Source organism: Eublepharis macularius, chromosome 4 (assembly GCF_028583425.1).
Source record: "Eublepharis macularius isolate TG4126 chromosome 4, MPM_Emac_v1.0, whole genome shotgun sequence".
Lineage (NCBI taxonomy): Eukaryota > Metazoa > Chordata > Lepidosauria > Squamata > Eublepharidae > Eublepharis > Eublepharis macularius.
Window position 1 is genome coordinate 88543202 of NC_072793.1, and position 127246 is coordinate 88670447.

The 127246-nt window shown below is 43.1% G+C and overlaps 1 protein-coding gene across 1 annotated transcript; it reads right to left on the bottom strand.

Moving 5' to 3' along the window:
- Nucleotides 1-510: 510 nt before the first annotated feature.
- Nucleotides 511-90236, bottom strand: ADAM19 (ADAM metallopeptidase domain 19). The gene is made up of 26 exons (XM_054976366.1): nucleotides 90106-90236; nucleotides 86279-86417; nucleotides 74813-74921; nucleotides 69880-69965; nucleotides 64307-64377; nucleotides 48496-48574; nucleotides 44221-44297; nucleotides 37642-37834; nucleotides 36029-36094; nucleotides 33566-33637; nucleotides 30766-30932; nucleotides 29147-29231; nucleotides 28446-28585; nucleotides 26388-26565; nucleotides 24571-24660; nucleotides 18888-19083; nucleotides 17888-17996; nucleotides 16300-16504; nucleotides 15209-15286; nucleotides 12643-12751; nucleotides 10480-10624; nucleotides 9884-9965; nucleotides 6845-7057; nucleotides 5138-5275; nucleotides 3440-3486; nucleotides 511-769 (listed from the first exon to the last, which is right to left on the bottom strand). Exons 1-26 carry the CDS (start codon nucleotides 90234-90236, stop codon nucleotides 511-513), a joined length of 3264 nt encoding a protein of 1087 aa, XP_054832341.1.
- Between the last annotated feature and the right edge of the window lie 37010 nt (nucleotides 90237-127246).

Sequence of the window (127246 nt, forward strand, 5' to 3'; positions counted from 1 at the left end):
ACCAGTGATTTCAAAACCTGAAGGCCATGATCAGAAAAACTTTGGGCTGAGAAGACGATAGGCCCATTGGAAAAGGAACATGTGCAGGTAAATAACGAACTCGGGACGATTCATTGCAGAGGGAAAGAAACCCTCTTCTCCTGAGCCTATGTAACAAAATTCCATGAGATTGGGAAACTCCTCCCATATGGTGAGAAGTACTTTGAAGAAGTCCCCTCAGGCCATAAGCATACAAAAAGGCATCACAGTACTTTGTTGTAGGGGACATTCCAAGTTCTAACCAAGTATGTAGGTATTCTGGGAATACGAGAGGGACGTACTGATGTTGATTAAGTCAGTTCATCTACAATTGAGAGAATTATTGAAGGAAAATCAAGGCTTCTTCCCCTCTCTGCTTTCAGCATATTGTAAATTTTACTGCTGCTTCCCATCCCTTGTAAATCCTATAATGAAAAAATTCCAAAAGATAAAGCAGGTCACATTTCACCTTGGCATGCAGTGGTGGAATGCCTATCCATTTCCATGGGAGTTGCATCCACATGTGCCAAGGATGGCAGAGAAGGAGTTTGCCCTGTAGTCATATGCAACCAAGGAGAACAATTTGAGAATTGTACATGACCAGCATGTCTTCTTCCTGGAAACAAAAGCCAAGCATCTCAAGGGAAGTCTCTGGTTGAAGAGTACCAATGTGGATTTTAGTACTTCAACATGAACCTTAGCATGCATACTTCCAGGTACCCACTGCTCCACGGTTTTTGCTGGCTGAATTCTAGAAAAGAAGAAATTATTATGAGTATTTATGGAATGGATCAGAGGAACAAGGGAGGCTGCTAAAATTCAAGTGGATCAGCAGAAGGGGAATATCTCTTTTAAATGCTAATGTTTTGAGTCACTCGCAACCATTTTCACTATATAACAGCTTGATAGTCTATGTACTCATGGGGAGCAATACTACTTTCAAGAATATACAGCCCTGCAGCCCTGCATACTATCATTTTGCTTCATGAAGTGTTCTGTATAATTTCAAAGCTGACATACTTCCAAATGAACATTAATGCTGCTGCTAAAGTAAATTCACAGGACTACCCTGTTACAAAGTATTTTCCCACCCACCGATTTGAGTCCAGTGGCACCTTAGATATCAATAAGATTTCCAGGGTATAAGTATTCGAGAGCCAGAGCTCCATTCTTTCAGACACCAGGGAGCTCTGACTCTTGTAAGTTTAGATTTTGAAAATCTTGTAGGTCTCTAAGGTGCCACTGGACTCAAATCCTGCTGTTCAACTGCAGACCAACACAGCTATCCACCTAAAAGTATCCCACTCATTGCTGCTGTTTTTATTATTGGTGGATATTACTTTAAAACAAGCACATGGAACCCAAAAATCATATCCACTGCATTATCAACTGGCTCTACCTGACCAGTCTGGTCATGTTTAGAGCACCTACTATATAAGGCTACAGACAAGTGACAACTCAAGAAAGGGCCTTCTCAGTTACAAAGCCAAAACGTTAGTACTCTTTCCTAGAGATGGGCACGAACCGGAATACGAACCAAAAAAAGTCACGAACTGGCCCAGTCCATGGTTTGCGAACCAGCAAGTTCACGAACTGGTTCATGGTTTGTGGTTCATGGGGTTTAAATACCCCTTTCCAGCAGCTTAGCAGCGGCAGGGAAAGCAGCATTTAAACCCCTGGATCAGCTGCTTGTCGGGGAGATCCCTGACAAGCAGCTGATCATTTAAACAGCGGGGCTGTTTAAATGGTCACTCGGAGCAGTGGGGAAATGGCCATTTAAACTGTGGGCGGGGCTTGGCTGGCCAGTCTGAAGTTTGCGGTGTTTAAATGATCAGCTGCTTGTCAGGGATCTCCCTGACAAGCAACTGATCCGGGGGTTTAAATGCCCCTTTCCCTGCTGCTGCTGGAAAGGGGCATTTAAACCCCACGAACCATGAACCAGTTCATGAACTTGCCCCAGTCCGTGGAAGTTCATGGTTCCTGGTTTGTGAAAACGCCACAAACCATGAACCACACAGTTTGGGGTTTTTGCGGTTCGTGCCCACCTCTAGGAAGATTAATATGTCTCTCTCTATCATCTTCTGCCAGTGGGTGAAGATTTTTTTTTCATTTTGTTTGGTGTTCCCTCAGTAACTCTTATTAGCCCTCCTCCCTGTTTATGTGTTTTTATGTGTTTATTGTTTTTTGTTTTAAAATGTGTATGTATTTTTGTATTTAAAATGTTTTTTAATGTTTGAAATGGTTTAATGCTTGCCACCTTGGGGACCCTGAATAGAGTGAAAAAGTGGCATAGAAATGTTTCAAATAAATAAATCACAAGGCTGTGTAGAGAATTATCACCTTCTCCAATGATCATTCAGTATAGGTACCAGTCTTCTGAGTGAAGAGAGGACAGAAGTTTATTTATTCCAAAACTTGGTGAAAACCTTGTGTGGCAGAACAGCACCACTGACTTATGAGCGCTGCCCCTCTTGTCCTCCAGAGGGTCTGGGGTTAACCAGTGACAGCTCAAGTCTCCATCTGGTATGTGCTACCCAGTTGGTGTCCCCCCCCCACAACCCTCAGATGAGCTTTTGCTCCTTCTCTCTTGTACCGACAGCCACCACTTGGCCTTTGTGCAGGCTTGCCACTCTGAGTCCTGCTTTATGCCCAATCTCCTGTTACCCAGTGGTACTCTAGTATAGCAAGCACAAGGATTGCTTGTGCTATACTAGAGTACCACTGGGGGACCAGCAAATTGCCTACAGACCACCCCCTTTCCATGGCACCTGTGCGTGGTTAAGCAGTGGCAGTCTATGTAGTACAGAGAACAGGTATCAGCATTTAAGAACTTTAAAAGCATTTATTTTTAAACAGTTCACATTCATACTATTAAGCAAAGCACCAAAGCAAGTAAGGGAACTCAAAAGAAATAGGTACAAACAATTTCTCTGTCCCTTCCTCTGTACATGCCTAACTTAAAGTGTCTCTACGTGAGACATCTTATACAAGGATGCTCAAGTGTAAGGAGATGCAATGTTAGCTGGGAAGCGTAGTTTAAAAAGACTGAGTAGACGGCTCTGTCAATTTTACCTCTCTACAGGAGGGTAGCTTTAAAAGACAGAGCCCCTGGAGTTCACTCCTCAGAGGGTGTGTTAATTTCATCTTTGCTTCCAGGAAGGGGAGGCGAAACTGACAGAGCCTTCAGGGTGGTGAAGATGAAATTAACAAACCCTCTGAGAAGCCATCTCTGCCAGCTTGTATAGAGAGGTGAAATTGACAGAGCCTTTGGCTTGCCTTTTTAAACTAGGCTTCCCAGCTAACATTGCGTCTCCCTACACTTGAACAACCTCATGTAAGATGCTTCATGTAGAGAGACTCTTAGATTTTCTGTTAGGCTCTCTGTTTTAGAAAGTTCCAGCTTACTGAGAATTCCTCATACCCTTCATCGTTCAGTCCTCCAATCTCCACAAGGCTGATGGCCACCACCTGCAAGGGTTGCGAGCCTCAAGGTGGCAGCTGGAGATCTCAAGATGACATAAATCAGTTCCTCTAGAGAAATTGGAAGGTGGATTCTATGGTATTATACCCTGCTGAGGTCTCTCCCCTCCCCAAAACCCATCCTCTCCAGGCTCCACCCTCCAAATCTCCAGGAATTTCCTAACCTAGAGCTGGCAACCCTACGAAGTCTCAGCTCCTTTTGCTTCCAGCTCAGATCAACCAGAGGCTCTCCTCCCTGTGCCAGGAAGTTTTATTCTCTGCCCACCCCTTGGACAGGTCAAAAGGGCAGGTCAGAAAGGCCAAGGGTCCAAGAAACCTTTCTTGCATTTTAGTCCTCTAATTCTCTGTAACATCCCTCTCCTCCCACCAAACTTGGAAAGGACTGCTTTTAGCAGAAAGTCTTCTGGCCGTTATCTGTGTGACTAAAGCCCGAGGCTGGGCTTTAGTCATGCAGCTTAGAAAGCAGTTGGCTTCTCCTTCCCCTTCCTACTTGTTCTCAGTTAAGATACACTTTTTAAAATGGAGTTGAAGGTTTTGATACAGTCCAAACCTACGAATAAAAGCATTTCTCCACACCTTGTATCCCAGCCATAGATCACTCAATGTTGTCTAAGAACTTCATTGAAAATCACTCTAGCTGTTCTTGACCAGATAAAATAAAGATTCACATTTATACAGAGAACTCTAGCATACTAGCATATGTAAATGAGATTATAAATTTTTAAAAGTATACAGACAGCCAGTGTGGATGTAATAGAGTGCTGGATTAGGAACTGGGAGACCCAGGTTGAATCACCACTCTTCCATGAAGCTTGCTGGGTGACCCTGGGTCAGTCACACTCTCTTAGCCTAACCTATGTCACGGTTGTGAGGATAAAATGCAGGATGGGGGAGAATGATGCAAGCTGCTTTGGGTCCCCGTTGGAGAGAAAGGTGGGTTAAAAATAAAATAAATACATACATATCATTCCTTCTCATACCTAGTTTGCATTTAAAGATAAAATGTAATTTTTAAAGTTTTTACCAGTTCTTTTCAGAAAAGATAAGATTGTCTCTCTACAACCCAGGTTTGAGAGATTCAGGGGTTCAGAGTGCAGCTATCTTATATATGCCCATTAACACGAACGTTAGATAACAGTATTAAACCATCTTAGTAGCTTTAATCAGCCAAAAAGTTTATGAATGCAGAGCCCATGTACTAAGATTTTCCTTGACTGCATATTCATTGGTTTATGTTATACCGCAATAAAAAACAGACCCTAAACACCCGAAATACTAATTCTTTGGAAGAATTTTCATACGTTAGAAAAACAAGTCAATGTAGACTTTTCCCCCAATGTAACAGGGAGCCCTTAATAGACTATGTGTTAATTGGTAGTTCTGGTAGAACTGCAAGGCATGGACAATCACCTCCCATCTTCTGAAGTGACGGACAGGGCACAACAGCATTGTGACATCAATAGCAAGATGAACCAGCTTCATAAGAACATTAAGAACTATCTTGCTGGATCATGGGTCCTTCCCTATTTCCAACTTAATAGGGACCCAGAGGACCTCTGGTATGACTCAGTGAGGCACATTGCTATAGCACACTTAGACAAGTTGCTTTGCACTCTTAAAAACATCTCGTATGTCCTACCTGATGGATTCCCGGATTCTTTGCAGTAGGATGTGGTGGTACTGCTCTTGCATTCATTTTAGGCAGCACAGCTCTGTTGCTTGAAGGAACAGGATTAGCAGGAAGAGCTTTCTGAGGGGGCTGTGGTCTGGAAGAATCCTAAAGCCATAAAGCAAAGGATGGTTAAAGTCTCCTTCTGAAGCGCAGCACAAACAACAAAACCAAAGTTTATTTTAACAACGGTGAGTTTGTGAAACCAGGATTCACATCACAGATGACCATTCAATCCTTGTTCGAACAATCACTCTAGTTTAATTAAATATGGTTTTGCATGATGTCTGAACTGAGACTTGGAGTGTTTCTTTGGATGTCATGGAGTGATAACATGGCTACTCTTCTGGAAAGTATTGTTCTTGTTACACCCATATCGTCTCTCAGATTTTCGCACAGCGAATGCATGTATCTAGGCATGCACAGACAGACAGACACCCCTTTCAAAAAATTTGTCTGTGTGCCATGTTGATATATTGATATAATGCTAGAGAAGGGCTGTTCCTCACCCAATGCTCTACCCTCTTTGCCTCCACACAAAACAGAAAATGATAGAAAAAAGTAGATCAAATTGGTTAGCTGTAGCAGTAGAAAAGAGCAAGAGTGCAGTAGCACCTATAAGACTAACAAATTTTGTGGTAGTATATGAGCTTTCGTGAGTCACAGTTCACTTCTTCAGATACTGCACTACTGTGACTCACGAAAGCTCATACCCTACCACAAATTTTGTTAGTCTTATAAGTGCAAGAAAACAAGTAGTGCACATGCATGAAAATTGCCATTTGATCATATATAGGAAGTGATATCAAATCACAGTCATAAATAACAATAGCTACAATAACAAGCACAGAATTTTTAAGAAGGGAGGGAGGGTTATGAACAGGCTCTCAGGAACAGCTCTGTCAGTTGTGCCCCCCTCCCACCTTCCCCAAAATCTCCTTGAGTAGACTGGTTACAAATAAAAATTCTGTCCATGGAGCTTGTGGTGACATTCCATGAAGGGTAATAAACATGCATTTTAAAAAAAAAAGATAAAAAATGAAATTACACATTTCAATTACACCTGAAAAGGAAAGGGGAAACAGATGTTGTTGTTTGATGACAAAAGTCCAATAATTGAAAAGTGGGTTTGAGATAGGTGGAAGTGGGCTGAATAAACAAAACTGAAGGAAACATTATGCATGAGGAACAATGATGAATCAAAATGAGTTTTAAAAAAAGACTGGGGTAAAAGTGTTCTCAAAAGAAGCAGAAAATAATGGGGGCAGGGGGAGTGAGATGAAAAATAGAGGCCCAAGAAAACATTCAGAAATCGGGAAATAAATTGAAGAAGTATAAGGCCAGAACCAATTAAACCCCTTATGTTTTTAATTGATTTTATACATACATACGTATGTATGTACATAGGTACGTATATATATATATATATGCATATAAAAATATATTTTTTTTGTTTTAGTTTTTCACTTGTTTTATGATGAGTTTGCATCCAATTTGGTAGCTGCCTTGGTGGCCCTGACTGGGCTGAAAGTAGGATATAAATCTAGTAAATAAAATAAATAATAGATGTTGGAAACAGCCCATAAGCACCTAGGATTCATATAATGAACTCTGTTCTTACCCAGCTATGCAAACAGGTCACAGGATCTGGTTCTGAGTCTGTGGGAAATCACTTACCTGAGGTATGATGACTTTTGGAGCAGGAGGTGCTGGTCTGCTTGGTGGAGTTCGTTTTGGCAAATTCTTCACACCTGTCTGGTATCCTAGAGAGGGCGGCTTCCTATTGTTGCTAGCTGGGAGTGCAGGTGGCAGCTGGACATGGAGTTTGAGCTCTGGGGGTGGTTGGCAGTAAAGCACTTCTGGGTTTGCAGGAACATGTATTCCAATAACCTACATACAAGTCATAAGGATTAAGCAACATGGCTGTAAAGATATAAAGGAAGAAGGGCAGACCTTCCAGCAGCTCATATACCTCAAGGCCAAACTAGAGCATAGGCACTTGGAAGCAGCACCAGGTAGGGGGAGAGGAGCCCCTAAACACCCTGGGCTGCAACCCTAAACTTGTCAGGTCCCTGCTGGTAGTGGACAATCTCCCAGCAATTGTAGCCTCTGCCTACTGATTGCTGGCAATAGGCAGGAGGAGGCTGGCTGCATGGAGATTGTCTGCCATTCACAGGAATCTGGCAAGGAGGCCAGGGAAATGGGTGCAATTGTGCCTGCGTCCCTGACTAATGATGTCACTTCTGGTACAGCCCAGAAGTGATGGCGTTGCACTGGAGCCAATTCTTTAGGATTTGGCCCAAAACACAATAAAAACACTAAGTGATGTCACCAACAGGCATCAAAGACACATGCATGTGCTGACACGTGTGGAAAGAAGAGTGGTGAGTAAACCCACTAATTAATAGGGGGAACCTGGCAATTCTATGTGGTGCCCAGCAAAACTGGCCCCCTTCCACAGAGCTTTGAAAAGCTAAAAAACTCAAAAGTGGCACCATGTCCTCATGGTGTACTTGGGGGTGCGATGTTTTCTCTCTCTCAGGACCAAACTAGACATCACTTCTTCCATCGGCCTTCTGCTTCTCCTTGGGGATAACCCACACTGTGGTTGGGAACTTCCAGCAAACGTTTAAATGCAATTATTCAGAATGCAGGAGTCTGATTCAGACCAGGGCTGCAGCAAAAATTGAGGGAATGTTGAATCTTCGCTAGTGTCATTTTCCAATGGGAAATGGCCCTGGGAAGACATTATTTGCCTGATGAACCACGTACACCTGTGCTGAGTTTTAAAAAATGCTGATAGCTCTGGTTTTGCCCTAGCTGTATGCATTCTCACGTGGTTTATAACTACCCCCCTTTCCTCTTTCTTTGACTTGTTTATTCCTTAAAGTACCCTTTGATTATTTCCTTCTACAAGGCTGACAGGACTAATAGAGCAGTCTCAGAACTGGGAAGTGCAAGAATCACAGGCCGTCACAGTTCTAGGCTTTCTTCATACTAGAAGATAGTTTTGTCCATGTTCCCCATGCTCCCTTCTATCTTCCTTTATATCTGAGTGCTCTATTATAGATATATCAAGGAATCTTTCTACTCTTTTTTGAGACTAGACTTCCAGTTCTTTGCAGACATAGCAGCAACCCTCAGGAGTCATCCACTTGTTGCAATGGGTAACTCAGCATGCCTTAGACACTGGAGGGCACTGCATGTCTCTGTGTGTATGTTTTTTTTTAAAGTAAGTAAACTACTTCTCTTTGTCTGCAGTGGGAAAGCCTCTTGACTCCTCCCCCTCTCTGTTTCTTTTAGGAGAGTCTCTCCTTTTTGCATCATGGCCTTCCAAGGGGGAAGGATGTATTTTTCAGAGCTCCTGCCATGAAGGCTTCATCTACACACCCACATGCAGCCTGATGCCGCACAAGGTGGCCATAGTATAAAGAAGTAATTCTTTAGACTAGGACTCTTTCCTTCTACTCAATGATATTGCTGTGAATAGACTCTACCTCAATAAACTGTAAGTTCTATCTTTTCTACAATATGATTGCTTGAAGATAATTGGGGAAAATGCTTCTGACAGGTAACAAATGAAATATAACTATTTCTAATATCACCTAGCCTGTGGATTGTTTTATGAAGATCATTTTTAGATTGCTCTGTTTGTTTTATGTGCTTTTATGCCTTGGCAATTGGCTTGACTTGTTTTTATGTTGTTTTTATTATTTTTCCTTATTTATCTATTCTACTGGCTTTGCTTGTTTTTATTGACTTTTTATTGTGTTGATTGGGTTTGCTTTATGGTTTTAGGTGTGAAGTGCTTTTAACTGGTCTGGAGTGGTGGCATACAAATTTCCTAAGTAAATATGAATAAAAACATAAGTACTGATTAGGGTTGCCAGGGGCCCCAAGGGACCAAGCAGGGTGCAGAAGGTTGAGGGGCAGGGGACAGCAGGGGACCATCTTCTATGCACACACGTAGCTTGCATGCACTCCCATGCTCTCCCATTATGCCAGAAAATGTCATTTTTCAGCATGAGGGAGGAATCACAGTGCATGCTCATGCTAAACACTCTGAAAACTGCCCCTCTGGAGGCAGTTTTCACTGAGCTCTGCTTCAACATGCACCATCATGTAGGGAAATGAGTGTGACAGAGGAGTCACTGAGCGCACTAAAGTAGAGGTCAGTAAAAACTTCCTCCAGAGGGGTGGTTCTCACAGTGCTTGGCTTCAGAGTGCATTGCAATTCCTCTATTGCAAGTGCAGTGGGGGAGCATGGGAACACTGCATGCCTTTCTTTCCATAGCCATGCCTCTCCTCTCACTGGGCAGGTGAGTTGGCTGGGGGGTGGGGTGGCAGGTGCAGGCAGGGGTATGACAAGCCTAGTACTGATACCAAGAATGTTTAGCTTGCTCTAACTTTAGGGGGAGCTGTAATGTATGTCTTCTATTGTTCAGAGGTTTATTGAATGCTTCTCTTGTTTCCCCCTGACTCTTGTTGTGCTTTTTCTCTAAATTAGATACATTCCAAAAGTCTCTCTCCTACCTAAAGGCCTACCATTAAGTTATTGTTTCCTGCAATCCAGTTGTTGAAGTAAAAGTTATAGAATACATGCGTGGGACAGGTTTATTTCCTCAGCTTAAACAGACAGTTGAAATGTACTTATTTAAATGGATATATAGAAATTAGGCAATACTCAGTATTGTGTCCACCAGAAGTTTTAAGTACCTTTCTATGTTCCTGTGGGGTTTTCAGTTTGAAGGCCGGATTGGCATGACCATTCACATCATTCTGAACGGGAGAGGAGGTGCTGTTTGGGAATAAACAAAGGGAAACCATAATGAATAGCCATTTCTGTTACCACATATGCTATTCAATCTAAGGACTGCAGTCCAAATTAAATAACATTGGGATAGATCCTTATGGCTATCATTTTTTTCCCAAGAGGCCAATGCACAGACTATATGGTATAACCCAGATTTACAAGTATTGAGCACTGTTGATAAATCTCAACCAAATTCTCCATGTGTATGACAAGTGCTGAGAGCACTGAATGGCTGGGAAGGGAACTCAGATTCTACACAAGTTAAAGGAGTGAGGTGTGAGTGGTAGAGCTAAAGAGATAGGGTCTGTATCAGAATATGAGAGTGGAAAGGTAAAAGAGAATCATATGATCACGCAATACTTTGAAGGCAAGGACAAGGAGTTTCTACTGAGTTCAGGAACAGCCAGGAAGACGATGTATGGATTTAAGGAGGCACATCAGAAAGAGAACGTGAAAGAGAGCTTTACAGATGGAATTATACTATGCCATAAATAATCACCTGAACTGTGGCATGTTCTTTGAAGGAATGATAGACTGCTTTAGTGACCCAAGCCTGGATCTCCATTTATAGCAGCAAAAAACAACTCCAATGGCAGTCAAAATCAAGATGGAAACCAGGACTCCTGCAATGATTGGAATTGAGCCTGTTGGAGAAAGAGAAAAGCCAATAATGTTATCAAGGTCACCCCTTCACAGAGTTCTTCCTCATTTGTGGTGACTGTAGATATAACAGCACTTGTAAGAGCTGAGCTTATGAACAGAGATGGGCATGAACTGAAATACGAACCGAAGTTCATCATGAACCGGGCTGGTTCATGGTTCACAAACTGGCGGTTCATCAGAATCCATTTTTGATGAACTGTGATGAACTTTAGGTCTGTTCGTTTGGTTCGTTTTTTGGTTCATCACTACAGACAGCCTGGCACCAAACTGGTTCATGGTTCACAAACTGGCGGTTCATCAGAATCCATTTTTGATGAACTGTGATGAACTTTAGGTCTGTTCGTTTGGTTTGTTTTTTGGTTCATCGCTACAGACAGCCTGGCACCAATCAATCAGTTTCCTAGGCAACCAAGGATGGGCTTTCTGCAGTAGAGGTGTGCACCCGGCCACTTTTCAGCTGATGGGAGGGAGATCCCCCATCATATGAAAAAAAGCTGTGAAGCCTCTGCAGTTTCAGGCTTCCAGGACTTTGCAATTCATGTCACACTTTTTTTAAAAAAACTTTGAGCAGGTGTAGTAACATTGCAATGTTGGAACCCTTCCCCTCCATTTGCTGATTGGGCTGTCCCCTGTCCACTAGAGAGGCAATTGGTGGCGGAGTTCTGGGGGAAAAAACATGTACTTTTTGTATTTGTTCCACTCTCATTTATTTTTTTAAAAGCCAAGCCAGGAAAGGGTTAAAATGCTGCTGCTTCATTCCCTCTCGGCAACTTCCCTGCCACTTTGTTTCCAAAGGGCTGTGCAAAACGCTTGGGTTTTTTTCTATTTTGGCAAAGCTAGAAACATGCCTTGGAGGAAGGGGAAAGCAGCCATTTAATCCTTTCCTGGCTTTTAAAGCCAGGAGGAATGCGCAGTAATGTTAATGTTACAAAGTTACTATGTTACAATGTTACAAACATTACAACCCATTCTTGCCTTGGAAAAAAAAGAGTGTGTGTGCATACCCCGAAGGAGGAAGGGAAAAGCAGCCATTTAACCGTTTCCTGGCTTTTAAAGCCAGCAGGGAATAAGCAGCAACATTAGGAATCGTTCCTGGCTTTGAGGGGAAAAAAGAGAGTGCTTGCATACCCAGGAGGAAGGAAGCCAACAGAGAAGCAGCCTTATGACTTTCCTCGCTTTAACTCCTGGGGAAAAAGAGAGCAGCTGGTGTTTGAAAGCAGCAACACTTTTCTTGCTGTGCAAGGAAAGTGTTGCTTCTTTCAAACACTGGAAGCTTTTTTCAGCTGATGGGGGATCCCCTAACCATCAGCTGAAAAGCGACCTGTGTTTGAAAGGGGGAAACCAAAAGCGCACACCCCTATTCTGCAGACCTGCTGCTTCCCTGGAAGTGACATTTTCACGAACCAAACGAACCAGTTTGCAAACCGGGCACGTTCATGGTGGTTTGTGGTTCATAGTTCGTAAAACTCCATGAACAGTGTGGTTCGACATTTTCTCGGTTCATGCCATCTCAACTTATGAACTATTCTGAAACCAATACGCTTATCAAAACTCTCAACCAGCACGCTTCGTTCTCGTAAATAAATTCTACTTCTGTGTTTAAGCAAGAAAGAGCCCCCTTTTTACCTCACAGCTACCCTCATGTGCTGACTGTTCTGTCAAATTACCATCTATACAAAGTCTTCTGATATTACCAGTTAAGCTGAGGAGGTCTAAGGCCAAAGACTTTAGTGCCAGCAAAAAACTTTTGAGGGAGCCAGGGAGGCAGACCAAAACAAAAGGGAAGGTGTTTTCAAAGAAAAAGCTTGGGTAAAGAACACCTGAAGCTTTATGTTAAGTGGAAAGACAAGAATGTTGGTTGTAACCAAAGAACTACTGAGGTATCAGTTTAAGGTAAATTGATTAAAGCTTGATTAAAGGTCCAAAGGCAAAGGTTTTTAAAAGCATTAAAAATAAAAACAAGCAAATCATTACAAATACAAACACGTATCACACCTACTTTCTTGAGGCATGGGCCCACTGTCAAAACTTCCTCCGTTCCCTGGTTTATTGCAAAATGGAGGTGCCCATCCACTGAAACAATGGCAGTTCTGGTTGTTGTTGCAAAACTGCAGAAAAAAACAATTTCTTGATATCAGTTTTTCCCAATTAGCACCCCCCCAACTACAAAAAAAGCTATCCACAATCATTCTGCTCCAAAAAGACTCCTCCTTTGATATGCAAGACACTCTTGTTCCTTCCATTAACATTTGTTGAAACTCAACAATTTGAAAATCTAAATCTATGAACTGCTGATAATCAGAGCTCATACACTCTTCCTCAGAACTGCAGAGCTCAGAGATTCTTTTCATTTCTATAATCTGAATTCCAAAGGATATATTTCAACCCTTCAAAAACCTCTTGAGGTATACGCATTCCTAAAATGGGACCCAGATGACTCCCAACTATTTTTAACTTTCCAGAAGATACTCTCTATAATACTGTCTGGCCATGGAAAAGCCAGTAGTAAAAGTAAGTATATCCAACATTCAGCATTACCATTGACGTAACAGTCCAATAATCATCCATACTCTCCCTAACAAATCTGTCAATAATTTGATAAATATTTGACACCAATCAGTTTCAGGTTTGAAATAGAGTCAGTACAATTGAGTTACTGCTGACAGAGCCTACTGAAGTCCATGGACTTAGACTTGAGTAACTCTGCTTCTATGACTGAGTGGGATGGGAACTTAGGTCTCCCATCCAACAATCTTACCCTCCACACCACCTCCTAGTCAGACACTCCACTTAATGTTTATGAATAGAAAAACAGAAGAATGCTCTTAATCATTCAACATAATCAGATTACACTGCTAGAGGGGCAGACCACAGTTCTGGTGTACTTTTTCTCAGCCCAGTTTCTCTTCTGGTAGGAAAGAAGCCTTCATTGCTGAGATTCAGACTCAGGATCAAGCACTGGCTCCACTTAAGTGCTGCCTGAAGGACATCTACTCTAACTTTCTGCACCATAACAGGTTCTTCTATATGCAGATCACATCACACATCAATGTGTGAATTTTTAAATGATTAAAATCATATATAAACAGGGCAATATCCATTCCATTGCCTTCTTTTCAGGGGTGGATTGACCATTAAGGAGACCAGGAAAAGTTCTGGTAGGTCAATGGCCAGGGAGGGGCAGGTTTGCCTCATGCAGGATAGCCTCGCCTAAGCTAGGTGGAAGTTGCCATGAGCCAGCATCCCTTCCTTTGCACAGCAAAGAGAGGTGGAAGCTACCCCAAAAGTCAGCAGCCCTCACTTTCACTCTTCCTCCCTCCATTGGGGGTCTTTTCCGGGCTGCTTTGGCCTCTAAGTCAGCTCCTGCTTTTTTCATACACTACCCTAAGCTTCTTGGAAGAAGACTAAGATAAAAATGCATTAAAAACTTGTAAGGACCGTTTCAGACACAGGCTGTATTTGAGCCGGCTTTTACACATTATTTCTGTTATGTGTGAGTGTTCCTAATGCAGAATAAATGCATTAGATAATATTTTTTAAAATGTACATTCTGGAAGTAGGCATATTCCAAACCAATCTAAGCAAAAACAGATCTTTAAGTCCCATACATGACCCATGACCTTACGACAGTGATCCAGGCAACGGTCACCTCCAGATTAGACTACTGCAACTCGGTCTATGCAGGGCTTCCCTTGGGCTTGATCCAGAAACTGCAGCTGGTTCAGAATGCAGCTGCACGGGTGGTTGCCAGAGCACCAATCATGGCTCATATAACACCTATCCTCCATCAGCTGCACTCATTACTGGCTGAGTACCGGGTCCGGTTCAAGGTTTTGGTGCTGACCTATAAAGCCCTATGTGGACTGGGCCCAGCATACCTTCGGGACCGCCTCTCCCCACATGTTTCCCAGAGGTCGCTTCGATCAGCTACTAAGCACTTGCTGATGGTCCCTGGCTCCAGGGAGGTCAGCTTGGCCTCTACCAGAGCCAGGGCCTTTTCGGTCCTGGCTCCGACCTGGTGGAACTCTGTGTCTGAGGAAACTAGGGCCCAGCAGGATTTGTTATCTTTCCACCGGGCCTGCAAGACAGAGATGTTCCACCAGGCATTTGGTGGGGGCTAGGCTGTCCTCTCGCCGGCCATACCACTGAAGACCTTCTACCACCTAAGCAGGAAAATGCTGTATTTTAATATTTTATACCTGCCAATTTTAATTGTTTATGATATAATGTTGTCATGTTTTTATAATATTTTTATTGTTTTAAACTGTTGTTAAACCACCCTGAGCCTGTCTGACGGAGAGGGTGATCTAGAAATGTGATAACATAAATAAAATAAATGAATACCATGTCCCCACCTAATCAATCTGATTAAATAAAAAGCCATTCCACAGGTGGGGATTTCTATGGCTAAACAAAATCTTCTGCTTTGCATTACCTGCTCTTCATATAGTTCATCTAAGTTTACAAAATGTAGTGGGGAAAGCCAAGGAAACCAGTCAAGCAATAAGCATAAAAGTATGCAGAGTCTAATTTAGAAGCCAAAAATTTAGGCAAAAGATACTTACTCCCTGACCATTACATTTCTTCCCACAGTCTCCAGTATCAAAGAAGGAGGTGTTCCTACAGTGTCCCTCAAAGCAGACCTGTAAGAGGAAAAAAATGCTGAAGATACAGGAAGTGTAAATTGTTTGCAGTATATGAAACACTAAGCTGTATGACACTACACTTGAGAAGGCCCTGGTCCCTTGTTAACTTCAACAGCCATCCTAGAAACAGTACTTGGCAACTGCCAAAGGGGCTAACAGCAATAATCATTAACGCTGGCAGGGGAATACCAACAGCAAGCACTCTGACCTGGATAATCCAGGCAAGCCTGATCTCATCATATCTCAGATGCTAAGTAGGGTCAACCTTGGTTAGTAATTGGGTGAGAGACCTCCAATGAAGAGCAGGGTTGGTAAGCAGAGGCAGGCAGTGACAAACCACTACTGTTAGTCTTTTGCCTTGAAAACTCCAGCAGGGGTCACCATAAGTCAGCTATGACTTGAGGACACTTTCCACCACCAATACTAACAGCTAATTATTGTTCTATTTTTTCCCTTGTTGCTTGCATGATATTGGACAAGAATTCCCTACCCTTTGCAGTTCTATACTACATATCACATACTACATGCAGCCAGCCTATACTTGAGGCTTGTCATTATGGCATATTAGAGTATTGGACAAGGCCCTACCAGATTTGGATTCAAATCTTCACTCAGGCAGGAATTTCACTGTGTGGCCTTGGTCTAGTCACTCTCTCTCAGCCTAAGCTACCTCTACAGGTTGTCATAAGGATGAAACAGGCCAAGAAATAATTATGTATGGAAGGGAAGATTCCTGAGCTCCTTGGAGGAAGAGCAGGATAAAAGTGGACACAGAATGCCTCCAAGTTTTTCCTTGTCCTGGGTATGACAGCAAGAGAGAAGCCTGGTACAGATAAGAGAGGCTTGAAGGTGAGACATCCTCTCCTCAACTGAGCTGCCTTCCACCAGCTCAGCTCCATTTCCTTGTTCCTTCCCTCATGCTGTGTAAAACAGCAGCACGATGCTGAAGAATAGTGAACAAAGTTCATTTCAAAATGAAGAAAGAAGACTGCAGAAGGCAACGCACTTACATGATTGTCACCACATTTTGTTCCTGCCATCACAAGCCCTGGGTCTAACATATCCCCTTCCTCTTCTTCATTTCGGTATACATGAGTCCCACGACAGTGAATTTGCCTTCCATTTAACGTAATAGTTGTATCAATCGGAACAGCATTGGTCTCCAAAGGTTTTGATGCAGAGCTCTGACACTGGATCTTCCCACACTTGGCATCTCTGAAATAGAATAAAGGGTACAGTAATCAGAACACAACCAGTAAAGTTTCTAAGGAGCTATGAAGGGCCTGTTGATACTTAGCATTCTTAGGGACATGACAACCACCATTTATTCTAGTAACCCTCAAGCATAGATGACTGGGGGCCAAACTAAACATTATGGTGTCCACAGATCCAACCTGTGGACAGTAACACCATTTTAGAGCTGAACTCAGCCATTTTAAATGCCACAGAGGAGTGGCCTGCATCCCTCCATGCCTTTTCAAGTGCCCAAACAGCCTGTTTCAGCTCATGAAAAGGGCAGGCGGGAGGTGGGGGGGAGACAACATTGCCCAGTCCTGTTAGGTTGACTGGTCCTTGCACCATTTTAAATGGCCAAGTTCAGCCCTAAATTGGTATCTATGTTCATGGGTCAGACACAGGATGTCATACCATCTAAATTGGCCCTAAAATATGCTCTGTCTGGGGATGCCCCCCTGGAAAGTTCAATTGATGATGATGATGATGATGATGATGATGATGATGATGATGATGATGATGATGATGATGATGATAACTGCACTTCTAGACAGATTAGTGCCCCACCCAGAGTGGTGAACAAGTTATAATTATTATTATCCCCACAATACAGCTGGAGAGCTAGGGCTGAGAGGAGTGGCTTACCCAAGGCCACCTACTGAGCTCATGGCAGTAGTGGGATTCAAACCAGCCGAATCACTTAACTACTGTGCTACAGCACAGATGAAGCAGGTGGTACCCCAATTCATAACAGAAGTAAATTTCTAGGAAATTCACTATACATATGCTTCAGTATATGCAGTGAATTTCCATTACTCTTTTGACATAATTCAAGGCATTGGTTTTGACCTATAAAATATTTAATGGATTAGGCTCTGGAGAGCTGCTATCCATCAGAGTAAACAATATTGAACAACTTAGACCAACAGCCTGACTTAGTATAAGGCAATTTCATATATTCATCCTGTCATCAAGGAAACATTTGTTGGCCAAGAAGGACTCCATTCCAAGTAGCAGATCTACTCTTGAATAGGTACCCTAGTTTGCTACATCACACCAGAGGCAGGATACCTGCTCATGAGTGATTAGTTTGCTGCTCTACCTGGTGGTGAATTGCATACTCACAAGAGTAGCAGAAGAATATTCTGAGCAGAAGCCCATGGTATGAGCACCCCTCTAAAAGAATTATTAAGTTAACAATCACGGTAGGTAGTAATGTTACATTTTTAAAATGTAACAGAATTACCAAGCAACAACAGTTGACTTGTAGCTGGTCATGATATAGATCTGAATAATCTTTCAACCTTTAACTTCTGAGAACACAAATGCATTCATCTCATAAAGAACAGCTGATCTGCACTCCACCTTGTATCGCACTTCTTGTATCTGCCATTGACATCCTTCCCACAGTTCCCATAGGGATCTCCAGCAGCATTAACCCTCTCAAAGCAGAGGTCAGGTGCTGGCCGTGCTCCTGGATGGAAGAGATTCATATGACTGATTTGCACAGAAGATGGCCGCTTACTCAGATCTATTACTTAGCCACCTTTGGCTAGGGCACTAGATGGGAATCCATCAATATTTTTTAAAGAACAGAACAAAAATGGCTCCCCTCATGGGACAGGACATCAGTATCACTGGGCATTCCTGTATACTTGTATTCAATTCTTCCTGTGACATAGACTAGTGTTAAAAGCAATAAACAGATACAAACATCAGAATTGTATAGTATACATCTTGTTGCCCACATGCAGTTGATTTGGCAACTTTTCACATGGAAATCTATATTATTCAGTTTTATAAAAAGATTTTCATTGTACCCACAGATATCTAAGTGGGATCCAAGCCATTAAATGTCCCTCTTCTCAGCTATTCAAAGCACTTTTCTGTATTTTACTGCATATAGTCACGGCAGATTCAGTGAATGGAGACACCAACCAGTATCTACACTTCTATTACACCATTTTGATTATTTATTATTATTATTAACTTCATTTATAGTCCACCTTTTCCCCTGAGACTCAAGGCAGGTTATAAAATATAAAATCAAACAAACAGCAAAGACCTCTGATTAACAATGCAGTGGGACCTGGATTACTGGAAAATAATGAAAACAAAGAAACAAACACCACCCACCGCTGCCGTTTGCAGCATGACATTCCATAATGCAGAAAGTGGGTTACAAAGGTAGAGGACAATGTACAAAAGGAAGGTGATACACAGAATAAATACTGCAATACACTACACTACACTACAGTCCCTCAGTCTATTATTCAGAGGAATATACTGCCTTATTTCCTGAGATCCCATGACAGAAAGGCCCCAATTTGGCCACATTCCATTCTCTGGGAAAAGCCTTCCTTACCATTTCCCCAGAGCTGCAAGCACTGCTGTTCATATGTGAGGCACATTCCACTGTAGCAATATGCTCTCCCACTTGCACATGGGGTGCCATCCAGTTGGTAGAAGTTTGCAGGGCAGAATGGAGATTTGCCTGTACAGTATTCTGGTAGATCACATGGTCTAGATTGCTCCCGGCAAAGAGTCCCTGGAGAAACCATCTAAAGAAGATAAAAGAAATGAACACATTATTTCAGGCTGGAACTACCATAGATGCTATGAAATGAGGATTCCACCAAAATTCTCCTAGTTATACTAATGTGGGGGATGCTTGCAGAGGAAAAATGCCACCATTCATAAAAAGGGCCTCCTTTCAGCTTAGACGTATCCAGGTAGAGGTGGTAGAATTCAGTGGAGCAGCATGAGTTGCCAGCACCCGGGGCAACTCCCAGCAGGAGGTGGTGCCCATGGTACCACACGCGCGCACGCAAAGCGCATGCATGCTTCTGAGACCGCACAATGACATCACTTCCGGGAAGTGACATCATTGCACAAGGCACACTGCCCTCCCCAGGGGCGCTCCCGTGTTTTGGGCCCCCTCACCTCCCTACCCCTTACCTGGCAGCCCTTCAGTCTAAATGTGCAGCATTAGTTTCAGAGTATGGGACATGGCTCTAGAATCAGAATCACAATACATGTCTTTACATGCTCTATCATATCCTCATGTTAGCTTCTAGTTGACACCAACCCATCCGAAGATGCACATTCATGTGCCTAATCTAACTTAAGCACTTCCTTTACTATATTCATCATGGAGACCGTAAAGAGAAGAATCTATGTCCACAAAAATTTCAAAAATGCAAATCTCAAGAGTATTATGAGTCAACTGTTATGAGGTGATTCCTTGCAATTGCTCCATGTATCAGCCACACACCAGTATCCTGATAGTGTGCAGCCACTGTCATACAAAAAATTAAAATATTTATGCTACCACACACAAAAAAAATAATGTTGGCAGTGATATGCCAAAAGCTTACTACATGTGAAATGGCTGCACATGACTAGTTGGCCACAAACATAGAGCTCACTTGGACAGCATGACCGTAAGCAAGGATCACAGAAAAGGTTAACACACTGCAAATATTTTGGCCATGTTTTCCTAGGAAAGTTGAGATGTAAAATGAGACAAAAAAATCCTTCGCCTGCCTGCCTCAATTTCTCTCTCTCTCTCTCTCTCTCTCTCTCTCTCTCTCTCTCTCTCTCTCACTCACACACACACACACACACACACACCACACCACACCACATCTCAATGCTGGTGTCTCAACAGTCAGTTTCTTTAGTATACTTCTGCACAAAATTATACAATAGCGTAGATGGGCTACGGGATGCCCTGGAGGCCATTGTCAACATGTCTCTGAGCTCCGGGATCTTTCTGGAAGCGTTGAAGGAAGCTGTGGTTAGGCCTCTCCTGAAAAAAACATCTTTGGACCCTACTGACTCGGTCAGTTACCGACCAGTTTCAAACCTCCCATTCCTGAGTAAGGCGATTGAGCAGGTGGTGGTAGAGCAGCTGCAGGTTTTCCTGAATGATTCCTCATCCCTAGATCCTTTCCAGTCTAGCTTCCATCCGGGACATGGGTCAGAGACATTACTGGTCACCCTGATGGACGATCTCTGTAGATAGCTGGATCAAGGCAGGTAGGTGCTGCTGATATTGGTAGATCTATCAGCAGCATTCGACACGGTCGATCATGACCTGCTGATTCACCGCCTTACCGATGTGGGGATTCGAAGGATGGCCTTGCAGTGGTTTGTCTCTTTTCTCCATGGTCAGGGACAGAAGGTGGCACTAGGGGAGAAGTTGTCATCCCGCCACCCATTGGTGTGTGGTGTCCCTCAAGGGGCAATACTCTCCCCCTTGTTATTTAACATATATATGCACCCCCTTCTCCAGCTTGTATGGCGTTTTGGACTTGGGTGCCATCAATATGCAGATGACACCCAATTGTATCTGATGATGGATGGCCGGCCCAACTCTTCCCCAGATGTCCTGGAACGTGCCTTTGGAGCTGTGACTGGATGGTTGAAGCAGAGTTGGCTGAGACTGAATCCCTTGAAGCCGGAGGTTCTGTATGTGGTCTAGGGTCCATGGGTGCGGGACTCCGGCTCCCTGCTCTCGATGGAGCGCCACTTATGCCGGTGTCGAAAGTGAGGACCCTGGGGGTGGGTGGGTCCTGGATGCTTCCCTGTCTATGGAGGCACAGGTCGCAGCGGTTGTTCAATCCTCATTTTTGTATCTAAGACAGGCTCGACAACGTGTCCCTTACTTATCAATCCATGATCTTACGACAGTGATCCAGGCAATGGTCACCTCCAGATTAGACTACTGTAACTCGCTCTATGCAGGGCTTCCCTTGGGCTTGATCCAGAAACTGCAGCTGGTTCAGAATGCAGCTGCACAAGTGGTTGACAGAGCTCCAATCATAGCACATATAACACCCTTCTTCTGTCAGCTGCACTGGTTACCAGTTGAGTACCGGGTCTGGTTCAAGGTTCTGGTGTTGACCTATAAAGCCCTATGCGGTCTAGGCCCAGCATACCTTCGGGACCACCTCTCCCCATATGTTCCCCGGAGGTCGCTTTGATCAGCTAATAAGCAGTTGCTGATGGTCCCTGGCCCCAGGGAGGTCCTTCTGGCCTTTACCAGAGCCAGGGCCTTTTCAGTCCTGGCTCCGACCTGGTGGAACTCTCTGTCTGAGGAAACTAGGGCCCAGCGGGATTTTTTATCTTTCCGCTGGGCCTGCAAGACAGAGATGTTCCACCAGGCATTTGGTGGGGGCTACGCTGTCCTCTCGCTGGCCATACCACTGAAGACCATCCACCTCCCATGCAGGAGCTCATAAGTGTAATGCAGGGCTTGATGTAAGAGCCGAGCCCTGCGCCTAAAATGCTGTATTTTAATATTTATATCCGCCAATTGAGAAATTTTATTGTATATGGAATAGTGTTTTAATGTTTATTCATAATGTTTTTATTGTTTTTAAACTGTATGTTATTAATTGTATGTTGTCACACCGCCCTGAGCCCGTCTGACAGGGAGGGCGGTCTAGAAATGCAATAAATAAATAAATAAATAAATAAATAAATACAGAGTATAACAAAAAGCTATTGACCAAGCTTCAAGACTTTCTAATCCCTATGGAGAAAACCCTCTGTGTTCTCATGGGTATGTTTTTTCCTTTCCAGGTGCTGGGGGCACATCAAGCAAAAAGAGAGGCCATTAAACTGGTAACACAATCAAGCATGGTATATTCCAACCCCTGCCAGTTGCCTTCTTTGAAAGACAAGCTTGGCCCTCAAAGTCCTCCATAATCATAGGGTGGCGCCAATATAAGCCCAAACAGGTGGCATGGGGCTCCTCAAAGGATATGCAATGAAATAGGTGGTTCTATCAGTCTAGACTAGGCATTCCAACACCTGTAGTTTTCACTCCACAGACTATTATAAAAATGCTGCAACCAAAGGAATTTCAAACAACTGGCAGGATAGTAACAGCCATTGCAGGATACAGCATATTTTATGAAACTCTAGAATGCAGAAATATACTACTTGTTAATACTGTAAAATGTTCCAAACGTAATACATTTTGAACAGCTGCGCTTTATAAGTCCAAGTTAAGTTCCATCTGAAGTGATACAGGGAGGATTCATATAACCGTTCTTTCTACTGCAAGGAGAGTTTCTCTGGTCATATAACAACAAACCCAATACAAGCTGATTCTCATTATGAAGATTTATGTTTAGGAGTCTTCATAATATGTTGACATGCAGTCTAAAAAATGTATATAATAAACAAGACTAGAAGCATACAAATGAAGAATTGACTGAGATATTTTCTATGTGAAATTTCAGCTCTCTCCCCACTACATTTTAGCCTTCAAATCCTTAGGATTGCCAGGTGTTAATCTAAAAGATTGCCTTACCCTAAAGTCAGCTCCATGACAACTGAGATTTGCTTAATGGGACTTGCTAATAGAACTATCAACCTGCCAAATTCACTCATCCATGGGAACGACATGAGCATTTTCAATGGCAGCTCCTGTCATTAGGGAACAGGCTTCCTGAGGAGGTGCATAAAGCATCTTTATTATTATATTTCCCCAGGGTGGAGTTCTTCTGTATTGCCCCTCACTTGATAATTTCAGTCTTACTATGTTCTGCAGGACTGCTCAGATGAGGTTTTCTGCAAAGAGTACTGGTGAACAGTATATATTATTTTAATTAATTGTATACCACCTTGAACTAAGAAAAGGCAGGATAAATGAAAATAAATAAAACGTTGCATCGTCTGAAGATATCATAACTATAAGAATTTCCCTGTCCAGTTCTAGACCTAGCAACTCTACGTATTCTTAGTTCCTGAATCCACAATCCCCAGCTCTCCAAACCTCCCTTGCCTCTTCACTTAATTGCCACCAATAGTGCAGACCCTCCTGTTTGTATAGTTCTACCTTATTCTTCCTATGACTTCCTTCATATCTATGCCAACCCTTTATTTCCTAAGGTCCGTGCTTTCCAGGCCACTGTTTACGTTGTCCTACTTCCTCTCTCTTCTCTTTTGACCAATCTCTCATTACTTCTCTTTTCCTTCTATAAGAACATATAGTCCCTCATGACCTTAAGAACCATGAAATTACTTAAGAGCTTCCTTTCTGATTACTCCTTCTTGCCTCAGTTCCTTGTCCCTGTGTTCTTTTCCTCAAGCTTCCCTTGCCACATATCCCCCTTCAGGTTGTTTTTTTTTTCCAGTCCATTTTCTGCTCCCTTTAGCCTTTTTTCTGCAAGACTCCATGACCTTAGCTTTTCTGGTTCCCCTTATTGGTGTGCAACTTGCCACTAGAACATGCAGTAATGCACAAGGTGATTAACCTTCCCTCCCAGAAGACGGATTGGAAACAGTTTAGTTCCCTAAGCAACTAATACTCTATGTCGCTATGCTCTAATTAGTTGCTCTGAGCAACTAATACTCTATGCTCAAGCAATCAGAATCAGAGGATTCACTGCTTTCAAGCATAATGCATTATAGATTGGAAGACACTGCAAACTGCCACAGGGGAGTTTAAAAAATCCAATAAACTCTCAATTTCCCAGTCACAATTTCTGTATTTCTGTATTTATTTAAGGAAACACAGACTTTCACAGTGCCAAAATTTTGCAACTCCTTTCCCAGGGTGTTCCCTAATAGAGGGAACTCTGTCTCCCTCTATTGTTATCTTCCACCAACATGTTAAGATTTTCTTGTTTTATTTGATGCACCCCTGGAAACTCTTGTTGGCTCTCCTCCTTAGTTGTGTTGTGTGTGTGTGGGATGTCTATGTTTTTAATGAACTTTTAAAGTATTTTATATATACCTTACTTTAAATGCTGTTTTGATGTTCATTGCACTGGGGACTGTATTTTGGTGGGAAGGTAGCATAGAAATGTTTTAAATAAATAAATGTCAATTAAACACATGTGCTCTGTTTGCAACTTGTGTATTTTCAGATTAAACTTGGCTAGTTTTTAAGCCAGAGTTTACAAACTAAAGATGGCCTCAAGTCCTATGAGTTCATATACTCTTCCCTCTTTTCTTAATTATTGTCCTATATAGAGAACAACAAACAATTCTTTTCTTATGTCATAGATGAAGGACACAAGAAAGCCTACCTTACACTGGTGACAGCAAGCGCCATGCGCACACTCAGCACCAGGCTTCAGAGAGCAATTAGCAGCATTACAGCAAGGGTTATTGCATTCCTGAGAGAGGGGAGAAACAAGAGACATGCTATGTTTTTACATGAGTTGACACATCAGAAAGCATTTGCCACTTTCTCATATACTGCTGCTGCAGCTTTCTGTAAACCACCAACTGCTGTAGATTCAAAGTCCAGTCCTACATTTGTTTTTCCAGTTGAAAGAAACAAACTCTGGTGGGGAAAAAGTGGGGGGAAACCCCTTTTTATACATAAAAAAGCAAGCACCAGAGAGAACATGGCCTCAGAGTCACGGTCTATAAACCACACAATCCTTGATATCCTCAGTGTAATAGGGCACTGGCAGGCCCCTATGAAGATGCCAAAAGCACCCAAATCAGGCCACCCACATATGAGAGTACATACTGCTATGTACTCAGTTTTATAAAATTAATCATAAGAAAAAGGGGAAAAAATAAAAACCCAAATACATTGATGAGGTCTGGGAGGGGGGAAATCAGCCTCCTCAAAAAGCACTTGTGACTCTGAGCATAAAGAATCCTGGAGCGGAAGAGTTTTGGAGAGTGAGATTAGATTTTCAAATCATTCCCTTTCCATGTATGATTCCTTATGGGCACCAGTTTGCTCCTATATCAGGGCTGGATCGACGAGGGCAGGGGGGGTAGTCTGCCCCCGGTGCCGCCAGGGAGGGGATGTTGGGAGCAGCTGCCAGCTGCCGGAGCGTGCATGCAGCAGCACGGGCAGCCTCGCAGCCCCCCGTAATGCTGGCCACCCCCTGTCCTGTGGGGAAGGCGAATGGCGCGGGTGGCCTTGCAGCCCCCCACGTTGCCTTTTGCCTGCCCTGCAGGGCAGGGGGCACGCAGCAAGCTGGCCGTCCCCTGTCCTACGGAGCAGGTGAAAGGCAGTGCGGGGGAGGGCTGCAAGGCCATCCGTGCCATTCGCCTGCGGGGAGGCGAATGGCGCGGGCGGCTTCCCAGCCCCGCACGCTGCCTCTGCTGCTCCACCCTGCATGATGATGTCACCAAAATGATGTCATCACACAGTGCTGGGAGTGCGCACGCACGTGAGGAGGTTGGACTAGGGTTGCCCTGGGCACCGACAACCCTAGATCCGGCCCTGTCCTATATGTAATAGTAGACTGGCTAGCCCTCCTGCAAATGATGAAAACAGCAAAACTAGGCCATTTACAGACAAGAACCAGGTCTCTACAAACTCAGAGAAATATCCAACTATGTAGAAAAAAATGACTTCGTAAATTAACCAAAAAGGAGTGGGGAGCCTGTGAAGACGCAAGTTGAATCTACCTTGGCCATAAATGTACACAAAAGAGACATGTCAGGCAGTCAAAAAAAGCAGACCAAGTGATACTTTAGCTACAGGTGCCTGTAATGGGCATTTTGATAGGCCGCCTGCAGAAAAAAACATAAGCCTCACAGGTCTAAGAAGGAGAAACTAACAATTTTAATATTTATCAGGTTGAGGAATGTTTCCATAAGTGGGCATTAACAAGGCCACCTAACCTTTTAAGCTAGTGCACAGATACAATCCAACCCTTGAAGTAGACCACACATCACTCCAGTTTTCTCTCTCACACACATTATACCTTTTACTACAGACCATGTTTTTCATTTAAATTTAATTTAAAATTAGAATATTATTTTTATGGGTCAGAGGAAGTCAGACTAAGTATTCCCTTCCAAACATGAAGTCTACGATAAAATAAATAAATAAATAAATAAAATAAAATAATCTGATCCATGCACAAGTTACCTCCACTTCTCCACAATCACATTCTTCTCCTTCTTCCAGATAACCATTTCCACATCTTTGTCCTCCATATAAAGTCTTGGTATCTGGTATATTGTAAAGGCACATCCCTCCTCCAGACTGCATATATCTGTTCAATTCCTTCTTATTGCACATATTGAATACCTTGGGGAATGGGTGCCTGTAAATAAGCCAGAGCAAAACACCCCAATATTTCATTTGATTATCACATGTCATATTACAGTTAAACAAGAAAACATTCTGATACCAGAAAGTGTCAAAGAATAACTTTCTTTATAGAGAAAAGTTCTGTTTTCTCTACCATGAGATCTACATGAAACTTCTGGGGGTGGCCACATGGAATCATCAATATATAGAAAATACACAATCCTATGTATTTGATTACATAATGTAAATTTGCCACTTATTATCTTATTTAATGTATTTATTTATGTTGTTCCTGTGATTTGTTCAATTGTTTGGATTTTACTGGGATACATATTTTAATCTTGTAAGTCACTCTGAGTAATAGAAAGGCTGGTATAAATATTCTAAATACATAACAAGTGACAAAGTTGTTATTTTTAAATAAAGTGCAAGCCTCCTAGGAATGCATATATTTTTGGCTGAAGCTGGAGTTCACCCTATGTTGGAATCCATCCTTTGTGGAACACCTGTTCTATTAGATTAGAGCCAGAGAGGTTAGAGTGTTGGGCTAGAATCAGGGAGACCCAGGTTCAAATCCCGGCTCTGCCACAGAAGCTTGCTGGGTGACCTTGGGCCAATCACAGACACTTCGTCTAACTACCCAACTGTGAAGATGATATAGATGAGAGGAGAATGATATTTTGGGTTCTCATTGGGGAGAAAGGCAGGGTGGAAATGAAGTAAAAATAAAATAAAATTCACTTTTAAGATACAAGTACTTTCTTGTTTGATAACTCCAGATCTTTTGATAAGCTAAAAATATGGTGGATATCTACCTACGATATACTGGCTCTTCAAGGGTAGGAGGCTATTAGATTCACTGGGGGGGGGTTGCCTCAAGGTAGAAAAAAAGCTGACACTTGTTTTGGTGACTGCTTCAGAGGCTTGTCCCTTTAAAGAGCCATTGCCATTGCAACAGCAGGGAGGCTCAGAGAGAGGCACGTCTCACCTTTGGCAGCTGCCCAGCTGGCTTCCTGCCTCTGACAGGGAGAGGACTCCTCACCAGAGGATACCAGAGGGCACCTGCAGCCTGTCAAGCTGCCTTTAAAAGTAGCTGGCAGATGGCTCATGAGGATGGCACCTGGATACCATCCACAGGCTGTGAAAGAAGGAGTGAGGAGGAGGCAAAGGAGAAACAAGGTGCTAGAAACCCCCTTCTCTGCTAATTCTGGGACCAGTGTAGGGTTGCCAAGTTCCAGGTAGGGCCTGGAGATCTCCTGGAATTATAATTGATCTTCACACAACAGAGATCAGTTGCCCTGGAGAAAATGGCTGCTTTGGACAGTGGACTCTACAGCATCACATCCCTGCTGAGCTCCCTCCTTTCCCTAAACTTTGCCATCCCCAGGCTCTTCCCCCAGATCTCCAGGAATTTCCCAACCAGGACTTGTCCGTGGGAGTAGAGATGCTACCTCCAGGTTGGGAAATTCCTGAAGATTTGGGGGCAGATCCTGGAGAGGCTGGAGTTTTATTTATTTATTTAATTCAACTTATATTCCGCCCTCCCCGCAATAGCAGGCTCATGGCAGGAAGTGAAGGAAGCACAGCATGGATATAATCGTTCCATACATACATTGTCTGGAGCTGCCATTTCCTCCAGGGAAACTGATCTCTGCAGCCTGAAGAGCAGTTTTAATTCCAGGAGAACTCTCGGCCCCACCTGGAGGTTGATAATCCTAATTTGGAGATAGTTTGATGGTGGGCCCCCAGTGCCACCCTCCTTTACACTGATCACAGACCAAACTATAATTCAGAGCAAAAGTCTTAGTTAGGTTTAAATTAATACAAATACAAGACCAGCACAGCTCAGCTTCATAATACTTTTAAAGTGAACACTGTGCAATGCCACCTTACCCTGTTGCAGCAGCCATGATGCACCCTCCTTCTTTAGCACTGGCACTACAACAGCCAATTGAATCATGGCTCATCCCAAAGTTATGTCCCATCTCGTGTGCCATGGTGGCTGCAACTCCGATGGCATTATCAGAATGATCCTGTCCAGGCACAGAATAAAGTGTCACAGGCAACATACATGAATATATATGTTTGTAATAACAATGTAATAATTCCACAGCATCTGGGGCTTGACAGTTTACTACTGGGAGATCCTACACCCCTGGTTCCTGCTTCTGCAGCCAGTGGGAGAAAAATTATGTTAAAAAATATTTTCTCTAGCATCTCATATTCAAGCACACTATTTCTGAATAGGGATGCTCCGTTTAGCTATTCTGCAGAATCCCCCTTTAAAGCTTTCCAAGCTAGTGGCCATCATCATGTCTTGTGGCAGTTAATTCCATTAGTTAATTGTGCATTATGTGAAGAACTACTTCCATTGGTCTGCTGCCAAATCTGCTGCCAATCTGCTGCCAATCTGCTGCCAAATCAATGTCACAAGGTGACTTTGAATTCTGCTGATTGAAGCAACATGTTCAAGGCACTGTGGACACAGACTTGTGTACTGCCAAGATCTTGCAACACTTCCATTCATTTCAATGAACCTGACATGCAGCTTCCTGATATGTATTCTTTTTATGCTTTTACAAAGAATAACTTACCATGTTCACTCCTCCAGACTGATAGACAGAACACATGGCCATGAGGGGTGCCAAACCAATAGTGGTACCATGGAAAGACATCCCTCTGAAACACATTTGGGGATGGAAAGAAATGAATTGGACAGAGTTGTTTTATACAGTGCTGAATATTAAAGGATTCAGATGTAGACCCTTGCTATCTATCTGTAAATACAGTTGTTTTAAAAGCAAATATGTAAATAATGCCTGTGATTGTTGCTTTTGTGGATTTTCCTTAAGCTTACATGCCTTTTATAGGAACATGTGGCAGGATATGAAAGTTGCTGTAGATATTTTTCAAATATGAGTTGCATTCCCCTTCATATGAAGCTGATAATGAGTAGATTTATAAGAACCCTTCTGTCAAAGTTTTGGCTTTTCACAAAAGTTCTTTCAATAGATGCAAAGCAATACCTGTTAAAGGGAACAAAATTAATGTGGATTGATGTATGACCACATACAGACTATTAATTGGACAAGTTCCAAGATGATACCCTCTCTCTATGGTATGTACTAAAACTTTGGAATGTACTAAAACTTTATTTGCTTAAAAACTCAGTGATGGTTGGGTGAGAGATTGATGGATCTCCATGCTACTTTTGAAATCTTGTAAATTTGCAATTTTAAATATTTATACTGTATTTTTTGTGGTTTTAAATTCTTCTTAAATGTAAATTTTATTGGTATGTTATGAAGTATAATCCGCCCTGAGCCTGTTGGTGTGAGGAGGGAGGAATATAAATTGAAAATAAAAATAAATAATAAATAAAAGATAAAATGGGAGTTGATTCTGTAGGACCCAGATATTCCAAACAATATGTGTAGATGTTCATGGAACATACACATGTATGAGCAAATGAAGTGGAATATGTCATCATCCCTATCACTAATAAAAGTGAATGATCTCCCAATGGTATATACATACATAATTCGATAAATAGGAGATTAATGGAAAATCTCACGCCCCCATTCCCTTGCTGCTTCTTTGTTTTTTGCTCTTTGCCTCCTCTGGCAGTGTCTGCAGTCCCCCCCCCTTTTCCTTTTCTCATTCCTTCCTACCTTTTCTGTTTCACCTCTAGCAGCCTCTGCAACCCCCTTCACCCAACTTTTTCTGTTCTACTCCCCCATATTCCCATTTCTCCTTTTACCTTTTTCATTCTTCTCTCTCCAGTATTACCTTCCGTTCACCCATCTTTTACCTTTTTTAGTATTTCTCTTTCCTCCACACCAGCACTGGTCATTGGGGGTTGCCTGACAACTCTTAAAATGGTTCCTGAGATGTTACAACATAGCCTCACAAGATCTCAGGGGCTTCTTTTTCTTAAAGAAACAGATACTGCTTCTATGATTTTTGGGTTTGTTAGCTAATGCATTTTTTTTGTTTTACACTTCATTTATTACTGCAAAACTAAGATTTCCCCCAGACTTGTAGAACAAAATAATCTCTTTGTACATGGGCCCATTGTAAAGATTTTTTGACCCACACTCTGAGGCTGTTGCTCAAAATTAAATATAATGAACATAAAGAGTACTAATAAATTCATATCCTATAACTAGAACTCAGGGTTAAAAGGACTGTACTATTTCTATAAACAACTTACGTGATCAGCTGAGCATTGTCATTCTTTTTATACATTAGTTGTTTACGCCTCCAAGCAAGAAAAGACCACAAAGTTGAATGTGGGTTCGCAGAGATTTCACATTTATTGTGGTCATTCCAGATCTCAAGTCCCACCAGAGCAATCCGTATATTCAGTGATTTGTAAAACTAAAAGGTTAAAGACGATAAGAGCTGAAGTTAGTGGCCTGTACCCCACCATTCCACTAAGCAAAGTCTGAAGCCTTCGTTCAGCCTTCAGTGCCTTCCTCCAGTGGAAGAGCCCCTTAAGTTGGAGGAAGGCTCCTTAAACTGGGCAAACTTCATCCAGCCTATATTAGGATACTGGTCTCTAGGATATAGGATGCTGAATTTTTCCAGCCAATTTTAGCTCCCTACTTTAATATCCAACATACTTTTCCTTGCCCAGCTTGCCCTCAAGGATAAAGTGGGATCCTAAGTAGCTCTTCCATAACTCTCTGTACTCCATCTTATGCAGTTTATGAGATTCCCCCAATCCTCAAAAGCAGCTTTGCAAATATGCAGGAAGCTACTGAAGATGGGGGAGGGGATGCAGCAAAGATCTATTCAGTGAGCAGAGATTTGCTCACAACTCTTCAGATCCAATCCATAATCATGTAGGAAAAGGGCTAGGATATTCTCTAGTCCTGTTTGAATTAATTAGTTCTTTATGATTGTTAGGGCTGAACCAGATGCTTTTTGCGAATTCCTATAATCTGTTCCCAATGGATCTCTCTCCAAACGTTGGTGGAAGGGGGGGAGTGAAATGAAATGGAGAAAAGGGGAGAAGGACAGCATTGACGCTTTCTTGGTCTACCATTTTTCGGCTTTCAAACTAGGAGTATGCAGCAAAAAAAAAAGGTATTATTTGGATCTAGATATCTGGGATACCATAAATACTCAGTATTCCAGATATTCAGATAACTGGATCTGATTTTATTCAGGATTCCCAAATACATTCAGCCATTATTCCCTATGGGGGAACCTATCCGGGGGGCGGGGTTGGGGGATGTCTTTTTCAAGCAAACTCCACCAAATTTGCTGGGAACCTTGTCCTGACTTTCCATTAAAGATCCTCCAAGTTTCATGAGTAATTGGCCAGAGGTCCAGTTCTATGGAGCCCTGGTGCCCCCAACCACTCTCCATTGTTTCCTATTGGGGGGAAATTTCCAAGGTTTTCCAGGCAAAGATACCTTAAGCAAAGGGGCAACCCCTGGCCAAAAACCACTTCCAATGCAAATCCAAATGCAAACTGAACCAACAAAGCACAAAAGAACCAAAATGAAGCAAGGGTATCCCACCAGAACCAAAATGAAGCAAGGGGACTAACATCACACCAGAGAATCCCACTTGAACCAATGTCAAACTAGAGAATCTCACCAGAACAATGTCAAAATTGAAAGTCACATCAGAACCAATCAACTAAGAGAATCTCAGCAGAACCAAATGTATTCAAGGAAGCAAGTTCAACAGAACCAATGTCACTCAAAGAACCCAACGAGCAAAAGGAGGCGTGGGACGAAATCTCTGCTTCAGCCGGCCCCAGATTGGGCATGTCTCTTCGGCTTGACCGGTTGGCTACCGCATTGGAGTGGATTTGAATTAGGGGGCTTGTCCCTCAACTTTTACCGCTGCTACCGTTTGGACTGCCTACACACCTGATTACTTGATTGTATTGGTTGTACATGTGTTTAGCCTGTATAATGTAAGGCATTGCCCAAAGAAATACACTGACGGGTTATTTTGATTTTTGAAGGTTCATTCTGTAAAAGTTGTTGCTATTGTATTATTGTACTACTGAACTAAGATCAATTTTTGATTTATAGAAAAGCTGCATAAGTATTGGTTATAGCATTGTTCATTACTAACCCTCGCGGGTTTTCCCCCTTTAATTGACTCAAAGAACCCAGACAGGCAGAAGCCAGAGCCAATGCAAACACACCAGAACCAACCCCAAATCACAGAATACCAGCAAACTATTGTCAAAAACCAAAACTGGACCAAACTGAAGCAAGGAACGACACATTTTCAAGCCCAACAAAATCAACAACCAACATCAAACCATTACCAGACAAGTCTGGGAAACTTCCAAAGGGAGGTAACCTCATACTCCCCACTCTTCTGCCTCACTCCCTCCTCCCCTGGGGAAAAAAAGCCCTGGAAAGCTTTTGAAATTTGGTGGGGAAAAGGAGCAGCCAGCCAGCTTTAAAAAGGCTGTAGCTATATTTGCCAGATAAACCCAAAAAAGTTCTCTCTGCCATTCTAATCCCACTCCTAGAGATACCTTTCCCAAAGGGAAAAAGTGTGTCTTTGCATGTAATATGCAGTTGGTCCCTTATCTTTTTCTTTTTTAGGGCAGTATTCCACACATTGTAGGATACTGGACTATCATTTTACTACAGCATTCATTTGCAACTAGATTAACAACAACAACAACATTCAATTTATATACTGCCCTTCAGGATGACTTAACACCCACTCAGAGCAGTTTACAATGTTATTATTATCCCCACAACAAAACACCCCGTGAAGTGGGTGGGACTGAAAGAGCTAGAAGCTATGACCCACCCAAGGTCACCCAGCTGGCTTCAAGGGGAGGAGTGAAGAATCAAACCCAGTTCTCCAGATTAGAGTCCCACACTCTTAACCACTACAACAAACTAGCTAGTTTGTCTTGTTCACACAGGAAAATCCAGTTGCAAAAGATTGCTATAACACATCAATAGTAAAATCTGCAATGATGTGAGGAAACATTTTCTTATAAAATGCACATCTGGACTTACCTTATCTATATAATTAGCAGCCTCTACCAATTTATTCTTGGTTGCTTGAAGATCATGATTATTTTTCTGAAACTAAAAAAGGAGAGAGGGAAACAATTCAGAATCAATCTATGCAAGATCTCTGCTATTCCTAACCATGTCAACTTCCTGTGGAATAATGGTAAAGCTATTTTGTAATGCTGACCAAGGGAGCTATCCAATGTTATTAATCATCTGAGTCTGAAACAGAGCTTTCAGCATATCCCATGACAGATTGTAAATGCCTTTGTTCCAATAATGACATATAATAAATCTCTTCCCTTCCTGTGCATGGTGAAAATACATGTTTAATTATTTAAATAAATCATAAAACAGAATAAACTATTGAAAATAAATAGACATATATTATTACAGGGAGGGAAGAAAATCACCCAGCAACAAACTTGCCAATGAGATCAGAGCTCCAGCAACCAGAGGGAGCTCTGGGCCAGGAAGCAATTTAGTTAAGAAGAAATGTCAGTTGAAAACTGGGATTACAGATCTTGATGAAAGCGTTAGTACAATGGGAGAGTGGGTCAAGGGCAGCATTGGGATAAGATTATTTATTTGATCCCTGTATGCAGTCCTAGAAGAAATAGTTATGGAGTTACAGTGCTTTGTATATTTGTAACAATTTGATCAAGAGTATGATGTAATATACAAGCCTGCCTGGGAGGTTTTTCCCCCCGGGCACGAATGATTTAAAATCTGAAAACCTTTATCTGCATGTTACTGTTACTATTTCTCTCCATTTATGTAAATTGTTTTCAATACATTTCATTCTTCTTAAGTTTTCAAAAGATAAACCATCTTCTATTTATCCAGTTTACCTCATCCCTCTGTTATTGGCCACATAGTTTGGGGTGGGTTTTATATCCAAGGCACAACATTCTGTCCCTCTGGCTGGGATCCCTGGTGCACTGAGGAAAGTGGGACAGTGATAAAACCTGGAGTGGTGTTTGGTGAAGTGAAGTATTTAAAAGGCTCACCCTCCAATCTTGGGTTGCCAGATCACCTGCTATGGTGGGAGACCTCCTATCAGCAACCCCTGCTGACCACTGCTGCTCTGACAGCCGAGAGGAAAATGAAGGACAAAATCAATCACCATCAGTGTGACAGTATTATGTCGCTTCTGTGAAAAACTCCTCCTCGGTTTTTCTCAGAAGTAATTTTAATGTTGTTATGCTGACATCACCCTCTGCCCGTCCACCCCCACCCTCATCATGTCTCTGCCTCCTCAGACTCCCTTCAGTTACCACCCCTGACTGGCAACCCTACCTGAATCACATCCATTTGACACACAAACACTCCAGTATTTTTTCAGTCAAAATGGTGGAAATGAAGTTTCTCATTTTCTGTGGGGTCACCAAATTCATTTGTTTCGGTCATTTATCTAGTAAAAGATATATGGGAAGCAAATGTAGCAAACCTGAATTCTCTGCTTTTTCTTACAGCTTCTCATTGTCCAGGAACAGAAAAATTATGTTACCCCCTCTGGTTTCACTCAGCATAAAATATAGCCAGTGGCCCAGCAGGGACTGCACAGCTTTAACAGCATGCTTTACAATGTGAATGGCACTGGTTGGCTCATTCACTCTGTTATAACAAAATGATCAGAAATTGCCAGGTATGATATTAAATGGCTTATGCCTGGAGGAATCAGATAGGCGTCTGAACCCTGAGTTTGTGTTGATTATGGTAGAAATAAGCACTTCATATCTATTGCAAAATTACAAGTGGGAAAACAGCAGTCATGCAGAGCTCCAATAAGAGGATCAAGTTACCCCCGGAGAAATTATATGAGCTGCAATCACATCTTTTCAGAAAAGTGTGCCAGGAAAAAAATGTCATTAAAATAAAAGATGCATGAATGACCTAATGCTCCTGGGAACAGTTAACGAGACATGGACCAAACCCAAGCCAACCAGCTCCAGATTAGAAACAGACTCCATGCATCTGCTGACAGGATGTTTTTATATTCCTGTCAATTGCTTCCATGGTTGACCTGAAATAAATGATTGGTGGCCTCCCATTTTTTCTTTTACAATCACTTCACGGGGCCTATAGCTGAAATGGGAGTTATGACTGCAGGTATAGCAGAGGACCATTGCTAGTTTGGGTTTAGAAAAACGTAGTCTTGCACATTATTACCATTGTTGGAATTTGAACCATTTATCCTGGGTTTGATTTTAATCTGATACAAATAATGAATTTTTTTCTTGAGTATAAGGTGCCATCAAGTTACACCAAACTTATGGTGACCACGTGGCATTTTCAAGACAAGAGATGGATGAGGTGCTTTACCATTGGCTGCCTCTGCATAGCAACTGGACTTCCTTGGTGGTCTCCCAACCAAGTCCAAACAAGGGCTAAACCTGCTTAGTAGCCAAGATCTGACAAGATCAGACTAGTCTGACCATGCAAATCAGAGTATCTCTTTCTTACCTCTGCATAATCAGCAACTAACAGAAGCTCCACATATTTCATAGACTGTTCATCATCCCTCTTCACCTATGTAAAAAGAATAGAAATGTCTGAGCCCACCCATATCAGAAAACTATTTAAAATGCAATGTTCACATTCTTAAAGTACAAGAAGACTCTACATAAATAGCAGTTTAACAGCACCTGATTACCAGTGCTTATCCTGTGTGAGCAGATTTCATAATAAGAACGAATGGGAAATTATATTGTTTCCTAGCAACTGTGCTTGTACAGATAGTTCACTTACTTTCCTTATGTTAGTTTCAGTCTCACTTACCTTGCACAAACATACACATCCCATATTGTTGATCATTTGAATTTTGATTAGATTATCAACATATTATCACGCCTCCCAAAATAAGAATTAAACTGCTCTTTTTAAATTTCAGCTCTTGCCTTTTGAATGGTTGCATCTTCTAATTTCGAATTATACTTTAAATTTCCCAATTAGAGAGTCCAGTGGTACCTTAGAAGGGAGCTTTGACTCTCAGATGCTCATACCCTGAAAATCTGGACTCTAATTCTGCTGTTCTACAGCAGACCAACATGGCTACTACCTGAAACTTTTTAAATTTCCCATATCTTAAAATCATAAGGAAATATTTCTTACCCTCAGCATGACTGACTAAATGACTGTCTCATAACACAGTTGTTCTCAATCTTATGCAGTTAGACGATAGCTTGTTGTGATCTAGCATGGCACCTCAAAGATTAACAGCTTTATTGGGGCATGGCCTTTGTGGTATAACAGTGCTAGTCCATGGAAGTTCATGCTATAATAAATCTGTTAGACTTTAAGGTGTCACAAGGAATAGCCATGTTAGTCTGCTACATGCAAACTAAATTGGGGTCTTGTAGCACCCTAAGGAGTAATGACGTAAGCTTTCATAAACTGAGCTCGCTTCATTATACACATGGAATGGATATTTACTTGGCAAAAACTCTTGCTTGTTTTCAAAATAGAAATGTATTAAAAATCATTGGTCATCGCTTTGAGGTTAAGAATGTAAATTGGAGCTGCAGTCCAGGGTTCACTTCCCAGCTTAGTTCTGAATCCATTCAGTGGTTTAGTGTTAAACTAGATGTAATATGCAGAGAATCTGTATTATCAGAATTTACAGCACTATTTTTGAACTTCAAAATGCCTGCAGGGTGTGTCTGTATAAATTGGTTCAGAGAAGCAGTACTGAGGAAGGGGGTGTTTAACTCATCCTCTCACACTGCTTCCACAACCTACAGCACCTCTCAGATTTGCCGTTTGTTCCAGTCGGGAAACATACTGCTACCAAGATGTTTTCCCTTATGCCACTTTGAAATTTTTTTGAAAAATCATAGGCGATACTGATCACATGTCATATCTAGTACGGCCCTTGATTAAACTACTATTTTTCAACCTCCATGCTCTTTCTCTAACAATGAGGCAATAAACTGCACATCCTTATAGAGCTCCTGTAAGAATTATTGGCATAGCATATATGAAGCACTCTGAGCATCTAAGGAAACTGCCACAGGAGTGCTTATTTTTTTTAATCTTATATCTTACAGAATATAATGAAATAATTCAGAAGTACTCACTCTATGATAGCTTGGCTCAGCTTGACCTGTCAGCTCAGTGAGCCAATCTGTGACTTTTGACCCTGAGTGTTCGTATCCACAGGTACCCCTGGGGAACTTGAAATGTTCAGATCTGTAGATTAGGTGTTGCTCTTGGCTATGAGGAAGTGGTTCCAAGATATAACTGAAGTTGTTGCTCAGTATTATAAGACCACTGAAAAATAAACCCAATAAAATGAAACTTTTAAAAGGCATGTATTTGTCCTCATTTATCCAAGAGTTCATTTTAGTTACCTGACTACTAAGCAATAACCATTTAGCCCCATGTATGTTCTGTAGGTCTACCTACATTTCATACTAATGCACAAGAAAAGACACAATTATCCTTCTATCTGTTTCAGAACATGTACATACAATAAGCGTTTAGAGGGAAAAGGGGAAGTATTAACTAATGGTAATTTTGGAGTCAGTATATAATATGTAATATATCTTTCACAGAGAAAATTGGTCCTTATTTTTTTTCTTTTAGCTACGAGTTTTCTTCTTTTTATTAATTTGTATAAAATGCTTAATAAAATACTATATAATAAAGAACATGTACATAGGATTTCTGAAATGCCCTGAGTCTGGCTTAAGCATTGCTTTTATATACTCTGCTTAGGACTGAACTCTCAGGAATTTACTGAGCAACATTCCAGACAAACTCTGGGTTTATTAGAACTAACTTTAGTATGAACCAGCAGTTCTCATACTTCAGAAATCTGGAGATCCTCATTACAATTTTTAAAATATCCATGAACCTCCCAGCATCCCCTCCTCCTTCACTGGAATCTGCCATATGTCAGACAGCCCCTTTAAGACACACCTGAAGGCCTTCCTCTTACATCCTTAAAATAATACATTGTTGTTGAAAGATACATCAGCTACACTTTAAAAGCAAATTTAAGTTAAAGGATTTTATTTCTTGTAATGACATACAAGGTCAGGTATCAGAGGGTAGTTGACTATAACTTTAAAACTCCTGATCAAAATTCTAACATGTCTTACCCCTTGATTGGGGGCTTCACATCAGAGAAAGCAAAAGAAAAGAAAAGAAAATGATAAATAACTTTGAGCCAGATACTGGCTAAATAGAAGTAGGATGAAGCTCGAACATTTTTTAATATGAAAATATTCATCTGGCTGTCAGTGGAGGATGCCCTTCCCCAAAGAAAGATTTGATTATTTTGTTGTGTATGGACGGAGATTTTTGCCATCAGAACCAATGGTCAACAATGCCAGTCATGTCAAGTTTCTTTCAGAGGAGATAAATGACTAAATCATAAACAGATGGAAGGACTGTGAAAGGGTCAAGCTCTCCATCATCAGTCAACTATGTCCTTCAGGTCATGGAAATTACTGGTGACCATGTGGAAAACTCATTCCAGGAAACTTTTACTTTCGAAAGCAGAGAGAACAATCCTCAATTCAAATTCAAAAATAAAGAACAGCATAAATGGTTTGTTTGTAGATTAATACTTCAAAGGTTTTTACCTCAGAAAGGAAAACATAAGTTATATAAACACAGACCTCAGGCCTGTCACTGTCTCTACCATAACCCATTTCACAGGGGTGTTGTAAGGATCTAACTGCTGGAGGGGGAAAGAACTTTGTATATCACCTTGAGTTTGAAGGAAGGGCAGAATAAAAAATAACTATTCAAAATGTGTTTTGGAATCTTGGACCTGTCTGGATGCTTATCGATGACTTCTCAGTGAAAAGTTTGGTAAAGGCAGATGAACTTCTCTGTATGATGGCTTGCCCATCACTATAGCAGAATACTGTGTATTTTCCAGGATGCTCTCTCAGTTCACATAGAACAACATTATGATGTGATCAATGCTTTGCATGAACTGACTGTGCATCCTCATACACACAGCCAATTCACCAATGCAGAAAAGGTTCTCCTTAGGGAGAAACTTTGAAAAAGTCAAAATAATTACATATTTTTGTTAATAATTTATTTGCTATTGGGTTTAATTTCTAGCAGCTGAAAATTTCATGATTTTTTAAAGCTATCAGTGTGACACAACTGTACAGCTAGTACAAAGTCTTGCATGATTGCACAATTGCCCTTTGAAAGCTCAAATTGCCTCTTTAACCAGACACTGCACTGGTATTTTAATAATAAATAATGATTCTATGACAGTTCCACTACAGAGACCTCTCTCTAAGATGCTAGCCAGTTTTCTTCTGGAAGGTTCCCCTGGTAGATGCTTTGAACCTTTCTACTTTCTCATCAAAAACAATGGCTTGAAATAGCTGGCTACCCTAGGCAAGATTTATAATGCTTTAAAGGGTTCCAGTGATTCCATCTCAAAATGCACAGGAATATTAGATGAGGTTTTAGGCTGAATGTATTGCCTATCAACATCAAGTTTAAATCAAAAACTACAGCAAAGAGAAATTGTGTAAGATAAAAATGAGAGCTGATTTCAGCAAGGTTTCCTGGAAATTGGGAAACATTAATTGCAGCAAAAGGAAAGCTTTGCAAGTTGCTAATGTTTTGAAATATTTTATGAAGATATGACTCATAACGTAAATGCAGAGCTTTTTTTGTATATACCATGTACGTTTGTATATATTAGGGGTTTTTTTTGTGTTGGAAGCTGCCAGAAGACAAGATAGAATTTAAACAAAATAAATATTAAGGTATTGATTGGATTTCAAACCTGTGAAACCTCAATAGAACCTTCAAGCCTTAGATTGCAGAACAGACATCAAAGACATGTTAACCATTTGCACCACAGAAATCTGGGGCCATATGTCCTTGGCCTATTCTGCACAGTGCATTTTAAGCCAGTGATGCTGAGTATTCATTCCAATTGGTGCCGAAACGGCTTGGGGTCCCACTATTCTGCATTGCACAACCTTGAGGAGATTTGGTGTCTGATTGGAGCCACATTTCGGGGGGCTGGAGCTGACTCCCTCCCCCCCCGCATGTGTGGTAACGTTGCAATGTTGAAACTCATCCCCACATGCCCACTGGAGAGGCAACTGGCGGCAAAGTTCTCGGGGGAAATGTACTTTTTGTGTTTATTCCACTCACATTTATTTTTCTTTAAAGCCAAGCCTGGAAAGGGTTAAAGTGCTGCTGCTTCATTCCCTCCTGACTTTGTTTTGCAAACAGCTGTGCAAAATCCTTGAGGTTTTTTTCCTCTTTGGCATTTGAAGATGTTGGGAGGGAGAGAAAAGGAGCCATTTAACGCTTTCCTGGCTTTTAAAGCCAGGAGGAATTAGCAATAATGTTAAACTCATTCCTAGCTTTGAAAAAAATGAGAGTGTGCTCACACAACCAAGGAAGGAAGTAAAGAGCAGCCATTTAACCCTTTCCTAGCTTTTAAAGCACGAGAAGCAGAATGAGGGTTTTTGATTCTGCATGGACATAACACGTGCCAGCAGTGACTTAAAAAAAGATCATAGAACGTGTGCAGGGGGGGGGGGGGGGAATGCAGAAAAGACAGACAAAAAACATTTCTGCTTCCCATGACTCCCTTGCACAAGTGGAACACTGAAGAACATGGGAAGCAGAATAGATTCTGAAACGCTGCAAAGTGACCATGTGGAAAACACCCTTGTCTGGGGTCTGCTATAATCCCAGTATACGATTTGTGACTTTGCTGCAGGATAAAGTTGAGGCTGTTCTTTAGGTTACGAGATTAGCATTTAATTTACTGATGTGAGCCAAAATAGTGGCCATTATATCACTAATAGTAAACACTGATTGTTCTCTTTTAAGGGACCTACACTATTACTTTCTCATACATCTTTAGTGTCTATTTTAGTACTGAGCTCAAAAGAATTTCAATTTGTGTGTGTGCATGCACACCTATAGCTACAAAGACACTTGGGAGCTGTGCAAGTTATTTTGTAACTTTCCCTGTGTTGCAATGCGGTTCCAGATTTTGTGCTTCATTTTTTAAAAATGAGAATGTTTATGATTATAAATATTTACATTTTTAAGTTATTCAGAAAAACACAATTATTTTAAAATCCTTTGGAATGAGACTACATTTTTAAAAGGTACACATATTTCTGAAAACAAGAAAAATGCCTGCCCTTATACACTCTGCCTACAGACTTCACAGTATTATTAATGCCATAGCGAAAGCTCTGTTATTCATCAAAGTACGGTAGTTAGATCAAAGCTACCAAGCTGCTGGGCTCTGTCTCTAACAGTGAAATCCAATGGGCTTAGACTGGAGTTACTCTGCTTAGAATTTTACTGTAAGTCTGGGAGGCCTATTGGAAGTTTGATTTTTAACTTTTATTTTGTTACGTTTTATTGTGGATTTTATTTTTAAAAACTTTGGGCTCCCTTTTGGAGAACAGGTAGTTTATAAATGGGGATCTAATTTTGTGGAACGGAGGCAGTTTACAAAAGGTCCTATATAATTAAAATGTGATATTTTTTCCATAAGAGAAAGTTTCCAATATTGGTGTGTGCATAACTTGTTTTCATTAATACTTCCTACTTTGTCCTGACACAGGTTCTAGCAGAAACTAAAGTTGCACTAATCCTATTATTGTAGCCAAAAGGCCTATCCTAAGACATAAAAGGCAAACTGTGTTGCTGATGACTCACTTCTTATCCTCACACATGCACAGTATGCGGGAATAAGAAGAAAGTGGGAGTAAAACAGTTGCCTCCCTGCCTCTTCCTTGGGGCCTCAAGAGGCCCAGAAAGGGCCAGCATGGCTGCAGGAAGGCCCGGCACTATGGCACCAGGCTTTCCCACTGCCTCAGGGCTTCCAGAGGCCCAGGAAGCCCCGGGTCCACCAACAGGAAGACCTGGCACAGTGCTTCTGGAGCTTCCTGCTGCCTCAGGAGGACCCGCAGCAGTGGGAAGACAGAGCAGCACAGCCCCAGGCTTTCCCACCGCCTTGGGGCCTGGTGAGGAGGAGCAGCCCAGCCCAGCAGCCCACTGTGGCATGAGGCTGCCTGGTCTGGCAGCCCACTGTGGCATGGGGCTGCCCGGCACAATGGCCTGCTGCAGCGCAGGGCAGCTCGGCCCAGCACCCCTTGCTAGAGCCCACTGTATTACTTCACAACAGGCTCTGGTGCTAGTTTCCCATAAAGACCTATGAATGGGCATATATTACATAGTATAATTCAATATTTTTTTTCATGCAGGAGGGTTGGAAACATTTTCTCAGAGGAGCTTTTTTATAAACACATTGGACAAAGGAAGGAGGAGATTGTAGAAATAGAGAGGCACATCCTTCCCCACCTGCTGCTCCCCATCACTCAAGAGAATTCAACATGGAAATAAAAACATGTGCATGTTTAGCTTCCATATATTACCAATAATCCTAAAAGGGTTTAAAATAATGTGATGCACACTAGCCAGCTGGGCGGATGGGAACTATACTGCAAGGACAGAGAGAGCTCTTTTGGACTCTGTAGCCAAGAAAAAGAGTTAGAAGCAGGAGGGATGAAAGTGGGTCATGCTGCACCTGCAACACTTCCTATTTTGTGTGGGCTGTGTCTTCTGTCAACCATAAGTGGCCAAGGTTTACTTTGTTTATACCAGCAGACTGTTTGTTTACATTGAAATGACTTGAGGTTGTTGAGGGATTTTTTTAAAGAAAAATTGGCACAAATTGCTTCCTGACTGGACTATCGCCCAGCAACTGAGCTTACAAATGATTTTGAATGAAGGTGACTGAAAGAAAAACACATCCTGTTTATTCAAAAGTATCTTTAATTAATCATTTTTGGAATCAGATCCCTGTATGAATTAAATGTCTGCAAATCTGAATGACAGTGTCATGGCTGTGTAGGATGTTGTAGAATTCTAATGTCTGTGATTGAACAGTAACCTATGGGGTTGTAGAAGAGATGTATTTTAAGATGGTTATAAATGATAACACCAAATATGCAGTGAAACTTTCAGATCATAGATCAAAGAATAAAAGGTGAGAATATAAGGAGGCAAAAAGGTAAGCCTGAGTAAAAAAAAAGGGGGGGGAGGGGGGGGAGATCTCGAAAAAAAGACTACCTGAAATATTTTGTGATAGATCAAGATATTAGTCTGTCTGTAGCAGTAGAAAAGAGCATGAGTTCAATAGCACCTATATCTGATACTGAAGAAGTGAGCTGTGACTCACAAAACTTCATACTCTACCACAAATTTTGTTAGTCTTATAGGTGCTACTGGACTCTTGCTCTTGAAATATTTTGTGTAAAACAGCTCGAATAATTTAGATTCTGCAGTATGTGATGAGCATTACATCCTATGAAGATTAAGATAGCTTTGATTTGTCTCATCTTAGAGAATATAGTAGCCACCCTGAGGGAACAGACTTAGTACCTATTTAATTCAGCATCTGAGCCAGGCAGACGCCTCTGAAAGTTTACAAGCATGAAGATGATGGCTAACAGCTATCAAGGCAAATAGACATTAACAGGCCTATTCTCCCTGAGCAGCCTGTCTTCTCATTTGAAAAGCCACAGCAGCTTTTGGTCTTCATCCTAGCTTAAGAATATCCAAATGAATCCAGAAACAGATTTAAGAACTAATTTGAGATTGTTTTCTATGAGAGAGAGATTACACTTTACCGTAGACCACTGCATGCGCTGAGTGCCACACTGGAATCTTCCATCCCTCTCACTACACCATGGTAAAAGCAATGATTCTGGGGAGACAAATTGGAGACTGTCAAGGGAAGATGTCATTCCATCAACTCACTGTACCTGTCCTCCTCCTTTTAGACCATGCTGTCTCTGTCACACACACATACACTGGGTAAGATGTCGGTAAGGGACTCTATCTCCTTTAAACTTGATTTTGAGGGAAATTCCTGATAATGTATATCAGCAGTGCACTTCCACAATTTTCTCAGAATCATACAACAAGAAATGAAACATTTAAGGCTCATTTTCCCTGGACCTTTTCCACTGCCATAAGCAGCGCTGAAAAATAGGGAAAGGGACCATGTCTTAGGGACCATGCAGGAGATGGTCCCAGGTTAAATCTTCCTAGTCTCCAGTTAAAAAGATGATAGCAAATGACATGAAATATCTCTGCCTGAGACTCTAGAGAGTCTACGTATGCCAGCATGTCTATGCCACTTCCAGTTTAAACCAGAAGTGACATGGGGCACTCTAGCATCCCATAGAGATTTTGTGAAATGCTACAGCATCTCCCTTTGTCACTTCCAGCTGCAGTCCCAAATTGTTCCTGGGAGTTGCCAGCCACAACCTGGTAACTCTAAGAAATCCACAGCTAGTCAGAATAAGCAATACTGACCCTGATAGACCAATAGCCTGTCTCAGTATAAAACAACTTTGTGTTCAAGTAACCTATATTATATTACTTCAAAGGATCCCTTTTAATGACACTGAGGTATGGAATTAGATATACAGGAGTTCCTATCCTGCAACTTCACAATCAAAGGAAACATAAAGGATGGATAAAGTCCAATCAGCATCATTCTTACCTCTAAACATTTGGTTTGGAATCATACTGCTCAGTTGAATGGGGTGGAGAATGATTATGTTGAAGAATGAAGCTAACACCTTAATCAAATTACAGTGACACCTACAATGCTGAATACACATGGCTCTGGGATTACTGTCATTTTTAGATCTTTAAAAAATCATATGGCATGCAGCGATAATGCTCTATGGATTCCCATCATCATTAATGGCATGAAATAGGCTTTTAGGACTTTGGCTGACAATAATATTCCATCACAGTAATCCTGCTTAGAAAACTTTATGCTGAAAGGAAGTGAAGAGGAAGCAGTGCCAAGGAGAATGAGCTCATGGACTTTATTTTTAAATCATAAATAGCAATATCATCTTTGGTTGCAATCTTTGCAAAGTGCCAGCCAGTTAAAGCTTTTCCAACTCACAAGAAAGATTTTTCTGGACATAAACCAGCTGACAAAGGGCTATAACAGGCATGCAGAGACACTGCAATGTGTATCCAATATATATCACATGTAGAGTTTGGGAGCTTCATTGATAAAGGCTTTGCTTGGAGAAATTGGGGTGGGAGGTAGTGAGATTGCAGTGGGTAGCTTCAATTTTATCACTGAAGAATGAGATAACATCCTGCATGGAAACTTGCAAGGAAAAGGAAGTTCTCAGTAAAGCATGAAAGATGAATTAAGAAAGAACAGGTCACAATGGTGTAATAGTCATCATATTGAAAAGCTACGTCCTATCATGCTCAATGTGTATGAACGTAAGAGCTCTATGCTACAGTGGCATCTGCTCCAATCCCTCTGACAGAGATTCTCTCACCTGCGTGATCTGGAATTACAATACCCACCAGATGCAGTAAGAAAACATTAACAAAGTTAGAATGATACCAAGGGATGACCTACTCCATGATAAGCTCAAACAAAACAACAACAGAACACAAGGACATTCCATTACTGACATAAGAGCGGCCATTCTCAAGTGAAGAAACTTCCAAAGAAAATTGTAACACGAGATTGCTGAAATTGACTCTATTTGCAAATTCGGAACAATGACACCCCCAGGGGGCTTAACAGGAACTTTCATTGGATTCTTCGCTCACTACAGATATTCATTTTTAGCTTCCATACCCCCTGCTCTATCAAGCTAACTACAGTATTACTTGCAGAGGAGTTAGCCGTGTTAGTCTGTGGTAGCAAAATCAAAAAGAGTCCAGTAGCACCTTTGAGACTAACCAATTTTATTGTAGCATAAGCTTTCGAGAATCAAGTTCTCTTCGTCAGATGCCTGATACAGAGACTGGTCAAATACAGAAGAGGAGGAGAGAGAAGAGGTATTACTTTACACCCTTACTTTAAATACTCCTCTCATCTTCTGGCTGGACAAAAACTCTTCATAGATCCACTTCTAAATATATTCAAAGAAGGGAGCTTTGACGCTCAAAAGCTCATAACCTGGTCTTTAAGATGCTGCTGGACTTGAATCTTGTTCTGTGAACATAGAAAAACCCTGATGGATTTGACCAGTGGCCCATCTAGTCCAGCATCCCTTTTCACACAGTGGCCATTTGCCCTGGAGGCCCAACAAACAGGCATAGAGTCCAAGACCTTCCACAGAAGTTGGCTCCTTGCACTGGGTTTCAGAGGTTTACTGTCTCTGGAGGGTCCCATTAGTCATTATAGCTAGAAGCCATTGATGGGCCTGCCCTGCAAAAAACAACCATTTGGAACATGAGTCCTGAATTTAGATTAAAGCCACAGTTTTTCATTAAGGAACAATTTCTTGTTGTATCTGTCCAGCTACAGGATAATTTTGCTGTTTTACAAAGTCTGAATATCTAAGTCACAGCTGGCTTTTGAAAATATGAAATACATACAGGCTGACAAACTTACAATGGTCTCTGCTATTGGCAAAAGTAGGAAAGTGAGAAAAAGTAGGTCTGCTTAAATTAATTGGAGAGGTTTTGTACCTAATTCCTCCAAGCAAACTAGCTGTTTCCTGTCCTGCTGCCAATTGTACATGCCCCAATTTTTTTAAAAAAACAATCTTTTGCATATGCACCACAGGGTCACTTTCCAAAGGCTCAGAGAGTAATGAATAGACGTGGGCATGAACCAGGAAAAAAACGTACCATGGGGTTTGTGGTTCATAGGGTTTCCAAGAACCACAAACCACAAACTGGCATGGAACTGGCCCAGTTACGAACCAGTTCGTGGTTCGTGGGGTTTAAATGTCCCTTTCCAGCAGGGAAAGGGGCATTTAATCGTTTAAAGGGCCTCTTCCTGCCGCTTGCAAGGGGCATGACCCTTTAAGCTATCAGCTGGCAGGCGGCAGGGGAGGATCCCCCCCTTGCCGACTGCCAGCTGATAGTTTAATGGGACCTGCTGCTTGCAAGCAGCAGGGCCCTTTAAACGGCCCACCCCCACCCTCCCAGCCCCAGCCCCTCGCCCCCCAAACCCCAGCCCCAGTCCCCCACTTACCTTCCCTCTGATGCTGGGGCAGTGGAGGCCTCCTTCGCTGCCTGCACAGCAGAGAAGATGGCCAAAAATGGCCTTTCTGCCCCTCAAATGGCAGCTGTGGCTGCCATTTGAGGGGCAGGAGGGCCCTTTTCGTGTCCTCCACAGCCGTGTGGGACTGCAGGACAGTGGAGGAGGCCACCACCACCCCAGCATCAGATGGAAGGTAAGTGGGGGGGCTGGGGTTGGGAGTGATGGGCTGGCTCTCCCGACCTACCCAGGATATGTTCCTACATCCCTAAAGGCACATTCCATGCCAACCACCTAGGGAACTGGCCTTTCCTTCCATTTTCCCTCTGTACCTGATCTCTAGACTTCGACCATTAAGGAGTCTGGCGGTCCCTGCTGGTTTATCATACCAGGAGACGGACAAGGTGCCAGGGTGGTCCCACTATAATTAAATTCTTCCTTGATCTAACTTTCGTTGATCTCTGGGCATGTTACACATTCTCAAAATTATGGCAGTTTCATTTGCATTTATCATCTTGCAGCCTGGAAAGTATTGCATGGGGCACCAATTGTATGAAGCATCACTTTTACCTTGGCATAATATGCTACAATTATACCAAGATTTGCTGAGAAGCTTGAATAAATGTTTGCTGTGATTGTGCAAAACTGCAGCAGTGAGATGTGTAAGTCTTACATGGAAGAGGACATACAATCACAGCCCTCTCACATTCTCACCAGGCTATAAACCACGAAGCAGCCTCTCAGATTCCTGCAGGCTTTCATGAGGGGGCCTTTATACATTTGAACCAGGTTTAAGTCTTCAGTCCTGTGAGTAAGTCCTATTGAATTCAGTGAGCAGATCTGTTTAGGATTGCATTGTAAGTATAATCCTAAACCAGCTTAACTTGGAAACCTAAAGCAGTGACATTGAAATACTTACTGTGTGGTTCAAAGCGATGGTGTGGGGGGCTCCACTCTTAGTATAATGAGTTTCAGTATAGCTTGGTGCAAAGAGCTGCCTGCCAGAAATGAGAAAGAAATATAAAGATAGAAAGAATTACATTTTGCATGTTAGCAAAACTGTCCAACTGAGTGAACAATATCATGCTGCCATGTCTCTCCAAGGGCTTATCCTACTATTCAGCAAAAAAAATATAAATCGTTCCAGAACTTATGTGGGATTAAGGTTGGGCTTGTTCAAAGCTGTGTCAGCAAAAGCGTGCTTTTGATTGGTTGCACAATATATTGCTGAAATAAAGTACAATATGTACCATAATGCTGAATAAAACACATATAGTGGTAGATGGGCTTTCTGAAAGGATGACATTTGATATTAAGAGGCCTTTGGGACTTTAACATGATTCAAGGAAAGGAAAAATGTCTCGATTTTCACCCTCTCCATAATTTATAAACATATATCTTGCCTCCACTGTCATCTTTTCTAACCTTAAAAAGCCACGAAGCACACTGGGTGGTCTTGAGTAAGTTACTAAGTCTTTGCCTAATGTATTTTATAACATTAATAATGTAAGACTTGTAAAGCATTTTTACTCAGAATGTGCTAAAGAGACAACTGAAAATGACTAATGCCATCATGACAGTTATTTCTTTGCTACGTTCCTGCAAAACCCATTCATTTTTTTCTGTTCATCATCACTGCTACAAGCCATTGATAGTCCTGCATCTGCAGAATGCAGCAAATCATAAATAATACAGACACAAATACTACAAATGCATTTCACTAGAAAGTAAGCCCTGCTATCTTCTGTACCATCATGGGCTGTAGAGCATGAAGCTGCAAAAAACACATTACTTCCCTTCCAAATTGTATTAACCTCAAGGAAACCAGCTCGAACATTATCAGAGAGCAAGAAAAATCCTTTGAATAGGCCACACCAAACCATCCGCTTGCCTGTGGGTGTTTTCAGGAAACTAAATGAGATTACGCTGCAATGACAAATGTAGTTACAACCTGGAATTGACCCCATCTTGGGACAGTTATTATCTGTGGATTTTATGATTTGAACTGTTGTTTTGATGAACTGTTGTTTAATATTTGTATTGTATTTTATAACTGTTGAACCTCGCCCTGAGCCCGCTTCCGGGAAGGGCGGGTTAGAAATGTAATAAATAAATAAATAAATAAATAAATAATCCAGAATCACCTGACTGATTTGCATTGGATGTGAGTAGAGATGGGCACGAACCTGAATACAAACCAAAAAAACCCCACCCAGTTCACGGTTCGCGAACTAGTGGTTCGTGGCAGCTTGTTTCCACGAACTTCCACTAACTGGTCTACTGGTTCATTTGGTTCGTACTAAAGGGCAGTTTAAATGGCCATTAACCCAGGGAAATGGCCATTTAAACTTTTCCTGCTGCTTTCAAGTGGCAGGTCCCTTTAAATTATCAGCTGGCAGGCAACAGGGGGGATGAGTGAAGCTATTGTGGTGGAGCATACAGAGAGAGGTGGTCCTGCATATATAATGTACCCAGAGCTTTGTATGTGATGACCAGTACCTTGAATTGAGCTTGGTGACTGATGGGCAGCCAGTGGAATGACTGCAAAATGGATGTAAGGAAGGACATAAATGCTAATATTCTATGGTCTTCAAGTCCCCTAGTACCATTTCAGGATTCAGGTTTGGGTTTTTCCAGGATTCCAGAATTAATGGCTTCCATTATTCCTGTTGGAAATGAAGGACTTTACACTATCTCCTAGCCTCAAGTTACAAAGGGAGACTGCAAAAGAGTCAGCAAGACAGAGAAGTCAAGGGTCTGTGCATCCTTCCTTTCTACTATTCTGATGCTATCCTTTTGAAGTGCAGATTGGTACTCTTAGGGACTTCCTTTCTTCTTCACCTTCCCTTTCCTCACTCTGTTCTCCATCTTGTAGCCATAAGTGTAGGACATGCTTCCTGTATCTCTCTGCATCCTAGCTTACATAGTCAAATTAGAATGCTATCTCTGCTCCTTTCCTATCTCAAGTGGAGATCTTTAAATAAAGGACACATATTTCTTTGCTCAAGATAAAACCATGCTCCTTGTGGATATTTGTTCTTTTGTGGGCATACGTGCACACTTTTGAGGTACCCACTAGGCAACTCTGCCATTAATTCTCTATGGGAAACTTTTTCGTGGCACTAGAGGGGCTGTTTTGCAACCAAATGGCACCAAAATGCAGGAGAGCTAGTGTTGCCTGTCCATTAAACACCTCCTCCCTCAAGTTCCAAGAGAATTGGACCAAGGAGTCCAATTCTACTGGCCTCTGAAGAACAAGGGTCCCCAGCCATTCCACTTGCAGGAGTGGACTGGGAGGAAAAATAGACATGGAAAAGAGCCCTGTCACTACAAAGGAAGAAGGGGAGGAGCTAGCCAGACTTGCAGCTCTGTAGGGGCGTGCACCTGGCTCATGCTGGCTGGGAATTACTTTTCCCAGACCAAGTGAGACTCATGCCAGTCAGGTGCTGCCTTTCCATTGCCTAGGAAACTTGTTAAAGGGAAAAAACTCAAAGATCCTTAAAATGCTGGCCCCAGATATTCCTGAATATTTCTGGAAACATATAAGACCCGGATACTGGTATTCCTAAGAATCCCCAACACTGCTCTAGCTAACATAATATACCCCAAAACACTGATAAAGTATTTTTGGATATATTTTTGTATCATATATATCCAACTGCACATCCCTCAGCAATGTACGAAGTGTGTTATAGTAGCCTAGATTAGATGTAACCAGGGCTTTTTTTCAGCAGGAACGCGGTGGAACAGAGTTCCAGAACCTCTTGAAAATGGTCACATGGATGATGGCCCCACCCCCTGATCTCTAGACAGAGGGGAGTTTAGATTGCCCTCCGTGCCGCCGCCTCCGCCTCCATGTGACTATTTTCTCCAAGGGCAACCCACTGAGTTCTACCACCTCTTTTCCCAGAAAAAAAGCCCCGGATGTAACTCAGCATAAATGACTGACTCAGTAGAAAGCTTTTTATCCAAACTTCCTTCATAAGCTGTATCTCCAAGTCCTGATTATTATTTTTTTCAGCAAGAAGCCCTAACCAAGGCATCAGTGCAATTTTAAACAGGTATAGCCTTCTAAGATCATTTATTTCAATAGTGTTACAAGGATATAATTCTGTTTAGGATTGCACTGAAAGATGTTTAGGTGAACTGAAATTCAGGTGAGAAAACGGAGGGATGCAGAAACTAGGATAATCTGTAGACCTTCACATTTTTTCACTTGAAGTTCAGCTTGACTGAATGCCTTTGATGCCTGATAGTGCTTTGGATTCAAAAAGGTTGGTTGAACAATATCCAAGTCAGGACTTACACCCGGGAAATCCTATGAAACCATGAAGGGTACTATATAATCAAGTTATATTGTTTATATATTCCCTTAATTGTTTGCCATTCACTCAGTTTCCTCTTATTGTTTCCCTGAGTATGATGACATTCTTTAAACTATTTTTTAAAAAAACAGGAAATAAAGGGATTATTTACAGTAAAACCAAATGTACAAACAAACCTCCACAATCTGATTTTTGCCATTCTTACACAAACAATGTTACTGTGTCCTACACTTAGGAGCAAAGGATGGAGAAGTTAGCAAGTGTAATAGCTCGTGTTTGTGTTTTGAACTCAATCAAGATTTCACATCAGTCAGCGATGAAGCTACCAGAGCACAGCCCAGTGTTGAGTGAGGCATGCCAACACTCACTGATTTCAGTGGGCTTTTAAGTATGTTTAAGTCTTGATGCAGACGTTATGCATAGTTATAATTAAAATTAACTACAGTTAGTGAGATCATCTGAACATAGGCCACTCAGCTAACTATGATTAGTTAAGGTCCATCAAGCCAGGATCTGAAATCTTGGCTTGGAATTGGTTTATTATCTACTCTTTGTCTTAACTGTGGTTTCAGGTGAGGTTCACTATTATACAAGCATAAAAAATGCTTAATAGATTCCTTTAAAGAAATCCCTGTTGAGGATTCATAGCCGAAACAATGCAAAATCAAAATTGTTTAGTCAAATGACAATCTAATATACAAATGGCAATATGGTTCAAATGTCACTTGTCCAATACAGTCTCTTGAAAAACTGATTTAAACACATCTGTTGGTGTATCAACCAAATCTTGTAAGGTGCTGATAGCCACAAACTTTTAAAGTAATTTTTGCACATCTCATATGCTATTCCTTTAAGGGAAAAAAAGTCAATTTTTTGGCAAAACAACTAACGTTCAAACCCTTTTGACAGTCCTTTTGACAGGTAAATCTTTACTTCATGCACTCTCAGCTATTGGGGGATAAAGAGTCATGAGGTATATTTTCTCTGCCCCACAGATATGCCATAAGGAGGGCCCTGCTGGATTAAGCCAATGGTTCATTCAGTCAAACATCCTGTTTTCCACACAATGGCTGACCAGATGCCCTGGAAAGCCACCAGCAACGTCACAGAGATTCCTCCTGATGCTTCCTCTGGCAATTAAGTGTACTGCCTCTGAGCTTATTCAGTCATTGACAGACATTTTGTACCACTAATTTGCTTACTTTCCTCTCAACCCAAGCCATACAAGATAGTGGCCATCACCATGCCAGAGTTCCAGAAGTTAATTTTACATTATTCCTTTGTCTGGCCTGAATCTACTTCCCATCAATTTCATAGTGTAGTCCTGAGTTCTGGTATTTTGGAAGAGGGAGAAAAGGTTCGTCCATTTTCTCCAAGCAATGCATAAACCTCTATAGTCTCCTCGCCACCACTTTCTAAAGTGAAAGTGCAAGAATTATAAAAAACTCTATGGTGCTTTCCCATTATATCTTTGGGTAGAATTAGCTGAAATCTGAGACAATTAAAGGTTTTTTTTTAGCATAAGCTCATTTGATAGCACAATGTATCAGAATCTCAGAAAACAGGAAGCAAATAAACTATAAGCTATTTCGTCCTTAAAACACCTAGACAAGAGGATGGCCTAATCTCTGAGACCTTCTGAGTCATGTACAGCAATCTTCTGAAAGATCAAGAGCCACAAGCCATGTACAGCCTTTATGAACACATTAAATATAAGTGAACTATGCAGAGAACCATCTCCATGTGGAAACCGTCTGTGTTTTGCTCAGTCAGGACACGAAAATCAGTAATTACTATTAGCCCTGTTTACTGACTCTTTCTACTACCACCACAAATAACAGCCCTAAAGAATAACAACATTTGACAATGAATATTGTGCCAAAACAGTCAAATCTGCACGCCAGGAAGCAGAGCCACATTTGCTGATGTGTTATTTTATAAAACAGCTGTTGGTGTTTCAGCCTTGTAAGGTGCTAATATCAGCATTTGTTGACTTGTTTTAATCTGTATTTTATCTACACTGCTCAAAGAGAAATGTGCTCTTTTTGATAACACTAACTATAAATTGGGAATAGTTCTTTCAAAAAGTCCCAGAATTGCTGTTGTTGACCCTGCATCAATGTGTTAAGAGTCTTAAGTAGACATGGGCACGAACGGGGAAAAAAATGAACAGGCTGTTCCTTGTTCGTTGACATCCACAAACAATGAACAACGAACAGTAACGAACATGACCCTGTTCACAAACATGTTTGTTGTTCGTGGCGCCTTAAAGATCTCTTTAAACTATCAGCTGGCAGGTGGTAGAGGGAATTCCCCCCTGCCAGCTGATAGTTTAAAGGGCCTTTTCCTGCCACGTGCAAGGGGCAGGGCCCTTTAAACACCTCACAAACTGACCTTCCCAATGTCCAAAACCAACCAAATTTGCAGGGGACCTAGTCTTCACTGTCTTCCGAAGACCCCCCAAGTTTCAGAGAGATTGCACCCTGGAAAAGGCATGATCCATGGGTCCTTCCCTTTGTTGTCATTTTCTCTTCACAGTGGCAAAAACGTGACTCTCTGGTGGAAGCTACTTTGAGGGGTTACAAACTGACCTTCCCAATGTCCAATACCCACCAAATTTGCAGGGGATATAGTCCTCACTGTCCTCCCAAGACCGCCCCCCAAGTTTCAGAGAGACTGCACCCCAGGAAAGGCATGATCCATGGGTCCTTCCATTTGCTATCATTTTCTGTTAACAGTGGCAAAATGGAACTGCCTGTTGGAAGGTAGCTACTTTGAGGGGTTACAAACTGACCTTCCCAATGTCCAATACCCACCAAATCTGCAGGGGACATAGTCCTCACTGTCCTCCAAAGACACCACAAGTTTCAGAGAGATTGCACCCCGGGAAAGGCATGATCCATGGGTCTTTCCCTTTGTTGTCATTTTCTCTTCACAATGGCAAAAACGGGACTCTCTGCTGGAAGTACTTTGAAGGATTAAAGCCAGAAGGAAAGCCAGAAGGAGTTCAGACAGAGTTCAGCCCCTGCCATTGCCAGGGTAATTGAAAGGCCCCAGACTGTCTGGCTAGATGGCTGACGAAAGCAACGAATGAGGCTTGCAACGACCACTTGTTCGTTTAGAATGGAGCCTCACAAACAGCTTGTTGGTGAACAGACAAACGGGCTGTTTGTGGTTTTTTCCGTTCGTAATGCTGTTCATGCCCATGTCTAGTCTTAAGTCATGTGCAATTTTGTATCTCAGTGTGCAATCAAATACACAATCACAAAACAAGCATTGCTTATTTTTGTGATCCAAGCAGAAAGAACAGTGATTTGGGGCAAAATAACTTAGCAATGTGATTCTATGCATGCTAACTCAGAAATAAATTCTATCACATTCAGTGGCACTTATTTTTAAGAAAGTATGTATAGGATTGTAACTTTAGACCACTGCCCCCACCCTCCATAATTGCTTGTAGAACTTGGGGAGAGAGATGTAAAAAGTAAACATAGTGTTTTCTGAATAAGAACATTCTACAGACTTTCTGAAGCCACACCAAGTTAGAGTGAAATGAATTCTGAATAAATGAGCACAGAGTCATACTCAATGGGATGCACTCCCAAGTAGCTTGAATAGGATTACAACCATGTAGCACAATCATATGCCTATTTACTTTGAAATAATTTCCAACAAGTTCAACACAGCTTATTCCCAAGAAAGCATGCACAGGACTGCAACTTTGTCTGCCTTAATCCCAGAAGAAAATGCTTCATCTCAGAAAGGATATCATTAGTTGGGCAACTGGAGAGAACTTAATCTTTTTACAGCATCTTTGCACATGTTAACCTTTTGTTTTTAAATAACCTGTGTAGATGTAACTTTCTGCCTACAGCTTTAACATCCTCATAATGGTATATAATTCCTGGCTGAAAGTAGGCAGCTGTTGCCAGTTTTCATTTAACTGAAAACCTTAGAAGCAGGGTTAACTCCAAAGAGTCAGCAATGGTCTGGCCCAGAGCCATAATGTACAGATGTCTTAAAGACTGTGTTATTCTTCCAGCTCCATTTGGCCCCGATTCACCCCATCAATGGCGCCATTGTTCAGAACAAAGCCTCCATCTTAATGCCATGGGGCTGCTTCGTGAAAGAGCCTGCAGAGAAGGGGGCTTCTATTTTGTGGTGTTAAGCACCATTACATGATAGGGATGTCAAATATCTTATGAGTGAGGCAGATGGAAATTTAGAGCAGAACAAAGCGTTATGTCATAAAATGGAAGCATGGGAATAGAGAGATACATCACAGATCCCTTGTCGCGTGGCTGTTCTGGAGACCACATCCTTTCTTACATAACAGAAAGCCCCATCTGAACAGAGAGAGAAAGGAATCCTTGTAGTATGCTAGTGTGGTCCATGTCTTTCCTGCTATAAGCCCATGAAGCAGCTTAACTCAGCATAGCAGCTTAACTCAGCATAATTTAAAAATTATCAAAGAATATCTGGATACATTTACGGCAATCTCACATCCCAGTATTAATCATATAAGTCACATTTGGAACATGGATAGTACACTGGAAGTAACTCATTGATTTCATTTCATGATTATGGCCTTGTATCTATTCTTAGTCTACAAGCAGCATACAGCTGCATCCAGAGATTGCTAAATATGGCACTATTGACATGCTTCAGCATTCATTCACAACTAGATTATCCTGTGTAGACAAACCAACCCAGTTGTGAATGACACCATGGATAGTATAAAATTTATAGTGACACCACCAATTGTTCTTCCAATAATAGCAGGGGTGACCAAGAGGAAGTCCAAAGAAATTTCAACTAGACCCTTGCAGCCATACACACATCCAAAATATAATGCCCACAGTATAACTTTTTAAAGAAAATTTAAGTTCTCAAGTTGTAAAATACATATACCATACCTTATTCTTTTTGATTTTGTATGCAAAATAGAAGTAATATAAATGTAAGTATATAGTTCAGTGTCTGACATATGCTCCACAGTGAAAAAATTTTTAGATTGATAGCACCAACATTATATTTAAGTAGCAATTTCAGTAGCAAAATATGCTTTTGACCCCAGCAATGCAATCTAGAGAACTCAGTGACTTCCCAAGCTATGATTGCTCATTGTCTCAAGATACAGAATACAGTTTTAAATGTCCAGTATCTCTTTTTCCAGCTAGAGGAATGTTGAGATGAAGCACTTACAGAGAACTCTGCAACTCTAGTATCCTTCTTTTATCTGCAATATCATTCCCCTTCAAAAATGAGGAAGTCACAACACTATTATTACTACAAAGCTCATCAAATGAGTTTTGATTTTTGCAAGCAATGCTAACACTAAGGAAATAATTGATTTCTTCCAGGAAAATTATGTAGATGCACAAATTGCATTCAGACTTGTGGTGAGAGGAGAAAGATACTGAATTTGCCTATTGTTTGGAGCTCATATGAACACAAGGAGGACTCTGCTAGATCAGGCCAGCAGTTCATTGAGTCTAGCACCCTGTTGCACACTATGGCCAACCAGCTACCATATAGGGCCAGCAACAGGGTACAGAGGTACAGGCCTTCCCCTGAGGCAGTGCCCTTCTCCTGGCATTGGTACTGCCTCTGAAAATAATGTTCCCTCTAATCACCATTGCTAGCAGCCATTGATAGACCTATCCTCAGTGACTCGGTCTAATCCTCTTTTAAGGCTCTGTATGCCTGTGGCAATCACTACATCCTCTGGCAGTGAATTTCACATCTTAATTGGTTATTTCTTTTGTCCATCTTGAATCTACTGCCCATCAGGTTCATTGGAAGCTCACAAGTTCTAGTATTTCAGGAGAGGGAGAACAAATTTTCTCTTTCTACTCTCTCAACCCGTGCATAATTTTATAAATCTCTATCATGTCCTCCCTTTGTCATCTCTTTTCTAAACTGAAAAGTTCCAGACTCTTCAGCCTTCCCTCATAGGAAAGACATTCCAAGCCCCTAATCTTCTTGGTGGCCCTCTTCTGTATTTTTTTCCCAACTATGCAAGGTACTTTTTGAGATACAGTGACCAGAACTGCACATTGTATTCCAAATGAGGCTGCACCATAGATCTATATAGGGGCAGTATAATATTGGTCATTTTCTTTTTCTTTTTCATTAAAGATTTAATACAAGAAACGATAAAACCATAAAATACAATACAAACAAGAATTAAAATTAAACCATAAAAGAAATGATCAAAACAACTCTTGGCAAATTGTTAAAAACCCAAGAATTACAATAAACAGGCATTTAAACTTTGTTGCATTGAGGGGATTACATCTCCGGCATTTAAAACAGGTTTTCATATTTCATCATATTCGAATAAAGGGACTACCATATGCAAGTTCCCAAAAAACAGATTATGCATAATCCTACCCATCAAATATTGCTCCCAGATTTTCTGATACCATTTTTTTAGCAATGGCCCTACAAGGGATTTCCAATTTCTAGCAATGACCAGACGAGCAGAGGCAACCAATGTCGAAACAAGAGATCTGGTATTCCTATCTAGCATAGAGTCGGGCCAAAAATCCAATAGGAGAAATTCTGGGGAGTATGGCAACAAAAGACCCACCATGTTGGATATCTCTTTGTGAACCACTCTCCACAATTCCTGAACAAAATGGCATTCCCACCACATATGTAGGGTCGTGCCTTCCTGCTTACAAGATCTCCAGCACAGAGGGCTCAACGACCTATTCATTTGATTCAGTTTATGTGGCGTTAAATACCAACTGGACAACAGCTTGTAAAACTGGAGTTTAATATTCCAACAACTAGATTTATTGGAATGGGAGTTCCATATCTGTTGCCAATCAGATTCCAAGAAAATCCGTTTTAAAGAATCAGACCATTTTTTTTGGTACGGCAGAGGGTCTTTATATGTCACCCTTAATAATAATTTGTAAAGGGTTGAAATCATACCTTGTTTACCATCATTCCCACCCCAAATCATTTCCTCAAAAGGAGTTAGGGGTCAAAGCAAATCCTTGGACCTGATCAACTTGGTGAACAGATGTTTCAGCTGAAGATATCCTAATTCTGAATCTTTCTTCCACTATAGATGTATCTAGAATTGTCCCATTTTTAATCCAGTTAATAATCAACAATAACCCAGAGTCTACCATTCCCTAAACTCACTTAAATCCTTTCCTGGAGGAAACCAATCTTGGTTAGTGAAAGGTGTTAGGGAACAAATACCAGGAGCTAAGATTTTCCTATGTTTATCCTAGGTTTTCAGCAAGTTGTCTAATAGGGAATTAGAAGAAGTCATAACTGGCCTGTTTTTAGCTGAGGACCAGAAGGTTACTGGTAAGGAAAGTGGTGAAGAAAAGAAACTTTCTACAGAGATCCAGGCTTCCGTTGGATTCAATTTTAAAGCCTGAATCAATGGAGCCAAAGAAGAGGCAGCATGATATAAAGAAAGGTCTGGGACATTCAGACCACCTAAACCTGATAGCTGACGTAACGTCCAAAACCCAACTCTTGGTTTGCAACCAGACCAAATAAACTCATTGAGAGCCCTTTGCAAAATCTGTAATTTTCTTGGAAGTATTTTAACTGGGAGGGATCAGAATAGAAACATAAACTTAGGGAGAATAAGAGATTTAACCAGTGAGATCCTATCAAACCATGAGTAACTTTGTTTTTTCCATTTGGAAAAAAGGTTAAGCACAGATTTGAAAAGTTCATCAAAATTTACCCGCACATCATCATTCAAGCGTATGGGGATATAAACTCCTAGATATCTCATCTTCTTAGTAACCCATTTGAATGGGTTTCAAATGGGTCATTTTATTTTCAACCCCTTTCCTAATAATTCCCTGCACAGAGTTTGCCTTCTTCACTGCTGCGGCACACTGAGTTGACACATACATCAAGCTATCCACTATAACCTCTCTTTCCCTCTCAGTCTCAGCAAGTTCAGACCCCAAAAGCATATATTTGAAGTTGGGATTTTTGTTCCAATTTGCATCATCTCACACTTCCCTGTGTTGAACTTCCTTTGCCACATTGTTGTCCACTCACCCAATTTGTGGATATCCTCTTGGAGCCTTGGTTTTCACCATCCTGAAGAGATTCATGTCACCTGCAAACATGGCCACTACACTGTTCACCCCTAGTTCCAGATCATAAAATGCATATTGATCACTAAAGGCATATTGTTTTTTGTTATGAGATTGCTTTTCCTCCCCTTTGCTTGTAATATGAGTATTTACATTCTTGCTGAAGCCCTCCAGATGCTTGCTTACCATCATCATTCCCTGCTCTCAGAGAAATCCTGACATGATACATCTTTCTTGCTTGTGATCTTTTGTTTCTATGGCCGATTGTATTATCTGCTAAGATATTTTTAGAGGTACTGTCCTTAATACAAGGAATAACTTCCATTCTTTTTAAACCCTGGATTCATTTTTTAATTTATTGTGTTGATCTCTATGCTTTCATTTCACTGCTTCTCATTCTTTACTTCCCCTAAAACTTCTGTAAAAAAATAATGGCGATACTAGTGATGCAATCCATTTCAGATTGGGGTATAAACCCAGCAGCAAACTACATACCAGATGACAACTAACTGACTAGTTTATCCTTTCAGTTTTAGGTGTAATTGCTTTTTACTTGTGCATAATTAGAATTACCATGGTTTAAAAGTCAGTACAGGGTGAATGTTACCCATGAGGGTTATACTTACTGTACTTTCTACGTATCAAGTACAGATTTCCTTATAAAGATGAACAGCAAGTTTAGATGAATGAGAGCTCCAGCTCAGGAAGTTAACACAATATAGGTGTTCCGTTTTGCTAGCTTGTTGAGAGCAGACATCTGATGAAAATAGCACTGTGTGATTCCCAGGAGGCACCTGGAAATTATGTCATCATATTCAGAGTTAATCTACTGCTAATGTTTTGCTCAAGACTCTGCTCTTGCCAACTTAACTGTACCATTCATAGATTTACCATTACTGCTATATGCGGGTCAAAAATGCTGTAGCAAATTAATAAACCAACAAGAAAAAGAGGGTACCATCTCTATACTAGGATGCAGATCCAGACTAATTCATGGGAACAAAGTACTGATAACTTTTTGTAACAAAGGGTCTGGCATGGAAGCCTGTTATTGAGTTGTTGCAACAAGTCATCTTTCCTGCATTTAACATTACTCCTTTGTTTCCCAAATGCAACAGTATACAAACATCTGGGAAGTACTAGAAACCCCATCCTTTACTAGAACAGGAGTGAAATCAGCATTAGCTCCAATGGCTAAGGGGGCAAAGAAGAGAGAATTCTAGGGGGGGGGGACATAAATGCAGTGGGTTTGCATCTTCCATGAATCCCTACAGATGCCCTTTAAATGTCTGTAACCTGGCTTAGGTCCAGCAAGACAGAATTTGTCCTACTTGAGCAAACAGTAATACCTGCATTAATCTTGAAACGTCTCTAATCTGCTGGTACACTTTCAGGTGATTAGTACAGTTGTTTTATAGAATTCAGATAAAATTATTTAGAACATCCAGGCATCATCAGCCCTGTTTCCATTATACTTCTCAACTCAACCAAGGCAGATCTAGCTTCTTTTACAAATGGCTCTTCAATGCTTGTATATGTGTGTTAGGCAGTGGCTGTATTCTACCACAGATCTGGCTGTAGTCAATAAACCGCACTTGATTGAAGCATATAAGCAATACCCTTCGCATTCACAGAAGTATGAAAGACATTAAAATTATTGATGGCTGAGCAAATATCCTATCTCATGAACTATTAAACAGCAACAAGAAACCATTTTTTCATATGAAGCGCAGCTGTGGGCCAGATCACAGTTTGAAACTTCAGCTTAGTGAACAACAATGTTTTTGTCAACATTGCCACTTGCCATGTAGCAATTAGGGGCAAAACCGATGTGATAAAGATGAATCTCAATCAGTCTATAAACATTGTAGTCACATGCAGATGCAGTATGTGGCTGTACATGAACACAACAACTTTTGTACAGACTGATGGAGATCAGGTATACGGGCACCTGCATAGGAAGCATGGCAAGAGGATGCCTATATCCTGTCTCCTGAGGTTCACAGTTCTCGTAAGGGAGTGTCACTTCCTATATTACAGTAGAAGCTATTAAAGGAAGAGTGCAAGTAATTTATACATTTTTCCTCACTTCTCAAGAAAAAGAACAAGTTACACTGAAGCCACAGAGAGGAAGTGACACAACATCTGTTTCTCCTGTACAAAACACCATCAAAAAGGGACACTAAGAATCTGAGAAAGTGTGGAGGAAAACAGAGCTCTTAACCCTTCTCCAGACAAAGTATTACTCCCTGAAAGGGTTAAAGAATCCCTTCTCTCCTGTCTTTCCCTGTCTACCACTTTCCTGTCTACCACCATGCAGTTTGCAAGACAGAATGGACTGTTGGGGCTTCTTCATACATATGACCGCATTTAGTTTAACTAACAAAACAACATAAAGTAGCAAGTGGAACATCTTTGCCAGCAGACTGAGATCTGGACTAAGATTCTGTTCCTTCTTTGTTACAGGCAGGGCTTTTTCCCAGGGGAAACGGAGTTCCGGAACCTCTTGAAAATGGTCACATGGCTGGTGGCCCCGCCCCCTGATCTCCAGACACAGGGGAGTTTAGATTGACCTCCACGCCGCCAAGTGTCACTTCCTCTCTGTGGCTTCAGTGTAACTTGTTCTTTTTCTTGAGAAGTGAGGAAAAATGTATAAATTACTTGCACTCTTCCTTTAATAGCTTCTACTGTAATATAGGAAGTGACACTCCCTTACGAGAACTGTGAACCTCAGGAGACAGGATATAGGCATCTTCTTGCCATGCTTCCTACGCAGGTGCCCGTATACCTGATCTCCATCAGTCTGTACAAAAGTTGTTGTGTTCATGTACAGCCACGTACTGCATCTGCATGTGACTACAATGTTTATAGACTGATTGAGATTCATCTTTATCACATCGGTTTTGCCCCTAATTGCTACATGGCAAGTGGCAATGTTGACAAAAACATTGTTGTTCATTAAGCTGAAGTTTCAAACTGTGATCTGGCCCACAGCTGCGCTTCATATGAAAAAATGGTTTTTTGTTGCTGTTTAATAGTTCATGAGATAGGATATTTGCTCAGCCATCAATAATTTTAATGTCTTTCATACTGGAGATCAGGGGGCAGGGCCACCAGCCATGTGACCATTTTCTCTGAGGGCAACCCACTGAGTTCCACCACTTCTTTTCCCAGAAAAAAAGCCCTGGTTACAGGTATTTAGGCTGGATGTGGTCAGAAGTGTGAGTTGAAAGGCAAGAACCAAAAGACCCTTGGCTTCCGGCCTATGGCCCCAAGTGATCCAAATTAACAAAACCAGCATCATCTCTGGATGTTGAAGCATCATGAGTTGTTTTTTGCATTTATTTCTCCAGACAGCTTTGAATCTCTATATGTGAGAGAAAAGCAAAATATTTATATTTCCATTCTCACCGTTTTGGAAAGAAGACAGAATTGTTTGTGATATGAACTGTGGTTCTTGAAGGCTTATGCTACAGTAAAGTCGGTTAGTCTTAAAGGTGCTACTGGACTCTTTTCTATTTTGCTACTACAGACTAACACGGCTAACTCCTCTGGATCTATGACCTGGATTAGGTAATACTGAAGCCCTAAATTGTTTTGTATGGCTGGATGGAAGTATCTAAATATCACCCACATGCAGCAGTCATGTCTTTACGCTTGGTGCATGGGTTAAAGTGATCTAATTTCTAATATTTGGGTACAGGATTAAAAAGAGTTTTGCAAGGCATATGATCTTAATGAGGTGTTTACTAGAGGAACCTCTTCACTTCTACGATAGAAGCTGTATTTGCTGAAGTTTTCCCTGCTAGAATAACTATTCAAGATATAAGTATGGCTTTTGGCTTTGTCGATAGCAGGCCACTCGGGATAGGAGAACAGGGGAACAAAATTCCTGGAGCTCAGGTCATCTGTGGGACCACAGAGCTGAGCAAGTCACATGACTTCTTTTCATATGATCTTGGGACTGGATCCAGGTGGTATGAGGGAGTCTAGACGGAACCTTCGTTTGTAGGTCTGTGGAGATTTTTGGAAGCCCTGTGAGCCTCTGCTTAATTCACAGAATTAGATTAGCCAACTCCAACTTTGATAATTCCTGGTGATTTAGATGCAGTGCCTGGGGAGGGTGGAGTTTGGTGTTGGGAGAGAGCTCAGTGAGAATGTGATACCATAAAGTATGCAAGAGTCTACCTAGTGAAATTACAGTTTTGTCCAGAAGAACTTATCTCTGTAGTCTGGAGATCAATTGTAATTCTGGAAGAACTCCAGCTCCCCACTTTAGGATTTGTAACTCTATATAGAATAAGACTAACAAACTTACTCATTCTTCTCAATGTCCAAGATGAGCTGCCTTCCTTCCGCTGTTATAATGACTTCTGCTCTGGGTGGATGCTGCATGGAATAGAAACTGTTGTTTACATATAATTCACAAAGGGGTCATTAAAGTCAAAGTATTAAATCATGGTTCACAAAATAACAAATGATTTATTTCTGTGATTCTTAAAGTGCAGTCTGGTGGTGAAGAATGCCCTCAATTCATAACCGACTTATGGTGATCCCAGGAGGGGTTTTCGTGGTAAGGGACTAACAGAGGTGGTTTGCCACTGCCTGCCTCCGCAACCCTGGTCTTCATGAAGGTCTCCCATCCAATTATTAACCAAGGCCGACCCTGCTTAGCTTCTGAGATCTGATAATATTAGGCTCACCTGGGCTATCCTGGTTAGAGTAAGATGCTGTCTACAAACCACTTAAAGCTTAAGCCCAAGCTTAATTGCTTGGAAGTGTCCCATAGAATAATATCCAAGACCACAGGGCAAACAGATGATGTCGAAAGATCATTTATGGAGCAAACAAGGATGAATGCTGAACTATGGCAGTACTGAATGTATGTGCTGAAGATAAAAAGGAAATATAATGAGATTAGTCTTGCCAGCCTCCAGGTGGTATCTGGAGATCTCCCAGAATTACAGCTGATCTCCAGGCAATGGAGACAAGATCCCCTGGAGAAAATGGCTGCTCTATGGCATTATACCACATTGAGGACTCTCCCCTCCCCAAACCCCACGTGCTCCAGGCTCCACTCCCAAAATCTCCAGAAATTTCCCAGTCTGGACCTGGCAACCCTAAACAAGATAGAATTTGATGCAAATCATGTGAAAAGCTAGAAGAAAGAAATTTTGAATCAAAGAACAGCCAAGACAAACAAGTGGTTTTTAACAGAACCAATGTTAAGGATCACTGGCTTATTATGCACCCATCAATTTTATTTTTAGCTTATTTCATTGTAAACAGTTGACATATCTTTAAGCATCCTGACATATGTCCATATTTGCAGTGATACTGTTTCATCTAACCCAGGAGTCCCCAATCTTTTTGAGCTTGCAGGCGTTTTTTGGAATTTGACAAAATATGATGTCTGCAGCCTCAAAATGGCTACCACAGGAGAAGGAGCCAACCACAAAATGGCTGCCATAGGAGACAGAACTAACCGCAAAAATATCAGGATGGAAGGTCATGCATAACTCTAACAGTAACTTCTCAATATTCCAGGCAGATGCTCTGTTCAACAAGATGCCTTTTAAAATGAACATATTATTTAAAAATGTTTTCATGCATACACCCTCAATCACAGTGAAGATCCCTGTGCTGTGGTAGCAGCTACAACTGAAGCAATTTTTCAAAAATTTGCACAACCAATCAGATTTCCAGTGGCCAATTAGTAGCCCCCTTAGACAAAAGCCCATCCTCGCCCTACACACTTTCTAAAAACACTTGATGGGTGCCAGGAACGGTGCCTGGCAGAAGGTTGCAGGCTGCCCAGCAATCACCCACCACTGGCTGGCAACCTGAGCAAGAGTATGGCGGGCACGCTCCTGGCAGGGCATGACAATATCACTTCCTGAAGTGCTGACTTGGCCTCGCGCGAAGCATAAGAGCCTTCCTGCACAAAGCATGATGACATCATTTCTGGAAATGACATCATAGCGTTGGTGCTGGGAGTGCGGGCACAGTTTTCACAAACACACACAAACTCATGCCAGTGAGTACCAGGTCCTCTCATCGTGCTAGGAGTGTAGGGGGAGCTGGCAGCCCTACTGTTCTTATACCTTTCCTCCTCAATATATGGAATTAGGGTTGCTAGGTCCCCCGACCTCCCCTGGAGGGAGATCTGGGGCCAGGCTCCTACCTTGGGTTTTGCTTTGTGTGATGACATCATTTCTGGGAAGTGATGTCATCATGCAGGTCACAGGCCACCCTGGGAGTGTGTTCCTGTGTACCCCAGGGGGCCAAATTTAGCCTATGCAGCAACCCAATTTGACCCAATTGTGCTATGCAGCAACCCAATTCTGCCTGACTCAGGCCCCATTTGGTCCAATTTGACCTGGATCCAGCCACTGGGGTGTGTGGGAGTGCTCCCACACCATGCAGGGGCCCAATTTAGGATGAACTGGGCCTCATTTGGGCCGTATTAGGCCCAAATCGGGCCCAAATTGAGCCACTGCGGTTTGCAGGAGCATGCCACGCCACCCAGGAGTGCCCCATGCCATCCAGGAGCAATCTGTGCCACCTAGGGCCACACCCCAAGAGGCGTGTTTCCCCCTCACCAGCCAGGTAAGCAGGGGTGCGGGTGGAAGCGGGGGATTCCCTGCCCTCGGCAGGAGACTGGCATCCCTATATATAATAGTCAGCACAGCCCCATCTGCAAATACTTAAATCTGTGGATCAGAGCTATATAGACACAAAAGAGCAGCAGTGCAGGAGATTGGCAGGGGGAGGAAGTGCAGAAAACTGAGCTGCCACAGGAGCAGCCAGGTGAATCCAGGGGGTGGGTGGGGAGAGTGAGACAAGGAGTGGGAAGAGAAAAAAAAGAGGGGAGAAGAATGATAAAGAAGAGGTGGAGGGAAAAACAAAACTGGGGGAGGAGTGACAGAAAGGGTTAGTGGGAGGAAAGGTAGGAGAATGGGATGTCCTCTCCCCATCCCTATCCCAATGGGATGTCCTATCCCTTTGCTCCCTACCCTGGGAGCAAAGGGATACTTGAATCTGGATACTAGAATCATGAGCCAGTTTGGTGTAGTGGTTAAGAGCGTGGGACTCTAATCTGGAGAGCCGGGTTTAATTCCCCACTCCTCTGCTCGAAGCCAGCTGGGTGACCTTGGGCTAGTCACAGTTCTCTGGAGCTCTCTCAGCCCCACCCACCTCACAGGGTGTTTGTTGTAGGGATAATAATGACATACTTTGTAAACTGCTCTGAGTGGGCATTAAGATGTCCTGAAGGGCAGTATATAAATCGAATGTTGTTGTTGTTGTTATTGTTATTATTATGAACAGACAAGACAGATTGTTCTACAAACCTAAAAGAAGCCTCAGAATAATCTGAAATTTAAAAAAAAATGGGAGATTAACCACCACCCCCATAATAGAAGCAGCACCTGTAGCTTTAAGAAACAAATGCCCTTTCAGTGGCTGTTAAGGTGTTGCTAGCCAACCACAACAATAACAGTAGCCTTCAAGCCTTCCTTTCTGTCACTAAAATATTGGAGGAAGGAGTGCAGAGCCCTCTCCGGAGCTGTTTTAGACTTTAAAGGACTTATTGGGGCCAGGCCCACAAGAAGCCACAGGGCTACTTGCTACCACAAGATTTCTATGACTCACTCAGGCCTGGGTGCTTGCTACTGTTCAACAGCAACCAACCCACAAAAGCCAATGTGGTGCAGTGGTTAGAGTTTCAAAACATGATCTTGGAAACCAAGGTTTGAAACCGTACTCTGCCCAGGGGCGGCGCGCCTATTGAGGCCAGGTAGGCGGTGGCCACAGGCGCGGGGTGCCGGAGGGAGCGCTGGAAGAGGCGCGGGGGGTGAGAGCGCGCCCCCCAAAGAAGAAGCCTCCTATTCCTCCCACCCCCCGCCGCCGCCACCGCCAGCACAAGCCCCCGGCCGGGCACAGCCACCGCGGGCAGGCATCTGCTGCGGCGGAGGCAACCGAGCGGGAGAGCTCGGAGGCCGCCCGCCGCAGCGATCGGGCCAGCGGCGGCGCGTGTGCTCCCGTGATGATGTCACGTATGACGTCATCATGCAGGCAGGTGCGCGCGTGCTCGTGCGCGGGGGGGGGCGCTTGGCCGGCCAGCCGCGAGCAGGGCAAACCCTAGCGCCGCCCCTGACTCTGCCACTAAAGCTTGCTGAATGACTCTCATTCTAACCTACCTCACAGTAGAGTTCCTATGTCCCCTTACCTTCCCTGCAGGTGGGGAGGATCCAGCACTTACCTCTATGATGTCCTCATGCATGCACAAAACATATGCATGCTCCTGGCGCAGCATGATGACATCACTGTTGGGAGTGATGTCATCACAGTAGCCCCAAGAGCACTCCTAGGCTTTGTGCAGGGCCGATTTGGACCCCCAATGGGCTGATTCTTTAAGAATTGGCCTGGCACGAACACCAGAAGCACTCCCAGGCCTGTACAATGACATCACTCCTGTGATGCTGTTGCGCCGCACTGGGAGCATCATCCTCACACCTTCCCCCCCACCTCACAGGGTTGTTGTGAGGATTAAATGGAGAAGATAATTATATAAAGCACTTAGGGTCCCTATTGTGGGAAAAGGTGGGTATAAATGAAGTAAATAAATAATGTAGCTGAAGATCAGGACAGATAAAAAGAAAGCAAGGTATGGTGAGGATATGGGGGCTTCCAGGAGGAAGAAAAGACAAAATAGTATGAGGAGGAGAATAAAGGGGAAAGGGAAGTGCCCCCTACAAGTCCATGTGGATTTCACAGTTTGTAACTGGAACCAGCCTCAACCAGTGGCTGTCATAGTGCATCTGGGCTCACGTACGTCCAGGGAGAAGTTGGTAGCGGCAGGGAAGGAAAGAAAGCTGAAGACAGAGAGGCAGATAAAGATAAGTTGGATGGTGGGTGGGAAGGAGAGAAGGAAGCAGGAAAAGAGGAGAACTCAGGAGGGCTTTCAGCAAAGGAACAGAGGAAACAGTGGGGGGGGCACGAAAAAGATGCCCCCAGAAGTCCTTGCAGGACTCCTGGTTCAGATTTTATACTTAATTTTTATACTTTATTCTTACCTTTTCATAATAATACACAAGCATATAAGAGACACAAATAGAACACAATGTCTTTGTGGTAAGTTAAGGTTTGGATAAATTGTGGTGGTTACTGGAAACGTTCTAAAAAGGGAGAAACAGTTACTTTGCTACATCCACCAGATGTGATAAAATGTTTTCTCAGAACAGGAAGTTTGGTAAGCAGACTGACAAGTGGGTCCTCTCTTACCCCCTGTAACCCAGCCACAACTCTCTAGCTCCCCACCCTTGCCTGTAACTCACCCATGCATGCGTACACTGGGCGTCACCCACCTTCCCTCCCTCTCTACTCCCCTGTAAGTTGGAAGTTACCCTCCTCCTGCTGCTGCTGCCCTGATGCCATTTTACAAGCAATTTTAGAAGTTTAAAAATTGCCTGTAAAATGAATTTCTTTGTTAGTGGGACCTGAGAAAGGGAGGAGAGTCTGGAGAGCTGCTTTCCCCACCCCAACCCTCAGCACCTTTGTTCCTTCTGCTGGGACTTTCAGGTGCTATAGAAGGAAGCAGTTAGGGCTGTTCCACTGCTGTCACTCTTCTGTGTCCACCTTGTGTCCTGAAGCTGCAGGGGAGGCGGAGTACGCCCCGCCAATCCAGAGCCGTCCCAGCATATCAATATTGCCTGGGCTTTGTGGGGCTGCTCTGGCATGCACTGTAACAGCAGGTGGATACGTAGCACCTGCACACAGCATGCCCTGTTGTTTTTTTGGGAGGTGTTAAGCCCCCCCCCCCAATGGATCAATTTTCCTTTTGGTATTTTTCTGCAACAGCTTTCCTGTCACTGGAGCTAGGCAACCTACCTTCTCGCTGCCAATCTTTCCATCTGCTCTCCACTGAGGTACTGTGATTTCATGGTGCACCTGGAAATGGACTGCATTCCTCGTCTCTGGGGAAAAAGAAGCAGCTGTTCAAAACTCCTGTATCAACTTATAAAGGTCATTGGAGAAAAGCAGCACAACAGCCTTTAATGTGATCTATGTTGCCATCAGTGTCTTTAAGTGCTCTAGATCCTTCTCGTTGCAAGTCAGCAGCTGCCTATACGTCCAAAGTAGAACAGTCCATTTAAAAGTTTGCAGCCATTAAAATCATCTTATCAATGTGGAAGCATTCATTGTCTGATTGCCAAAATAACACCAAGGCTGAATCCACATTACCTCGGCGCGTTCCGGTGTTGCACTAAATGTTCGCTAAACACCCAGAAGTATAGTGTCTTTCAAGCGCGATTTCTGAATAGCGCTAGAAAGACCCTATACTTCTGGGTGTTTAGCGAACATTTAGTGCAGCACTGGGATGCGCCGAGGTAATGTGGATTCAGCCCAAGATATAAGTTCCAACCACACATAGGCTCTGTAAGGAAAAAGGTCTATCCAGTAAAAAGAAGAGCAAGAGAACTAATATTATTTATCCACATACTGGATAATTAGAGGGATGACATTTTATTTTCATGCATTTGCAATACAAAAGTATTAAGGCAGATTTTGCTTGGAGAGATAGATGGCTAAAAGATTTCTGTGTTTGGGTGCAAGGAGTTTTCCCAGTAAACCACAGTAGGTGACACCTGTGGGTGATGTTATCGATGGGAAATGAACACATTTTACTTGCTTAACAATCTGGATTTTTATTATTCAGTAATGTATCTTGTTGACCCCTCTGGCATAATATTACTTCAAAAGAGGATTGTTGTTTGTCCTATGAGACCACAAGGTTAAAGACTGCAAGAGAGGAATATACTGAAATCCTCAAACAATTCTGGAGAATAAATAAAATGTCCTTCCTCCAAGTATCCCCCCTCTCTGTTGAACCCTAACAACCTTGAAATTAGCTTGAAACATAGCAACTGGCCCAAGACCTTCATGGCTGAGTAAGATTTTGACTCTCGTCCAACATTCTTATCAAAACACCAGGTATAATGTTTTGCATATAATGCCTTTAACTTGTTTTATCTCTGCTTGCTAATGCAGGTAAGGTTGCCAGGTCCTCTGGGGCTTAAACTGAGGGATTGGGACGGGGTGCAGCAGGGCATGGTGAGAGTGCTTACCTCAAGCATGAGCACTGTGTGAGCGCGCTCTGGAATGCTTCTGTATCGCACCAGGAAGGACATCATTCCCGGCATGATGCAGAAGTAACGGGCTGTGCCACGAGCCAATTTGGTGATATATTGATCACACAAACAAAACAGGGAAGGAGTTCTCAAGATGTATGCCTGGGTAAAGTAGAGAACACCTAAGCTCTGTATGAGTGGAATTAAAAAGTGTGTTGGCTGTGACCAGAGCCCTCCTGAGGTACGCTTAAGGTAAAGTAAGGAGGAGCTGGATTAAAGGTCTAACGGCAAAGGTGTAAAAAGTTTTTTAAAGGTTATCAAACTAAGCAAACCATTACAGAGTGCTATCAAAAATAAGCAAAATGTTACACCAGGTTACCCTCATGCAGAACTATTTAGGTGAGTTATTGGGGAACTTGTTCAGCGGCACTTCAGGAACACAGCAATCACATCACAGCCTTGCCTATAGCCTATCCTTCTATATTACCGTAAGGCAGGGCTCCCCAGTGTAGTACTTGCCAGTACTTCCCTTGGCACCTGCTGTACTTTTCAGAAAATGGGCTGGCCTTTTGATTGGCTTCTCTTATTCAAGTGAAAGAATCTTCCATTGGATGATGCAGAAGACTGGTAAGTACTTGGGCTTTCCTTAGTCAGTATGTGTTTCTATTCCCCCTTCAAGATTTCCTTCATACCTCCTGGAAAGAGGAAGGATACATTCTATTTGGCTCCATCTCTTGAGGCAGCCATTATGGGTTTGGCTCTGCTTCTTGTGGGAGCCATTTTAGGGTTGCACTCGCCACCCCCTCTCAAAATTTCAAAGGTGCCCACAGCCTTAAAAAGGTTGGGGACCCCATCATAATGACTAAAGGCCTGTGTAAAAATAAGCGCTGAGATGTTCCTGAAGCTTGCTGGTTTCAAGAAAGCGTCTTTTTAGTAATATATACTAATAAGTACCAGCACAATTTTAATAGCACTGTACAAAATGATATACAAGCATCTCTGCCCTGTGCTCACAGCAACCCAATGAAATAGCCATAAGAACCAGTGACTTACTATGGCCAGTTTCCCTCCGAGCAAGGGGAGAGTTTGAACAGTGTTGTCCACATCCAAACCCAGGGTTCTGTCTGATATGCTACCCTGGCTCCTATCTGGAGCACATGTCACTCATACCCATTATAAAATATTTCATTCTATATATGGGATTTGTTCATATTCTGCCACTTATTATTTCTTTTTTTTGGTGTAAAATACATCATAAACATCGAAACCATTTTATGATGTTGTGTTGCACTGCTAGAGTCCTGTTTAAGCTGTGGAAGCAAGTATGTGAATAATTTGTGAGAAAATTATAATGATTTAACTTAATAAAGTTGTGCTGGCATTCCAAATATCTGATCCCTGTTTTAGCTCACGACTATCATTGGAAGAAACCTCTGTTCAGCCAGTTATTCAAGTGCAGCAATTGGAACTGCCCTTTGAGAATTCTCTAAGGGGAAAATCCTTGTATACTTTGGTGGAGATTTCTCAGTTATCCCTTCTTGCTGCATCTCTTTGAATGCTAATTCTTCCAACTCACAATGGCACCCCCTCCCCCTCAATTTGGGCAACACAGCAGCTTCCAAGAGCCTCCTTTCCCCTCCAATGGACTCAAACTCTCATTGGCCCTGCATTCTGTCCACTCCCCTTGGCTGTCTCTCAGGAGAGGTGGAGCTGGAGCCAGTCCTGTCCATCACTGGGATATAAGCAGCCTAAGACCTTGGAGAGCCACTACTAATCAGAGTAGACTATATTGTCTGACCTTGGCAGACCAATGGCCTGCCTCAGAAAAGGCACTGACATACATGTCCATGTGTACCTTGAGCTTGATGATCTGGCAAATTTAAGAAGCTATTTTTTTAGACTATGGAAAAGAGTTTCCATTAGGGCAGATGGCATAACCTGAGTCCCAGAACATCTTGTTTTAAGAATCAAGTTCACCCTTTGTAAGGGTCAGATTATAAAGAGAATCCTATGAGTCATCTACAACTTAATAATAATAGAAGGAGGGGCAGTGAATGATTACACTAAGAGCAAGAAACTGAAGATGCTGACCAACATTTACAGAGAAGAAATAATTAAAGTTAAGGGTACAAAAGACAAATGTAGAGAAAAAATGTTGAAAAACTGTATGGAAGCATGGTAAAGTAAACCAGTATATGGTCAATACATGATGAATACTGAGGGTAAAGTTGACAAGAGTAACAACTGGAAATGGCTAACACAAGCGATGTTGAAAAAAGAGACAGAAGGAATTATAAGTTGCTGCACAAGAACAGGCAATAAGAACAAACTATATGAAAGCAAAAATGGAAAAGACCTTGAATGACAGCTAGTGTAGATTATGTAATGAGGTGGATGAAATGGTTGACCATTTCATCAGTGGGTGCAGTAAGATCGCAAAACTGACTATTAAAATCTCCATAATAAAGTAGTTGCAATGCTGCATTGGAATTTATGTAAAAATACAAGCTAATGTCCACAAAATACTAGGGGGAACATAAGCCCATGAAAGTAATTGAAAATGAAAAAATTAAAACCTCATGGAATTTAAAAAGCCAAACCAATAAGAAGCTAGAACATAATACTCCGTATATTACTGTGGTTGAAAGTAAGAAAGTGAAACTGATCGATGTGGCAATTCCGGGTGACAATCAAACTGAGGAAAAAGTGACTGAAAAGATAAAATTAATATTCCAGTGTCTCTGGGAGAAACATACAACGGTTATTCTGTTAGCAATAGAAGCAATAGGCACAATTCCAAAAGGATTGACTAAACACCTAGGCAATATTGGCATAGATAGGATAACAACTGGCCAGTTGCAAACAGCTGCACTGCTTGGAACATGCCACATACTAAGGCAATCCCTTACTGACCCCTATATTCTTGGACAAAATCTTAGTTGGTGAGGGAACAAAAATTCTAGCCTAAACATCTGGTAGACTGTGGAAAATAGAGACAATAATAATAATGTGCTATCAAATAACAACCAACTAATGACAAGCCATTGTGAGGTTTTAAAGGCAAGAAGTGAGCAGTGGTTTGCCATTGCTTTCCTCTGTATGCCAACCCTTCAGTATCACATCCAACCCTGCTTAGTTTCCAAGCTCTGATGAGATCAAGCTGTTAAGACTGCTCCCCACAATTAAAAGCTCCTGCATTTTACCCATTTCTAGAGCTCCACTTTTAATCACAGTTAACATGCACTACCTCAGTCAATTCTGAGGATGTAGTGTTTAGCATGTTACAAAGGGACACGGGGAAGGAAGTGTTTCTATTTCTGTAACACTCTCCAGGGGCATACTTACCTGTTGCACACCCAGTCACAAACAAATTGCTTCTAATCTAAGAACCAAACAACTGAGCCAGAGAGAGAGGCAGCAAGTATTAACCTTTTTGCTCTAGGTTCATTCTACACCTGGTGTTCATAAACACAGTATCAAGCATTTGTCAAAAAAGGACATCTTTCTAGAGACACTGAAACTTTCCCACAGCATAAGATGCTAGTTAAAGCGGCCACCCTTGAATATCAGCATCTTACATTCCAAAATATAGAGGTAAACATGCTGCATCAAAGGTTCCCAGTATTTTCAGTGCATTATATCCCAGTTGCTACAGTCCCATAGATTATACATTTTGCCCCTCTTAGACGTACCTCTCCATCCCGACGCCTGAGCTGGAAACTGTCTCAGCCAAAGCAAGAGAAGAGAAACAAAAGAAACCAGGGCTCGCTCTACAGCACCAGGCATGATCCCTCCCAAGGTCTAGAAGGATATTTCAGCGAGATAGAACCTGCATAGTGACTGATGGTTGCTGCGGCTGCCTGTAACCTTCTGCCGCTAGGATGCATACACCTACGACAGGCAAGCCTGGAACCCTTCGATTTTGCGCGCGCACACACAAAGAAGCAGCAACGACCACAGATGCCTTATCAAAATTAGCCGATGGAAACCAGCGTTCACCATTCCAATCCAGATGTTGCCCAGTGACGTAGCAGCAACTATCCAACGAGCCTTCCAACCACGATTTTACATCGAGCCTTTAAGAGAGCAGTGGGCGGGGCCTGAGAGATGTAATCGGTTTTCCTTACAATCCGTCTTCAACATTCAAAAGACGGCTCTGCTGCTGCCAACCCCTCAGGAGCAGCAATTTCTTGTTATTTAAATCATCGTAGATTCTGAAATCAATGTTGATCCCTCTCAAATCAATTTTGTAAAAAAAGCATATGCATAGATTAATAGAATCTCCCACTCAATCGAATAAGAATGAAAAAGAGCTCGGTGGATCTCCAGCTTTTGGAGAATCGTGTCCATCTCCAGCAGCGTAATGGGAATTAATGTCTAGTTTATGCTCACGCAAGCTCCCAACGAGGTGATAACTCGGAGGGCCTAAACTGTTGGATCGCCCTCTTGTGGTGAATGAAATTTTACTGCAAAGCGCCTGGAACCCGAGCTAGCTTTCATACAGAGTTCTGAAGGAGTCTGCGGATAGAAATAAATTTTAAACATGTTACATTGTTCTCATACATTTGCTGAGCCATTTCTGCTTACTCTGTTTAAATAGAATGTTAACTATTTCAGCTTGGTTCTTCCCCAGCATGGAGGATACAGTGACTTGTAAAGTGTGCACTAGCTGGATTTATTCCGCTATGCAGCTTTTAAAGGCAAAGGAGCTCTACTAGAAAACAGCTGCAACACCAAACCAGAATTTATAAAATTGAAAGAGGGCCCTCAAAACAACCACCACCAAGTGATTCTTCCTCCTCCTGTTGCAACTGTTTATTAACTGACATGTCAAAAGGTCAAAATCACAAATATATATGGTTCAGGTGTAGAATTATGGCCTTGAAAGATCAGCATACTAATTCCTATTTAGTGATAAATTGAATAGATTGACTTGTGATGTAAATAATTTTTCTGCCTTAGTTGTCTGTTTGGAAAAGGAGAAAAAGCACAACCCCATAAAATAATGTTGGAAAGGAAAACGTAATGGAGGAACACTGCTGCTTAAACATTTTTTATCCCAAACCCTGATCTACTACTACTGCCACGCCCCATTCCACTGCACTCTCCTCCTAGTTCTGGCCCTTCATCATAAATAACAGTATTTGCTACCAAATTAGATTTCATCCTCTCTTCCAGTGTCATCTAAACTTGCTATGAAATATGCTTATGTGACTTTAGGCAAATCATTCTTCCTCAGCCTAACTTAGCTCAAAGAGCAGTAGTGAGGATAAAATCCCACCATGAGCGACCTGGAGGAAGGTGGGGAAAATGTGCTAGCTAGATCCTTTATGAATAGTTACATTTTGATACCTCTAGGAGGTGGTGGAAGAGGTAGAATGACCTCTGGTTAAAATGTAAATGAATAGTGCTGTATTAGTGGTATACACCTGCATTAATGGCCTCACATAATGGAAGGCCAGGATAGCTTTAGACCAAAATCACATTTGCAATCTAAAGTAGTGTTCCCTAACCAGAGTTCTGCATGACATTTTTCAAGGTTCTGCAAGAAATAATGAAACAAATAAGGAACAATATTGAAATACCACAAAAAATTCCAAATACCCCTTGAAACATCCCAGTTCTTAAAGTTATTTGCAGCTCTTTTTCTTGACAATAATTTAGCAGCAATTGAAGAGCACTCCCTGCCATCAACTTTTTGTGGCCTATAAACTTTTTCATAGGTAGGGCTTTCTCAGGATTTGAACAATTAATTTAGCGGTTCTTCCATGGAAAGAAAAAGTTTGGGAGATGCTGATCTAAACCACAGGAAGGTTGAAATGAAATTGCAAATGAACCTTTGGCTATAAACCAATCAAAATCAGGGCTGAAGGTTGTGGGTAGGACTGGGCAAGATGTCATCCAATGAGCCATCACTGTTTACATACATTCCCCCAGGCGCACATTCCCTCGAGCAGGAGGAGGAGGGACATGGCTGTTTCTAGCCCTGCAGGCATTGCCAGAGCTTGAAAGAGTAGAACTCTGTTTCTGCTTTCTCCTGCTTACCTGTAGGGAGGCATATGGAGGGGCAGTTTCTTCATGGACTGTCAGTGTCAGTGGGGCTTCTTAGAGCATGAATGGGCCATGTTCTGCTGTTTCCTGGACTCCATGATCAACCCATTTCCTTCTGGGAATGAATAGGATAGTCCAAGATGAGCCTTTGGCAGGCTGTGTGACCATGTTGACTCTGTCTTGACACCAGTTCTGGTTCAGATACCCAGAGCGAGAACACTTCAAAGGGTCTTTTGTGCATTTTGGTGTGAACTTGGCCTTTGTGCCAGAGAAAAGCAATGTTACTAAATGAAAGCGGTAGATTTTTTTAAATGATCAACTATTGAAACATATACACGCACAGCCTGGTGGAAAGTGGTAAAAACAGGAGAAGGCTTTGGGGATCAACCTTGGCCTTAGCCTTCCCCCTTTGTTCTAGGCTGAAGAGAGGGCAGCAGATGATGGGGATTCCAAATTATGCCGCTAGACCAGGGAGGGACTACTGTTGGATGATGTCTCATAGAGATATCATAATCCAGTGGTTCCCAACCTTTTCAAGTATGAAGACCCTTTTTAATATCAAAAAAATTGAGGACCCCCCCCCACATGATAGTTGTACTATTAGTATTTGTTAAGAAAATACATAATGACAGACCCTTGGCAGTACCTCCACAACTCTCCATGCGTCTCCAGACCCAGGTTGGGAACCATTGGCATAGACATCATCCAGTAAAGTGGATTATATGTTTACAGCAATGTCCTTGGAAAGACAAAATCATGTGAACTGTAGAAGAGCGAGTGATGTGCAATAGTCACTCCCCAGTCCAATATTGTTCAGGTTAAGATCCTTTCACTGGTTAACAAATGGAAAGGATGGACATACCCTGAAGCAAACCAGATGTTCATTAATTGGCAGCTGTGGCACAGAATCATGAGGTGCAAGCCATTAGCTTAAGCTTGGTATTAAAGTCTTGTGGATTTCAGTAAAATTTATTTCACTTGTTGTTGTTAAGGATTGGGGGTGTCTATATATTTAACTAGCTTGCTGCCCGTGCTTTGCTACGGTATTTAACTACTTTAAATCCTGTTATAATACTCATGGGTATGTAACATTTTTTGGTTTGTGGGGTTTGAGTTGTTTTTGTAGTATAATAGCATAGTACCCATGCTTTACAAAAGTGTTTGAATAAAACGGAGCATATTGATGCCTAAAATTGATGAAGTGAATTTTGAAATGTAACATTTATTGAAGAGAATTTTAAAAGGAAAAGAGTGTAGTGCAATAAATAAAGTGAAAAATACGTACAACTTTTTTTTTTCTACTGAAGGACCTCTTTGTAGACCTCATTGGTGGTTTCCCCCCACTTTGGAGCCCCCACTTTGAGGAGAAGCTTGTGGGCTGAGAAGCCAGAAGGGTTGAGCATGTTGAGGAACTCCACAGGGTAGTGGACCACATCATCCATTTGCACCACTGAGTCCACAGATCTGTACTCCATTTCTGCCCCTTCAAGGGAGTTAAGTTGTGTTTCATTAATGATGGCAGCCTTGTCATTCTTGGGGGTCAGAATGGCACGCTTTCACAGCCAGGCCATGGACTTCTCTGATAGTGATGATATCAGGGTGTATCGAGGCTGTTAGGTCTGCTAAGGTCATCATTACTGAGCCCAGGCCTGCAGGGATGGTCACCTTTCCCTTGGACTCGAGAGTTGCTGGTACTTGGCCACTGCTGCTCAGTGCACCACAGGAGTACGATTTGCATATTTCTTTGCCGCATCTCTAAGTTGCTTCCTCTTTTAGCATTGGTGTATCTTGCACAATGTCTGCCAGGAGGCTTCTTGGCAGCAGTAAGAGATGATGGCTGCGAGACTTCCGGTTTGGGATCCATGGAGGTCTAACGCAGCTCTAAGTGCAGAGCTGACCGGGCTGCCGTTTGGACGGCCGGCGGGGCAAAAAGAGCCCGCGGCCAACTGTTCTCAGGCGGAGAACAGGCATAGAACGCTCAAGAACCTCAGGGTGCGTTGATCTCAGGCGAGGGGGGGTCCTGCGCAACGGACTCTCTCCCGTCCCTTGAGGTCCCACCCGAAGACAGGTCGGCTTAAATCTCTGCGGCAGTCCTGGAGCCAATGCGATTGGCATAAGACCTACATGCCCATGCTTCAACAGGGACAAGAAGTACTGATGGGAATCTGAGATTGAAACAGCGATTACAACCCGTGAAAAGCGTTTGAGAAGGTAAAGATCACTATCTCTGGAAACGGGACAGATTACTTAAAGTAATGAAGCATTAAAGTAGACTTTTAAACTGCAACAGATTGACTATAAGGAGGGGAAGACTCGGCAAGAACTATATTAGAAAAAGGACTAAGTTAAAAGGAGTTATTAAAGAAATTGGATTATTGTTTTACATACCTGTGGTCACAAGGAGATATCAGGCTGTGAGAAAGTTTTACCATCGCGAGAACGGCTGTGGGAGGTCGGGAAACAGGAAGTACGTAATAGTGATAGAGTTGCTGGAGAGAAGCGGCTCTTTCTGGACGACAGGAAGAAGGGAATCGCCATCTTTGAAAGGGGAAGAGCTGCGGCTTCAGCGGAAGAGGAAGTAAGCCATATTGGATTACAAAAACCATAGAGGAACCATAGAGAAAAGACGCCCGGCATTTTGGACTCTTTAAGTGACTTTTTTGGAAAAAGACCGGGACATTTAAATTAAAAGGACACTAAGCCAAGCGCCACGGAGCTAAGGAAGCGAGCGGACTCGTGGGAGCGAGGTAAAGCAAGCCCCACGATGTCGAAAAAAGAGTGGCAAGCGGCGATAGAGAACCTGGATAAAAAACTTTCAGAAGCGATTAAGGAGCTTAAGGATATGAAACCTGAGCTGGTGAAAGAAGTTAAAGAGACAGTAAAGAATGAACTGGCAGAAGTGAAGAAGGGTATGGAAACAATACAAAATGACTTGCAAGTGACACAGCAAAGAGTTAATGTAGTGGAAAATGCGGTGGAGAACCTAGCAGACACGCAATGAACAGAGATGAGGGCGATGAGGGGAAGAATGGCAGTTGCGGAGAGCAAACATATGGAGAAGCAGCTGAGGTTTCGTGGCTTGCCGGAAGTGGAAGGAAAGACGGCTCAAGAACAGATTACTGAGGTGTTAGCTGAATACCTGGGAAAGGAGGAGGAGGAAACTGTGGCTATCCTAGATGTGGTGTACCGAATAAATTCAAGATTTGCGACCCAGAGGAAATTACCAAGAGACGTGATTGTGCAATTTACGACTAGAAATACAAGAGAAATGATTGTGAGTAAGCAATTTCAAGATCCACTGAAGGTTGATGGCAAGACGGTTATTATTATGACGGAGCTACCCAGATTGGTGTTGTTAGATCGGAAAAAATATAAAGCCTTAGCCCAGATTCTGAAGGACATGAAAATAAGGTACAGGTGGGAATTGCCGAAAGGAATGTCTTTTGAATTTGGAGGAGTGAAAAAGCGCATCAGATCTGAACTAGAAATGGAAAGGTTTATTAGGGACAATGAAAAGGACTTACCAACAACAAGGCTATGAATATGGAGTGTAAAGTTTTATCTTGGAATGTAAATGGACTTAATTCACCGAATAAGAGGAAAAGTATTTTCCACTGGCTATCAAAACAAAAATGTGATATTGTGTGTTTGCAAGAGACTCATATTAGAAAGCAGGATGTAAAATATCTCAAAATGAACAAACTGGGCAATGATTTTGTAGCGGCCTCAAAAAGGAAAAAAAGGGGAGTGGCATTGTATATAAAAGAGGAGCTACAGCCAAAATTAGTGGTGAGAGATGTGGAAGCCAGATTTTTAGCAGTGGAATGTACATGAAATCTAAAGAGAGTGTTGGTGATTGGAATTTATGCACCGAATGGAGCAAAAGAAAGCTTCTTTGAGGATTTGAGGAAGCAATTAGATGAACTTTCTTATGACCAGATAATTCTTGCAGGAGACTTCAATGGAGTTACAGATTTGGAACAGGATAAAAAATCAGCAACAGCACAAAAGAAAAGTGGATTATTACCAAAGACTTTTTTTGCATTAACGCAACAGGAAACCTTAGAAGATGTATGGAGAAGACAGAATCCCAAAGGTAGACAATATACATTTTTCTCTGCGAGACACTCTACGCTATCATGAATTGATATGATCTGGGCCTCAAAAGACTTAGCGCTTTGGACTAAGGATGTGGAAATAACGCCTATGGTAGGCTCAGATCATAATCCAATTATGTGGAAGTTTGGAAAAAGAACTAAAAGGAGAGGATGGAGAATAAATGAGGACTTGTTACAAGAGGGAGAAAATATGGAGATGCTGAGAAGGGAAACTAAGTTCTTCATACAACACAACATGAATAGAGAAGTACCAACCAATAAGGTATGGGATACTTATAAGGCAGTAATTAGAGGCATACTAATGGACTTAAATGGAAGAGCCAGGAAAAAAAGAGAAGAGAAGAGACAGGAGATTATGGAGAAAATAAAAGCCAAAGAAGTACAACTTAAGAAAAGACCCGGGAAAAAGAAAATATATCAGGATATTAAAATCCTTCAAGAGCAGTTGACGGCAATGAATAATAAAGAACTGGAATGGAATCTTAAGAGAACGAACCAAAAGTCGTTTGAAGGTGCAAATAAACCTGGGAAATACCTGGCGTGGCAATTGAAGAAGAGAAAGGAGAAGAAGACAATAAATAAAATTTGTGAGGACAATAAAGTATATCTGGAACAGACGGCTATTAGTAGAGCCTTTTACAAATTTTATGCTAAACTGTACAACAAAAAAGAAGTGAATAAAGACTCAATAGCGACATATTTGGAGAAAATGAAGCTCCCAGTAATTTCGGAAGGATGGAGAGATAAATTGAATAGTGAAGTAACGGAGGAAGAGATAAGGAAGGCAATACAGGCAACAAACTTGGGAAAGGCGCCAGGACCTGATGGACTTACAGCCAAATTTTATAAGGTAATGGTCAACAAACTGGTGCCATTCCTAAAAGAAGTGATTAACGGTGTTCTGAGGGATCAAAGGATTCCAGATACTTGGAGTGAAGCTAATATATCATTGATCCCCAAAGAAAGACAAGATTTGACTAATGTTAAAAATTACAGACCCATTTCGTTACTCAACAATGACTATAAAATTTTTGCGAAGATATTGGCGGAAAGAGTAAAGGGATGGCTATCCGAAGTTATTGAGGAGGAACAAGCTGGTTTTTTACCAAACAGACAAATTAAAGACAATTTAAGGACAGTTATAAATGCTATTGAATATTATGACAAGCGTTGCGACAAGGAGGTTGGTTTCTTCTTCGTGGACGCTGAAAAAGCATTTGACAATTTGAACTGGGATTTTATGTTTGCCACTATGGAACAGCTACAAATGGGGGAAAGATTTATAAGAGCAGTGAAAGAAATTTATAGAGACCAGAGTGCAGCAATTGTGGTGAATGACGAGGTGACAAAAAAACTGACCATAGGCAAAGGTACAAGACAAGGTTGCCTGCTGTCTCCACTGTTGTTTATTTTGGTTTTGGGAATATTGATGATACAGATTCGAGAAGATGATGCAATCCGTGGAATAAAAATAAAAGAATTTTCCTATAAGGTCAGAGCATTTGCGGATGATATAATGTTAATTGTGGAAGACCCAATTGAGAATATGCCAAAGGTAATAGAGAAAATTAAAGAATTTGGAGATTTGGCAGGATTCTATGTAAACAAAAAGAAGTAAAAGATATTATGTAAAAATATGCTAAACAAAAACAACAGCAACTAATGGAAACAACAGACTGTGAAGTAACAAATAAGGTGAAATATCTGGGAATTGAACAGACTGCAAAGAATATAGATCTATTCAAGAATAATTATGAGAAATTGTGGACTCAGATAGAGCAAGACTTGATTAAATGGAATAGATTGAATTTGTCATGGCTGGGAAGAATTGCAGTAGTTAAGATGAATGTGTTGCCAAGAGTGATGTTTCTGTTACAAACAATACCAATCATTCGGGACTCTAAGCAGTTTGAAAAATGGCAGAGGAAAATATCGGACTTTGTTTGGGCAGGCAAGAAGCCTCGAGTGAAAATGAAAGTATTACAGGATGCAAAAGAGAGAGGTGGAATGCAACTGCCCAATCTAAGACTCTACTATGACGCAATCTGTTTGGTGTGGCTGAAAGATTGGATGACGTTGAAAAACCGCAAACTACTGGCCTTAGAGGGATACAAAAAAATATTTGGATGGCATGCATACCTGTGGTATGACAAAGTAAAAGCAGACTCTATGTTTTTACACCATTACATTCGGAGAAGCCTTTTTACAACTTGGAAGAAGTACAGAAATTACTTACAGGAAGGAATTCCCTCCTGGGTGGTTCCTTATGAAGTAATAGATCCGAGAACTGTCGATAATGAACAACAGTGTTTAATGTACAAGGAGATAACACGAACAGAATTCTCTAAATTAAGAATAAAGACGCAAGATGAGTTGTCTCCAAGTTACGATTGGTTTCAATATAGACAGATTAGAGATCTTTATAATTTGGACTGTGTGAAGGGAGGGGTAAGAATGGAGAATTCGGAATTAGAGGAGGTAATTTTACAAGAAGACAAAAAGGAAATTTCCAAGACTTATAAAGTGTTGTTAAAATGGTTCACAGAAGATGAGACAGTTAAAGTGCAAATGGTGAAGTGGGCTATAAATTTTAATAAAGAAATAACAATGGAGGCGTGGGAATACTTGTGGAAAAATACGTTGAAGACTACGACATGCATTAATATTAAAGAGAATGTCTACAAAATGATTTATCGTTGGTATTTGACACCAAAGAAAATTGCGCTAGGGAATTTGAACATGTCTAATAAATGCTGGAAATGTAAAAAACATGAAGGATCTTTGTATCATATGTGGTGGACCTGTGAGGTAGCCAGGCAGTACTGGGGGGAAATAATAAGAGTGATAAGTGAGATTTTACAATTTCAAGTTAATAAGAACCCAGAACTGCTGCTACTGAACTTGGGAATGGAAGACATCCCAGCACAATATAGGACGTTGTTATTTTATATGACAACAGCGGCCAGAATTTTATATGCGCAAAAATGGAAAGTACAAGAAGTACCAACTATCGAGGACTGGATCTATAAATTGCTGTACATGGCGGAAATGGACAAAATGACAAGGAAGCTGAGAGACCTTAATCCAGGACAGTTCAACATGGATTGGGAGAAGCTGAAGCAATATTTGGGGAAAAAATGGGAGGTGGAAGGAGAACTGTGGCAGTTTGAAAATTACTGAAATACAACAAAAGAAGAGAGAAATGACTTTACCGGGGGGAAGAAAGTAAAATAAGAAATTCTAAGCATTTTATTTGATTATTATATATAATACTAAGTAATAGAGGTGTTATTATAAGAACCATAAGGATAAACTAACTAATTATATTTCTAGCAGATAACTGTATAAGGGAGAAATTATATAGTTAAAATAGAATGAACATAAGGAAGGTGGGAAGAAGTACATAGTAACATATAGAATATAAGTTAAATTGATTGACTTATGTGGAATGCACATTGCGTTTATAAAAGTATTTAGAAATAGGTAGAGTATGGGCCAAATTGACTGACCCATATCGATGAGATGAGAGTGATTAAGTAAGAGAGTAGAGAATAGACAAAATGTCATATAGTTAAAGAATATATGCTAGAAAGGTAACATTTAGCTGGATAAAAAAGGTGGGGAAGGGAACAAAGATAGTGCCGTGTTACAATATATATGCTTAGAAGAGAATGAAAGTGTAATTTGTAATAGAAATGTAAGTTTGAAATGAGTAAGAAAAAAGATAGATAAGGGGTTGGAAAACTGTTGGAAGTCAACAAAAGGGGGGAAAGGGAGGGGGTTAGAATTGAAATTATTTAGAGGGGAATGATTGTATGAATAATTGTTTGAATTTCTAATCCAATAATTTTTTTTAAAAAAAAGAGATGATGGCTGCAAGAGATGTGAGGTGGAGTTGGACTGAGTGAGGGGTGGTGTGATGGGCCCTTCAGCAGGTTCATGTGAGAGGTTCGCATTGAAATGACCCCTAGAAAGGTCGTGCACCATCTCCCCATGAACATTTAAAAACTCAGCTGCCATACTGGCTTTTATATAAATCCCTGTTCAGGAGTCTTGCACTGTCTTTCTTCAACTGTCTACAGTTTCCTTGACATAATTTTTACTTCAGAACACAGTTACACAGCTGACCCATCAGCCTGCCAGCCACACAGAAAACCCAAGCACCACAGGGAGATTGGCAACCCTAGAGGGGAGGTGTATTTTTTACCTCAGGACAGGTGTATTTTTTACCTCAGAACACGTTCAATAACTGGGACGTCACTGAATGTGAGTACTGCATGTGTCCTGCCTGCTGTTTAGAATGTTGGGCTGATGGCCAATCAGAGCCGCACATGCAGTTGGTGGCAGTTGGTGGGGGAAGCTGTATCCCTATGGGAAAACACGTTTTACCCCTTTTTTACCCCCTTAGGGTGCGAATTTCTTAAAATCCCTTCTTAGTGAGCCCCTACATCACAAAAGGAACGCCCTGCTCAAATTTCACATTTCTAGGTCGAAGAGTTTGGGCTGGGCATTGATGAGTCAGTCAGGACACTTGTCTGTATATATATAGATTGGTAACTGTGAAAATGTTTTTGTGAAACCCTCAGGAGACCATATATCCCTATTCAACTCCTCAAGAAGAAGATTGATCTCTTTCTCTCTCTAAAGACCTCCACTTTCCTTCTGTGTTAACAAAGTGACAATGCATAGGAAAGCAACCAGGAAAAATATTCAAAAGAGTGGTGGTTTGAAGATCTAGATGTACATTGATTAGGAGCAATAGAACATATATCAATCAACCAAAGTGGAGGAGAATAAAGGACCCATTTGGAGGAAAAGTACACTAGCTAGAGATAATGATTTTCTGTCTCATTCTATATTTCATGAACTCCCTTGATGTGCTGAAACTTTGGAAAATAAGCTGGTAAGAGAATGTTCTTCTGAGTTTCTGCTTTTTATAAAAAGATCATCTGAAATATGGTGATGTTGTGTCTCCAACTACTTCATTACCATATGGGTTATTTGCTCAAGTTTCATTACTATTATGAAGTGGGTTTTTTTTTTCCTGCTTTCCCAAAGCATCATGGTGCATTCGGGCACTTCGTGGGGTGACTCCAGATTTTCTCCAACCTTTCCTAAACCTGCTGTGCTGCAACAGGGAAATTACAAAAACCTATCCCATACAGAAAAGACCTTAGTCTCATAATGAACCAAAAATGTATATATGGTTGTCAACAAAATTTTGGAGCAAAGCAGGTATAAGAATGAACAGAGAAAAGCCAGGAAACCCCTGGAAAATGAAGTAATGTGTGAATTGGTGGTTAGTCAAACATGAAACAGAGAGTCTAACTATACAATACATATCCACCTTGGGTCCTGTTAACCAGCTGTGTGGTGAGAGTTCTTTGCTCATAACTTAATTTCCAAGCATGCAGGTGATTAATTTAGACTGAGACTGCAGTGCCTGTGGATGGTGGCTTTTCCTGATCTGAAACAGACTGGGGAGCTGCTATTTCCTCGATTGGGGAAACTTACCTGCACTGGTGGGCTTTGTGTATACTTGTGAAAAAGCCCCCTTTCCCCATGCTATGGCCATGAACCCATTTCTGAGTACAGAACTCTCCAGTGTGCATCTAGTTGACAGGACCTGGGATAGCTGTAAAAGGGAATTAGACAGGTTCTTGGGGGAGAGGTCCATCAACGGCTATCAATTATAATGACACAGGACCAAACTAGACATCACAACTAGACCAGAAGTCCAACCCATGGATGTGGCTGCTTTTTTAAAGAGATTTTAAAATGCTGTGAGGGTCCAATCCTGCAGTGCAGTGGGGTGAGGTGCTCTTGTCCCCCCACATTTTCAAGTGCCAAAATGGCTGCAACCCCTACCCCCAAGGACACCCTAAAGCATATTTCCACACCCAGAGGTAGCAAACCTCTGAATACCAGTGATAGGAAGTAACATCAGAGGAAGTGCAGAGCCTCTCTGCCCTATCTGTTGGCCTTCCAGGCTACTGAATTGACCACTGTGTGAAACAGGATGCTGGACTAGATGATACATCTGCTTGATCCAGGGATCTTCTTAGGATTTTCATTTCTTATGTGGGGGCAGAAATACAATGGATTGTGTAGTTAGGCTCTGATTTGTGGGAGAACCCTCGTGCAAAGATACTGTAATGCAGGAACTAAGCTAGAGATCCTTAACAATGACCCAAAGGCATTCTTAATAGAGTCCTGAAGTCTCTATGTAAGGATTTTACTCTACATTTCTATTCTGCAGAGCCATTAAAATGTTGGGAGGGACAGGACTGGAATTTGTTGTTGGGATTTGGCACTTGATTTAGGTTGGGACAGCCTAGGAAGGCGCTGCTAAACCACAGGGAACTGCTTTGGCAAGAAATATTTACAAGCCCTTGAAGCAGCTGTCCTTTCCAAACCAAGGAAGTATGTGGAAAGATGATATTCCATACAGTGAAGCCTTGGTCTGACTCCATTTTAGAAAGGCAAAATGCATAAAACCACTTTTCTTCTATTCAAAATGTTCCATTGACGAGACAGATGATGAATTGCATTGCTGATCTGTTGTTATAACAGTTGCCATTGCTATGGAATAAAGTTCACTGCAGACATATACATGGATAATCAAGCAGCAGTGCACTTTCCATGGGTGATGAGACTTGAACTCTACAAGGGATAAGAGGAATTATAGGTTTAATTGTGCACAAGCCGTGTCTTGGGCTTGCAGATTTTAATTTGAGCACATCAATGCAAAGAATAGGCAACAATGGTAAGAAACTACTATTGGTTACCCCCCCCCCCTCCCCTGCCCATTATTCATGTTGAACAATCAGGCTGCTTACTGGATTTTTGTTCATTTCTTGCATCTCTACAGTGTGGTCACATCAATCTGATTGTGCATGTCATGTTTTCATTTTGTTAGGAACTCCATACCAGTCATAGCTTTGCCCCAGAAGCTTGCATAAACTGCATTCTTATCTCCCTTGCCATAAGTCACAGATAGTGGAACTCCACTTGCTTTGTATTACAGGGTTTTCCTGTGAGTCTGTTTGGTGGACAGTTTGTAAATTCTAAAATGAAAAGTCTGATGCCTGGATGACAAGCATACTGACACTGTATCCCGCCCCCAAAGTGATTTTCCAAGACTCAGACATAAGGAGGCTGGTTGTGATTACTCAATAGAGGGGGCTCCTCTGCACATGGTTTGAGGGTTTTTTAAAAAAACATTTCCGGATAGGATTGTCAGAGGAAGGGTTGGGGGAGGAGACATGGGGAAACTGTGCTGTCATCTGCTCCACTACATCCATTATGAGAAAACCAGGAAGTGACGTAGGGTAGCTCTATGAAGTGCTAGAAATGCTACCATAAACCATAGTATTTCTGGCAATTCCTAGAGCTACCTTATGTCACTTTCAGGTGTTCCCTGGAAGCAATGTGGTATTTATTTATTTGGATTTTTATCCCATTCCCCCCTCAAGCAGGCTCAGGGCAGGTCACATCATAAAACCATAAAAATCACAATTTAAAATACAATAAATAGTTAAAAGCATTAAAAAATTAAAAGGAAAACAGGCAAGGGACCAGCAGGATAGTTTGCCAGCTCCTCAACCACTCTTGACTTGGTGGAACATCTCTGTTTTACAGGCCTGGCAGAACTGTAGTAAGTCCCGCAGGGCGTGGGTCTCAACTGGGAGAGTGTGATAAATAAATTGTATGTTGGCCCCAGAAACTTAATTAAAGGATTCCATGTTTAGGCCAATAGCAGAGTTTATTGCAGTGGAAGTGTGATTAAAGGTCATTATGAGCTGATTCTGCTGGCTGGTGTGTGTGCAGGAGAGAAAATAACAAAGGATACACTTGCTTATATTTAGAAAGGAAATAAGAGTTTTTTATTGAAACTCCATACTCTGATCGGAAAGGAGGAGATATAGATCCTATCTACCTATCTAGTCTAAGGATGCACATGGATGAAAGGACAAGTCCTGCATCCATTGTTGCAAGGTGGAGGCAGGAGGAGAGAGATGGTGTCTGGAAGAAAGCCAGGAAGAGTGAGAAGGAGGAAGTCAGGAGGAGGAAGTCCTGAGAATAGCAATCTACATAGCAAAGAGATAGTCAGAGCAGTAAACAGTAAGCAGGGTGCCCTGACCTCTCTATCTTTCTAACTCTGGTTTGTCCCCCTCTGAAACATGAGGAAAGGAACAGCTCTGAGTCCTCCTCTTCCAACAGAGCATTCTACCAGGCCAGAGCCAGAGCTGAAAAGGCTCTGGCCTTGGCTGAGGCCAAGCAAACATTCTTGGGGGCAGGGACCACCAGAAGATGTTGATCTACAGAGTGTAATGCCCTCCATGGAACACACAGGGAGAGATGGTCCCAAAGATATGTAGGTCCCAGTCCATTAAGGGCCTTAAAGGTTAACACCAACACCTTAAACTTGACCCAGAATTCAACCAGGAGCCAGTGCTGCTGGTGCAGTACAGATTGAATACATGTCGTAAATGGGGTTCCCATGAGCCGCCGCATTCTGGACCAGTTACAATTTCTGGGTCAGTTTCAAGGGTAGCCCTCCATAGAGTGAGTTACAGTAGTCCAATCTGGAGGTGATCATTGTGTGGATCACTGTAGTTAGGTTATGGGCGGAGAAGTAGGGAGCAAGTTGCCTGACCTGCCAAAGATAGAAAAATGTAGTTCTGGCAACCGATGAGATCTGGGCCTCCATAGAAAAGGAGGCCTCCAGTATCACACCCAGACTGTCGACGCAGGCATCAATGGCGCTCTGTATAAGGCTGAGAGCCAGATTATTGAGCTCAACAACCCCTCACCCAGATACAGGACCTTCATCTTCATAGGGTTCAGCTTCAGCCAACTCTGCTTCATCCACAGTCACAGCGTCCAAAGCCTTGACCAAAACATCCAGGGCAGCATCCAGCCAGTCGTCCATCAACAGATACATTTGGGTATCATCAGCATATTGATGGCATCCCAGTTCGAAACTTCGGGCTAACTGGGCAAGGGGGCACATATAGATATTAAATAGCATTGGGGAGAGAATCACCTCTTGAGGAACACTGCATACCAGTGGGTACCTCAGTGACATCTGCTCCTCAAGCGCCACCCTCTGTCCCCAACTGTGGAGAAAAGATACCAGACATTGCAAGGCGGCCTCACAGATCCCCACATCGGTCAAGAGGTCATAATTGACCATGTTGAATGCTGCTGTCAGATCCAATAACACCAGCAGCACTGACCTGCCTCAATCCAGATGCAGATGAAGATTGTCTGTGAGGGTGACCAGTGCTGTCTCCATCTCATGGCCAGGGCGGAAGCTGCACTGAAATGGATCCAGGACTGAGGAGTCATTCAGGAATACCTGCAGCTGCTCCATCACTGCCCACTCAATCACCTTTCCCAGGAATGGGAGATTCGAAACTGGACAGTAACTGGACGGATCAGTGGGGCTTCTTCCAAAGGGGCCTTACCACTGCCTCTTCCAATGCTCCAGGGAACATGCCCGAGCTCAAAGATAAATGAATGACCTCTGCCAATGGAACCTGAAGTTTGTCACCGCTGTATTTAACCTGCCATGACAGACAAGGGACCAAGGGGCAAGGGGCAGGCCTCACAGCTGTGAGGGTCCTGTCAACCTCACCCTAGGAGAGGCAGCTGAAGTATTCTAAAACCAAACCAGAAGATGGCCAAGGGGTCTCCAGTTCATCCATGGTTGGCAAGTCCTGGCGGCAGGGCAAGATTTTAACTGCAAAAAAGCTCCCAAAGGCCTCACAGCTAAGTCCTGAATCAACAATTTGCCTTTCTCCCTGTGACAGGGAGACCAAATTATTCTAAATAATTAAGCTGGGCAGGAGCTTGCAGATGCAATGGAAGCGGCATAAAACTCCTTTTTGGTCACTTTCACTGCCATCTCATAGGCTTTCATAAGCATCCTATAAGATGTTCTTGCTCCTTTGTCACGAGTATGCTGCCACACTCGCTCTAGCCATCTCAGCTCCCATTCCATCCATCGTACTCCTCAGTATACCACGGGGCTAGACTGGTACAAGGGCGGAGAGAGTGATAGGGAGCAACTTCATCATTGGCTCTAGAGAGATGGGCATGCCAGTCCTCTACCAGCACATCCAATGAGCTGCCAGGGGGCACTGGATCCTGCAGAGCATTCTGGAATCCAAGCAGATCCATAAATCTCCGCCGCCACCACCACCACTAAAAAAAATTCCCACTGCTGCTTGGAATGGCAGCAGGAAAACTAAGAGGCCAGTACAAGGTATGGCAGCCCTATATGGCCTGAGCCATACTGCTAAATTGTGGTAGGTCCTCCTGGCCCAGTTTAAACTAGTGGGGAAGAGGAATCGTGAGAACATGTCTGCCAGCTGAAAAAGAATCTTTGCTAGGCTTTTGTTTCCCTCTATGGTACATGTATCAAAGTTGGGGAATGGTCAGAGGTGTAAGTAAAAGAATCGCTTGCAGCTTTAGTTGCCAACCTCCAGGTGGGACCTGGAGATCTTCCAGAATTACAACTGATTTCCGGACTACAAAGATCAATGGAGAAAACAGCTGCTTTGAAGAATGGACCCTATTAAAATATATTTATGTGGACTGGGAAGAGTAGCAATAAATAACAGGGAAGTATGTGATGGGTGTTTGGAGCTTGCTGGCTGGTGTGTGTATGAGAGAGAAAATAAACAACTGAAACTTAGCTTAGGTTTAGAAAAGAAATAAGAGTTCCTTCTTGTAGGAACTCCATACTCTGACAGGAAAGAGGAGAGACAGATTCCTATCTTCCTATCTAGCCTAAGGATGGCCATGGGACAAGTCCTGTATCCTTGGTGCAAGATGGAGAGATGAGATAGTTGTGTGACAAAGAGAGGAAGAGAAGGATATCACGAGGTGGAAGTCCTGAGATGAGCAATCTACATATCAAAGGATAGTGCAGGGCAGTAAAGAGTAAACAAATGCCCTGACCTGTCTATCTTTCTAACTTTCTCGTTTGTCCCCCTCTAAAACTTGAGGAAAAGGACAGCGTTAGGTCTTCCTCTTCTAACAGACTCTATGGCATTATATTCCACTGAGGTCCCTTCCCTCCCCAAACCCACCCTCCCCAGGCTTTAACCCCCAAAGCTCCACAAATTTCCCAACCCAGAGGTGGCAACTACACTTGCAGCACTGTGAGCAAGTGCACAGGCTCCAGGGCCAGCCAGGATACTGAAGTTGTTAGATACTTGTTACTATTTTTCCTGGTTTAAGTTATATTTTTGTGTTTCTTAGTAATCTGCTTTGAGTACTCAGTGGGGAGAAAACCAGAAAACAAATAAGAAAGCTCTTTGGTCCCTGTAACTGTAATTCATTCTTTCACTTTTCAAAAGAGGCTGGATTCTAAGAGCTTAAATTAAGAAAAATAGAAGCAAGCATTCTTTGTTATTGAAAACCTTTGATATATTTATTGTTTTGGATGTTTGGCAAACCCGCTGTAAAAAGACACAGAAGTAAGCATTTTAAAAGTCAGCTGCAACTAGAATTGCTATTTCCAACACATTTTTGACAATATCTTGCACCTGGTATTTAAAATGCTAAAAGAGCTTTAAAAAACCCTACAAATGACACTTTTACCTTATGTCCCCTAACACAGGACTATGAAATCCCCAGTTTAGTGCTTAGCTTCAAAAGTTCACTCAGAGCTTTTGTGTAATTAAAGTTGCAGTCCTAGAAGCACTTTACTGAGAGGGTGTAAACCCCATGGGGCTTACTTCTAAGAGATCTATTCAGGATTGCTCCCTGACTATCTATATTTGATGCAACCGAAAAGGCTGCTTAGTGTATTCTGTCTATAGGGCTGCCTGCTTTTTTACTGGCCTTTTCCCCTCTTGCCTTTAACAGTCTCCACACACACACACACACACACACACACACATGCATTCTACAAGTGATGCTTGTCCCAGCAGTTTAACTGGGGACAAATGATAACCCACCACCACCACCACCACCACCACCCTGAAGTTGCAAATGGCATAAAAGACTTGCCGTAGTGCATACATTCATACTTTTGTTGTCTACAGTGTACAGATCGTTTGTTTTTATAGCACTACAGAAAATTGCAAAAATCTGTTGGCTAAAAGTTAACAGTGATGAATAAGAAGCAAATATATATATATCATAATCTGACCTGGATAGTCCAGGCGAGCAGGGTTGGCCTTGGTTAGTAATTGAATGGGAGACTTTCAGCGAAGATGAGGGTTGCAGAGGGAGGCAATGGTTAACCACCTTTATTAGTTTCTTGCCTTGAAAACCCCTGCAGGGGTCACAATAAGTCAGCTACAACTTGACAGCACTTTCCACAACCATATATACCATGCATAATGGTGTCTTGGTTAAACTGCTTTCAACTTTTTATTGTTTATAAATGTTTGTATTGTTTAATCATTAAGACAAAGAGATAAAAGAGAGAGGATAGAAGGAAAACTATCAGAGAAAATGTGTTTCCAACTGTCTTAAAACTAGTGTCCACAACATAAAAAAGTGGTTCAAAAGTGATAATCAAAGGGGGAAACTTTTCCTCAAGAGGAAGATCAAGAATAACTTTGTTTATGAAGACAAATAGTGCAATCCTTTATGCAGATATCATTGGACTTAGACTGAAGTGACTATATATATGTAAAGTACGAATATTCAATATTATGTGGGATTGAGATCCAGATACATAAAATAGTCACTAGCATCCTCATATAGTATTTAATGCCACACTAGGCAACGATTATTTTTTTTAAAAAAAAACCTTGCTCATAATTCACACTAGGTCTGGCGTAAGTAAAAACAGCAGTAAACCAATGTACTGTTTTTGCTTTATACCACTGCAGTTTATAAAAAGAGAGTAGGGCAGGAGTGATGGAAAAAGTCAGATGGAGGGAATATGATAACAGCTGTTTTAAACTTTAGAGACATAGTTATGTAGGAAATAGCACATTTGCCCACAAGAATTCTTAAAGATCAACTTTCACTCAGAAGCCTGTTTAGGAACTAAGGCATGCTTCTGGCTATTAATAAGACTTTCATTTAAAAGTAATGTTGACAAAGAAGGCACTATGGAAGCACAGGGTCTGGCTGTAGTCTTTAGTGTAGACAGGACATGACTGTTTTAATTGTGTTCTGTAGCTGGAACAACATCTCCAAAATGCTATGATGCAGGTATGTTATCAAACAGAAAACATAAGGCTATAAAGACAAAAAAACTGTTGATAGTGAAACACTACCATATCTAGTCCATAAAAGATATCCCAAGCATATCAGTTTCCTCTTTATACTTTTCAGTGTAGTGTCATCCAATAACGATTATCACTATTTAATCTATATATGGTCGAATCCACATTACTCATTCTAAGTCGCATGTTCCCCGCATTCCCCACACAATCCCGAGTGCCGGTCACATTACCTCATTAAACAGATGCATTTCATTCGCATTTCTCCCGAATATGTGGTCACAGGTTTTCAACAGGAGTTTCACGGTGGCCGTGAACAGGCCAATGCGCAATTTACGCGGTTTTTTAAAAAACCACCCCCCTTCCTGTCTCTCCGGCCGTTCCGAGAGTTCCTATTGGCTGATTCAACTTGCAAGTGCTCCGTAGTCTGCAAAAGACTGTTTTTGACTTCATAGCATTGGATTTATTGATTATGCTGTTTCTGAATCAAATCTGGTAGTTTGAAAAATCATTTTGGGGTGAATCCATCCTCAGAACGGACTCGCGAAACTTCCTTTTTAACTGTTTTTAATTTTTTTTATTTTATATTACTGTAATATTGAAATTACGAAATATCGAAATAATGACACTCCAAGGAAGTGAAACTTCAGTAAAATTCAGGCACTGAACTGTCCAGCATAGGAAATGCCCATGAAAGCTTCCCACATGCTTCCAAATTTCCAAAAAAGAAACAGGAGAGAGCCATGAGTGCTGTCAGTGGAGGAAAGAGAGACATCATTATCTTCAATGATGTTTCTTTATAAGGCAAGATCGAAGTAACGGAAAAGTGCTCTCAAAAAAATAAAAAAATAATGGGCGGGGAAAAAAGGTCCTGCCCAAAAGAGCAGTTTTCAAGCGGCCGTGTGACCGGAGGGACGTGCGAGAAAGACGGATTGGAAGCAGGAATGTGAACGAAGAGGAAAAAATCGCGGATTGGAGGCAAACGGAAGATATCCGAAAAACATGCAGGTAATGGGTGAATGTGGATTTGACCTATATAAAGACAAGTGTCCTGACAGGCACTCAACAACGCCTAGCCCAAACCCCTAGACATAGAAACCTGAAATTTGGATAGGATGTTCCTTTTGTGGTATAGAGGCTCACTAAGAAGGGATTTTTAAAAATTCGCCCCCTAAGGGGTAAAAAGGTGCAAAATGTGTTTTCCCATAGGGATACAGCTTCTCTGTGTGGTTGGGAAGCTGCTCATCCCCCCCTCCCCCCAGCCAACTGCCAACTCAGCCACTCTGCCCTGAGGTCAGTTGCATATCGGCGTTTATTGGTGGAATTCTGTTCTGAGGTAAAAATCAGCCCAAGGAAACTGCAGACAGTTGAAGAAAGACAGTACAAGACTCCTGAATGGGGGTTTTATATAAAAGTCAATATGGCAATTGAGTTTTTAAATATTCATGGGGAGATGGTGCACGACCTTTCTAGGGGCCATTTCGATGGGAATCTCTCACATGAACCTACTGAAGTGCCCACCACACCACCCCTCCTTCAGTGTAATTCTACTTCACACCTCTTGCAGCCATCACCTTTTACTGCCCCCAAGAAGCCTCCTGGCAAACCTGCAAGGTTCACCAATGCTAAAAGGAGGAAGGGGTATTTTGAGGCACTGAGCATAACCTTCAAAGATGTCAGGAGCAACTTCTGGAATGGTGTGGCGATGTCACGGCAGCTGAGTTTATGAGCTCAGTACCATGATCTCCCCGATCCCCTGGGACCCAAGGATTTGGGCCCTCAAGACCCCTCTCCCATGGAGAGGGGGGTAGGCTAGAGCAAGGTGGAGGAGCTCATGGGGATTCGCAACCCCCTGTTGGAGCCCCCACACCAGCTTGAAGGCAAGGACCAAGGAAGAAGCCTTAATGGAACATAAGCTACGAACCCCGAGACTTTGAAACAAGCTAAAACAAAGCAAGGATTCCTGACAAGATAGATGCAAGGACAACTGAAAGACCCAAAAAGAGTGATTTACCTGACATTTCTCCAAGTAAGAGTATTGTTTATTGCTTTACGATGGCTAAACAGCTTGATGAGGAGGGTTTATTATCCCCCGGAGAGGCGGCTGCCTCATGGACTAGGAAACTGACACTCAAGAAGTGAAGTGTAAGGAGAGATTTCCTGGGATAGATGCTGGGGAGCAAAAAACCTTATAATTACAAATAATAAGAGCAAAGGCGCTTTTTACCAGTTTTAAAAGATCTGTGATTAAACATTTGTAAGTGAGTGGACAAAATGGCGTTTTCTGGAAGACATACTTTTAAAGCTGCAACAAATTTCTAAACTGATGGATTGTGTATTAAGAAAAGCAGACGAAACACTTGGAATAAAAACAGGCACGAGCATGGTGTTAGATGCCAAGTTAGAAGAGAATTTTGATGGGACAGACTTACCTAAAAGAAAATCGGAGTGGAGGCGGGGCGGGGGGGCGTCGGGGGGAGCGGCGCAGCCGCGACCCCCGGGGGCCCCCGGCCCGCCGCAGGCGGGGCGGGGGGCGTCGGGGGGGAGCGGCGCAGCCGCGACCCCCGGGGGCCCCCGGCCCGCCGCAGGCGGGGCGGGGGGCGTCGGGGGGAGCGGCGCAGCCGCGACCCCCGGGGGCCCCCGGCCCGCCGCAGGCGGGGCGGGGGGCGTCGGGGGGAGCGGCGCAGCCGCGACCCCCGGGGGCCCCCGGCCCGCCGCAGGCGGGGCGGGGGGCGTCGGGGGGAGCGGCGCAGCCGCGACCCCCGGGGGCCCCCGGCCCGCCGCAGGCGGGGCGGGGGGCGTCGGGGGGAGCGGCGCAGCCGCGACCCCCGGGGGCCCCCGGCCCGCCGCAGGCGGGGCGGGGGGCGTCGGGGGGAGCGGCGCAGCCGCGACCCCCGGGGGCCCCCGGCCCGCCGCAGGCGGGGCGGGGGGCGTCGGGGGGAGCGGCGCAGCCGCGACCCCCGGGGGCCCCCGGCCCGCCGCAGGCGGGGCGGGGGGCGTCGGGGGGAGCGGCGCAGCCGCGACCCCCGGGGGCCCCCGGCCCGCCGCAGGCGGGGCGGGGGGCGTCGGGGGGAGCGGCGCAGCCGCGACCCCCGGGGGCCCCCGGCCCGCCGCAGGCGGGGCGGGGGGCGTCGGGGGGAGCGGCGCAGCCGCGACCCCCGGGGGCCCCCGGCCCGCCGCAGGCGGGGCGGGGGGCGTCGGGGGGAGCGGCGCAGCCGCGACCCCCGGGGGCCTGGCTGTCTTTGTCTTTGTCTTTGTCTTTGTCTTTGTCTTTGTCTTTGTCTTTGTCTTTGTCTTTGTCTTTGTCTTTGTCTTTGTCTTTGTCTTTGTCTTTGTCTTTGTCTTTGTCTTTGTCTTTGTCTTTGTCTTTGTCTTTGTCTTTGTCTTTGTCTTTGTCTTTGTCTTTGTCTTTGTCTTTGTCTTTGTCTTTGTCTTTGTCTTTGTCTTTGTCTTTGTCTTTGTCTTTGTCTTTGTCTTTGTCTTTGTCTTTGTCTTTGTCTTTGTCTTTGTCTTTGTCTTTGTCTTTGTCTTTGTCTTTGTCTTTGTCTTTGTCTTTGTCTTTGTCTTTGTCTTTGTCTTTGTCTTTGTCTTTGTCTTTGTCTTTGTCTTTGTCTTTGTCTTTGTCTTTGTCTTTGTCTTTGTCTTTGTCTTTGTCTTTGTCTTTGTCTTTGTCTTTGTCTTTGTCTTTGTCTTTGTCTTTGTCTTTGTCTTTGTCTTTGTCTTTGTCTTTGTCTTTGTCTTTGTCTTTGTCTTTGTCTTTGTCTTTGTCTTTGTCTTTGTCTTTGTCTTTGTCTTTGTCTTTGTCTTTGTCTTTGTCTTTGTCTTTGTCTTTGTCTTTGTCTTTGTCTTTGTCTTTGTCTTTGTCTTTGTCTTTGTCTTTGTCTTTGTCTTTGTCTTTGTCTTTGTCTTTGTCTTTGTCTTTGTCTTTGTCTTTGTCTTTGTCTTTGTCTTTGTCTTTGTCTTTGTCTTTGTCTTTGTCTTTGTCTTTGTCTTTGTCTTTGTCTTTGTCTTCGTCTTCGTCTTCGTCTTCGTCTTCGTCTTCGTCTTCGTCTTCGTCTTCGTCTTCGTCTTCGTCTTCGTCTTCGTCTTCGTCTTCGTCTTCGTCTTCGTCTTCGTCTTCGTCTTCGTCTTCGTCTTCGCCTTCGCCTTCGCCTTCGCCTTCGCCTTCGCCTTCGCCTTCGCCTTCGCCTTCGCCTTCGCCTTCGCCTTCGCCTTCGCCTTCGCCTTCGCCTTCGCCTTCGCCTTCGCCTTCGCCTTCGCCTTCGCCTTCGCCTTCGCCTTCGCCTTCGCCTTCGCCTTCGCCTTCGCCTTCGCCTTCGCCTTCGCCTTCGCCTTCGCCTTCGCCTTCGCCTTCGCCTTCGCCTTCGCCTTCGCCTTCGCCTTCGCCTTCGCCTTCGCCTTCGCCTTCGCCTTCGCCTTCGCCTTCGCCTTCGCCTTCGCCTTCGCCTTCGCCTTCGCCTTCGCCTTCGCCTTCGCCTTCGCCTTCGCCTTCGCCTTCGCCTTCGCCTTCGCCTTCGCCTTCGCCTTCGTACCCGGCCGAGGGGAGGATGGGGAGGATGGGTTAAAAATAAGTTTTATTTTTGGCAACCTCTTCTACATGCAAAACTTTTGTGGTACAAAGTTGTAATGTTATAAAATGGTAAAAATTTCATAAAATTGTAATTTTACTAACAATCCAACTCAAATAAGTTTATAGGTTATTCAAACAGTATTGCTTTTATAATCATATTAGGCATAAATATTAAACATAAATTTTAAACATTAAGTAAAAAGTATTCAACACTTGGTAGAGATGGGTTGAAGGTTTTATCTTAAATCCTGAGCAGCTTGAAACCTTCAAGTGAGAACTGAAAACATGTTTCTCTGTTTTAGAGAAACTGTTTTTCAGTACAAAATAAACAGGATGTATGTTTTTGTTGCACTCTCCCAACCAGGAGACAGACTCCTCCTAAGAGTTTAATGGCTTCTTTCATTAACAAACACTACTCGTTTTCATTACGTGAGGTGTCAAAATATAAATGTTTATTTAAATAAAACATAGAAAAATAGAACAGATGAACGCAACAAGAATTAAGTTTCCTAACATTTCTTAATGAAATCTAACTCAGTCAGATTGACGTTGAAATGCATTCAAGTTACCGTAGCACATATTACAAGGGTAAGTTTCCTGCCTAGATCTTCATGAGATTTCTTTTGGCCAAAACCCTGATCTGCTATTTGGATTACCATTTTTATATATTATCTTATGCAGAAATCTAAGATCTTTTCATATGATAACAAAGATAAATATCAAACCAATCATAATTTAATTCTTTTTTACTATTTCCAATCATGTGACATTCTACCTAGCCAAAAGTACCACTATTCCCAGCTGTAAGATAAGAGATATGGATAGTAAAAGTGACAAGAAAAGTTACATGACCAGATCATCCTTGGTCTCTGCTAACAATTACAGAACATGTATCTGATACTGTTCACTATTTTTAATTGGCTGTCAAAGATAAAAAAGCACCAGTTATACACCATACTAGAAAAAGAACTACAGTGATGTTCATACAGTGTTATTTAGAATGCATATGTTTCACTAAGTATGTGTTCTAAACCATAATCAGCAGTCTACTGGTTTGAATCCCACTACTGACATGAGTTCAGTAGGTGGCCTTGTATCAGCCACTCCTCTCAGCCCCAGCTCCATTGTGGGGATAAGAATAACACTAACTTGTTCACTGCTCTGGGTGAGGCACTAATATGTGTAGAAGAGCGGTATATAAGCACGGTTATTATTATTATTGATATTTCCATGACACCATCCCTTGACCTGTGAAATTAAGTATTTTGATAAATATGAAAGTGATACCAAATATAAATGCATTGCATAATGTGTGAGTGTACATATACAAACTTTAAAAATTGTATTGGATAATACCGCAAAGCATGATTACTGAGAAAGCTGCTTTCACTGCTTTCAGTGTGGAGAGCTGCTTGTAGATCAAAACAACCTGACGAGCTGTCTACATGCAGAGTACACTTGATTCTCTTGGCTTTCAATTCTGCTTTCGTTCAGCATGGGTAAATCGATGTGTCAGCAGTAAACATTTGTATCACTCCTCTCTGAATGACCTTTCAAATTTTACTGCCTATCGTGTCAAAGCAATTAAAATTAACAATACCGTTACTAAGCTGCTAAGATCAATTAATGGCTCTTAGGTTTTATCTATTGATCTAGTGACATCTTCAAAACCCACTGGTAACAGACTATACATACTTCTCTTCTATCCACAATATATACACAAGGATTAATTACATATTCTTATCTTCTAAATTACATATTTAAATGACATATTCTTATCTCCTAAATTAATTAGTCAAACTCTTACATCAAGGATTGGTGACAAGTTGTGGACAGACTACGCTTAGACAGAATGTACACTGAAAATAAATGACATCAAACAAATTGGAAACTAAATAAATCACTTTTATTTAACAAATAAATTTCTTCTGAAGTCTCTTTAGAAATTAAACAATAGAAACAAACTATGTGGCATTCCTCAAATCCACGTGTAGGATGCTATGGAAGTGGTACTTAGAGGGAACTTAATCTCCGTTGCCTCCTGTCATGAAGAGCAAAAAGAAAACATTAGAAATGAAATGATATCTAGAATAAGAAAACTAGAGGATAAACACAAAAAGGCCACCCAATCTATGAACTTGCTTGCATGAAAATTAGAGGAAAAAACCTCCTCACATTCTATACAAGCTATTAAAGGCACCCAGGAAAAACTCAAACTAATTCTGTAAAATTAGCCGATGTATTTGCTGAATACTACCAAACCATTTGTACATCAGACAATCCTGACACTAATCATATTTTAAATTATTTATCATCACAGGGAATTTGGAAAAAAAACTCACAAGAACATAAACAATATCTGGACCAACCAGTCACAACAGAAGATGTTACAGTCACTATCAAATCCTTGAAAAAAATAACAAAGCTTCAGACAGGGATGGATTCCCTGTCAAATTTTTACAAAAAAATACATTCACCTACTTTCAACTCCACTAACTGCCACGTGCAACTCTGTTATGTTAGGAGGTAGTATCCCTCTATCTTGGTCAGAGACTGAAATAGTAGTTACTCCAAAAAAGGACAACCATATTACAAATACTAAATCTTCTCAACCAATACCCTTCCTGAATCAAGACCAAAACATCTTTACAAGCATATTTGCCAAAACATTGTCTAAATTTAAATAACCAACTACATTTACCTTGACCAGACAATACACGTAACACTTTAACTATAATTAATTTCTGGGAAGCATACAAAACCCCTGCATTACTTCTGTCCTTTGATATAGAGAAGGCATTTGGTTAAGTGGAAATACCATATCTAAAACTTTTACTTCAAAAAATGGGTTTTGGCGACCAATTCTAAAATGCCATTAATGCTCTTTATCTTTCTCCAAAAGCTACAGTTAGGACTAACAATGTACATTCAATAGATATCCATATAGCAAGGGGAACTAGACAAGGGTGTTCCCTTTCCCCATTTCTGTTTGCCATAACTATAGACAGGGCCGGTGCTACCATTAGACCAACTAGGCAGCCGCCTTGGGCACAGACCTCAAGAGGGGCATAGTTTTATACAGATTACTTTCTTGAAAAAAATGCAACTGAGAAAACCTATTGAGCACCCCCTAAATGGTCCTGTCCACAGACATCAAGCAGCTCAAAAGCTCACCGTAACTTATTTATTTATTTATTTGATGTATACCCTGCCCTCCCCACAGATGGGCTAAGGGTGGCTAACAACATTAAAAAATACATTAAAATCACAGAAACATAAAATCAATATTTATTTAAAAATGATTAAAATAGTCCAGGAGCAGGCTATTTAAACAAATGTTGGGAGTCCGTATACATGCATGGCAGATGGCTGAGGGCAGCTCCAGAAGAAATGGTGGTCTTAGATGGAAGAAGAAGGACACTCGCTGGCACTCAGCCAAAGGCCCAGCAGTACATCTCCGTTTTACAAGCCCTGCAAAACTGTAACAGGTCCCACAGGGCCCAGATCTCCAGCGGGAGAGCATTCCACCAGGCCAGGGCCAGGGCAGAAAAAGCCCTCGCCCTGGTTGAGGCCAGATGGATGTCCTTTGGGCCAGGGACCACCAGGAGTTGCTTGTCTGCAGAGTGCAACACCCTGCAGGGGACGTAATGGAAGAGGCGGTCCCGCAGATATGGAGGTCCCAGTCCATGAAGGGCTTTAAATACCAAGGTTAACACCTTGAACCGGATCTGGAACTCCACTGGAACCCAGTGCAGCTGGCACAGCACATGATGAATCTGCGCTTGGATGGGCGTTCCGGTAAGGACACATGCCGCTGCATTCTGGATCAGCTGTAACTTCCGGGTCAGACCCAAGGGCAGTCCAGGATAGAGTGAGTTGCATTAGTCTAGCCTGGAGGTGACCGTTGCATGGATTACTGTGGCCAGGTCTTGTGGTGAAAGATAGGGCGCCAGTTGCCTGCCCTGTCGAAGATGAAAAAAGGCAGACCTGGCAACAGTCATGACCTGGGCCTCCATTGAAAGTGTAGCATCCAAGGTCACACCCAGACTCCTCACCATCAGGGAAGGTTTCAATTGTACCCCATCAACAGCTGGGAGCCGGTTCCCAGCTCAATTGCCCCATGATCCAGACACAGAACCTCTGTCTTCAGGGGATTCAATTTCAGGTGACTCTGATGTAACCATACGGTCACAGCCTCAAGACCCTTGACCAAAGAATCCAAAGCAAGATCAGACTGGCCATCTGTAATGATTCCAAGTAAATGTGTGCATGTATCTTTAAATGCTTGATGAGATAGGTGAAGAGTGGGGGGGTGAAGGAGATGGATGAGTGAGTGATATGTGTCAGGCTATGGCATTCCATACTTGATAGTCTGTTTCACTCCCTTCTGCAAGAAGACGAGGTCTTTTGATTTCAAAAGGTTTATTGTGAAAGACAGCATTCAAGCCCAGACGTGCATATTCCAGGATTAGAGATCCTGGCTGAGAAAATCGTTGCTAGGAATGAATCATAGAGCAAAGGTTGTTACATTCCACACCCCTGGAGCCCAGCCTCCCCGCCCCCCCCCCTGAGTTCATACAGCAAAACTTCTCAGAGGTGCGCTGAGCTGGCCAAGGTCAAAACAGCAGATAAGACAGGATCCTTTCCCATGGAATCGGCTCCTTGCAGGTGTTGCCTGGAGGGAAAGAAGTCTAAACACTACACGATTAAATATGGCGTTACTTAGGTTAAAACAGTTTCTGACAATATGATTGGTTGAGGACCGAGAGGGTGGGTGGAGTGAATGCAGTTTGAGACTGAGAGTAGAGAGAAAATTTTTAGTCAGAAGAAAGCAGGCTAGCTGTGTGCTGCCTGAATATGTTGAAGTGTTTATGAGAGAAAAATAACCTGTGTGGAACCTGAACTGAGCATGTTTGTGAAAGGACACTCAGTCAGGGAAAGAGAGGCCAGCTGTGTGAATGAGAGTAAATGAAGTAACTTTAAGAACCGAGAACTACGTTTATGAAACCGATACGCTTCTCGAATAAATAAAAGCTTATTTTTGTTTTGCTATATCCCAGTGTAGCTGTCATTGCTATATCCCATTCTTATCTTCAGGGCCACATAGAACCACGAAGGAGCCTGACGCTTAGGAACGTTACCAAAGGGGAAATTTAAATAAAATATCTTGGAATAAAATATTCCGGGTGGCAGCAGACTACCCAGAGGGTTAAGGGATAGATTAAAAGAAAAATCTACCCTAAAGAAAGTAAAGGTCATAACACCATCCATCAGCAGATAGAGCCGAGTGTCATCCGCATACCAGTGACAACCTAGCCCAAAGCTGCAGGCTAACAGGGCAAGGGGGCACATATAGATGTTAAATAGCATCGGGGAAAGAATCGCCCCCGAGGGATGCCACATACCAAAGAATGGTAAGCAGATATCTGTTCCCTGAGTGCCACTCTCTGTCCTAGATTGTGAAGGAAGGAGTTCAGCCACTGCAGGGCTGTTCCACGAATCCCCACATTGGCAAGGGAATGGGTCAGAAGATTATGACTGACCATGTCAAATGCTGCTGTAAGATCTAAAAGTATCAGCAGTGCCGACCCACTCCGGTCCAGGTGTCGCCGCAGATCATCTGTGAGGGCAACCAGAGCCGTCTCTGTACCATGGCCAGGCCTGAAGCTGGACTGGAATGGATCCAGGATAGAGGCATCACCCAGGTATACCTGCAGCTGTTCCGCTACCGCCCTCTCAATTACCTTACCCAGGAACAGAATATTCGAAACTGGGCGATAATTGGCTGGATCAGCAGGATCCAGTGATGGTTTCTTTAAGAAGGACCGCACCACTGCCTCTTTCAGTGAGTCTGTAAAAAACCCAGAACTCAGAAAAAGATTAATGATGTCAGCTAACGGTGCCCAAATCCCATCACCACCACTTTTCACCAGCCATGATGGGCATGGGTCCAGTGAGCTCGTGGTAGGTTTCACAGCATGAAGGACCCTGCCCACCTCCTCCTGGGAGAGTGGCCTGAATTGATCTAATATCAACCCTGAGGACGACCAAGGGGCCTCCAGTACACATACTGCATCAACTGTGGTGGACAGATCCCAGCGGAGTGACAAGACATTATTCGCAAAATAGTCTCCAAAAGCCTCACAGCTTATTACCGAATTTACATTTTTATTTGTCCCATGTGTGAGGGACGTTAAAGACCAAATCACTCTGGAAAGTTGTGCTGGGCAAGAACTAGTGGACGCAGTGGAAGCTGCATAGTAGTCTCTCTTTGCAGCTTTCAGTGCCATCTCATAGGCCTTCATAAACGTCCTATAAGATGTTCTTGTCACTTCATCATGGAGTCGCCGCCACACTCGCTCTAGCCGTCTCAGCTCCCATTTGATTTGTCGTAGCTCATCAGTATACCAGGGAGCTACTCTAGTTCGGGGGCGGAGAGAGCGTTCTCATCAATAGCTTCAGAGAAACGGACATTCCAGTCCTCTATCAGCTCATCGAATGAGCCACGAGGGGGCATCGGATCCTGCAGAGCGTTCTGCAATTCAATTGGATCCATTTGACTCCACGGGTGAGCATAAATCAGCTCATCGCCCAAGCAGGAGGGGGTCATGGTGCCCAGACAAGCCCTCAGGATGAGGTGGTCTGACCATAGCACTGCTATAGCTTCATCCAGATCCACCTGTATCCCGAACCCAAAGATCAAATCCTGTGTGTGTCCTGCTCGATGTGTGGGCATTGATACAAACTGGGAGAGTCCTAATGCTGCCATGGAGGCTATCATGTCCATGGCCTGTGAGGAGGTAGCATCATCGGCATGGACACTGGTGTCCCCTAAGACCAGAAGCCTGGGATACTCCAAGGCCCAGCCAGCCACCACCTCTAACAGGCCAGGCACAGCATCTGCTGGTGCACTGGGCAATCGGTACACCAGACAGATGGCTATACTCTCCTCGGCATCCCACACCAGGCCCACACAATCAATGCCAGCAATCTTTGGCAAAGGGAGCAGCCTGATGGAGAAAGACTCGAATGAGCACCACTACCTCAACAAGTCATTTCCCAATATGTAAAACAAATATGAGAAACCTGTACCATAAATGTGTTGGAATATATGTGTGTTGCAAGGTCTGAGATTCAGTCATTATGGGGTTAATGTGTTTACCTACCATGCTATTGTTTAGATTGACCTGGAAGGGGAACCTGGCTCAAAGCCAATAATCTGCAAGCCCAGAAAACTTGAGTGTTTGTAAACTGTTATTGGTCAACAGGTCAGATGATTTTCTTTCAGGGTCAAGAAGACAGAGGAAGAAGAAGATTCTCGATTCAGTTATCCCAGCTCTTTGTTTGTAACCAGTAGTGAGAATGTAGCTCCAGGCATTTGTTATTTTGTAGGCAATCCTGTTAACCTTTCTTCCTTTAGAAGTAAATGATTTTAAAAGCTAAACTCGTGTGCTGACTCTCTATTGATTCAAGATCCATTGCACCTCAGAAGAAAAGCTATTTTTTAACCTTTTCCCCCAACAAAGTGGACCAGTTGAAGTAATTATCAAGGTGAAAAAGATGCTAGCGATTCGTGTATATAGTTCTTTGAATAACAGCAGTATGGTATGGCTTTGGATAGGCAATATGAGATCATTAACTCTCAAAAAAGGCAAACCTTATGAGTTATATCATCCTGCTTTCAGATAATACTGCCAGTCATTGCTGCATCTCAAAATAGTCTAGGAGACTCAAAATTATCTCAGAAGTCTCAGTCAACTTGAAAGGAACAATCCTTACTGAAACTACTCCTTTTTAGCTCTCCAGAGAGCCAGCTAAAAAGAAGAAAGCAAACAAAGTAACTGCAGACAAAAGTATCTCCTTTTCAAGTACAACATAATTCTCTCTCTCATTGTCTCACAGCAAACATGAGAAGGGGGTGGGAGTAGAAGACAGTCTGTTGTGCCAGCCAGGAAAAAGGTGGGGAAATAGCTTCCACTGCTACCAAAAGAAACTTTTCAGCAACTTGAGGAAGCCAAGCAAGAAGTGAGAAGGAAAACAAAAGGGAAAAGGTGGGAAACTGCCTCCAGAGCTAAGAAAAAACCCACTTCATAGAGCAAACTGTATCCCAGCAACACCAAGAGAAGAGGCAGAATGGAAAACACTAAAATCTTCACAGCTATTCTGCTGTGTCTGGAAAGAAACGGGCAGAAAGTCAGCTTCATGGCTGCAATAAAAGGGAGGAAAGTAGGGAAATTCTGCTGTAGCAATGCGCAGAGCATACTTGCTGCAGAGGAACAAGTGCAGGGAAAAATACCTCTGCACTAGAACCTACAACTATATAGTCAAGCTTTTAAGGTTTCCTCAAAATCTGAAAATCCTTTAAAGAGTTATGATGATCTCATCCAATCCTTAAGGCCACTTTTGGTAGGTGCTCGAGAGGGAAAACTGGTCAAGACCAATTTGTCATCTAAACCTGGGTTTGATCAGAGCTGTATTTGTGCTAAAAATGCTTTAATCTATGCCTATAAGTTAGTACTGAGAGCTGATGAAAAGACCAGACAAGATGCATATCGTTCTCTTTCATTTTTTAAAAAGAAATATAAATCACTGGTTGCCCGCTGTAAGAAAGAACATAGCAGAAAACTGTGGGCCAATATAATTGAAGCAGCTACGAGCAAAATCTCAGTGGTGTTCTGGAAACTAGTGTCAAACCGCGCCTCCACAGCCGCCTCCCCCTTGGCTTCCTCTATCCCCCCCAGATAAATGGACTTCTTTTTTCGAAAAAATGTATGATGATCCTATTCAACCCCCTCCTGCCCCAACAATAGAAAATCTGGCCAAATGCCCCCCAGTTCATGCCGAAGAAGTAAAAGCTTATATTAGCCAGTTAAAGAATGCAAAAGCCCCTGGGCTTGATGGAATATCTCCAGAATTACTAAAAACAAATAAGGACTGGTGGGCAACTTTCCTAGCCTCCCCATTTACTTATATTGATGAAACCGGCTACATCCCCAATGATTGGGGAATGGCTATAGTAGTCCCCTTCCATAAGAAGGGAAAGAAGGAGGATCCATCCAATTATAGACCAATCAGCTTACTAAGCATTGTAAGCAAGTTGTCTACGAAACATCTGCTGAAGAAATTTTTAGACTGCCTAGAACAGGAGGGAATAATTGCTGATGAGCAAGCTGGGTTTAGAGCTGGCAGGTCAACAATAGATCACTGCCTAGTAATGCAACACCTTGTAGAGAAATACGCTACAGGAAACCAAGCATCACTTTACCAGGCATTTGTTGATTTAAAAGCAGCTTTTGACACAGTCTCTTGAAATAGACTTTGGAGGAAACTGCAGGCCTCCTCTATTGATAGGTGACTGCTGTCCCTTTTGGGGGCTATGCACAAGCAAACTGCCCTGAGTAAGGTGCAGCCGAATTGGGCATTTGACTGACCCCATTCAAACTTACAGGCAGGTGTGCCTTCTAGCCCCCTTTCTGTTTATCTTCTACATCAACAATTTGGTAAACCTTTTGAATGACCCTGGAGTGCATCCTCCCAAATTAGCAAATAGGCACATTCACGTACTGCTCTATGCAGACGATGCTGTATTACTTTCTAGGACCCCCATAGCGCTGAAACGAGCCCTAAAAAAATTCTCCCAATTCTGTGATACTGAACACCTTCTAACTAATTACCAAAAAACTAAGATCCTGGCTTTCGGTAAAAATCCAAAGATCAGACGATGGGAGCTTCAGGGGCATCAGTTAGAACAACTTACCAGCTTCAAATATTTGGGTGTAGTTTTGCAAACCTCAAGTACCAAAACAACACATAGCAGCTTCATTGCTGATGTGGGAGAAAAAACAGCACACGGTATACTGAAATTCTATCGATCACAAGGGGGGCAGTATGTACCGGCTGCACTCAGATTGTTTAAAGCCAAACCATTGGCCCAATTAGTATACGGATCATTCTTGGGGCTGCTATCCTCCTCTTTCTCTCAACTTGAGAGAGTGCACTCCAAATTCCTTAGAGCTCTATTACAAGTGCCCAAATGCATGCCTAACTCATGGGTTAGACTGGAAACAGGAATGTTAAGGGTAGAGGCCAGAATCACCATCCTTTCAATTTTCAAATGGCTGTCAGTGTGTCTAAACCCACAAGGTCTGCTCCCTCTGTTATTCCAAGACAAATTTCAATCTAATTGGCAAAAGGCAACTCTGAAATCCCTGGGGAAATTGGGTCTTTCCCCTCAAAGTTTGCTAGTCATGGGGTTAGACCGAGAAAAATCACTCATTAAGCAGAGAGTGACAGACATTGAAAGACAAACATTTTCTTAGAGCACCAGGTTTTATTTCTTCAGATACTACTAAATATATTGCCGCTCCTGCAGCCTATTTTTACTTTCTTGAATCCAGTAACTCCAGAAGGGCATTTGCTTTAGCTAGAAGTTCAACTCTACCCTCTGCCGTTCTGGAAGGAAAGTTTAAAGCTGTCCATTACTCTCTTAGGCTTTGCTCCTATCCCCTAAGAGAAACTGACTCAATGGAGCACATCTTCTTCAACTGCCCAAGTCATAGTAAAATTAGAGCGGAAACCATAAGTCCATTAGTAGAAAGATTCCCTGGAAGTTCAAATAAAATCAAACTTGATTATCTTTTGTCTGATCAGAATCACCAGACACCATGTCAAGTAGCAAGATTCTGTGCCCAGGTCTACAAGCAACGTAAATCACATAAGGCAGCTTAAACAACTAATTTATGATGATCTTATTTTTTTACTCTTATATTTATTCATCGTTCTTCCCCAGTATCCAGTCTCAACTGTTTTTAAACTGATTTGCAAATGGTTTTATATGTACTGGTCGCAGACTGTAATAATAAACTTGACTTGACTACCTCTGCACTAAGAACAGGAGAAATACCTGAACCTACTTCATGGGGTGAAATATCCTAGCTACCACCAGAAGAAGCTGAGAAATGGAGAAAAGCGGAGGGTGTGGTGTCGGTGTTGAAGAGAATGATAGCACATTGAAAGAGCTCCATCTCTCCCATGCCTGAAATTTAAAATTTATGTTGAAAGGGTAAAGTAAAAATATTTACCCTTCCAACGTAAAAATACACTAAGAGATCCAAAAGGCAGATTCATATTTATTAAAAGCACTATAGAAAACCAAACTTACACATTTGGCTCAATTTATGCCCAAAAACAAGACAGCCTAATGAAATTCTAAAACAAAGTTCATTAGAATACACATGTATCACTTAGTATAATTTGCTCTAAACCATATTTTCATGACAAACCCACAGAAACAGCAGCAACATAATCTAAGAGTATAATGGAGATAGAAACAGTATAATGGAAATAGAAACAGAAGGATTAAAAATATCATGCTCACTAGGTTGGAGGCAAGTTCTGACGACAACAGGGGCAACAACAAAGATTCTCAGGTCAAACTCCATGGTCAAGTAACAGATTTCAAAACCAAAGACTGTGACCCACCAAGGCTCAGGCAGCCAGAGCCTAAGAGCTCACCAACAGCCAAGACCAGAATGCCACAATTCTGACTAGCTAATCCCATGCTAGCTGCGGCCTTATAAAGGGAGTTTCTCCTACAGGTGAGGCTGGGTTCATTAAGCTTCTTTCTCCAAGCTGGCTCATCTCTGCTACTCAGGAGGAGTAGATCAGATCCTGTACTGGCTCTCCTGACATTTCCTCAGCAGGGGGAAGGCCGTGGGCTGCCAGGCATGCGCTCCTGTGCTTGGTCCATGCCTCTGCCCTTACCCTCAGCCTTCGCTGCTCCTGGGGTTCTTTGGGAGACAGTGGCAGTTCTGGCAGCAGGCAGGTCCATGCTAAGGCCGCCTGGCTTGATGACACTGTGGTTCTCAACCCTCCTAGCAGAGATGAGCCAGCTTGGAGAAAGAAGCTTAATGAACCCAGCCTCACCTGTAGGAGAAACTCCCTTTATAAGGCCGCAGCTAGCATGGGATTAGCTAGTCACAAATTGGGAGATTTTTTTTAGGGCTCGTTTCAGCCCTATGGGGGTCCTAGAAAGTAATACAGCATCATCTGCATAGAGCAGTACGTGAATGTGCCTATTTGCTAATTTGGGAGGGTGCAATCCAGGGTCATTCAAAAGGTTTACCAAATTGTTGATGTAGAAGATAAACAGAAAGGGGGCTAGAAGGCACACCTGCCTGTAAGTTTGAATGGGGTCAGTCAAATGCCCAATTCGGCTGCACCTTACTCAGGGCAGTTTGCTTGTGCATAGCCCCCAAAAGGGACAGCAGTCACCTATCAATAGAGGAGGCCTGCCATTTCCTCCAAAGTCTATTTCTAGAGACTGTGTCAAAAGCTGCTTTTAAATCAACAAATGCCCAGTAAAGTGATGCTTGGTCTCCTGTAGCGTATTTCTCTACAAGGTGTTGCATTACTAGGCAGTGATCTATTGTTGACCTGCCAGCTCTAAACCCAGCTTGCTCATCAGCAATTATATCCTCCTGTTCTAGCCAGTCTAAAAATTTCTTCAGCAGATGTTTTGTAGACAACTTGCTTACAATGCTTAGTAAGCTGATTGGTCTATAATTGGATGGATCCTCCTTCTTTCCCTTCTTATGGAAGGGGACTACTATAGCCATTCCCCAATCATTGGGGATGTAGCCGGTTTCATCAATATAAGTAAATAGGGAGGCTAGGAAAGTTTCCCACCAGTCCTTATTTGTTTTTAGTAATTCTGGAGATATTCCATCAAGCCCAGGGGCTTTTGCATTCTTTAACTGGCTAATATAATCTTTTACCTCTTCGGCATGAACTGGGGGGCATTTGGCCAGATTTTCTATTGTTAGGGCAGGAGGGGGTTGAATAGGATCATCATACATTTTTTGGAAAAAAGAAGTTCCTTTATCTGGGGGGATAGAGGAAGCCAAGGGGGAGGCGGCTGTGGAGGCGTGGTTTGACACTAGTTTCCAGAACACCACTGAGTTTTTGCTCGTAGCTGCTTCAGTTATATTGGCCCACAGTTTTCTGGTATGTTCTTTCTTACAGCGGGCAACCAGTGATTTATACTTCTTTTTTAAAAAATGAAAGAGAACGATATGCATCTTGTCTGGTCTTTTCATCAGCTCTCAGTGCTAGCTTATAGGCATAGATTAAAGCATTTTTAGCACAAATAGAGCTTTGATCAAACCAAGGTTTAGATGACAAATTGGTCTTGACCAGTTTTCCCTCTCGAGCACCTACCAAAAGTGGCCTTAAGGATTGGACGAGGTCATAATAACTCTTTAAAGGATTTTCAGATTTTGAGGAAACCTTAAAAGCTTGGCTATATAGTTGTAGGTTCTAGTGCAGAGGTATTTTTCCCTGCACTTGTTCCTCTGCAGCAAGTATGCTCTGCGCATTGCTACAGCAGAATTTCCCTACTTTCCGCCCTTTTATTGCATCCATGAAGCTGACTTTCTGCCCATTTCTTTCCAGACACAGCAGAATAGCTGTGAAGATTTTAGTGTTTTCCACTCTGCCTCTTCTCTTGGTGTTGCTGGGATACAGTTTGCTCTAAGAAGTGGGTTTTTTCTTAGCTCTGGAGGCAGTTTCCCACCTTTTCCCTTTTGTTTTCCTTCTCACTTCTTGCTTGGCTTCCTCAAGTTGCTGAAAAGTTTCTTTTTCTAGCATTGGAAGCTATTTCCCCACCTTTTTCCTGGCTGGCACAACAGAGTGTCTTCTACTCCCACCCCCTTCTCATGTTTGCTGTGAGACAATGAGAGAGAGAATTGTGTTGTACTTGAAAAGGAGATACTTTTGTCTGCAGTTACTTAATTTGTTTGCTTTCTTCTTTTTAGCTGGCTCTCTGGAGAGCTAAAAAGGAGTAGTTTCACTAAGGATTGTTCCTCTCAAGTTGACTGAGACTTCTGAGATAAGTTTGAATAATTGAGAGGGCGGTAGCAGAACAGCTGCAGGTATACCTGGGTGATGCCTCTATCCTGGATCCATTCCAGTCCAGCTTCAGGCCTGGCCATGGTACAGAGAAGGCTCTGGTTGCCCTCACAGAAGATCTGCGGCGACACCTGGACCGGAGTGGGTCGGCACTGCTGATACTTTTAGATCTTACAGCAGCATTTGACATGGTCAATCATAATCTTCTGACCCATTCCCTTGCCAATGTGGGGATTCGTGGAACAGCCCTGCAGTGGCTGAACTTCTTCCTTCACAATCTAGGACAGAGAGTGGCACTCAGGGAACAGATGTCTGCTTACCATTCTTTGGTATGTGGCATCCCTCAGGGGGCGATTCTTTCCCCGATGCTATTTAACATCTATATGTGCCCCCTTGCCCCGTTAGCCCGCAGCTTTGGGCTAGGTTGTCACTGGTATGCGGATGACACTCAGCTCTATCTGCTGATGGATGGTGTTATGACCTTTACTTTCTTTAGGGTAGATTTTTCTTTTAATCTATCCCTTAACCCTCTGGGTAGTCTGCTGCCACCCGGAATATTTTATTCCAAGATATTTTATTTAAATTTCCCCTTTGGTAACGTTCCTAAGCGTCAGGCTCCTTCGTGGTTCTATGTGGCCCTGAAGATAGGAATGGGATATAGCAATGACAGCTACACTGGGATATAGCAAAACAAAAATAAGCTTTTATTTATTTGAGAAGCGTATCGGTTTCATAAACGTAGTTCTCGGTTCTTAAAGTTACTTCATTTACTCTCATTCACACAGCTGGCCTCTCTTTCCCTGACTGAGTGTCCTTTCACAAACATGCTCAGTTCAGGTTCCACACAGGTTATATTTCTCTCATAAACACTTCAACATATTCAGGCAGCACACAGCTAGCCTGCTTTCTTCTGACTAAAAATTTTCTCTCTACTCTCAGTCTCAAACTGCATTCACTCCACCCACCCTCTCAGTCCTCAACCAATCATATTGTCAGAAACTGTTTTAACCTAAGTAACGCCATATTTAATCGTGTAGTGTTTAGACTTCTTTCCCTCCAGGCAACACCTGCAAGGAGCCGATTCCATGGGAAAGGATCCTGTCTTATCTGCTGTTTCGACCTTGGCCAGCTCAGCGCACCTCTGAGAAGTTTTGCTGTATGAACTTGGGGGGGAGGCTGGGCTCCGGGAGTGTAAAATGTAACAACCTTTGCTCTATGATTCATTCCTAGCAACGCTTTGCTCGGCCAGGATCTCTAATTCTGGAATATGCACATCTGGGCTTGAATGCTGTCTTTCACAATAAACCTTTTGAAATCAAAAGACCTCGTCTTCTTGCAGAAGGGAGTGAAACAGACTATCAAGTCTGGAATGCCATAGCCTGACACATATCACTCACTCATCCATCTCCTTCACCCCCCGCTCTTCACCTATCTCATCAAACATTTAAAGATACATGCACACATTTACTTGGAATCATTACAGATGGCCAGTCCGATCTTGCTTTGGATTCCTTGGTCAAGGGTCTTGAGGCTGTGACGGTATGGTTACATCAGAGTCGCCTGAAATTGAATCCCCTGAAGACAGAGGTTCTGTGTCTGGATCATGGGGCAATCGAGCTGGGAACCGGCTCCCAGCAGATGATGGGGTACAATTGAAACCTTCCCTGATGGTGAGGAGTCTGGGTGTGACCTTGGATGCTACACTTTCAATGGAGGCCCTGGTCATGACTGTTGCCAGGTCTGCCTTTTTTCATCTTCGACAGGGCAGGCAACTGGCGCCCTATCTTTCACCACAGGACCTGGCCACAGTAATCCATGCAACGGTCACCTCCAGGCTAGACTACTGCAACTCACTCTATCCTGGACTGCCCTTGGGTCTGACCCGGAAGTTACAGCTGATCCAGAATGCAGCAGCACGCATCCTTACCGGAACGCCCATCCAAGCGCACATTCATCATGTGCTGTGCCAGCTGCACTGGCTTCCAGTGGAGTTTCAGATCTGGTTCAAGGTGTTAACCTTGCTATTTAAAGCCCTTCATGGACTGGGACCTCCATACCTGCGGGACCGCCTCTTCCATTACGTCCCCTGCAGGGTGTTGCGCTCTGCAAACAAGCAACTCCTGGTGGTCCCTGGCCCAAAGGACATCCATCTAGCCTCAACCAGGGCGAGGGCTTTTTCTGCCCTGGCCCTGGCCTGGTGGAATGCTCTCCCGCTGGAGATCTAGGCCCTGTGGGACCTGTTACAGTTTTGCAGGGCTTGTAAAACGGAGATGTTCTGCTGGGCCTTTGGCTGAGTGCCAGCGAGTGTCCTTCTTCCATCTAAGACCACCATTTCTTCCGGAGCTGCCCTCAGCCATCTGCCATGCCTGTATACGGACTCCCAATATTTGTTTAAATAGCCTGCTCCTGGACTATTTTAATTATTTTTTAAAAAATATTATTGATTTTATGTTTCTGTGATTTTAATGTATTTTTTAATGTTGTTAGCCACCCTTAGCCCATCTGTGAGGAGGGCAGGGTATACATCAAATAAATAAATAAATAAATAAAAAAGTTACGGTGAGCTTCTGAGCTGCTTGATGTCTGTGGACAGGACCATTTAGGGGGTGCTCAATAAGTTTTCTCAGTTGCATTTTTTTCAAGAAAGTAATCTGTTTAAAACTATGCCCCTCTTGAGGTCTGTGCCCAAGGCGGCTGCCTAGTTGGTCTAATGGTAGCATTGGCCCTGTCTATAGTTATGGCAAACAGAAATGGGGAAAGGGGACAGCCTTGTCTAGTTCCCTTTGCTATATGGATATCTATTGAATGTACATTGTTAGTCCTAACTGTAGCTTTTGGAGAAAGATAATAATAGCATTTTAGAATTGGTCGCCAAAACCCGTTTTTTGAAGTAAAAGTTTTAGATATGGTATTTCCATTTAATCAAATGCCTTCTCTATATCAAAGGCCAGAAGTAATGCAGGGGTTTTGTATGCTTCCCAGAAATTAATTATAGTTAAAGTGTTACGTGTATTGTCTGGCCAAGGTGAATGTAGTTGGTTATTTAAATTTAGACAATGTTTTGGCAAATATGCTTGTAAAGATCTTTTGGTCTTGATTCAGTAAGGGTATTGGTTGAGAAGATTTAGTATTTGTAATATGGTTGTCCTTTTTTGGAGTAACTACTATTTCAGCCTCTGACCAAGATAGAGGGATGCTACCTCCTAACATAACAGAGTTGCATGTGGCAGTTAGTGGAGTTGAAAGTAGGTGAATGTATTTTTTTGTAAAAATTTGGCAGGGAATCCATCCCTGTCTGAAGCTTTGTTATTTTTTTCAAGGATTTGATAGTGACTGTAACATCTTCTGTTGTGACTGGTTGATCCAGATATTGTTTATGTTCTTGTGAGTTTTTCCCCCAAATTTCCTGTGATGATAAATAATTTAAAATATGATTAGTGTCAGGATTGTCTGATGTACAAATGGTTTGGTAGTATTCAGCAAATACATCGGCTAATTTTACAGAATTAGTTTGAGTTTTTCCTGGGTGCCTTTAATAGCTTGTATAGAATGTGAGGAGGTTTTTTCCTCTAATTTTCATGCAAGCAAGTTTACAGATTGGGTGGCCTTTTTTGTGTTCATCTTCTAGTTTTCTTATTCTAGATATCATTTCATTTCTAATGTTTTCTTTTTGCTCTTCATGACAGGAGGCAACGGAGATTAATTTCCCTCTAAGTACCACTTCCATAGCATCCTACACGTGGATTTGAGGAATGCCACATAGTTTGTTTCTATTGTTTAATTTCTAAAGAGACTTCAGAAGAAATTTATTTGTTAAATAAAAGTGATTTATTTAGTTTCCAATTTGTTTGATGTCATTTATTCTCAGTGTACATTCTGTCCAAGCATAGTCTGTCCACAACTTGTCACCAATCCTTGATATAAGAGTTTGACTAATTAATTTAGGAGATAAGAATATGTCATTTAAATATGTAATTTAGAAGATAAGAATATGTAATCAATCCTTGTGTATATATTGTGGATAGAAGAGAAGTATGTATAGTCTGTTACCAGTGGGTTTTGAAGATGTCACTAGATCAATAGATAAAGCCTAAGAGCCATTAATTGATCTTAGCAGATTAGTAACTGTATTGTTAATTTTAATTGCTTTGACACAATAGGCAGTAAAATTTAAAACGTCATTCAGAGAGGAGTGATGCAAATGTTTACTGCTGACACATTGATTTACCCATGCTGAACGAAAGCAGAATTGAAAGCCAAGAGAATCAAGTGTACTCTGCATGAAGACAGCTCGTCAGGTTGTTTTGATCTACAAGCAGCTCTCCACACTGAAAGCAGTGAAAGCAGCTTTCTCAGTAATCATGCTTTGCGGTATTATCCAATACAATTTTTAAAGTTTGTATATGTACACTCACACATTATGCAATGCATTTATATTTGGTATCACTTTCATATTTATCAAAATACTTAATTTCACAGGTCAAGGGATGGTGTCATGGAAATATAAATAATAATAATAACTGTGCTTATATACCGCTCTTCTACACATATTAGTGCCTCACCCAGAGCAGTGAACAAGTTAGTGTTAGGGATGTGCGTTTCGGCATTCCGAATGCCGAAAGAAAGCCGTAACAAAAGTGTTTCGGCTTCTTTCGGATAAGCCGAAACGTTTCGGGGAAAGCCGAAACGTTTCGGCTTAGCCGAAAGAAAAAAGCCGAAACGTTTCGGCTTTCTTTCGGCTTTCTTTCGGCATTCGAGAATCGCCATTTTGTTTTTGCTAGCCGTTTGCCTTAGCAAGCGGCTAGCAAAATCCTGCTGGAAGCAAAGGCTTCCTGCAGGCTCTTAGAAGAGGGGAGGGGGGGAGAAGGAGTGAATCACTCACTCCTTCTGTCACCCCCCACCCCTCTTGCAAAGGAGGATAGGGAATCCTGCTTTGCCTTGCAAATGCAAGGTGCAAGCATTGCATTGCACTTTGCATTTGCAAAGCAGCAGAGATTCCCGCCAAAACTAACAGGTAGGGGAGGGGGAGCAGGAGGAGGGTGACTCTTGGAGTGTGGGTGGGGAAAGGCAGGGGAGGGGGGACTTTAGGAGTCACCAATCCCTCTGCTGTATTTTCATGCCAGCCAATAGATTTAAATCTTTGGCTGAGGCTGCAGCAGGGGGTTAAAATTTGGAGCTAGACTGTCTGGAGCACCTCTGTTGCTGCTGCTGCTGACCGAGAGAGGAGAAGAAGAGAGACTGCACTGCACCTGGAGCCTGGAGGACATCTGCCTGGAGGATCAACTGTGCTGCTGGACATCCTGAGAGGACACCTGGTAGGCCTTTTTAAAATTTTTGAAAATTTTTTTAATGCTGGGCAATGTGCTGCTGTGGCCTGCCTCTGCAAAAAGGTGTTGCAGTTTATTCTTGGCATGGCCTGGGGGACAGGTTGGGCAGACAATGTTTGATGGTGGGGGGGGGGTTCAGCATTGGTTGTTGTGCTTGCCTTCTTTAAGCTTGATCTACTGTTTTAAGATTAAAACAAGAGTGTGCCAGCTTTGGGCCTACACAGGCCAGAAGCTCTGCTGGGTGTCTTTGGTGCCTTTCTTCTGGCTGGCTCTCACAGTTGTGCTTCACAAACTGGAATGGTGTGGGCTTTTTTCCTGTGTCTGGCCCCCTGCTTGCAAGGATTCCCAACAGGCTTCGTCCTGAACAACTGTGCCAGCCTGCGGCCCACACACAGGTCTGCTGCTCCGGCTTTGGTAACCCTTTTTGGTTGCTGGCCTGGCACTCACAGTTGTGCTTCACAAACTGGAATGGTGTGGGCTTTTTTCCTGTGTTTGGTCCCCTGCTTGCAAGGATTCCCAACAGGCTCCTGAACAACTGTGCCAGCCTGCGGCCCACACACAGGTCTGCTGCTCCGGCTTTGGTAACCCTTTTTGGTTGCTGGCCTGGCACTCACAGTTGTGCTTCACAAACTGGAATGGTGTGGGCTTTTTTCCTGTGTCTGGTCCCCTGCTTGCAAGGATTCCCAACAGGCTCCGTCCTGAACAACTGTGCCAGCCTGCGGCCCACACACAGGTCTGCTGCTCCGGCTTTGGTAACCCTTTTTGGTTGCTGGCCTGGCACTCACAGTTGTGCTTCACAAACTGGAATGGTGTGGGCTTTTTTCCTGTGTTTGGTCCCCTGCTTGCAAGGATTCCCAACAGGCTCCTGAACAACTGTGCCAGCCTGTGGCCCACACACAGGTATGCTGCTTTGGCTTTGGTAACCCTTTTGGGTTGCTGGCCTGGCACTCACAGCTGTGCTTCACAAACTGGAATGGTGTGGGCTTTTTTCCTGTGTCTGGTCTCCTGCTTGCAAGGATTCCCAACAGGCTCCGTCCTGAACAACTGTGCCAGCCTGCGGCCCACACACAGGTCTGCTGCTCCGGCTTTGGTAACCCTTTTTGGTTGCTGGCCTGGCACTCACAGTTGTGCTTCACAAACTGGAATGGTGTGGGCTTTTTTCCTGTGTCTGGCCCCCTGCTTGCAAGGATTGCCAACAGGCTCCGTCCTGAACAACTGTGCCAGCCTGCGGCCCACACACAGGTCTGCTGCTCCGGCTTTGGTAACCCTTTTTGGTTGCTGGCCTGGCACTCACAGTTGTGCTTCACAAACTGGAATGGTGTGGGCTTTTTTCCTGTGTCTGGTCTCCTGCTTGCAAGGATTCCCAACAGGCTCCGTCCTGAACAACTGTGCCAGCCTGCGGCCCACACACAGGTCTGCTGCTCCGGCTTTGGTAACCCTTTTTGGTTGCTGGCCTGGCACTCACAGTTGTGCTTCACAAACTGGAATGGTGTGGGCTTTTTTCCTGTGTCTGGTCTCCTGCTTGCAAGGATTCCCAACAGGCTCCGTCCTGAACAACTGTGCCAGCCTGCGGCCCACACACAGGTCTGCTGCTCCGGCTTTGGTAACCCTTTTTGGTTGCTGGCCTGGCACTCACAGTTGTGCTTCACAAACTGGAATGGTGTGGGCTTTTTTTCCTGTGTCTGGCCCCCTGCTTGCAAGGCTTTCCAACAGGCTCCGTCCTGAACAACTGTGCCAGCCTGTGGCCCACACACAGGTATGCTGCTTTGGCTTTGGTAACCCTTCCCGTTTGCTGGCCTGGCACTCACTGTTTTGCTTCACAATCAGGTTGTTTATCGTTGGTGGACCTCTTCTGGACTGGACTGCACTTGGTGGACATCGGCCTGCAGATCTCTGCGTGGAGGATCAACATTGCTGGACATCTGTAGTGGTGGACTGGTAGGGTTGTTGTAAAATTTGTTTTTTGAGCTTATGTCTGCTGCTGTGCCTACCTGCGAGCATATGCTTTGGCTCGGTCTTTATGGCTTGGGCTAGGGGGGGCATTTTCTGGTTGGGCAAGAGGACATTGTTTGGGGGTTAGGGGGGGGCAGCATTGATTGCAGTGCCTGCTTTCTTTCATGTTTCATTTGTCAAGTTTGAGTGTGGGGTGGGCTTGAACTACTGTTTCACAGGACTAAAAAATGAGTGTGCCAGCTTTTGGCCTGCACAGGCCAGAAGCTCTGCTGGGTGGATGTGTTTTGTTTTGCTGCTGGTTGGCCCTAGCCTTTCAGGGGGGGGGGGCTAACTTGGCTTGTGCAACGGGGCCTTGAATTTTGGGGGTTGCGTGTGCGGCGTGTGGTGTTGACTCTGTTAACATTTCCAATTTTCTTGACAGCATCGCGGAGGAGAGGAGGACCAGCTGCAAGACCGCCTGAACATCGCTGGACTGCAGGACTGGTGTTAGTGTGAGCGAGTCCGGGTTCATATTTGGGTGGGCTTGGGGGTGGGTTCTTGCTAGCTTGGGAGGGGGGAGGCTCATCTTCAAAACACCACATCCACACCCCACACCGACATACCACAGATACATTGGTCCCGCTAAATAGTGTCTCTTAGGTAGGTAGGCCAGTTGGTAGGTGATCAGTGGATAATTGCCCTCAACATAATTATTAGGGAAACCAAGCCTAGTTTTTTTTAAAAAACTAAATAGGGACTCAGCAGGGAAAGCATTAGTGAGTGAGTGTTAGGTTTGAATTCTATATATATATATATATATATATATATATATATATATATATATATATATATATATATATATATATATATATATATATATATATATATATATATATATATATATATATATATATATATATATATATATATATATATATATATATATATATATATATATATATATATATATATATATATATATAAAAATTTGTAATAGCTGTCAATAGGCTTCCCATTAGTGCCCCCATAACTAGGGTTCCACTGCCCATCTCTGGCACCCGTGGTGGTGCCAGGCCGGCCCGGGCATACTAGTGTGTGAGTGTTTAAGGCTTAGTCACCTCTGTTATTGGGGTTTAGGGCCAGCTCAATTCCAGAGGAATTCAGCTGATTGGCAGGCTCAGGTTCCCTGACATAAATAGGGTTGCTTAAAAAGGCACTTGATTGTTCATCTCCAAGTCACAGAGCCACTAGAAGCACAGATTTAGAGCAGGTTAGTTAGGTCTTGAAAACAAAGTTGACCTTTGTTTTCCAAATCTTTTCTGATTAGTTAGGGTAGATTTCGGGAGGGGAAAGTATGTCAGAGAGGAAAGCAGAGAGGGGCCCCGGGGGAAAGGCTAGGGAGAAATCTAGAGGGGAGGAGGGGAGGGGGAGGGGGACTGCTGCAGCAGCCCCCCCATCTGAGCGGAGGAGGCCCTCCCCTGCGCTGCTGCCGTTCACCAGCCTGGCTTCTGGTGACAGGAAGAGGGTTCGCAAGACTCTCTTTCCTGAGGCAGCTGCTGGAGGGCCACCCCCAACCCGGGTGCGTGAGGCAGGTGCTGGCACTGGGCGGGGGCCTGCTGCTGAGGCTCCTCCTCCTCCAGTGGTTGCGAGCCAGCTGCTGGAGGAGGGGCAGCATGTGGTGTCTCCTGGGATGGGCGCGGAGCACATGACTTTCCCTGCGCTCCCGCTCACCCCAGGAACCCAGAGGATGTTGGAGGAACTGCCCATGAGACCCCCCCTGGGGCGGTCCACCCCAGTTTCCTCTGAGGCCAGCAGCAGGCCTCTCACGGCTGTGCAGGAGGAGAGGATGCAGGAGGAAGAGGCAGAGACTGTGGTGGAAGAGCCCACATCTCTGCCCCTTCAGCCTCGTCCATCCCCACCTGCCCGGTCGAGAGTGGGACACGGTGTGTCCGGCCAGAGCACCTCACAGGAGGTGCCTCAGGGTGATCCAGAAAGCGCTTCTCCTTGGAAGCGTGGGATGCCCTTTTCCTCCGAAATCTGGAAGCACTTCCAGACAGCGGAGGATCCCCGAGCAGCCCTGTGCCTGCATTGTAGGCAGCTCATCAGCCGTGGCAAAGATGTGCGGCATCTCTCCACGTCTGGGATGAGGTACCATATGAAGAGGCACCACCAGGCGGTGCTTCTTCGGGAGGAGGGTTCGAGTGGCGCCGCACGGCTGCCAGCTAGCCAGAAGGAGGCAGGCTCCTCTGGTGCTCTCCCCCTAAGGGTACCTGTAGGAAAGGGACGCCAAGCCTCTCTCCCAGAGATGCTTGGTATGCAGGGCGCTAGTGTGCCCAGAGAGGGGATCCGGAGGGTGAGCAGGCGCATCACGAGCCACATCGTCAATATGATAGCAGTGGATGGACAACCGTATTCCGTAGTTGAAGACTTCGGCTTCTCAGGGCTGCTCCGAGATTGCTTTCCCTGGTACGCCGTCCCTGCTCACACGTCGTTGAGCAGATCGGTGGTGCCCTCGTTTTACAGGGCTGCCAGGGATCATGTGAAGGCACAGCTGTCCCGGGTTGCCAGGAGAACTGTGCACTTCACATCGGACATCTGGACCTGCCCAAGTGTGCAGCAAGCGTACCTCTCGCTTACTGCTCACTGGTGGGAACCCGAGTCGGTTCTGGGTGGGGGCCGGGGGGAGGTGCCTAGCACAGCTAGACAGGGAAGGATGGGAGACCGCCAGGCCGGCTACTGCAAGGCCTTGCTTCACGCCGAGGTGCTCGACGTGTCCCACACGGCGGAGAACATTGCTGCCACCTTGCGAAGACAGTTGGACAAGTGGATAGGCCAGGGACCCGCCACCGTGGGATGCATGGTGACGGACGGTGGCAAGAACATGAGGGCAGCGGCGCATCTAGTGAGCCGAGAGAGCGTCTACTGTGCCGCTCACAAGCTTCACCTAGTGGTGAGAGATGCGCTGGGGTTGGGCTCCTCGAAGGAACCCGTGGATACCCGGACCCGTGAACTCCAGTTACTTGTCCAGAAATGTCGGAGGCTCACGGGTCACTTCTCGCGCAGCGTGAAGGCCACGCAGGAACTGCGCCAGACACAGGTCAGGACAGGTGTGCCAGAGCACGCTCTGATCACTGACGTTAGCACTCGCTGGAACTCCACCTGCGCCATGCTTGAGCGCTTGGTGGAGCAGCAGGCCGCACTCCACGCGTGGCTCTCCGAGAACCGCGGTGCGAGTCAGGTGGGTGAGTTCAGCCGGGAGGATTGGCTCACCATCACCCAGACAGTGGAGGTCCTGAAGCCCTTCAAGGACTTCACTGTGGCGGTCTCGTCAGACACGGCGACCCTCGGTCTGGTCATTCCCCTGGTGCACATGCTCCAGAGGAATCTGGCCACCTTTGCAGACCGGGTCGCGCCCCGTGCTGACCTTGTTCCAGCGGTGCGCACATTAGTGAGAAGGCTGCAGCAGGGCATAGCTGCCAGGCTAACTCTTCTCACTAAGGAACAGTCATACATGTTGGCGACCGTGTGTGACCCGTGCATAAAGGGAACTTTCGCCGAGCAGGACGGGAACCTCACCCAAGCCAGAGACGGGCTCTGCTCTTGGGTGAGGCGCAGGCAGGCCAAGAGGGGACGCCTGTCGACAGGGGGGACGCAAGAGGGGCCCTGCCGTGCGGGTCCCTCTGACGCCCCCTCTGCGCAGGCCCCCCCCGAGGCCACCACCGGAGTGCCGATGGAGATGCTCCGGTGGGCCCTCGTCCCCTCTGGGGTCGTGAGGACCGTGAGAGAGGATCCGGCGGAGGCGATGGTCAGGGACTACCTCGCGGAGCCCTGCGAGTCGCTCTCCACCGATCCGCTCAGCTACTGGGCCAGGAAGGAGTCGGTCTGGCCGGACCTCTCCCTCGAGGCGCAGCGGCTGCTCTCATGCCCTCCGACGAGCGTGGAGAGCGAGCGCGTCTTTTCACATGCGGGCGACATTGTCGGCCCACATCGCACTCGCCTTCTCCCATGGAGAGTCGAGCAGTTGACCTTCCTGAAGGTCAACTCTCGCCTCTTCGATTTCTCAGGACTGGACTTCCAGAGTGACTGAGGTGAGCCCAACTTGTGGCCTGCATCCTCTGTGAGTCCAATCCTTTGGAATCGCGCTCTCCCCTGTATAAAACCCTGTATATACAGTTAAAACCGGCCAGTAGAGGGAGGGTGGTTAGGAACCAGTGGCAAAGGGAAAACACCCAGCAATTTGAAAGCCCCCCCCCCAGGGTATTCAAAACATCTCCCATCACTGAGACAGACCCTGTGGGACCAAATTTATTATGAAAAATAATGCCCCAGAAACATGGATTGCTACTGGAGGGAGAAACAGGTTAGATAGGGATTGCTTAGGTGTTTATCAGCTGAAATCTTTGTAAAAAAAAATTTGAAGAATTGTTGTACTGTTTTTTAAAAGTTGATGTGCTGTTCATGTAAAAAAAAGAAAAAAAACCCCAAAAATGTTGTGATTATGTTTTTTTTAAAGTTGATTGAATGTTCACGTTTAAAAAAAAAAAAACCAAAAAAAAATTGTTGATGTTAATGTTGGGTTTGCATGGTTGGGGGATGCGGGAAGAGTGGTGGATGGGCACTGGCCAATGATGATCTCTCGCAGATGTTCCCAGGTAAATTCTGAGGCTGGTGTGGGGGTGGGGGGAGACCTCTGCAGAACTGCTCCAGAAATACCATTGTCCAGTGCCTTGGAAGTGCCCAGTTCAGCTTTTTGTGTCTGAACTGAAAGCACAGCCACAGGAAATGACATAGGTTCTGCTGGACCCTGTTGCAGTGGTTGCCCCCCATTAAGTTGTTTTATGGAGGGAGAGTTGTATTAGGCTGGTAGTTATTATGATCATCTTGTCTAGTGTGGGCTTCTGTTTCCATGCCCTGTTGTGCCCGCTCACTATGTACCCTGTGGAAATGTTCAAAACTTTACAGATTGTCCATTTCAAAAGAAAAATTGTTTTTAAGATTCTCTGATGTGTAGTTAATTGTGTTGTGTTGTGCTGTGAGGGACAATAAGTGTAATATGTTGTGTGATTTGTTGACCACTTGTAATTTGAAAATGATAAAATAAAGTTTTTTTTAAACTTAATCATTGTGTGTCTGTGTTCCCTTCTTTGATGGGAGGTTGGTTCCCAGCATAGGGAACAATGGGGCAGGCTGGCCAGCCTGTTCCTGGGGTACTGGGTGTGGGGCAGCTGAGGGTGGTTTTGGTTCTGAGAGGGGCTGAGTGGAGGATTTGGGTCTGTGTGTGGCAGCTGGGGTGGGGGAACTGGGTTTGTGTGGGGCTGTAAGGAGTGGACTATGGGGGATGAGAGCACTGGTCGTCCTTTGTGCCCAAGTAGGCCCCTGCTACTGTCCTGGTGTGGGCTTCCATGCCTCTATCAGTTGCTGGCCCTCCTTTGCCATCTTTTTCAGAAATTTCCCTAGGGCTGCCAAACTCCTGGTTGGGCTTGAGTTCAGGTTAGAGAGAGTAGTTCCCTAGAGAAACTGGCTGCTTCCAAGGGCAATCTCTTTAGAGGGCAAATGTGGACCATGGATTCTGGGGGAGATCCCTACTCAGATTTCCCTTTCCACAAGTCCCACCCCCAAATTGCCAGTAACTTCCAAGGCCAGAGTTTGCCACCCCAGAGAGATCCCGTTCCCACCCTCTTAGCCTTGGCATGAAAGTTGTAGCCCCCATGGAACACTTCCAGGTTCCTGATTCCAAGCTCAATGACACCAATGTAAGACAATCCAGACCTCCATCAAAAATGGATTTTAAGTAGCAGTGGGATTGGGCTGCATTTCAGTCATTCACATATCTGGTTGTGTACCCAAACATTTAGCTTATGTTTTTTAAATCAGCGTATGGCACTTAAAGACACTTTTAAATGGTTTTAAAAACATATTTTTATTATGAAGTATTTAATGTGGCATTGCTCAAGGGCAGGCCTTTTGGCCAAATGAGCAGTATCAGTACAGTAAAATTTAGACAAAGCTCATAGGAAGAAAACGCATTCATACTGTGAAGTGGGAAGAAAGTTTTAATTTACATGTACCATGGACTCCGAAAAAGACATGTAAGTGGCATCCAGACCAAATCAGGCCTGCTTTCTCCCTTGAAGATATCAATTGATGATAGTGCTTATGTCACATCATGAGAAGACAAGGTTCACTAGAAAAGACAATAATGCTAGGAAAAATTGAAGGCAGTAGGGAAAAGAAGAATACCCTAGATGTGGTAGATTGACTTCGGTTTGCAATACATGGACAAGGTTTTTGGGATATTTTGGAGCTCAATATAATTCTAAAGTACAACATAAGTGATTTGAATACATAAAACATACAGACACATACACATAAAATGTATATACCCCCTCCCCACCAAATTAAAGGTTTATCTTATGCCCCGGTTTTCTCCCCCATGGGAACCTATAGTGGTTTACACATTGCTGTTCTCCCTTGATCTGTTTCACCCTCATCACAACCAGGCTAACAATAGACAGCTGCTCCATGCCTCACATTGGGAGTGACTACATCCACCGATGGCCTTCTTAGTTGTAGGAGGGGGTGGAGGGGGGGGGGAAGGAAACAACGCACTCCAGCCCACTCTATCTGGGGCCTAGGTGACCAAATTGCTTGGCCTTGGCAAGGAGCCAGTGGTGGGGCGGCACTGGTTCTGGGGCCCCATCCAGAACATTTGTCCAGGGCCCCAAAATCACCTAGACTGCCTCTGGAAAACACAACACAATTGTTTACTTAGGCTGAGCCAAGAACATCCATCAAGCCTACAAGGCACAGAATCAGAGTCTGCCAGATTCTAGACCAACACTCTAGCCATTGCACTACAGTGGATATCTAAAAATTGTTCATACCCCCACCAGCAACTTGAACATTTTTCTCCAAAAGGCACACAACTTGGCTGGGTCTCAAAAAGGACTATGATGCATGGGCCTGTCAATGCATACTGTTACTAAGGCTCTGGCCGGGGGGAGGGGGGCATTGTGCCAAT

Excerpts from the sequence above, each read along its gene's own strand:
- ADAM19 (XM_054976366.1), bottom strand. The coding sequence starts at position 90,236 with ATGTATCTGTTGATGGACGACTGGCTGGATGCTGCCCTGGATGTTTTG. Across the intron at positions 36,095-37,641 it reads CTGAGCCAAGCTATCATAGA|GTGAAGAGGGATGATGAACA; the intron begins GTGAGTACTTCT and ends CTTTTTACATAG. Across the intron at positions 29,232-30,765 it reads GACAATGCTCAGCTGATCAC|AGGGATGTCTTTCCATGGTA; the intron begins GTAAGTTGTTTA and ends AATGTGTTTCAG.